Here is a 144179-nt window from a genome sequence, read left to right on the forward strand (position 1 = left end):
GGTTGAAGGGACCGAATGCAGACATGGCCATCCCAGCTAGAGAAAAAACTGTCTCCATCCCCGGTGTCTGCTGGAATAGTGAGGGCATGGAGGTATGGGGCTTTTAGAGGTTCTGGAGAACTCAGGAAATTCTGTAGAAGATAGTTTTGAACCCATTGTTCAAGCCACAGACATGGACACCCTGGAGCACATGTGCTGATCCCAGTGCCCATCAGAAGTGGCTGTCACTGCTCATGCATATGGGAGTTTTTGTGTGATCATATCCATAAGCACATACACATCCTTACTCTCTTGTGTTCCTTACGTGACCATGAGCACATCATATGTCATATGCTTTCCAGCCTTGACATCATCCCTCCACAGGGACAAAGTCCCCATTCACACTGCATGCCTATGTATCTGCCCATGCTAGTCATGATCTTGTTCTCTGACCTCCTGAAGTACTACCATGTGGGACTGAACACCCATGTCACAGATATGTGTATCCCGTTCCTCTCTGCACTGAGAACTCCCTTGGGCCTTATTGGCCTTGGGGATCACTAGACTTCAGAGCTCAGCCTGGCATGTACTTAAGTTCTCAATAAATTATTGAATGAATGCAGACCTCTAAGGAGTAGAGGGTCCAAGGATGGGAAGTAGAGGTAGAGCTAAGGTAAGACAGCTAGAGTAAGCCGGGTCCCTTTCTCTGAAGGGTGGCAAGGACAGAGCCCCAGGGAGTAATCTGGAGACCCAGGGGCCACCTTCATCCTCCTCAGGCATAGGGGTTCTTTATGGGGCTTCGAGAAGCTAAAGGGAAGGGGATAGAGGGAAGGAACAGATCAGTCTAGGGATTAATTGAGGAACTTCATGGCCAAACAGCACATGCTTGGGGCACTATCTTAATAAGGTTTCAGGTCTTCAATAGCAACTCAGTTCAAGTGTTCTCTGGAGCCTGCACACTGGAGTTGAGACCCACTCTGATGCCTAGCCCCTGAGACTGCACTGTGGACAGCCGCTGCCTCTCCAGGCTAGTGGCTCCAGTGCAGGAAATGGGATGTCTAGGTAGGAGGGTATAGGGTATGTAGTGGCCATCCAAATGAGGTTCATACTAAAACACCTTGTCTTCCTTAGCTGTGGGACCACAGGCAAGTCAACTAATCTCTCAAAGCCTTAGCTTTTCCATTCACAAAAGGGACAAGAGTAACACCTTTGAAGTGCCGATATGAAGCGATATGGACCAGATATATTGAGCTGGGCATATATCTCTGTGGTAGAGCATTTGTCTAGCTTGTACAAGACCGTGGGTGTACCCCCACACACACACCACAAAATATGTATTATGTGAAAAGACCTTCTTCCTGGGTGGATTTCTTTCTGCCAAGGCTGGAGGTAAAGAATTCGGAAGGAGAAAGTAGTAGTAAGAGCAATGGGCAGTCATTCCAGCGAACACCTTGTATGACACTTGGACATCAGGGAAGCATTTTCTCTTCCTTGAGCTTATTTTATACAGAGGGCAGTCCTAGGAGACAGGCATATGGGGAATGAATATCTTCCATGAAGGCAAACACTGAGGCCGACAGCAGAACTAAAGGCCTCGGCAAATGGTCATAGCTGTGTCCGCACAGGGAACACGCCCTACATACCTTATATACATAAGACAGAAGAGCCAGGCACCAAGTAAGTTGGGGCCTCTTTATTGAGTTACCAGACCAAAAAGATGCCCTGGGGCAACAACCAGCCTTGCCCCTGTCCTTCCTGCATGGAGCAATTCCAGGCAGACCAGGGCTGCTTTCTTGGACTTCAGGGAAGCTAAGGACCTCTTGGATCCAGACAAACCTGTGGTTCTGAGGCCACAGTGCCTCTTCCAGGGCTAGACTAATAAGGCCTGAAGATGTACTATCTGGGGGCCTCCCAGCAGGCAAACCTAGGCTTCCAGGAGCCTACTGGGCAGGCAGATAGCAAAGGGAGGCCCCGAGCACCAAAACCTGCAGGGAGGTGCTGCTCAGGGAGCAGACTGGCCTCTGGTCTCCCCCCTCTCTGACGCCCAGTAGTTTATTAAGAGTAATTTGTTAAGCTGTTCCAACCTGTCAGCAGCCGCTTCAATGCCTTTACCTCCTGCTTGGTTTTTTTCTTTTTTCTTTTTCCCAAGGGGTTTGAAAATGTCAAAAGTTGAGAGGTGAGCTAGAGAGGGCTAGAAATGGGTGTCTGGGGGAAGAGGGTGCAGGCCTTGCTTCACCTTGAAGCCTTGTCTCAGAAGGTTGCTATGTTTGAAGGAAGAGAGCTAGGACCAGGAGGTCCCTGCTCTTCCTTTCTGCTTGGCTCTAGCCTCAGACAAGAAGGAAGGATGGAGTGTGTGTGTGTCAGTGATGGCTGGTGGGTGGGCACAGGCAGGTAGGGTAGTGGCTACTAATGAAAGAGGATGAGGATTGAGCCCAGAATGGAGGTGGAGATGAGTGGGGGGGTGTGGTCATGGGATACTTTGATGTATAGTTGAGGGAATGTGGGTGGGTGCATCAGGCACTGAGGTCCAGACTGTGTTGCTATTAGCTCATTTCATCCTCTTAACCATGCCAGTTGACAAGTGGGAAGAAAGGCTCGCAGAAGGAAAGTGACTTGTTAGAAGTTGCATCCACTGAAAGTGGAAGGGAGTGAAGTGGAAGCCGGATCTGGCCACCCTCCAAGACCTTCAGGGCACCTAGGGCATTTTGAATGAAGCACTGAGGAGCTCACAGAGTAGATGTTAGAGTGAGGATAACCTGGGCCTCTGGCCTTTACCTGGACCTTGACTCCTTATTCCTACAAGAAGTTGGGGAAGGGCTGCAGGATTGTCAAGGGTCCTATCAGTCTAAATGGTATCTCAGATCTATTTTCTCCTTGACATGGACAGAAAGTATTCTAGCCATCCAGGGCCAGGGGCAGGAGGCAAGCCTGGGAGATCTGAAGCCACCCTGGGGTGAGGGAGGCGTTGGGGGGGATTGTTCTTGAGAGGGCCAGGCCCATGGTACCAGACCAGGTGTGGCTTTGAGCAAGACTTGGCAAGAGGAGACAGGTCTGAGGCGAGCCTTGGCTCTTAATCACGGCTCCCTCCCTCCTGCACGCCCTGCCACCCTCCCAGGAGTTGGGCGCCATAGGGGGCTGGGAATGGGAAGGCCCTGCCTGCCACATCCCCTCTTGGCCCTGGCCCTGCCCCATGGACTCTGGGGGAAGCTCATTAGCTCGAGGGGCGCCCTAGCCCTCCCCTCACAGCTTGTCACACAATTAGCCACCCTCTCTGTACAAGTTGCTGTGTAATTATTGGGTCTTGGCGGGCCATGTAATTAGCCTGCCCCAGCCTCCAACCAACTCTCAGGGTCATTAGTGGGCCCACTGGGGGTGGGGGGAGCGGGTAGAGCATCTGCATGACAATGTACACATTGTGATGCCTCTGCCTACATCCAGGACATGGGGCAGCTGGTTCCCTTGTGGAGCCAGTTCCTGGGCACATCTGCCCCTGGCCTGACCCTTGCTCAGAAGCACCTCCATCCTGACCAGCCACTCATAGGTTACAAACCCTATCTTCCCTCTCCCTTGAGCCAGACAAGCCTCACAAGAGTCTCACGAAGTGAGTCCTGTGCTCATCCCCATTTCACAGATGAGGCAACTGAGGCTTACAGAGAGGTCTGGACTCACCAAAGATCACTAAATGCAGAAGTAGTTCAGTAAGGATTTGAATGGCACATCTGACCCACTCAGTCCTTGCTACTAGCCCCTGCCCCCTTCCCACTGGGTCTCTTCCCTGTCCTGGGAGTGCTCTTCTAGTCTACTCCTCCAAGTACCTCTTCTCAGTCCATCTTTTCAGGAATCCTTAAATGTCTTCCCCTGGCTAGCAATTTGTCCCACTCCCCTAAGCTTCTGGACTTCAAGGGAAGACCTGTGGAGATCCCACAGTACTCATGGCTATCTGGAACTGTCCCTTCTATCTTGGCAGCTGCAACCTTGGAGAGCTTGGAGAACATCCCTGGCTTCCTGATGACCCATCCTTATGGAAACACTGTCTCCCTTACCCTATCCCTTCCATCTACCCCATTCAGGAGTCAGCTCTGTGCTCTGTTATTAGGATTCTCTGTTGGGGTGGGGGCTATGAGGAGGGATGAGATAAAGGTTCTTAGATGCTAATGCCAGGTGTCAAGGTATCACAGGACCTTGGTCTATGTGACAGAGCCTGCATGGCCATTTTGAGGCAAATGATCTTGGGCAGGGGTCTCTACATTGTCTGAAGTGCCCAGGAGTTGCTGTGAAGGGTAAATGACCTATCTCTGGTCTGGCCCAGCTCCTGGTTTGGCTAGTGCAGGGAAGAATGTAAGAAAGCTTTAGTTTCCATCAACTCATGGCGTCAGAACCCAATGCTATCTTCCATTTATCAAAGGGGTTCAAACCAAGTTCCTACATGGGATCCCAGTTCTGAAACTCATCCCTCTGGAGGTCTCGCCCACCTTCCAGCTCCCCCAGAACCTTCTCCCCATTTGAAGGCAGCATTATTGCAGGCTGCAGGGAAATTAGTTGTTCCCTTGAAACCCCTGCCCCGCCCTCCCCACCCCCCTTCCCAGGGCTGGTGACAAGTATGTGGGACTTAATTGGCTGGCATGAAAGGCAGCACTGACATTAATTGGCTACATTTGGCAGGCAGGCCCCCAGTCTCCCCCTCCTCTCTCCAAACCCCTACCGCTTCCCAGGAACCTTATCAATCCCACCATGGGGACCAAGGGCTTCCAGGCCCCTGCCAATTAGGCACTTTTTGCTCCTTTTCTTCCCCTGATGGGGTTTCGTTAGAATTTATGACACTCTATAGGGCTGGGGGCAAGGGGGTGGGAAGCAGGAGATGGGGAAGCTGGGAGAGGCCCACTCCTATGGAGAACAGGCTGGGGGGAGGGGAGGGTGGGGATGTGAAAAGGACACTTGGGATTAGGCACCAAGCAAGAGGGAGGGAGGTCAGCCACAGGATGGAGGGTGGTGGGGGAAGGGGAGGAGGACTTTGGCCAGGCCAAGAAGACTAATTTAATAGGCACTGTGTGCATACTTGGAGGAAGGTTTGTAAAAGTTTGTGGCGATCTGGAAAAGTGGCTCCAGGCTGGAGCTAGGAGGCCAAAGACATGGCTTTGCTCTCTGTCTTTCCTTGTATGCCCTTGGGTGAGTCTCTGGCCCTCTCTGGGACATGAAGTTTGGCAGGATGGGTGATCCCCACTGCTAGCAGAGCCCAGGAAGAAAACAGGCACGTGAGAGTTAGCCCCTAGCACTTTAGAAAGTCCATGTTCGCTTTTGGCCACCGTGCCAGTGGTGGTGCAGTGTGGTCTTGGCCAACTTCACACTGACCTGACTTTCTGTCTAAGCCTTGGTTTCTTTAACTGTACATGGAAGGGAACAGACAGCCTGGAGGAGGTATGCACTGAAACCGAGGGGACAAATGACTTGTTACTCCACTGGATTCTGTGTGTTTGGGAGAATAATTTTGTTTATTTGTTTGAAGCAATCTTTCTATATCGCCTAGCTGGTCTGGAACTCACCATCTTTTTGCCTTAGCCTCTTTGGAGGCTAAAGCTAGTTGAAAGTTAGGCTAACAGAATGCTACTAGCGTAGTTGGGCCAGGATATGTGTAGAGGAGGCAGGGACAAGGGGCCACTTCTTCTCACCCTGTGAAGCCAGCTTGCAGCATTGTAGCTGGTCAATGGACAATGTTCCACGGATGACTCCCAGTTGTATCTGGATATATACAGTGTCCTCTATATGTGGGAGGCCTTGAGCATCTCAGTGTTATAGGGAGTATCAGGTGTGGTCCTGGTCACTCCTACATCCCAGTCGCTGCTTTCACACATGTTCATGTATCTCTTCCTCCATGCCCTTTAATATATGACAAATTCCATTTCTGCTCATCCTTCCAGGCTACATGTGAGCCTTCCATGCTAAGAATCTTAAAGTCGCCGGCAGTAGTGGTGCACACCTTTAATCCCATCACTCAGGAGGCAGAGGCAGAGGCAGGTGGATCTCTGTGAGTTTGAGGCCAGCCTGGCCTACAGAGCAAGTACCAGAACAGGCTCCAGGACAGAGAAAAAGAAAGAAAAGAAAAGAAAAGAAAAGAAAAGAAAAGAAAAGAAAAGAAAAGAAAAAGAAGAATCTTAGAATCACCTTTTCTTAAGTGGCACTGTGTTCCAGTCTTCACCCTGGCTTCCCTTGACTCTATGCTCTGGGAATGTGCCAGGTTGTATGATCAGGGTCCTAGCCCTCTATCTTGCTTCTTTTTAAGGTGCCCACTGCTGCCTTCTCCCAACCACATACTTTCTGTGGCCACCTTTGCCATCTGTCCTCTAACAGGATCATAGTCACTGAAGGACACCAAGGATGCAACAGCTGTTCCCCATCTAACAGGGTCCTGGTGCCCATTGTAACCTAGAGAGGGGACATCCACCCCCAAGACCCACATTATTATTTGTTTTCATAAGGAAATATAAACAACCCCTATGTCACCAAGTCATGCCAGTTTATCACTGGGTGTGTTGGTCATTCAAAACTCATTCTAGTTTGTGTTTTGATGACTCATTTGCTCCCACATGACCTAAAAGGACTGGGTGGCAGCAGCAGGCACTAAGAATTCTTAGCTTTTCTCAAATGTGTCTTAGACACTTTTCACACAATTCACCTGTGCCTCTTTGCCTCCTTGAACAGATATTTCCTGAGCCCTGACTCATCTCTTTTTCTCTACTTACATGCTCCATCCTCAAAACTCTGAAGAGAGAGTTGTAACTATTATTTTGAGACTCTGCAATGGTCTGGGCATTGTTATAAACCAATTTATGTTAACCAGGTTACTTATTACAACCAATCTATAAGGTGTGGACAGTTATCTTATCTTCCTTTTATAGATCGGGAAACCAAGGCTTAGAGAGGAAAGTTGGTTGTTCTGAGCCATACAGCTAAGACAGAAGACACAGATATTGAATGCAGGCAGTGTATGTAACATAGAGCTCTGTGTGTCTTGCCTTTGGGAGCAGCTGGAAGTCTTCCTCATCCAGCTGCCATTTCCACAATATACTCACGTGGGGCACCATGACAAGTGGTCGCCCTTCCTTTCTTCTTGGATCCCATGACAGTCCTATCAATGCCTCTCCAGCTTACTGGGCCCTCCGTTTTTTGAGATAAGTTCTCACTCTTTACCCAAGGCTATCCCTGAACTTGTTGTCTTTTTGCTCTATCCTCCAGAGTGCTCAGATTATAGATGTGTGCCACCATGCCAGGACATTGGGACCTTCTGAAAGTCCTACATGGCATCTTACATCAAAATAACCTTGAACTCCACAGATAATGACTTACATTCCACCTGAGAACATGAAATCTCCTTAGAACAAACTCCAGCACAAAATCTCAGGGACAGAGGTTAAAGTGATTCCCAGGGCTGGGTTTTCATACTTTTAGAAGCCCTAACCTCTAGACCATATAGTACACCCATCTTTCACACCATTGGCCATGCATAACTAAAATTAAAAACAATACTAATTCATAAAATATATAGAGAGAACTCCAACAAAGCTTTGATTTTTTTCCCTCCAAGATACTGCTTTAATACTTGAAATTTTTTTTTCAAATTCTTTCTCTCCATCCCTCCTGCCTGTTCCCATGCACACACATACCACTGCATCCCAGGCCTCACTTCAGCCCTGCTTCCTCAGAATCCACTGCTCAACAACTTACCTAGGTGTTGGGTGTCTCTTTGTGGTACTGGGGAATCAAACTCTGGCCTTTGTGTATACTAGGCAAACATGCTACCTCTGAGCACATCTCTAGCCTACCAGAAGTTTGGGATATACATTAAAGTTATTTGCTGCTCTGAGGTAGTGCATCAAAAGATGTGGTCCCCTGACTAACTGCATCAGCAGCCTCATGGAAACTGTTAAAAATGTACACTTTCAGCCCCCATCTTCTACCCTCACTGAATCTCAAACTCCAGGAGTGTGGTCCAGGAAGCTGTATTTTAAGAAGCCATTCAGCAGATCTTAACAGACTAGAGAGTATGAAAAGTATGGCTTCTACAAGCTGTGCTGAGCAGGATGTTCCCCCAGAAAAGTTTCCAACTACAAACCACTTTCATGAAAATGGGCACCAAGCTCACTGAAGGGCCCAAGTGATGTTGGCCTGCCTGATGTTTTGATTGGGAATCTTCAGCCATTTCTAGAAAATAGAGCCACATACTTGGCAGGGTTGGTGACAGGCTGCTATTTATTGAGCAGCTAGCATGCAGTAGGATAGTCAGACACATCCATAGATATTCCATCATTTAACCCAAGCCACCTGTGTGCTGAGTTAATCACCAGCTACTATAAAAGTGAGGAATTGGAGGCTCGGTTCATTCAACCTAGTGCTTGATGCCTGCCGTCTAGGCTGGCACTCCAGAAGTAATGAGTGCTTACTACAAGCCACGTGTCATTCTAAAAGCTTTATCAATATCCATCAAGTCATTCAGTCCATCCATGACTCCATTTTATAAAGGACAACACTGAGGTGTGTGAATTTCCCAACTCAAGATCTCCCTGCTAGTAGGTGCATATCTGGCAATGCCAGTCAGGACAGAAGGGCCCCAGTAGCCTCACTCAAAGACTGCATTAATATGTTGACCTTTTGGAAGCTAAGCATGGTGACATGGTGGGGGTAGGATGGGAAGTCTGCTGGCTTCAGAGGTCCTAGTCAGGTGTAGATGAACTCACATCCCTTCATTCCCAGGTGGCTTCACTTGGCTATAGTTTCTCTCATTTGCTCTTCAATCCTGTGGACAATCACCTCCAGTTTAAGCTGGCCGTTTTATGTTCTCACCCAACATCTAGCTGGCCAGCAGTCAAGGAAACACAGGCTGGGAGTCACAGGTCCTAGAGGCCTAGAGGGATGGAACCCAGTAGTCATGTTTCCTGCCCCTGTCTCTACTGGGTTCTTGCCTGCCTGGGATCCTACACAGTCCCTAGCCTGGCATGGGTAGTTGGTGCAAGCATCCTAGTCTGACATGTGGAAAGAAGAGCTGCCAGACATTTGGACAAGCCCACATGTCTGCTGACCTTCATCAGAGTGCCAGAAGTCATGACATGTTCCCAGGTGGCAGGCCACACATCAGTGTCCCAAGGCTCAATGCCCCCAGTCAATGAGGAAGTGTTCTCCAACAATTTCTTCAGGTTCTCCAGAGGCAAAGCCCCCTACAGAACACATCCAGGCTTGCTTTCACTTCCCGGTGCCAGGAGGATATTCTTTTCTGCAGAAGCACACTCCTTGTGGACCCATATCAGAACAGAAACCGAGAGATTCCCTTAGCAACTGCCAATGGATGCTTAACTTTCTCCACTGGGCTCCAGTGCCCATGCACAATGCCTCCTCTTCCACGGAAAGCCTTACTTACCAGTCCTTATCATCCTCCCCAACATTCACTATCTTTACTCAGTGCCCAAGCATTTTGCACCTTCTGCTGGCCTCATCTTCTGCTGCCCTGGTCCCTATTCCTGACCAGCTAACTTCTAGCATTGATGTCAGCTTCAGTCCTCTGCCTTCCACTCATCTCAACGAAGCACCAATCTGTTTCTACTCTTCTTACATTTCACCCCCACATACATAGACTTCGTGCTTGGCTTCCAGCTCCACTAAAGATTCGGTCTGTGTACCTCACCTCAGTATCTCTGTGCACACCCTCCCTTCCTCTCTCCCCCTCTTTCTCCTCCCCATCTCCTGTTTGCCTCCTAAGAAGACTTGTCTATCCTCCCCTCCATACTTACCCTCTAATGCCATCAATTATGCCCTTCCTTTGTATTTTCATCTCTCCCCCTTCTCTGAGTGCCATTTCCTCCCCAGCCTATAAGGATTTTCAGCTCTCCTCTATCCTTCAAAGAAACCCTCCTTTGACCCTGCCTCCCCCTCAAGCGGGGCCCTCTCTTCCCTTCCTTTCTCACTTAGACTCTTTGGAAGGGCTGTCTTTCCCTGGTCTGCTCTCGGCCTCCCACTCATGCCGCAGTCTACTGCAGTATGTCCTCCAGCCACCTCTTGCTGGGAAGTGTCCTTTCACAAGTCATCAGTGACTCCCTTTGTCACCAGATGGAGTGGCCACCCTCACATCTGTCCCTGCCAACCATCCCTTTCTTGCCCTTCTCTGGACTGTTCTCGTGGCTTTCTTTCTGCCTCCCGTGGTTTCTTTACTCTTCTCTTTTGCCACACAAGTGCCAACTTTGCTCTAACCGGGGCCTGTGTGTCTATCCTTTTCTCTTTTCAGAGCATTGATGTCCACTCCATGGCTTCCAGTTTTCTTCCTTTCCACCGTGTCCACTTCTTTCCAGCCCTATTTTCTTCGATTCATTCAACAAACAGCAATTGAGTTCATTGTAATGGTCATTGTCCTATACTGTGGGGCAACCACAGTGAACTAGACAGTCAACATGTCTGTCCTAATTACACATCCATTCCATCGAGTACAATAGAGAAGAAACAAATAAATACACAAGGTGACAAGGAAGGACTGAGTGGCTCACTACTACAGGGAATAATAGGAGAAGCATATTTTATCTATGATGTTGGCGGAAGGCCTGTTTAAGGAGGTGATATTTAAACTATGATCTGTGAGCTAACAAAGTGTCACCAAAGAGACGAGGTGACAAAAAGCACCTTTCCAGCAAAGAGAATGCCACTGCAAAGAGCTTGTGCTAAGGACTGAAACAAGACATTGAAGGTAAGGTAGGGAGGAGAAGGGACTCATGGGACCCATATGGCCAAAAGGAAGTTGGTGCCACACATCTTGGAAAGAGGCTTGTCTTTAATTCAAAGCCCAGGCAGAAACCACAAGGTTTGAAGTTACAGAGGAGCCTGATATACATTTTTAAACCCACTCTGGTGATTGCTAGGAAACCAGGCTGTAGCAGGGCACAGGAAATAAGGACAGAAGCAAGAAGGCCCACACAGTTATCCCTTAGAGAGAAGATGGCGGCATCAACACAGGCTGAGGAGAGATGGATGGATGACATCTACTGGAGGAAGCGCAGTGGGACCTTTGTTCAATTGAAGGTGCGTATGAGAGAAAAGAAAGAGTCTACAATAGCTCCTGGAGCCTTGCTTCCAGCACTTAAGGGGTTGTGCTGTTTCCTAAGATAGGAAGCCCTGGGGAAAATCGGACTTTAGGGTGTAACAATGTATATTTCTTTGGACAGGTCCACTTTGGACTGCTCTTGAAGCACAGAAATCAAGATATCAAAGTCACTGTTGCTTAAATGAGCCTGGAGATCAAAGAGGCTTGGGAGGGCAATGGACATTTAGAACTGCAAGATTCGAGGTGACATTTGAGATCCGGAGACTGTCTGAGCTCACTGAAGGAAAGAACCCAGCACAGGTGTCTAAGGAGATGTAGAGAAATGAGTGGCTGGGGAGGTTGGGAGAAAAATAGAGTGTGTTGTGACAGGCATGTGAAGGCACTGAACAAATTTGGGAGGTGTTCTGGAAAGTCAGGTGAGAGCTGTGGATGGAGCTAGCTCACAGAAGGCAACTGCCTCTAGTGGGAGCTGGGGAGGGGGCGTTGAAGGGCTTAGCTTAGGTTAACCACTTTAATCCTTCCAGTGGTGCTGCCAAGGTGAGCACCATTATCAGGCCTGCTTTACAGATTAGGATGTGGGGACACAGAGACCTTAAGTAGCTTTCATGGTTACAGAATTGGTTAGGGTGAGAGGTCAGACCCAAACAGTCTTCCTTCAGAAACCCTGCCCAGGCCACTGTAATGGTGTGCTTCTCATAGTAGATGCTCTTAGAAGGGCTTGCTGCATCTGGCAGCCCGACTGTTGTTAGAGATCTAGAGGATGCCTTTAGTGGAAGGGTGAAGAGTGAAGGCACAATACAGTAGTTGATAGATTAACAGGGGGTGAAAAGTGGACAGACAGAGCAGACAGGTTTTTGAGAGGTTTCCTTGTGACGGAGAGTTAAGAAACTGTAGTTGGAGAGAAACACACAGCAAAGGGAACACTTGTGTGAGACACAGTCTTTGTATGTAGCCTTTGCTGGCCTAGAGTTTGAAATCCTCCTGCCTCATTCTCCTGAATATTGAGATTATAAACCTCTACCACCCATTCTCCTCTCTCCTCCCTTCCCTTTCCCTCTTCTCTTTCTTCTTATCCCCTCGCCTATCTTCTTCTCTTCACTCTCCTCACCTTTCATGTTCTTTCCTTTTTTTGTCCTTTCTTTCCTGTCTTCAGAGAAAAGATAGCAAATGTTTTTTTGTTTTTTTTTTTCTGCTAAAAGGGATAAAGTAAAAAAGGAGAAGAAGAAGCTATTGGAGAGAGCTCAGGGAAAGTGCCTGGCTTTTCTGTTCATACCAGAGAGGGTAACCATGGACCAAAGAATCATTCCACCCAAAGTTCACTTCGAGGAACCAGTTTTATTGAAATTGCTTCCAGGAGCATGAACAATATATAGGTAACCTGTACCCCCCAAAAGAGTAGCCCCCAGCAATTGTTAACAGCTTTATTTCCTCAGGGATGGATCAGACCTTAAGTGGCTTGGTGAACCCTAGATCCTTAGTGGGCTTGATCTTGTGAGGGTTGGCTCTGAGTAATCAGAGCTTCTCCCATCACAAGAGGCTCATCGTCTTATCATGCCTGCAGAATGCTTCATAAGACATGGGGATAACTCACTGTAGTTAGAAGGCCTCACCTGAAACAGAAGAAAAGCCTAATCTCTTCCATGTCACAGGAGGCAGGAAGGAAAGGTGGGACCACAGGCAGTAGGGATGCAGAATTTGTGGCGCTAATCAGAAGCATCCTAAGGCACTTGCTGCCTTTTGCTGAGGTAAGGTTAGCAGCAGTGAGAGGCAGGGACTGAGGAAGTTCTCTGCTGGGTGGCTGCTCGCTTACAGTGCCGCTGGCTGACTCCACATGAGAATCAGCCTTGGAGAGCTTGACTTGATTCCTGGGGGCTATGGCTTGGGATGGGGCCAGTGACATAGCCAGAGGGGAGCGTAAGAGAGAGGGGAAGAGGGGGCAAGAGAGATAAAGATTGCCAGGGACAGAACCCAGGGCTTTTTGTCGAAACCCCCTCCTAGATGTCATGAGGCAGGCAGAATTGAGGCCCACTGGCCTAGGGATCTAAATCTCAGTTCTGAAGCAAATACTGACCTGAGAAGACCACCTCATCCTCACAGGTTTGGGGAGAGGGTGTTAGAAAAGCTGAATCTGAGGGAGGCAGCATGGGGGAAGGCACAGTAGGAGTGGTTTTAAAAATTGTCCTTGATCTATTGGCCTTGAAGCCATAGGGCTGGCAGTGATCACTCTGCCCAGCCCATGTCTACTGACTTCCTTGCTATTCTCAGGCATGCATGAATCCAAATGGTTTGACTCATTTTCCAGTAGGGTATGTGACAGACACCCTACTGGATAACCAGTTCGCAGCCCCCAGCCAGAACCTTGTTGGATTTCTTCTTAGGTTGGGATGCAGTTCCCTGAATGTGCAGGTCATTGCTTAATTGTAGACAAACTTAGAGTAGCCACACACATATACCACTCTGCTGCCAAATGCTCATGCAAGCACTGGCCTCTTATAATTGAACCTGCCCCAACACCGAGCCCAACTACCATCAGGGGCTACACTTAGTTGGACCAGTTTTCTTGTCCTGGCATCAGGTTCTGGCCCCAGACTGGCTTCTTCTTTCCATACCAGCCCGGGTATCTGAAGCCACAGCCAGCTTTGTACCCAGACTCCTACATTATGACATGATAGAGGCAAGCAACTTTTTCCTAGAGGGCCAGAATTCTTCACTGAGGGCTCTATCAGATTAGGGCAGTCCTGTGGCCCTGAGCCCTGGCCTGTTCATGCTTGTGCACCAGGGTGGGTGCCTCTGAGGTGCTGAGGGCCAGGACAGGGAGGAAGGTTGTGTGCTAGTGGGTGGGCCAGGTGGGTGTGGAGGAATTCCCTGTCCAGCTGCATATCTTTATTCATAATGCTTGATTGTTCCTGGCTAGAGAGCTGTGCATGCTGTTTCTGTACGTGTGCGCGTGTACGCGCGTGCATGTAGGAGGGGGGGAGCACGGGGCCGGCAGTGGGCTCTGTCTTTTCCCTTTTTCTGTAACTGCAGTGAGAGTGGGGGCGGCCGTGAGCCCGGGGCTGTCAGGCTGTTCACAGCTGGTCCCGATTTGCGGACAATGGGAACTCGACTCAGCTCGCTTGCCGTGCATCCCAGCCCAGCCCCAGCTCCGTCTGGGACTGCTTGAAGGCTTGCACAGGAATGTGGGGTGGAAAGGCTCTGAGGAGGGCTCGCTCCTGTAGAAGATGCTGTGAGAAACAGTCCTGCTAGAGAGGAGAGTGGAGTGTGGGGGAGGCCTGCCAGTTGACCTCACAGAGCTGGGTGGGGGTGGGAGGTGGGCTCAGCACTGACCTTCAGTTTTGCATCTTGGAGCCTAGGCAGCCTTGCCACTGGGGGAGGGGTGTTGGCTGACATCCATATAGGGGCAAAGACTCAGTCAGCCAAGGTCCCACAAAGTCTCCAGAAAAATTGGGACTGCTTGTCAAGCCTCCCAATGCCAGGCCTTGCCTTTCCTGCTTCTATAGCTCACTGCTCCCTGATCTCAATTCCTGACTCAGCCTGAACTCCTGTGAGCAGACCTCAGGACCCTACCTAGGGAAATCTTTCCTCCAGTTTCTCTTCCCTGCCAGGCACAGGGACATCTGCACTGCTCAGGGGGCATTTGTGTATGGGCTGAGCCCACTGGAATGACACGAGGAAATGGAAGAAGTGCAAATACTATGAGCTGAGTGAGTATCTACTATTGCCAGGCTCAGCTTTGCACACTAGCCGGCTCTCTATGGGGCAGCCACAGTCACCCACTCCACTTTCTAAGGTGTGGAACAAAAGATTCAAAAGGAGAGCTGGTCATGTAGCCAGTGATTTTCAGTGCTGAAATTTGAATTGAGGACCATCTAGGTCAGTGGCTCTCAACCTGTGGGTTGCAACTTCTGGGGGAGGAGGGGTCACATGGACCCCTTTCACATGGGTCGTCTAAGATCATCGAAAAGCACAAATACTTACATTACGATTCATAACAGCAGCAAAATTCAGTTATGAAGTAGCAACGACATAATTGTATGGTTGGGGGGTCAGCACAACATGAGGAACTGTGTTAAATAAAGGGTCACAGCTTTAGGGAAGTTGAGAGCCACCAGTCTAGATGATCTTTTCTGTAACAAAGCTTCCTTGAGGGTGCCTCGAGCTGCAGAGCTTGGGAAAGGGCTCTGAACTGAAGTCCCTGGATCCACCTTCAGAGTCTGAGCAGGAGTGTAAATGATAATTACAAGGCCCAGGCCTGAATTTCCATCCTTGAAAGGGAGGAACTGGAGGTCTTACTCCTTGCAGGGAAGAGCATGAAGCACTGCCAGGCCTGGAGGCGGTGTGCCTGACCTGGGGTAGGTAGGGAGAGCAGAGCTGGATTCTCCTTACAAAGAGGTTTGGTGCAGGCTTTCCATGCCCAGGTCTTCTCATCTAGCCAGGGTCTGGCTGAGTGCTGGGAAAAGCAAGCTTGGCATTGAGCTGGGCTCCACTGGAAGACGGGAGTAACTAAGAAACAAGAATTCTGAGAGAAAGAGAGCCCGGTTAGTTCATTAGGGCCACTGCGGACCTTTGTGATGATGCAGAGGCTCCCTACCACTGGGCAGCTTTGTCTGTTGCCCAAGCAATGGTCCATGAAAGCAGCCTGGGCTGGTGATGGCCAGGGCACGGGCCAACAGTGACAGGAGGGGAGGGAGCCCAGTAAGTAGGGCCTAAGCCTTGAGTCTGTGCCCGCCCCAGCTTTGAGAACTGCTTTGAGGTGGCTGCCTAGCCAGGCATGACCCCTGAAGGCACTCTGCTAGGAGGCTGGCTTCTGAGGCTAGACACCTCTAAGTGTACTCCGGTCTTCTCCAGCTAGTTTTGCTAAGAGGAGCTGGAGATTCATTCCCCTGTGACAAATGTTAGAAAACTGAGGTCCTGAGAGGGGATTAGCCCAAGGCCTCGAACTACTGAAAAGCCCAGGCGGAATTTGAATCCTGGCTGAATTGGGCACCCGGTTCTGCAAGTTCTGAGCGGAACTTTGGGGCCAAACTGGCGGGCCAAGGCTGACCAGGCAGAGCGGGCACAGGCTGCCTGGAGGGAGAGCTGTGTGTGTTTGCCTGTCTTTTTTGTGGGCGTGTGTGTGCCTGCGCGCTTCTGTGTGCGTCTCTCCCTGTGGCTGGGTGGCTGTTCTGCTTCCTCAGCAAGCCCTTCCCTCCCCCCTCCACTTCGGTTTTTCTTTCTTCTTCGCCTTATTCCTCATTGTCGTCTTCTTTTTAATGAGACTTAATTAGCATCGAGTTCCTCCTCCCGCTCCCTCTCCGCCCAGTCTCCGCCCCTGCCCTCCCCTCATTCTCCTGCCCTCCCCTCCCTCCTCTTCCCTCCTCCCGAGGTACAGGCCAAGCGATCTGACGAATGCACTTGAGAACAAAGCACCAGGCTAATTCGGGGCCTGCTCAGGAAGCCGGGGCTGAGCTGAGATAATGGGTCTGAAATAGCCCGGCACAATTATGTTTCCTCAGCCTGTGGCCAGGCGGGTGCAGGCTCAGGCACTAGGGCGGATGACAGGGCGCCTGGCACAGGGCACCAGATGTGGCTTGCCCATGGTGGTGAGGGCCACGCTTCAGCACCCAAAGCCATCCTCTGCTGGCTTTCTTTGGAGGTGCTCTCCTTCTAGAAGGCCTCCAGTCTCCAGCAGAGAGAATTCAAGGGTCACTGAGGATCACATACTCAACCACAGTCGCCAGAGAAGTTAATGGAAAAGCTGAGTCCCAAATCCCAGAAACCAGGCTCACTGATATCACTTCCCGTTGCTTGGCTGTGTTGTTCCATGGAGGCTTGGGGCCACCAATAAGACCTCTCTAGGAAAACAGAGCCTTCCAGAATGGCCAGAGAAGGGGCAACTGGGGCAGTTCTGGCATGCCAATCGAAACAGGACATTGACAAGGTGCCCATCACAAGGATGGCTTAGATGTCACTTAGGTATCCTCTGTATGTGTTTTCTGAATCCCATCCAGAGCTCCATGCAAGACTGGGGTAAGATGGGTGAGGAGAAATGGCCTAGGAGGAGCAGGGATCCCGCCTGCTCTCTCTCTGCCCTGCCATCATGCTTTCACCATAATGCCAGACATAGACTGGGTGCTGATAATGAGAATGAGAAGAGCCATGTACTTTAATGCTCTGAGTTGACTGTGAAGGTCTCTGACCCAGAACTGGTGGCCTCTTTATGAACATGTCCCTGGGCTTCCTGCTTGAGTTTCCATTGTGAACTTCACTTCTCCTGTTGTTTAATCCTGCTCTCATCTCTGACCACGTTGATGGTGGTGATCTCAGAAGTGAACGGCTGACCCTTGCTGTGTGCATATGTACTCAGATGCAGCCTGTCACAGAGGCTCACCTTCCTTTGGTGCTATCCTACCTCTGAGGCTGTTTGGCTCTTCATTAACAATTCCTAACCTTTCTTACATCAGGACCTTAGTCTGAGCATTCTGATCATAACCTTCTGATTATTTTAATCTGAGTCTCCCAGAGCCACCATGGGAAGTGGTCCATGCCATGAACTATGCTAGGCTATCTGGCCAAGAGTGTGACTAGGGGCTGCTAATGGTCAACCTTGTGCAGGTATAGACTACCTCTGCCTACTGAGGGATCCCTCTACTAATGGCACTAAGGTACTGAGAGGGTAGGTGGGCCCTGCCCATCCTCTTTCAGGGTTTGGAGGAAGAGAGCTGGAAATGACAACTTCTACAAGGCCTTCCCCTCTGAGAAGCCTGGGTCCATGAGCTGCAACACATATCTGGTGAGTGGAGCCAGCTCTGGGACAGCGCTGTTCTGGGCTATGCAAAGGGACTGCATGTGAGGATTAGTGAGAGGAAATGAAAATTGGGGATGGCCCTCAGGGGAATTGACTACAGATGATGTCAGAGAGGAGGCTGCCTCCTGGAGAGTAAGGGACCCGAATATCTGCTGGGGGAGGGAGGCTATCTGCATTGTCCTCTGCAGACTAGTCAACCCACCTGGCTCTTTGACCCCTAGCCGCCTGCTTTTTTTGCATCCAGGGAGCTGGGGACGCACATTCTGGGGGTGGCTGGGGGCATTTCCATGGGAAGGCACAAAAAGGAAACTCCAGGATGGGCTCTGACTTGCAGCACCCTTCTAAGCTTGCCAAAAAAAAAAAATCAGCTCAGGGTATAAAGGAAACTGCAATCCTGGAAGATAGAAGGTGGCAGAGTCCACATTTGAGCCCCATTCAGCTCATCTTTAAAGTCCAGTCTTCTCCAGGTCCAGTGAATGTATAGTCAGGTACAGGAGCTAAGGGCCTGGGGTTACTGGAAATGACTCAACAACTCAAAGCCTCCTGTTTAGAATGATCAGTTCTATTTCCCAGACTAGGAAAAGCAAAGCCACACACAGCTCATAAGTGTCAGAATGGCCAATAATAGCCTTGGGAGTGTGGAAGAGATGGGAGAGAAGAGAAAAATGTGAGCCTGTACACGGATGTGCATGTATGTTCAGGAAATGCATGAAGTGCCCATGCCAACTGGGTAGGAGAAGGAGATGTGGGGGCCCAGCCAGAAGTAGCTATGGGGTGGGTGGGAAAAAGGGATGGCAATAATGTGGGCCTAGTGTGGCTAGAAGATGCTACAAAGAAGAGAGGGTTCATTTTGAGAGATTTCCCCACCCCACCCCCCTGAGTTAGAAAATAGACCTTTTTTGCTTTCACAGGGAGGCTGGGCTTTCTCTCCAAGGCTCTGCCCTTGCCTGCTCCACTATGTAGGCTTTGCCTTCTCAGAGGTCTCCAGCTGGAGTCCCCAGCCCCACTCCCTAATTCCGGCGGAGCAGGCAGCGTGCCCGCATGCCCAATTGATTCTCCCAGCACACACAGGTAATTCATCTCAGCTTCCTTTCCAGGCCCCCACCCCAGATGTGCAGCCGTCCCAGCAGCTAGAGGCCAGCTCACCCCACCCAGATAGCTGGCCAGCTGCAGCCCCCTGTCTCCCAGGGAAGAGAACTAATAAAGGACACTCTTGGAGCCATAGCCTTCCCAGTCCGTTTTTTTGCCACAGCCGCCCCATAAAACCGAGGGGAGAGATATAAAGGGAACAAGTGTGAGTGAAGACAGAGTTTCCATCTGAGGAGGGGACTGGACATGTGGGGCCAGGAAGACAGCAGGCAAGAGTCATTGGCCTCTGTGGCTCAGACAAAGGCAGAATGTCCCCATTTGTGGCCTCAAAGGCCCTTGTGGCAGCTTCTCGGGAAGAGAAAGGATACAATGGGTGGAAAAGAAAGTGGCAAATAGGATGGTTAGCAATGTCCTTGGAACTGCATGGGCAGGAAGATTGTAAGTTCAGAGCTAACCTAGGGTACATTGTCAGAACCCATGTCAATAAAACAAGAGGAGGAAAAGGGAAGGAAGGGAGGGAGGGAGGGAGGGAGGGAGGGAGAGAGGGAGGGAGAGAGGGGGGAGGAAGGAAGGAAGGAAGGAAGGAAGGAAGGAAGGAAGGAAGGAAGGGGGGACTAGGTGTGGTGGTGCACACCTTCCTTCAAATCTCGGCACTCAGGAAGTAGAGACAGGAAGATCACAGTGAGCTTGAGGCTAGCCTGTTCCACATAGTGAGTTCCAGGTCAGCTAGGCCTACATGGTGAGACCCTGTCTAAAGAAGAAAGACAGAGAGAAAGGAAGGAGGGAAGGAAAGAAGGAAGGAAGGAAGAGAACAAGCTGGGTATGATGGTTCATGCCCATAACCACCAAACTTAAGAGGCTAAATTATTAAGGCCAGCCTGTGGTACATGGTACTCTACCTAACATTATCTTCCTTTTGCCCCTCTTTTATTCTTCCTCCCTCCTTCTCCCTCCCCTTCCTCCTTCTCATCTTTTTATTTTTGAGACAAAGTCTCACTATGTAGCTGTGGCTGTTCTACAACTTGCTATATTACCCAAGATGATGGACTTGGCATGGACACTTGAGTTTGGGTAGGCCTGAGGGCATCCTTTCTGGCTTACCTGTTCCTCTCCTGGTTCCTCATAGGCCGGCAGGGGAGCAAGAGCCTGGCTTTGAGTCCAGCTTATCTATTACCTTGCTGAGTGGCCTTGCCTAGGCTCCCTACTCTCCTCTTGTGCCTTTGCTCTGCAATAGTCTCCAAGCACTCTGGCCACCAGCCTGCTGCTGTATGACCGAGGACCAGTGTGTGCCGTTGTTAGGATTCTATGGGCATTCACAGGAAGTTCTCTTGTTCCTTACCCATTTGGCCTGGCAGAACCATCAGGAGAAGCCTGGCTCCTCCAAGATAATGTGCCGGGGAGAGCATGAAGTCTGAGTTCTTCTGTTGCATGTCCTTCTTTATCCTTCCCAGGAAAAGGAAATAGGCAACTATTATATGACATTCCTCCTCTCCCTGGTGGATGGAGCAGAGAGAAAAAGGCAAGCATGTCTGCCCTCTTGGCACTGACATGTACCAGGAAAGAAGAGGAGCTCTCCTGCCAGACGTCATCAGGACCTGAGGGCAGGAATTGAGGCCTGGGGTAGCCACCACACTAGCTCTCCCAGGCACTGATCTCAGAGAGAAGTCCAAAACCCTTTTCCTACAAAGTCCTGGGGCCAGCACTAGGGCACTTGTAGTTGGGCACAGAATTGAAGAGGGTGCAGTAGCCACTCCCCGCATCCCTCTCCTCCTGGGAGGGAAGGCTGTCTACTTCCTGGTCCGTGATTGCTTGAAATGGAGATTCTGCCCTCTATACATAGCCTGTGCTTGCATTGCCTGTGCTAGCCTTAATACAGGCAACATAGCCAATCCAAACCTTGCCTGACACAGACTCCCTGATCTGTGGGGGCCTCTTTTGCCATAGGCATGTGGCAAGAAGAGCTGTGAATAAGGGACTAGTTGGCCCAGCTGAAATCTCCTGTCTTCCATGAGCTTCCTACTGACATCAGTGGGCATGGGATTGGTCACCATATCCCTGGCTGACTGGGAGAAAGTACTCTGGAGAAAGTCAAGCTGTCTTTGCATTTCTCACCCTCACATTCACAGTGACTCCTCAGTAGGTGTCAGATACTGAGCTCCAACATTAGGGTGCATCCTTCTAGCTCCCTCACTCACTGCAAACCTGATTGTGGAGGGAGCGCTCCAGAGCAGTCAGCTTCTGCCCCTTCTTTGAGTCATCACCAAACCTCACAAGACACTCAGAGGGAAAGAGAACTAACTCAGTGGAGGTACATGATCCAAAAGACCAAAAGCCAGGAAGGCACAGCCATGGAGGAAGACAGAAAATTAGAGTGAAAGAGGAGTGGGAGAATTAATAGGAGGGAAGAAACAGACCAGGCTATGCAGGCAGAACCTTAGTTCTTGACTCCCTTAGCCAAGAACAGTCCCTGGAACTTGTCCCAGCCCTGAGCTACTTCAAAGATAGTGAGGCTGAGAGGGTGAGCCCTCAGGAGCTGGTCCCGAGCAAGGGAGACTGTTGTCTGACCAGACAGTCCTTGCCCAAGAGCTCCACACATCAGCCTTGTGGTGGTTTGAAAGAAAAGGGACCCCAAAGGGAGTGCCACCATTAGGAGGTGTGGCTTTGTTGGAGGAAGTGTGTCCCTGTGAGGGCAGGCTTTGAGGTCTCTTTTGCTCAAGTTTCCCTCCATCTTCTAAGTCGAGAAACTAAGGCCACAAGAAGATGGCAGCCACATGCTTTTCTTTCTCTTAACTGGACAGGTGAATGTAGTTCCAGTAGAGCTGAGGTTGGCAGGGCACTGCATATCCTGGCTCTTTTTCCCCTTCGATCTGCCACTCCTTTGAGGAGCAAAAAGAACATCTCAGTTGGCTCCATCCCAACGACAAAGACACTTGAACACTCCACTCATCTCTCAGGTGAGGGATGGATGTGCCACTCACAGGGTCTGGGCGGCTTGTCCACAGCCACAGAGTAGAGAGGAGGCACAGGCAGGTGGAATTTCTGTTTATCTCCAAATCTGCCGCTTCTGAGTTGATTTCTTTTTCTTCTCTGTCTCCTCCTCCTCTTCCTCCTCCTCCTCAGACTTTTAGGGGGAGAAGGGAAATGATGAACATGACACTCTCTGTAGAAGATTAGAAAAGTATTACCAAGAAAATCAACCCTGTCATCTCACAAGCAGGGAAAACACTGATAATGTTTTGCTACATTTCTTGTCAGCATTCCCTCATCTCTGTCTTTCTCTCTGTGGGTTCCTCTGTCTCTCTGTCTCTGTCTCTCTTTCTCCGTTTCTCTGCCATACATATCTCTCCCTTCTTACACAAGAGATCATAGTGGTCATTCTGTTGTTTCAAATTGTGATAACAAAGAAAACACCGGGATATGTTTCCATAAGAGCATTTAAGGTCTCTAGAATAATACTGTTAATTGGAGGAGCAGTGTGGTTCAACAGGGCTCTAGATTTTCCATCTTGTCTGGCTGAAACTCTATAGCCATTGCACAGTAGGTCTCCACCATTCAGTCCATAGAAAACACCATTCTGTTCACTGCTTCTATGAACTTGACTTTCTGCCACTTCACACAAGTGGGCCTGCGGGTTTTGTCCTATTCCTGAGTCCATTCATATAACTTAGTATCCTCATGGTCATCCATGTTGTACCCCATGACAGCCTCTCCCTCTCTTTCAGAATGATTATGCTGCACATTTTCTCCTATTCATTGGCCCATACATGGTACACAGACCCAGCTCTCAGCTGCTGCGGCGGTGTGTAGTGCAATTGATTTCAAGTCCAGGTCTTTGAGATCCTCATTGGAATTCCTTTGGTTGCTTACCTAGAAATGGGATAGTAGGTTTATCTGGTGCTGTTACTTTCAGTTTCCTGAGGCTCCTCCCTACTGTTTGGTGGTGTTGTTGACTTTGCCCCAACAATAGAGAGGGACTCGCTCCCTTTTCTACACATCTCCCATTGCTTGCTGTCCTCAGAAGCATGAGCTGACATCTCATAGTGGTTCTGACTTGTCATTACCTGCCGAACAGCAGTACTGGGCACCTTCTCAGTCATATGTAGGCCATCGGTGTGTCTTGTGCCTCATCTGTTTTGTCTCCTGAACTTCCCATGTGTCTGTATGCTGTAAACATCTACCTATGCCATTCAGTATTCTTTTTTCCTCCTTCACGCTGAGGACGGGGAGCTGAACTTTGAGAGCCTCAAAGTTGGGGCTTAGCACAGTAGCAGCTTACAAGCAACAAGGCAGAGGTGAAAAGAAACCCAGGACAGACCCTGAAGCAGAGGAGCTGAGAGGCGAGACTTTGGTGGGGGACAGCCTTAGTTTCAAGTTGAGAGTTTTGCTATATCCAGGCTGCCAGGCTTTGCAAAGTCCATTTATCTCTGAGCACTGCTTCCTGTCTTAGTCAGGGTTATAACTGCTGTGATGAAACACCATGACCAAAGCAACTTGGGGAGGAAAGGGTTTATTTGGCTTACACTTCCATATCACTGTTCTTCACCAAAGGGAGTCAGGACAGAAAACTGGAGTCAGGAGCTGATGCAGAGACCAGGCCATGGACAGGTGCTGTTTACTGGCTTGCTCCCCTTGCTTGTTTAGCCTGTTTGCTTGTAGAACTCAGGACCACCAGCTCAGGGATGGCAACCACCCATAATGGGCTGGGCCCTCTCTCATCAATTGCTAATTAATAAAATGCCCTACAGGCTTGACTATAGCTTGATCTTATGGGGGCATTTTCTTAATTGAGATCCCCTCCTCTCAGATGACTCTAGCTCATTTCAAGTTGACATAAAACTAGCCAGCACAATAATAAAAAAAAAAGATGCACTATCCCTGCATTTTAGTGATAAAGCAGACTTGGCCATGTTGTATAATCTTTTTGATGTATGTCTGTATTCTGTTTGCAATTTTTAAAAGTATTTTTGAGTCAAAAAAAAAAAAGAAAAAAGAAAAACTAGCCAACACACTTCCCAACTTCCCATCTAGAAAGTGGAGATAATGGGAAAATATATTTCACCGTTTCATCACCCATTTGTGTGGTCTCACTCAGCTAATGCATGCCAGGACTTGACCACAGGAGTCTCCCATGAATGCCAACACTTCTTGCAGTACAGGAGTGGAGGGGGGTGCTCCCAAGTCCTCTCTCCCCGGTCTCAGTTTCTTCTTTCAAACTATGGAGTATTGCAGTGCATGGCACTTCTCAGCGTGGATTTTCCTGGGTCTCAAGGAACAGATGTAGAAAGAAGGTGTGTGCAGTGTACTGGACATTTTTATACACCTCCCCAGATCCCTATGTAGAAACCTGAATTCCCAGTGTGATGCCATTTAGAGGTGGAGCCTTTGGAAGGTGTGAACTTGATTGACTTGCAGAAACACTTAGGAAGTTAGTAAAGCCCAATAGTCACTAAGGGGAAAGGACCACCCTGAAAGTTAGGGGCGCCACCCTTTGGCTGCAGGTCCAGGTGAAATACAAGGGAAAGAAGGAGAGGACTGTCACCACAGGCATCCTCTGTCTCTGCGATGACATCAACTGTCCTGTTTTGTAATGTCCTCCTTACCACAGTGAACTGAAACTTCTAGAGCCATGAGCCAAAATAAATCCTGCCCCCTCTGAAATTGTTTCTTTTGGTGTTTTGTTGTAGCAATAAAAAGTCTGAGTAACACAGAACATGGTTTGCGTGAGAGATTTGGGAAAATCAGGAGTGGTAGGCTAGAGAAGAGCTAGAATGCTATAAGCAGAATTCACGGGGTGATTCTGAAATGAATTCAGAAGAGTAGACTATTGAAAAAATCTGGACTGTAAAGACTGAGTGCCTTAGTCTTCAAATGGGATCAAGGACTCTATCAGGAATTGGATTAGCAGCCATGCGTTTTACATTTTGGCGATGAACTTGTATACATCTTGCCCCTGTCCTGTTCTTGTTTTTCCTTGCATAGTTTTATTTTCAAGTCCACATTTTTACTATTTCTAGGCTGTCAGCTTTGAGCAGTCCACTTATCTCTGAGACCTGGCTTCCCGTCTAGGGAGTGGAGATAATGGGGAAATATAGTGGAGGAAACACTGGGGCAGCGCAGTGCCCAGACAGTGAAGTAGCCATTGCTAGCTGCTTTGATCTGGATTTACAGTTAGATTCGAAGCAAAAAATACAAAGAAGAACGGTAGGAAGATGTACAGTTTGTTCAGAAAAGCCCCTGGAGTGGTAGAACTAAGTAAAGTTTTGAGTTAGGAGGGAATTTCAGGAACTGGCCTGACCCCACCCATTATAGGCTCAAGAGTATGAAGGGGGTAAATAAATGCATTGGAAAGACTTCTTGGGGAAGATGGTTTTTGTCTCTCTCTTATCACAGGGCTTCCCAGCTGCCTTTCACACTGGCTACAGACCCTGACGTCATCCATATGATGCTGAGTTTACAGCCATCTAAAATGTAAGTGTCATGGGGGTCATGGAGGCTTTCACCTAGATTTTAGAGAAAAGCCATTGTAGGCTAAGCAATGCTTAGCAGGGTCAGGTTGTCGGTGGGCAGCCCCTGAGGAGGTGCTATGTGGTGCTATTAAAATGAAGCTGAAAGCACAGGGAGGGCTTTCTGCCGTGCCATGCAGCCTCAATTCCTATGGAGATGCTGGGAGTGTGGGGCATTTGCTAAAGATAGAGCTGCAGGGAACAGCCTAACCAGCCCAAGAGATGGCAAAGCCAGAGGACTGGGCTGCTCAGACCTCTGAAGCCCATGTCTGGGCCTCAGTTGCTGGACATGGAGCTACAGAATGTACTGTTTGTCTTGTCAGTTTCAGGCTTGCTTTTCTCCCATTCTTCTGTTTTGGATGGGAATGTTTACTCTATGCCACTGTCATATAAATGCTCACAGCTAAATGTTTGCCTTGGGAGACTTTGAACTTTTCAGCAATGATAGAACAGTTAAGACCATGTGGACTCCTGGGGGATGGACTGAATACATTTTGCATTGTAAGATGGCCGTGAGTCTTTTGGGGACTAGAGCTAGAAAGCTACAGTTTAAGGAGTTGTGTTTGGATGTCACATTGTTTAGGGCCAGACTTATGACAGTTAATCTTGTCGACTTGATTGAATTATGGAGAGCCCAACAATTTTACTGTAGATTTTTGTTTACAAGTAAAACAAAAACCCATGTCTTCACCCTATTCCTGAAGACACAAGCACACCCTGGTTGCAGGACATGGAGAAATCAAGCTGGAACTGATCTGAAAGTTTCCTCTCTGCTGGCTAACTTTCATAATACTGAAAGGCCATAGAGGGAGAAAAGCTATGGATGGTATTAGCCAGAGGCAAACACTGCATGCTGCAATGCCAACCTTCCAGGCAAGATATATCCAATTTAGCAATTTGAGGCCTGTTCTATAGGAGGGAATTCATGATTGATAGTGTAAATCTGGTCAAATCCCATGGCTCAGAAGTCATAGGCCCTTAGATGAGCTGGGGACCTACTGCTCTTCTGTTGGACCTGTTGTCAAATTACCTTTGCATTGTTTATGTCTGTACCCATAGATTAGTGCTGCTCTCAGCTTTAGCCGCAATTAATGAGGAGACTTATAACAGAATAAATGACTATTGAGTACTCAGCTGTAGCACACTGATATCAAAACCCTCAAAGCTCAGGGAACACTATGGAAGAGGGGTCAGAAAGAATGTGAGAATCTGAAGATAGAAGGAGCACTATGAAATGCTGTCTTCTTGACTTGATGTTGTACTCATGAGCTCACTGCCGCTACACAAGACCTGCATAAGATCAAGCCAGCCAAATCATCCAACATCCCATCAGGCAGCCTTCACTGAATTCAGTGGGTTACAAAAACCAGAGAGGACATGAAGGGGAGACACATGTTGTGGGTGCCTGAAGAGTGGGGAGGATTTTGAGGTACATATGATCAAGATAACACTGTTTACCTGTATGAATTGTCCAAGAACAAATAAAAGATATTTTTCTAAGAACAGAAAAGGGCCAAGAGAGCTTGCTGTTCACCACGCAAAGAGAGAAAGGAGCCACCAGCAAACCAATAAGCAGATTCTCATCAGACACCCATCTGCCAGCACTGTGATCCTGGACTTCCCATTTGCCAGAGCTGGGAGGAGCTAGTGTGCTATTGAAGTCGCTGGGTCATGGAGTTCTTTGTCTGCAGCCCCGGTGCATCAAGGTAGCAGGTGTCTGGCACTACCATCTCCTCTTTTGACCTCCCTTCTTTGTGATAGTGAGAATTTCCCTTTAGGGCACCTGTCTCCCTGGCTGGAGACTCACATATGATCTCCTTCTGCTCTAGGATGACCTACACTGCTGCAGAGAAGCCTGTAGTGGGCCTAGGACATACCCATCAATACTCAGGGTAGTGTGAGAATTTCCTCTTGGCACCTCTTGTGAGAATCACAGGGAGAAGGAGGTGAGGTCCTTGAAAGTTGGGGCTGAGCAAAACTGGCCTCAACCTGCTCAGAACCAGTTACCCAATTTATAAAGACAGAGAGAAAAGAACATCTCATGTAGGATTCCCACTAACTCTATGCCCATGTTATAGATGGCAAGACTAAGCTAAGAGAAAGAAGACAACTTACTCAACACCATACAGTTGATCAGTAAGCCACAGCCTCCATAAATAAGGGTCATGATCCTTGGCCCCACTTTCCAGGACATATTTTCTATTGTAATACTACTCACTAATATCAGTCTTGGAGACTGACTTTACTCTACCCAGCACAATGACCTTAACCTTGGGAGGGCCTTTGGAAAATGGAGAATCCAACCCTTTCCACTGTTTAAGTGGACACTGAGGCCAGAAATGGAGGAAGGAACAAAGCATTCAAGCCCTCCCTTCCCCAACCCCAGGAAGGATGTGAGGATGCTACTGTTCTAGCCTCAATGGAGAATATGTGAGCACGGAGCCAGAAGACTGATGGGATACAGAATAGACAGGAACATGGGCTTAGTGGTAAGATCCTAAGTGTGCACAATTTCTGTGCACCAGAGCAGAAAGGCACCATTAGAACAGGCTCAACTGCAGGTTGGAAGATGATTTGTAAGTGTATAGAAGCATAGCAGAGGGGGAGCACAGTGCCTGAATTTCTTCAGCTATACTACCACCCTGCTATTGTGGTCCTGCCTCAAGGTCCTACCAGGAACTGTAAGTGTGCCTGGGACATCTCTGAGGATGTCCTTTCTACATTATACATTGCCTCCCTCTGCTCACATGCCAGCTTTCTGGGGAACATTCTTTCCAGTTATTTTCTTTTTAAACAGTGTGTGTGTGTGTGTGTGTGTGTGTGTGTGTGTGTGTGTGTGTGCACGTGCACGCCCAGGTGCACATGGAGGTCAGAGGACAACTTGCAGGAGTCAGTTATCTCTTTTCACCATGTGGGTCCCAGGGATTAAATTCAGGTTATGGTGCTTCATGGCAAGCTCCATTCTTGCTGAGCCATCTCATTTTACCAGTCCAAACTCCAGTGTCTTTAATTTCTTCCCACTCCTTCCATGCTGCAGCACTGCACAGAAGTTTTCCAAGTCTGTGTGTGGCTGGGAAGTTGTGAACAGGGAGGGACAAGGGCAAGGCAGCTGGCAGAGCCATGACCAAGGGGTCTGACGGCTAGGACCATCTGCATGTAGACACTAAGTTGGCTCTGCCTCCAGGAACCATGGCATGGAGTCCTTTCCTGCACATCCCTGAGTTGCTGTGGAGAATAGCCCAGTTTCCTTAGGCCACCCGATGCTGTCGAAGACTACATGTCTGTCTATGTGGTGCCTGGCTCTGTCTCTTCTACCTCACAGGCATGGAGTAGTAGGACCTGCTGACAGTAACAGTTTTCTCTGGCAACGAGGGACCTGCAACCTCCAGGTTCACAGGTCCATCTTAATTTGTTTGTGGTGCTGAGACTGGAATCTAGGGCCTCCAGTAGCCTGGGCAAGTCCTCTAGCCTTGAGATGGACCCCAGCCCTTCTTTGTTGCTCTGGCCATTTTTATCAGCTCTTCATAAAGTGCTGAGCCCTTCTCTCCATAACACGGGAGGCAGAGAAGACTGTGGCTGATTGTCTGGTACATACTACATGCCAGGCAGTGGGCTAGGTTCTTTTCCTTTGTGCTTTTATTCTTCTCAACTCCACAAGGCATGTGGGATTGGGCCTTTTTAGAGATGAGTAAACATCTTAGCTCAGAGAGGGTGGCCACCTGGGGCCAGGTCCCTGGAGCCCACAGCTGTCCAAAGCCCCACATCTCACTGTCTTTCCTAAGTTCTCAGACCTATCAGGGCTACATACAGTAAAGAGGACTAGGAGGGGCAGGCTGGAGGATCCCACAAGCTGCCCCTGCGCCAGGCCCCAGAAACTCCATGCTTGGCCACCTGCCAGGAGGTGTGGCTCTGGAGAGACTCCTTGGATAGTGAAATTCATTAGCCTATGTGAAGTCCCAAACCGATTAGTGATTTATACTCGGCTCACGCGGCAGGTGGTTTAGGGTTATTATCTGACTTAACCCAAAGGCCACTCTGGCCTGGCCCTCCCTCCCCTCCCTTGCCTCTTTCTGTCTTCTGTCCCCAGCCCTGCTCAGCCAGCCTGCTCCTAGGCCTTTCTCGGGAGGGAATTGGCAAGACTGGCAGTGGTGGGGAACAGAGGTGGCAGGGCACTGTGATTGCCTCCTGAACCACAGGCTCATTTGAAAATGCAAGCTTTGTTCCATTTCAGGCACCAAAGAGGACTTCCACAGTGGGGCAGGGTAAAAGGAAGAAAGAATGAGGTACCACAGCAGGAAGGACGGAGGTCTGAAATAAAGAGGAACTTTCAACATGAGCAAGCTTGGGTTCGTGAGCTGGATAAGCACACAGCTCAGATGTGGGAAAAGGGTTGGGTTGAAATGACACAGGTTGGGCCTGCAGCCAGTGGGAACTTCCACACAGAAGATGTCACTTAGAAGTGTTAGTGAACCCTCAGGACTCTTAAAGAAGAGGGGGAGGTAACTCAGAATTTCCTTTAAAGTGATCTGGAGCTTTCCCAAGAGAAGTTCATTTCTCTGTCTGTGGAGGGAGGGCCTGGCTCTGCCTGCCTCAGCTAGGTCCCACCTCTGGGTGGCTTCTGGACAGAGGCCATGGCAGCCATGAGCTTTTTCTATCTTAAGTCAGCTGCTTCCCCCACTCTCCCATTAACATCCTTGACTTCCATTAGCAGTAAACTAGTAGACAGGAAATTGGCTGGGTTGCTACTGCCCTTAATCCTGGGAGCCCTGTGTCCCACAGGCTAAGTTCTGGAACCAGGGATATTGGTGGAAATGTCACCCAGCCTGCCCCTGCCCAACTTGTATGTTATTATACTTCCCAATTCCCTGTGGGGCTTTTAGTTCTTCAGACTTCAGGAGACTCCAGAGTCCACATGGGTCCCTGACTCTGTAGCAAGTTCCAGCTCCAGGAAGTCCTTCTTGGTATCTGGCTTTGAATCTTCTGGCTGTAACCAGGTTATTTTCCCCCTGCTCTACCCAAATAGTACAGGGGTGGGAGGTTTCTCGTGTATGATCTCAACAAATGTGGAGTTCAGATGCTTGTGTAGCACGGCTAGACAAGGCAGTGTGAAGAGGCTCAGAAAATTCAGGAGTAGGAATTTGGGCAGCTGACCTGAATGCTCTTGGGGTCACTGACCCAGGGCCATGGAAAGAGGCCCCCAAGGTGAGGTGAAAAGTGTAGTGTAGAATGTCATAGCTAGTGACCATGAGTAGGGCTCATCCTGGAGCCCAGGCCACTTGATTGTCTAAGTTCCTGACAGTATCTCCAGCAGCCCTGTCTGTAATTCAGCCAAGAGCTGAATTCATTACAAAGTTAGGCCCTGCTGGGACGGCGGGAGGGGTTGCTGATAGGAATGTGACCAGCATGATCAGGGCCTATGCTTCAGAGAGGTTCCAGGCCTAGCAGCCCTTCCCAGGCCTTGGCTCCTCCCCGACTTGGGCTATTGCTAAAGGGTTGAGGTACTTCCAAGCCAGCTGAATTGGGTAATTAAAAATATCTCTTCTCCTCCTGGTAGATGACCTCTGAGGTCCGTTCCAGCCTTATGATTCTATGATTCCAGCTGGGGGTATCCAATTAACCCTTGTCATGCTTGGCTGCTCTTCGTGGGCTGTGGAGTAGGAAGGAGTAGGGACAGGGAGGTCTCAGGGAAAGCCCATTCTCAGCGCACACCAAGATAATCTGTCCCCTTCCCCCACCTCCACCTCCCAACCAGGCCAGGGTGCCAGGCCAGGAATTGTAGTACCAGAATAAGCAGACAGTTGTAGGGCAATATGCCTTTGGGTCTCTGCCTGTTTTAGTCCATGTGATAGGGAAAGGCCATCACTGGACATGATGGTGTAGGATCTACGGATACCATGACCATGGTCCCAGTAAGGCATTAAGAGTCTTTCTCCTCTTTCTCTCTCTCCTTTATCCCCTCCCCCTCTCTATGTGTGTATGACCTGTCTCTTCCTCACTCTGTCTCTGTTTATGTATGTCTTTCTCTGTCTCTCTCTTTCTGTGCCTGTGCATTTGTATGTGCTTGAGTGCACACACGTACACAGGGTACTTCAGAAACAAGATGGGGTTGACAGTGCATCACTGGCTGGGAAAGGCTATTGTAAGTCTGGTGGCATCTTGATCTATGTGTTCTCAGAGACCCAATGCCAGGGCAAGGTAGCCTCCTCCTGGTGGCTTTGGGAGGGCGTGGCATTTGGTGAGGTTTGGACTCCAGTTAGAATGGTGGTAGAGCTACACATGTGGCCACTGTCAGAGCCCACGTGGGCCTTAGAGACCTCCATAAACAGTCACCTTATGGGCCACTTAAAACCTTCAAAGTGTTTTCTTTGGCTCACACGATGCCTGCATGATGAAAAAATTAGCTCTCATCATTTAAAATTCAAGAGATTTTTACATAAACATCCAGATTTATAACTCCTAAAAAAACTCTGAAGATCTAGTAATCGGTGCTCTCATTCAAAGGCAACAGACAGCTGGAGATGAGTGGCAGCTGTCCCCTGGGTGAGGGGGACATACTCTTGACTTCTAGTAGTCCCACCTTCCTGAGTTTGCTCTTCCTGGGACAACTGGAGAAATGCAGACTAGGGAGAAAGGAGGCCCCTTCCTTACCCTGGTCAGCCACTCACCAGGGTGGGGGCATTGTGAGGCCTGGAGTTAGGTGTTCTGTGAGGTTTACCCTTTATTCCCGGTTCCCAAGCTCTGCCTGGGGCGCAAGCCCTTCTGCCTCCACTATCCCCTGGGCTCTGAGGGCTTTGTCTGGCGCCTAGGGTCGCCACCCCTGGCCCCTGCAGAGCAGCGCTGTGGGCTCTGCAGCCTCAGGCACCCGCACTCTCCACAAGCACCGCTTCAGGGCCCAGCCGCTGCCAGTACCATCCAAGTCCTTGTGCAAGGGCCAGCACTTCCCGCTGCCTCCCCGCCATGGCCAGGCTTCCAGGGTTGCTTGTCGGTGTCGCCAAGGCGGGCCCCGCCTGGGGCTGCCCAGCATGGAGAAACTGGCTGGCGACAGGGTAAACAAGGCCCACAGCGGGGCACGGAATTCTGCTGACAGAGCTCTCCTCAGGTCTGGGAGGGGCTGCGTGAGCCCAAGGCGGAAGCCATAAGGCCAGGGCAGTGTCTAGACCCTCAGTAGTGCCTGCTACCCCCCAGATGGCCATGGCGCCTCCCTACCGCGAAAGACTTAGGGCAGCGCTGCCGGCAAGGCAATCTGGCTCTCTGCACCTTCTTTGCAATCCTCGGACCCCATGCATAGCTCCTCTTCAGCCTGCAGCCAGTCAGCTGCAAGGCTTCCAGGCCTGTGTACCTCCCGTCTTTCTGACTAAAACTGGAGGGCAGAAACTGAGAGGGAGGGAAACAGTCCAGGAACTGGAAGCCAAGTGCCTACATGGCCAGGACCCCTCTGCTCCCAGACACCACCATCGCTTGTAAAGTCTACCACAGTCCTCTGTCACATAGTCTGAGCCTTTGTCCAGTTGAAAAGCCGAAGGTTTCTAGGTGAACCCCGAATCCTGAGGTTTGGATTCCTAGGGTATGTTGGGCCAGGGAGGTACACTGTTGCATGGGATAGTGTCCCTAGACAGAAGAAGAAGGCATACACTTCTAAGTGTATGATGTGGGCCACAAGCTCAGAAAAGACATGACTGATCCATTGGTGAAAGGGCTGGACTGGAGAAGACCTGAAGTATCAGGAAAAGCTGTGGGCTCAAATGTCGAGGAAGGGGACACACAAGGTGCTAAGTGACTTGAGGCCAGGAAGCTTCCTATAGGAGTGTCTGGGGGCAGATCTGTGGGAACAGTCTTTAGAGATGATCCCCAGAAACAAATGTTCAGTGAATACCTCTCAGAGTTATCATCTCATACCATGTAAACCAGGAATTTAGGTTACTCAATCTACCCTCATTCCATTGCTCCCAGGTAGCATATTCTCAATAGTTTATTCAACCTCACAACTGTTTGTTAGAGTGTTTTAGCCCCCTATTGCAGGGGAGCAAATGTAAGTTAATTGAACATGTTAAAGATGTTGCTTTGAAGTCAAACAAGGAGTGACCAGTTTGAACCCAAGGTATGCTGTTTTATTACATTGGGTTTTTATCCTAGTCTCAGAGAATCTAGGTGTTATTTGAACATACTGCTTGAGTTTCACTGGCCTGCAGCTGGTAGTAGGGTGGCCTAAGGGAAGGGGGATCTTGGTCCCCTTTAGCTTAAGGCTATTGGGGTTTCATTCTGGACTGCCACCTGTTGAATTTTTTGTACTGCCCCCCCCCACAGCTGAAGACAGGACCAGCTGCTGGGGGGGGCGAGGGTGGGAGGCGGAAGCTGAGGGAGGGTCTGAAAAGGGGTGTCTCCAGGGTTTCACTGGGTTCCTGGGCTCCAGATGGTAGGTCCAGGGAGGGCTGGCCCAACATCTGAGAAGTAGCTGGGGGCTGGGCCCCAGGAGCTCCACGCTGCTGGGCAGTGCCTCTGGTGTCCCTGGGTGTGAGGAAGCTGCTGCAGAGTAAACAAACAGAGCCTGCGAGGACAGGAAGCAATTAAGGACCACCCCGGCCCAGGCTGCTGAGGAGCTGGGGAGGCAGGCAGAGGCCAGGCCAGGCCAGTCACAGCGGCCAGCTAGGTGTGGCCTGGGGCAAGGCCAGGGAAAGCTATGGGAGGCTGACAAAGAGACTATAAGCTCTGGAGATTCTGGGAGGAATCTCTTCCACTTAGAAGCGATTCCAAAGCAGGAGCAACTTTGTTAGGTTAGGGATGGGGTGGGGTGGAGGGCAGTGGCTTGTCAGAAGGCCTCAGTCATAGGCCTAATCACTGCTGTGCTCATAAGATTCACTTAGAAGTATCCCTTCTGTTAAATGTGCCTCAATTTGTTCATCTGCATAGTGAGGTGGTTGGAAGAAACATTCTTCAAGAGTCCGTCCAGGTTTGACCATCTAAGATTTCAGAGTTGCTGGGCATTAAAGATGTTTTCACTAAGTTATACTGGGTGTTACCTGTTCATGCTAATGTTAGGGAGTGGAATTTGGAAGCTTAAGACCTGAGTTCTTTCTTTAAGAACTGCTATTCTCTTGTAACAATATTGTGCCTTGATTATTTACATAGGCTGCAAAGTTCACTGAAGTGGAATTTCTTTGAATGCCCCAGTGGTCAGCACCACTGCTGTCCCCATTTTGTGGATGAGAAAACTATGACAGGAGTGTGAAGTGCCTTGCTCCACTCAAGTTGCTTAGCAAGTGGAGAAGCAGTGAGGTGCCTGGATCAGATCCACCCTCAAGGCTGTGCTTGGAACCACAACTCTTCTTTGCTTCACTATTGCAGATGAGGTACCGGGATGTTCCCACATTCTATAAAGTGGACCTTGGAGACTGTTTCCATTACCCAGAGAAGGAACATTTCCAGAATGTGCTTAGGGTGTAGCCATTCTCCCCTCTTTCCCTACTCTGCATGCTTGGCTCCAACAGAGAAATGGCAACACTCCACTAGTTCCTGGAGATGCCCCAGGAGGCAGGCAGGCACTCTTGGCCCTTGTCATTTCTTCAGTCCCCAAAGGTAAATCGAATGCCTATCCTACTATACAGTGCTATGCTTTCCAAGCTTCATCCCATTACTTCATAGTTATTCGGAGGTCACCTTCATTCCTCAGTGGGACAACCCCCTAGTATTCCCTCCCCTGTTTTCCAAGACCCCAGCACAGAGCAGTAGGGACCTTGGAAGCCTTCATGCGGTTCTATCCAGGAATAGCCTGGCTCCAGCTAGCCCTTCCTTTGGATTCTGGAAGCACCAGAGCCTGGATCAAGCTTCTCCTAGCACCCTCCTCTTTTCCTTCTAGTTCTGACATCTACCTGACTTGCCTGGAGCTGGACCCAGTCCTGAATAGATCCCTGGTCTCACATGCTCTTGTTCCAATGGTGCCAAGCCCCTAGGTACTGTTGCAAGCCCCGATTGCCTTGTATGCTGTGCAGCTCCTTGTAGCCAAGTGGATCCTGTCATTATGGTCTTAATTCCCATCCTCCAGATAAGGAAACAGAGAAGTAGCAGCATGGCCTGTGGTGGCTGGTTGCCTCAGTCCATACAGCTGGTGTGTGCAGAGACAGGAGCAAAGCCCATGTGCCTTGCCATGTTGCTTGTTGTGTCTGCTGACAGATGAAGGTAGTGATGTGTCATCCTTAAGGAATGTGGCCTTGACACTGGTACAGGAGAAAGTCACAGGGGCACTTAGCCTAGGAGGTCTGAAATCAATTTGTCCAGGACCAAAAATCCATCTGGTAGGAGGTTGGTAGAAGGAAGGACCTCAGAGGGACAGAGAAGCAGGTTCTCTGGTGGGAAGGCAGGAAGAGATGGGGCATTCTGATGTGCCTAGAGGGCTGCATGTTCCTCCTGGTTCTGCTTGTCATGGGGGGGGCAAGTACTTTGGAAAGGATGCCTTCTGATAACCCGCCGGCACCAAGCTAACTGGCTTGGATTGGAGGGCTGCCACCCCCACCATCCCTTGCTTTGGAGCTTCTAACCAGGGACCAGGAAATGTGCAGGCCTATATGAGCCTGGGTAGGGAGAAAGCCTGACAGCACAGATTCCCTATGGGTATGCTGGGTATGAAGAGGGCTCAAGGAGCAGTAGAGTCTGGCTATATACATGCAGGGATTATGTGGGGATCCCTACAAGGAACATATTTAGTTTAAAGCAAGAGAAGTAATTTGAAAAGGACCAAAGCCCTCACTTTGGTTGGGGGGGGGGGCGGGAATCTAGGTTGAGACCCTGAGGCCCCTTTGCCCCTGTGCCCTTGTGAACAAGGCTGAGGAGTCCTGCTTTCTGGCTGACTGTTCCCAGGCTCATAGCCTTCGCTGGCCAATCCCTGGGCAGGAGGTGGCCAAACTCAGCTGCCCCGGGCTCCTCAATGCTGCCCTTATCCCATCAGCCCCCTGGGGCCAGGCTGAGTCCATACAAAAGAGAGTGTTCCTTGTGGGCCTTTGCGGGGGCCCTGGGAATCGGTGACAAGCTGAATGGGATAATAAGTTAATTAAAGCTGTCTCATATGTGAGGGATCCCAGGGCAGAAGAAAAAGGCCTGGCCAGGCAGCCACATGGACACCTCGACTTCTGAGCCACAGACTCCCTGAAGAAACTTAGACAAGTGCCCCTCTTTCATGGGCCTCAGTTTCCCCATCTATATAAGAAGGAAATTAGCAGAAATAGTCTCTCGGGGCCATGCCAACACTAACGTTCCAGGAGTCTCTAATTAAAACTGTCCCTTGTGTATTAATCTTCTTGTCAAGTTTTAATTAATGGCTGATGGAGCCAGAGCAGACACCAGCTGCCACTCCCCTGCTGGGAGGCAGGGGACACCCACAGGATGCTTGACCTGATAATCACCGCTAAGTGGCCTCTAGCCCCACATGGCCTCTCTGCACTCAGGCCTCCTCAGTGGCTCTCCCACTAGACTCTACTAACTAAAGTTTAGGGAGCACTTGGGATTATATCATGGTGATAGAAGGGTGTGCAGCTCTCTGCTCAGCTCTGTTACCCACTAGTGCTGTGATCTTGGGTCACAGCGTTACTGTCTGAACTCTGCTTCCCTCCCCTCAATCAAATGGGAATAGCTTTGGTCACAAGGAAGAGAAAAATCTATTGAAAATGACATGGTAAGTGTAGGTTATCTCAGAGAAGAAGGCCTTTAAATGTGCATTTCAATAGTTGGTTTGTTCAAGGTCAAGCACTCAATGAATACCTCCACGTTTTTGTTCCACTGTCCTCTGGCCTCTTGACATTTGCCTTCAGGACTGTACCTTCAGGGTGATAAAGTGGCTACAGCAGCTCCAAGCATGATACTTTAATTAAAATCCTAAGACTGGAGAAAGTAACATCCTTGAATTGTGTTACTCTTTGAAAACAAACCACCCCACTGAAGAATTCCACCGCACTCTGTGCAAATCTGTTATGGTACAGAATGATATTCCATGCCAAGATGAACCCAACCACATGGAGAAGTTGCAATTACATCTGACTTACATCAGAACTCTCAACCTTGCTCAAGCAAATGAGCAAACAAACAAGACACCTGTGCACAGACTGCATTCCCAGACCAACTGAATATCTGGAGACCCAGTAACAAGTGGTTTGAAAAAGGTCTCCAATGAAGGGAAAAGTGCAGTCTGGGATGTTAACCACTAGCTGAGACTAAGCAAGGGACACCCCCCTATGGCCCAGCCATTCCTCCCAACCCCCCACCCAGATCACTGCTCAGAAGTGGGTGAACAAAATCGGAGCTTGATAAAAAGAGAGAGAGAGAGAGAGAAAGCAGTGATGAATGGTTGTTAGCTGCCCAGTGTGCATGCTCACTCCAAGCAACAACAGGAAGACTGAAGCCACACACGAACAGTATCAGATGCTGCCCATGAAACTGACCCTATCTTTAGCCTGCAGAACCCTGGCTTCTTGCATTTGAAACCCAGTCTCGTGGGCTGAAGCATCCCCTCCAGAGATGCTTCTCAAGAAAGATGACTCCCAGGGCTGAGGGTGCATCTTAGTGGTAGAGCAGTTGCCTAATGTTCAAGGTCTGGGGTTGCATTTCCAACATCACACCCATGAAAAGAGCAGTAGATAATAATTTCTGGGGGTCTGTCTAATGCTTAAGGAGTCATGTCGTTTAGAACAGTGTCAAAACTCCTAAAAATTCAGAGAAAGACGTGTTTGTGTTAATTTCTGGGACTTCTGAAGTTTATTCATAGTAACACTTTGGACTACCTGTTCACAGGAATCCATGTTAAGCCTCTTTCCTGAGCTAATTGCCAGCTTCCCAATGAACACACATTACATTCTTGTCAGTACACTGAGGGGAGGTAGCTGGGAAGTCATTGAGAGTCTTGGTGTTGGCTCTGCAAACAAAGGCAATGATGTTTACCTCATCTGTAATTACACATGGCCTAGGCGAGAGCAAGAGAAGTGAAAAGAGTGAATGTGTACTGTTGACATGAGCAGGGCCATGTCAAGCACCCACCCAATGCCTCAGACCCATGGGAGTGGCAAAGCCTTCTTCCATTGAGGTTCAGAGAGATAGCAAAATCTTCCTCAGGTTTGAGTGTGAATGATGAGAGTGTGTGAAGAAAATACTTACCTTAGCTCTCCCCATCCCATTGCAATGTTTATCTCCTGAAGACTGCTTCCCTACGGGGATCACTCCTCCTAATATTGGCTAAACTGACCTCCTTGCTCAGCTGTATGCAATAACCTGTTCAACTGTATATAATTATGCTGCGCTTCTAGGACACTGCAGCTTCTCTATCACAGAGCCAGACCACCCCATCACAGCTTTTGTGTATGAATGCCTGTATGTCTGTCCTCTTCATTACCTCACTACCCTAGTTAAGTTAGTCCCTGGAGCCACACAGGACGCAACAAGAAGGTTAATGTGGAGGTGTCTGTGCTTGGGAGATTTGAGATCATCATTGTGGTCCTGACATAGGATTACACTGTGACAGCCCTTTTTTCTCTCCACACCCTTATGTGTGGCATATCAAACGCGTCGATAGTATCTGCCATTTTTTTTTGCAGTATCCTTAATGCAAACAAAACAGCAAGATGAAGGTTGACTCATTCACCGCGTTACCATATCCCCTTGCCTTTCCTATGTGTTTGGCAAGAGATGGGAAGACTAGACTAGGGGTTAGAAAGTAAGTGAAGGGGAATGTTTTCAAGGACTTTTGTCCAGGGCTTAGGTACACTCAGTTCCACATGCTGGGGTTCTAGTTCCCATGGCCATATCCTGAACAATCCACCAGATACCCCCTATGTACCGAGCTATGAGGCTTATGAGGTCTACAGATCAGCCCCAGCCAGCCAGGGATCTCCCATTCTCATTTTCCTCTGCTCCACATCTGGCTCCAGGTCAAGTGCAGGTCTCCTTTCAGTCAGCAGGCTTGAAAGCATCCATCTGTGGAGGTGGAGTGAGAAGAGGGAACCAGACCCAGAGCCAGAGGCCGACACAACCCAAGAAGAAGCTCATTCATCAGCTGAGCCTGGGTTGGGGCTGAGAAAGAGCACGGATGTCAGACCACCCAGGATACACTGGACAGGCTGCTTCTTGACCTGCTGCCGCCTAATATTTGGTCTGGCTGAGGCTGTCTAAGAAGTAGAACATCCAAGACTGGTAGTATGGAGTCCTGGACCCTGTCCTCAGGGTATCACCAGCGCTTTGGGGGACCTTGAGCTTGTTCCTGCCTCTCTCCGGACCTTGGTCTCCTTGTGTGGAATATGAAGAGGTTGGAATTGAATGCCAGAATACATTCTAAGGGATGAGATGCCTTTAGAGACCATATGATTCTATCTTCTACCTAGGGCTTGAGTCTCCTCCACCGCTTCCTGTTTCTCCCGTGTCAGATCACTACCTAAAACTACCTAAACTCTGCTTGCATGCCTCCAGTGATGGGAAGCTCCCTGCCTTTGTCTTATTCTGATTTCTCTGTTTAGCTGTCTACTAGAAGTTTCTTCTCAGAAAGTTTCCCCATGGCCTCCATTAATGGGATGTACTTAGCTCTGTCTTCTGAGGCTACAAATTGCCATCTGCTCTGTCACAGCACTTTGGAGGTCTGGATCCAGAATTCAACCAGGTCTGAGTTCTGTCTTTCCTCTTCTCCAGACCAAACAGCCCCTGAGCATTCACAGAATCTACTCTGTGATCCCTTAGGTGTGGGGCCTGTGTTCAGTCTCCCAGGAGGAAGCTTGGCAAAGCCACAGATGACCAGAACACCCTCTTGGTCTTTTCAGACACAGTAGATCTGCACTTGAAGTCTCAACACCAATAGGGTCTCCTCTAACCTGTGAGCTGGGTGGGGATGCTGTTTCATTCTTGTTTGTGACCCCCAGTAGCCAGCCCAAGGCCTTGCTCAGAGTTGGCATCAGAATGTACTTGTGAACTAAGGCAGCTAGGAGGCAAGGACTGAGGTGGGGGTGAGCATGTGTGCACATGTGCATGTGCTTGCACTCTGAAAATGGTATGAAGTAGAAGAATTTTCTGGGCCATAGAAGGCCTCAAATCATCATGATGTATTCAGGCAACCCCTCCCTGCCCTGTGATTTAGCCCATACCCGGGACATTTGGCACACACTGAGGGTCTGGTGGTACTGGTATTCATCAGCCCAGAGAAGTTGGTACTTATAAATGCAACCTCCCAGGGCCCCTGGGAGCCCTGTGCATCCTCTCCAGCTCTGTATGAACTTGCCAGTCTTGTTTACATCCCCTGCTGTTGCCAGAGGCAGGAGGGGGTGGCTGTGTCCCATCTGTTGGCAAGGGTGACCTGGGGATCCATCTGAAGCTCTAGGAAGTGACTGTGTCCCGTTAGTCGGCAGGGGTGTTTCTGGCTGGCTGAACGGATGGAGGGCGGCTGCTGAACCCTGTCACTTGATGAGGGTATTCCCAGCTGTCTGCCTGAGAAGGAGAGGCAGCTGCCCTGGCAGGCAGCTGGGGTGTGCTGGCCATGCCTGATCTGACGTGCTTCGTCCTCTTGCCACTCAGCTGTCACCAGCCCCGATCACCAAAGGGAAGTCAGCTTTGCCAGAGCTCAAGGTCATGAGAAGGACACTTCAATTATTCCAATGTCATCTGTCTGGATCCCAGTGGAGAGGACAACCATCGGCTTCAGGACTGGCTAGAGGGAATGTGTGCCAGGGCAAGAGTGGGAGATGAAGGGAAGGAGAGGGAGGACCCTGCAGGGAATCTGCCGGCCATATTGAGCAGAGAGAGCTAGCAGAGGCACCCAGATACATATGCACAGATGGGTGCTTTCAGAGCCAATAGGGTGTTGGAACTGTCATGTGGTGTGGGAGGCAGGCAGACCTGGGTTACCTGGGTTATGGTCTGACCCTGCAGCTTCCTGGCTGCCAAGCTCTTCTGAACTGTGGAATGGGGACACTGGGAAGAGCCCCAGGTCAGGCAAAGCCTCTTCTCACCTTCCCTTCCTGCTGGGCTCCTCAGACAAAGCCAAGGGATGCTAGCAAGGGCCCAGAGGACATTGCCATTCAGAGGTCAACACTAGACTTGCTCTGGGCTCTGTCTTCCTCTTCACTTGGTAGCCTGGTTGTCAAAGAAGAAAGAAAGGGGTGAGCAGTTTTTTTAGGAGTGGATCTCTGGCCAATTCTGGAAGCTACTGTGGATCTAGGCATTCTCTACCTGTGGGATCCATCTAGAAACCCAGCTAGGAACTAATGACATAATCACTGCGGTACCTAAGAAGGTCTTTTTTCTTTCCAAAGAAGTGAGGTGGAATGTTGGTACAAATAAGGAAAGTGAGGCTGTGTCAGTGATTTCTCCCAGGTGGCAGAGCTGTAGAATCTACACAGGATTCAAACCTACCTGAACACATTTCGTATCTCCTTAATCTTTCATATCATCACCCCATTTTCCAATCCTACCCCCAGCACCCTCAGCAAGAGTCCAGACAAACTGACTCCTCAGGATTTCCACAACAATCTCTGTTTTTCCTGCCTCTATGTTTTCCTCCCCCAGCTCCCTTAGGCTGGAATGGTACACCCCACCCTGCCCTCCCTTGCTCTGGGCTTATGGAAATCCTCCTTAGTCTCTGGAGGCCTTGCAGTGACACTTTTCTGATTCCTGGAAGTGGGGGCACTTCGTGACCATCCAGAGAGCTTTGCTACACTCTTGCCCTGTGTTATCAGGTGCTGTGCCCACAAGATAGTTTGGAGATAGAACACAGAACCAGAAAGGATGGGCCAAAGCCCTTGCTGGCTTCCTCCCATGCTCTGCCCACTCCCTCAGTCTCTTTCCCAAGGAGATCTCAAGGGCTGTAGGTGTCCGTTCTTCCCTTTCCCTTTCTTTCTTTCTTCTTTCCCTCTCCTTCTTTGTTACCATAGAGCCATTTATCTATGACTGTGGCCTTGGGGACAGGCTTTTTTTTTTTTTTTTTTTTTTTTTTTTGTCTTTTGAGTCGAACATTTATTTCCAGTTGCCAGCTTTATCGTCATCTAGTTATAGCCATCTATCTTTAACACAGTAAATATATGCACTAAGGGAACACGAAAGAAGAAAGGTACACTAGTTCTTAGTTATTGAAAAAGAGAATTTGATTTCACACTTCAAATCTTTTCTATGTGTGATGTCATTTCATCAGGGTGGGCCCACTTAACTCCAGTTCAGTGGCTCAGCCACACCCTTAGGGTCCCTGCACTTCTTTTTCGGTCTCAATAGATGACATTTTCACAACCCCACAGAATTCTGGAGTCACCTTTCTTTCTCATTTCCCCTTTCTGCCTCAACCACATTCACAGCCTTTCTTCCTAGGAGAGCTCCATTGCTATCGCATGGCCCACCCTCATCAGCCATTACTGGGAGGGCCTCCTTCTCCTTCTTCCTGTTCCAACCATTCCCCTGACACTAGTACATTTTCTCTAAGGTAGGGAGAAGGATTGTCTCCAGAGCCAAAGTAGACCATGTATGACTGTCATGCTTACTGTCTCCATAGTGTTTCCTCAGGGATTGTGAATAAAACCCACAATCCCACAGGAGTTGGCCTTATTTGTCTCCACCGCTGGGCAGAATGTGCCAGGCTACCTTCTGCTCATGAGGCTAACCTAGGTTTTTGCTTCTGCCCATGGTTGTAACCTTTGTGTAATAAGGAAACATAGCTTTAGAGACATCTAGTGCTCAGAGCCCCAGGGAAGCCGGGTCACTCGATCCTGAGGGCTGATACTGATTCCCCTGAGCTGAAGAGGCATGCTCTAAAGCAAGGTCCCTGGGCTAGGACACAAGAAACATCCTAGGTGGTTGTGAACCTCCCAACATGTTCTAATTAATGTCAATTAGAACAGAGCCTGTGGATCTGGGGCCTGCGAATTAGCACATGTATAATCTCACCAAGCTTGTGAAGCCAGGATTACAAACCTTCTATTTGGGAAGTCTGTCAGGACAGACCCTGTAGATAATCAGACTATCCAGGATTGTTGGTGTCAGGTATCTGACCTTCATCAGGCCCCAGGGACCACCAGTCCTCTTGACTAGCATGGAAGCTGTACATGTGGAGCATCTCCAATCCCTAAAAGTCTAGCAGAGCCCTCTGCTCCCCTTCCCCCTGCTCATCTCTGAAAGGGATAAGGACTGATGCAGGGGAGGTGAGAGGGCTGGGAAACAGCTGGGATTCCAATCACCTCAACCACAAAAATCCATATCAAACTGTATCTCTGTTGCTCCTCTCCACTCTAGGCTGAGCTGCAGAGAAGCACTCTGCTTCCTGAAAGTAACCCAGGCCCCAGGGTAATTCAAGCAGAGGGCTCAACATGTGGACGAGTGGAAGAGGAGAGGTAGCTTGAGCTAGCCCTGGCTTGGGTCAGGAAACTCATTCACCTATTAAATCTCATCTAATTCTGAGCCTTAACAGGCTTTCTGTTTGAGTAAAATGTGTTGGGTAAGTGAAGGGATGTGGATTCTTCACCAAGGGACAAACTTTACCTCTCTTTCTGGAATGGTGACTCCTCAGGATCAGAGCCAGCCTGGCTCTACCTTCATCTTGCCAAGTGTCTATCCAGAGTGCAAGCCAGGAGAGCCCCTGACAGCTTCAAGCCTGAACAGTCAGTCAACATATGCTTGTAGATTGGGACATTCCATTCAAAGCTCTGTGGCATACCTGTGCTCCCAGCTACTCTCTATATGTGACACATGCAAAAGGATCCTGAGTTTGAGACCAGCTTGTGCTATATGGTGAGATTCATCTGGAAACATAGACAAGGTATGGAGGCTATACTCATAGATAGATCATTTGCTTAGCGTGTGCATGCATACACACACACACACACACACACACACACACACACATACACCCTCCAAAACCCTACCCAACCCTGCAAAATTTGAACTTCTGAAGGCTAGGAGGCTTGAGAAAGCAGGGCTAGGTTTTGATAGACTCTTTGACCAGGAAGAGTTTGTAAGTTCAGGAGCTGCTGGGATTGAATGTTGAAGAGACCACAGTTCAGCTAGGAGCCCAGATGCCTGCAAGGAAGTGTATAGGCTAAGGCAGATGTGGACTTCCAGGAAGATTCCAGGTCTCTAAGCTGGCTTTTGCCTGAAGGATTGAGCAGCAGAGGCAGATGCAGAAAGAGGTTTCAGAGTTTATTTTCAGGATGTTTCTTTATGCCCAGTGGAGGCTACCTATGACAACAGACAGGTGCCAAAAGCACTTAGAATGGGAAAGCTGTCTTGCCTTGACAAGTGGAAAGCAATAGTGTTGGGGATAGTGTATAGAATCAGACCTTGAAGCACTAAAGAAACTGCAGAAGACTCAGTAGAGTAACCCATAGGCTGGACCAGAGGCAAGGCCACACCCAGAAGTATGCTCTGTCTAACAAGCTGCTTCCTGGGAAGAACAGCCAGGAGAGCAGGCCAGGGATGGTGCCAAGGTTAGAGAGGGCCAGGACTAAAGAGATAACTGACTTTATTCTAAAGATCATGGGAGTTATAGACATATGTTGGTGCTCTTCAATTTATGATGGAGTGACCCCCCCCCACACACACCCATTGTAAATTGTAACCTACAAACCTCACCATTTAGCAACCCAGCTCACTGTACATACCAGTTGTCTGCTCTTGTGACAATGTGGCTGACTGGGGGGGGGGCTTCTGATTGCTGTTACTGCCTGTTTCATGAGTGAGTGTTGTAATGCGTATAACTATCCCAAGGAAAAGAACACAGTTCAAACTTCCAGGTAGCATTTCCACTGAATATGAGTCAAATATAAACAGAGCCACCCTAAGTTGAGGAATATCTGTACTTGAAGCAGGGTAGATGAGATGAATAGATTGAGCCAATCCCTGTTCCTACACAGCATTTTTACACATGTATATATTTTTGTAAGTGTTATATCTCTCCTCATGCTTGTTTGAAGCATGTCTGGCTCTAACATCTAAAGGCTGGTCCAGTGGCTTCATTCATGATTCATGGTGGAGCTAGACAGTTTATACATGAGAATGAGGGAAATCTTTCAGAAACTCACATAATACTTTTCCTTGCTTGCTTGTGCTGCTGTAATGGCTCTCTGTGGCTAAGCTCCTTGACTCTTTGTAAAAACTTACCTCCATCAAGTTGATCCATTACTGCGTATGTGTATATGTATATGCTTGTATGTACTGCTTTAGTTTTTCCTTTGCTATTTAAATTTGAAATAAGGTCGTTTTACAAGTCAATCCCAGTCCCCTCACCCTCCCTTCATCCCCTGCTCCCCCAACCAACCCCCATCTCATTCCCTTTCTGATCCACAGGGAGGGTGAGGCCTTCCATGGGGAGTCCTCAAAGTCTGTAATATCATTTGGAGCAGGGGCTAGGCCCTCCCCCATGTGTGTAGGCTGAGAAAGTATCCCTCTATGTGGAATGGGCTCCCAAAGTCCATTCGTGTACTAGGGATAAATACTGATCCACTACCTGAGGCCCCATAGACTGCCCAGTCCTCCTAACTGACACCCACATTCAGAGAATCTGGGTCACTCCTATGCTGGTTTCCCAGCTAATCAAACTGGGGTGCATGAGCTCCTCCTTGTTCAGGTCAGCCTGCTTTAATTTTTTTTTAAAATATGCTTTTATTGTGTAGTTCAGGCTGGCCTTGAACTCATAGATCTTCTTGCCTTAGCATTCTAACCCTATACTTCCCTCTTCCTAGACAATAGTAGTGCTCCCTCCCATGAACCCAGCCCTCGGATGGTCCTGATCCCTGTTACAACTTCAGCTTTACAATCTCCCACCAAGGCATCATCAGTAGTTTCTCTTTTAGACTCCCTCAGCTCCCAGTACTCCCCCATCTCAACCCTTAGTAACATGCACAGAAATTTTCTGATTACTGGTTTGGGTTTTGATGGAAGGATGCATTCGTGGTTCATCCCTCCTTGATCAGTGGCTGGTCAGTGCTTATAAAGGCTGAAGGCAAGGAAGAAGGCTGCATCAAGAATGATGCCCAATCAGGAGATGGCTTCACTCCCATAGACTTTCAGGAATGGGCTTATGGAGGCAGGAAAACTTCTGGTTTCGGCTCTATTGAGCTGGAGGCAGAGGCATCTGGGGGCCATCATGGAGAAAATATGGAATAAGCTGTCAGCTGTGGGCCTGGAACTCAGAGGAACAGTTTGGACTGGAATGGTCTGTCAAGAGGTGAGAGCTAAAGCTGTGGGAATGAACTTGAAACTGGAGGGTTTTGATTCTTAAGTAAATAGCCAGCCAAGAACCAGTATATTTTGAAACACTGGTGGCCAAGGACATGACAGGAAGAGGTATAGGGAGACAGTGGGAGGTGGCGCCCTTCCCCAGTAGGGTAGGAGGGAATCCCTCTTCTGGAACTGCCCTAGCTGCCCCTCACACCTCCACAGGGGAGAGAGGGCCCTGGTTAGGGGCCCGGCCTTAGGAAGGAGAAACGATTAGAATGAAGGCCTTGCCGGCCTGAATCCTCCTCCTGTCAAATGCTGCCTTGTTCGCTGGGTCTTCTTGTCTGGCCAGAGCCTGTGGAATCAGGTTTGCTATGTGCTTCCCATCTCTGTGGACTCACAGTACCCATTTCCCCTCACTTCTTGTCTGACTTAGGCCAGCTTCTATAACTCAGTGTTGTGCCCCTTTCTGCATTAGGCCCAGAAACCCTGATAAATCTTGTACTTCCTGGCCTGGGGATGACTCAGGCTCCCCTCACCCTCAGCACCCCTAGCCCAGGCTCTGAGCCATGTCATAGGCTGGCTAATAAGAGAAGCTTGGGAAGTCTGACTCATGAGCAGGTTACTGGGGAGGTGGGACCAGAGTCCTGTTCCTAGTACTAATCATGGGATATTCCAGTAGGAGGTACTGGGGCTGAAAACATAGTTTGGGGGACAAGAGACAGAACTGTCAGAGCTGGGATTGCTGAGAGGGTGGGAAGGCTAGCATTAGTAGGATGACAAGATCTCACCCTAAGGGCTAACAAATCAATTGGGACCTTTTTTTTTTTTTTTTTTTTTTTTTTTTTTTTTTTTTTTTTTTGAGACAGGGTCTCTCTGTGGCTTTGGAGCCTGTCCTGGAACTCACTCTTGTAGGCCAGGCTGGTCTCGAATTCACAAAGATCTGCCTGCCTCTGCCTCCCAAGTGCTGGGATTAAAGGTGTTCGCCACCACTCCCCATCCATTTGAGATCTTCTAATTTGTGACTATGTATATATGCACATATGCATATATGTGTATGTATTACAGCAGTGGGGAAGATCCCAAGGCCTTGCATACCTAGTCCTCAGTTTTGTTTTGTTTTAAGACACGATTTTACCATGGGGCCCAGGCTGGACTTGAACTCATGATCCTCCTACCTCTGCTTCCCTAGTGCTGGGATATTAGGTCTGCATTGCCACTCTCAGCTGAGCTTTTACTGTTATTGATTTGTTTTAATATGGTTGAGACTTTTCTTGTTTGGTTGATTTCTTATTGTTTTGAGAAAAAGACTCATTTGGAAATCATGATCCTTGTACTCTACTTTCTTGATGCAGTCTCAACAGGTACCTATTAAGTTGCCAGTTGAAATCCCATTAGGAGGCCAGGTGTTCTTCTGCCTAGCCTCAGAACTCCCCACAGAAAATGCTGGGCTTCCAGGGATCTCTGGCCTGACATCAAATCCTAGTACCACCTCTTTCTTTCTGTGTGACCCAGGATAAATAGATCACTTTCCCAGTGAAAGCCTTTGTTTGCCAGTGTATAGGATGGGAATGAAGATACCATTTTCTTGCCTAGGTTGTTGGCTGGCGGGGGGAGGAGGGGTTAGATGTGGGGACACATGGGGTATGCCCTGTGAGAGTCAAAGGCTATAAGTACATGCATATTGCTATATTTATCAACATGGCTAAGATGGAGAAGGAGGTTCTGTGCCTTTCTATCATCTGGGGGCACATTCCCTGTTCCTGTCCACTCGATCTTGCGGTATTCCTTGAAGACTTAGCCTACTGCAGGTCAGGCTGAGGACACTGGTTTCTTGTTCTGCTGGAGGCCCCTCAGCATGCTGCTTGACTCCTCGGAGCCTTGGAAAAGTGTGCTCAGTGGACAGCAGTGCAAAGGAAAGGGGATTTTCTCCCAGTTTCTCTCCCTCCCTCTGGATGATGCGATCAAAGACGAGGTTCACACAGAGGTGAGGCCCAAAGGCACAGCAGCACCCTTCCCAGATGTGGTATGGGGGCAGGGGGCGGAGAGACTGAAGAAATGTGGCCATGTGGAGGGCAGGGCCAGGGCTGGCCTGCCTGTGATCAAAGGCACGGGTGGGGCGGGGCAGGGGCTGGGGGCAAGTTCCTCACATTGCTGAAGGGTTAGTCCTTTCTCTTGGTTGCCTGGATGCCTTGGTAGCTCCCAGCCCCAGCGTTCACTGGTTCATCATTCACTGCAATGCTGTGCCTGCTGCCCCCGTTCAAGCAGATTATGAATGGGGAGCAAGCTACTTCCATATCCCTCTATGGAGTGGGTTGGGGGAAACATGCCAAGCTGAGTGCTACCTTACTCTGCTGTTGTACGTGCACCTATGGAGAGACTGGCAACCTGCTACTGCCCAACTGTCCAAGACAGTTCACTTGCCTGACTTTCACTTGCTTCCTTGTGTGATACTGGGCAGTCACTCCTGTGCAGTAGCAATAGGGTCTGGGAGCCTGTGAGCTGTCCTGGTTTGGAGCAGGTAGAACTCAGCTGTGCAGCCCAGGGGCATAGGAAGAACTGCCTTGCTTTGGAGGAGAAGAAAGATCTTGGTGCTCCTGGGCTCACTCCAGTATCCTAGGGGTTCCAGCTGCCTGTGTCACCAGGAAATGTGCATTCTAAACAATGGCCAGCCCAGCACATCCTGATCCCAACCTACTACCCTTGGTGGGAGCCCTATGGAGATGCCTCTGACCATTGTTCCCAGAGACTGCTCACTTGGGTCAGACCTGGGCCATACCAGGGTCCTCAACCTCCACACCCTGGGAGGAGGCTCATGATGTCCCAGAGAAAGTCCTTCCAGCCTTTGTTTTTGATTGGGCAGGAAGCCACTCAGGACATGATGGTTTGGGCGGGGGTTAGGGGTGGAGGAGCACCAGGGTAGTCAGTAGTCCTTGTGATTTCCTTGGGGGGGTGCTTTGATGCAGTAAGCTAAGGAAGAGATACTTGGCTCTGGGTCGTGATTAATTAGGATAGCGCCACAAGGTGGAAGGAACCCCAGAACGCTCTCAGCTACTTAAATGTCGTAGCTCCATAGAAGCTAAACTGTCTTGATCAGGGCTGAGTCATAATAAGTGGTCTATAATCATTTATTAGCCACATGACCCCCTCTGCTTTCCCGCCCTCCCATTGGATTCTTCACTCTCACGTCAAAGGCTGCCAAGGCTCACAATGCTTTGTACCCAGTGACCAACTGTCCTTCTAATTTGTCTAAGTCACTTTCCACTTAGGTGACGTTGGGGCACAGTTTCTTTATCTGTACAATGAATATATCTATACCTACCTCCTAGTTATTGGGAGAACATTTTTTCCAAGATATTTTGACAGCTTTTCTGGCACATAGTTGGGGTATTTTGGTTTTTATTTTTTGAGATAGGTCTCACTATTTAGCCCAGGCTGGCCTCAAACTCCCAATACTTCTACCTTAGACCCCTTAGGGCTGGAATTACCAAGATGTGCCATCAAAATCATCATCATTATTATTATTAACCTGGTCATACTCTATAGAACACATCTTATAGCCTAGTCAAGCCTGGCATATAGTTTAAATATCACTTCTATAATTCTTCTCGGTACCAGGCTAGCTAGCACTATCTCAGAAGCCTTAGAGACTTCTTCTGTCTTTTTAACCTGGCAACAGGCACCATTCAGCATCCCCATCTTACAGACTGGGAAATAAGAGCAAGGTAAGACTGATACACAGTAAAGGTGAGGATGTGAACAGCATTCCCACTGGCTCCTGGCCTTTTTCTCGGCTGCAATTCTTGCCCTGTCCAGTTAATAGTAATTTAAGTTCTACTCTAGTCTGGGACCTTAGGTATTTTTCTCCTTTTATTGAGTCTTACTTTTATTCAGTTGCCTAATGGGAATATTTAACTCACCCCCTTCAGGCTAAACAGTAATCCAGGGTACTGGATATACCGGCCATGACCTGCTGTCCCTGCTTCTCTATGTGAGGCCAGTGGACAATGGACCGTGGATTCTGTGAGACATCCATCCTTGCCAGCATTCCTTGCCAGCAGCTGAAAGCTTAGCCTGGCTCCTTCCAGGAAACAAAGCTGAATGCACGTGAGAAGGACTTTGTTAAAGAGATAACACCGGGTCAATTCACATTTTTAAAAACAATGCTAAGTCATTCCTTTAAACTATGATTACCAGTAAATGACTTTTGACACAATGTAAAACTGATTGTGACACACCAGTGGCATACCCCTCCTTAGGGAGAATTTCTGTGTTTCTGATCACTTTTCTGATAATGTATGAATCCATGGAAATACAAGCAATGATTGGTATTGTTCTATTATCATTGTTTTCATTCTAAGAGGCATGTAGTATAAAGGTTATGACTGTAGGCTCAGGAGACAAACTTCTCGGGTAGGGGGTAGGAAGATTGTCTAGGCCATTTCCTAGCTATATAATATTGGATACGATACTTGACTGTTTAATGCCTCAGTTTACTCACCTATCAAATGGAAATAATACTAACAGTAGTATATATATATTGTAAATAGCATAAACACACACATATCAGTTGCTTGAGATTCAAAAGAGATCAGTGACTTAAAGTGTTTAGCATAGTGTCTAGTTCAAATGTCAATATCTACATCCTTCAGGCCAAGATGAAGATGACTTGTCACCTGTTGGTAAAGACAGAATTAACGAACATAGCCATGCTAGTTTTTTTTTTTTTTCTTTTTTAACCTATCATCCATGATTGTTTGTGTTACCACAGCCCAGTCAAATACTTACAACAACAGAGTCCCCAGAAGCACAAAATCAAAACTACTCACTGTCTGGACCTTTGCAGGGAAAAAAACAAAAACAAACAAACAAACAAAACCCCTTTGTGATCAACTCTTATGTTTAGGAAATATTACTTTATTTTATTTTTCTAAAGGTTTTTTTTTTCATTGTAGTCATGGGGATCTAAGTTCAAGGAGAGGAATTGTCTTGCCCAAGACCACACAGCTAGGATGGTAGAATTAGCTTAGAGAACTTTTTAGAATACAACATCGATTATGAACTCTTCCATGCTTGGAATCCTTGGCCTCCAAGTCCCTCCTTTAGGACTTAGAACTAGCTTAGCTCCCAAGACAAAGGATGCCAGCTGCCAAGCCAAGGAAAGGCCTCTTTCTCCCAGTGTTAGAGACTGTGTCAGACCTGCAGGCATGGAACCGTTGGCTCACCACACACAGCATTGCAGCAGCCTTCGTTTGGGTCTACTGGCCTGTTAGGCTGGGCAGGGGAGGCTGCCTTGCTAGGCGACTAGTTGTTTCTGCCTCACCCTTGGGACTCTGGGATCAGCTTGCTGGACTTGCCCTTGCTATTGTAATGGACTGCTCTGTGGCCATTTACATTTCCTGTGGTGTATTCTCCTGTGTGAGAGTGACTATGACATAATTATGTTGGTTCCCTTTAGCCTTAATCCTCTTAGAGTGCCTAGTTATCTTTAATTTTCCATCTGTTCTTCATACTAATGAGTAAGTGGAGCTAAGTCAGATCTTAGTGATGGGGTACAGTCCCTGGAGCCCAGAGATGTCAGGCCTCAAAGCCTATGGAAACAAGCAAGAAATACATATATGTCATTGGTAGGGATAGAGGGAGTCTCTGGGGTCCTTCTTTCAAGTCTAGGAATCTTGAGAGCTAGTTTTAGTTCTCATTAAAAGTCCACTGTTCCAACTCTGTTGCCTATGTCAAATAACATGTTATCAAATACCTGTCCTACAGTCCATAGTATCGGTAATTCAGGGGTGTCAGAGCCAGGGCCAGGGCAATTCTACCTTAAGTGTGCCTGTTATGTATGCATGCATGCATGTGTGGCTTTGCATGGATTACTGTGAGCATAGACTCCGCTTGACACAAGATTTGGTGTATGGTAGACACTTGGTATGTGGCATTTCTTGCCTCTCTTGGGTTACCAAAGTACCGAGTGCTAGACCTAACTAGCCAGGCTGTACACAGTAGACATCAAATCAGTGCTCACCCAGTGACCAGACTGAGTAAGTGTGTTCTTCCCAGGGATGTAGTCTATGTGGGTGATGTGTGCAAAATAGGTAGACTTGGGCATGGGGCATGTCGGTGCTCTGTGAGAATGTGTTGTATGTGCCACATTGAGCACACCAGGAGTACAGGGCTACTGTATCTATCCTTGTGGAAGCGAGTAAAGGCTAGGAGTGCAGCACTTTGAATTTTAGGGCACAAGCTTGGAAATCAGACCTGCACATTCTCAGGATATCACCCCTAAATCCATCTAAGTGTGATGATAAGCCTACAGGGAGGGATGGAGCAACACACAGTGAGTGCCCAGCAGGTAGTGACTGTTGATGGTGGTGAAAGAGTGTGTAGAACCTGATTGCCAGGGGTATGTGTGCCACATGTATAGGGCAAGCATGAGCATGTGTGTGTGTCTGTTGTTTGGGTGCCATAGAAAGAAAGATCTGTTGGATTGGCTGGAAGGGTTGAAAAACAGTAAGGATGACCACCTGGAAGGGAAGCTGTAAAGGAGGGGCCTGAGGCCACATGCCTGAATGGAGAGTTGACAGAGCTACAAGGATAGGGACACCGACTGGCACTACGGGTCTCTTCCTTTGGCAGCAAAATGAATGAGATGAGGTGAGCAAAGGACAATTTATCTGGAGACTACCAGTCCCCAACAGTGCAACATACGTATTAGAAAGGCTCTTTCAATTGAAGGGGAGATAGCTCAGAGGTTAAGAACACTGGCTGCTCTTCCAGAGGTCCTGCGTTCAAGTCCCAGCACCCACATGGTGGCTCACAACCATTTGTAATAAGATCTGGTACCCTCTTCTCGCATGCAGGCATACATGCAGACAGAATCATTTTTTTTAAAGGTCATCCTCCCTGTCATCTGGAAGGCAAGCTGGAGAGGAGCCTGACAAGGATAGAAGGCTTGCAGGGTTTCCGAGAGTACAGGCTGCAAGAGGGAGAGGTCTGAGAAGATGAGAGAACGGGGACTTCAGAAGCGGATCAAGAGGAAGGCAGTACCCTGAAGAAAGCTACCCTCCCCTGACACAGTGGCATCCTTTCAGCCTGGCATACCACTTCTTGATGAGTCACAGAGCCAGTACTAGGGTTGAGTACATGGAGTGGGAGCAGAACCCCTGGGTGAATTGGGGCACCTAGGAATGTGTGTGGATTGAATTGAGGATTCTGTCCCCCTCTATGTTCCCCATCACACTTCTAGCTCCTCTTTGGCTTCAGCTTCTCAGAACCCATCTAGGCTTAATATGGCCCAAGTTACTTCTGTGGATGAACTGAAAGGGGTCTGCAAAGCACATGTACCCTGTGGCTTAGAAGCTGGCTGTCCTGCTGCTGTAGGCCTGGAGTCCTATCCCACATCCCCACACTCTGCAGATAGATCTGTGCTCCTCACTGGGATTCCTCCTTTGACCACAGTTAAAAGAGACACCAGAGGAGCTCTACATTCTTACCCTTTGGGTCTTTGCCCTCAGCCTTCTTATTTTCTGCCTAAAAACCTACCATTGTCTGTGGTCCCATGGTAATACCTTTCACTAATGATAACATAATCAACAAGGTGCCAATAACAATAGTATTGATAATGATGATAGCAACGAAGGTAACTATGAGTGTAGTGATGGAGGTGATGGAGGTTATGATGGCTAAGGTGGTTGATTTGACTTGATTGGATTGAGACGAGACTAGGAGACTGCATGGGCACATGTGAAGGTGTGTCTGTCAGAGCATTTTAACAGGACATGCTGTGATAAATGGTACCATCTCCTAAGCTGGGAGCCCCGAAGAAATAAAATGGGGAAGGAAGGATCTTTAGTTCAGGCATTCTCTATAATGTGAGGAGCTCTGCTCTATCACACCTTCTCATCTTGATAGACTGACTCTCGCGGAAGCTCTGACACCTCACAAAGAATCCCTTCCTCCTTTAAGTAGATTCCTCAGGCATTTTGTCTCAGGGACTAAAGGTCTAGCACAATGGTGTGCTGAAGGCAGTGATATCAGTGAATTTGGTAATGATAGTAGAGGTGGTGATGATGAGGATGAGGGTTATCTTACAGGTAGAAATGCATTGAGGAAGAGGTGGAGGATAAAATGATAATTGAATTGACAACAATAGAAAGGACAAAAAGGTGGGAATAACACAGCAGGCACAGTGGTGGTAGTGCTGGGAGGTGTGGTACTTGTGAGAGAAGTCACAATGGTGGTGATTGATGAAGGTGCTAATAATACTAAGGGTAATGATAGAGGCATTATGTGGTAATGGGAGGGAGTTGATGGTGATGATTGTGATGTTGGTTGAGATGGCAGTAAAAAATGGTGATGGGTTGACACTAAAATGAAAGCTGGGAAACTTCAAATTTACATTTTATGTAAGTTCATTAAGTTGTATAGACTTTGGGTCTGGTTAATTTTGGTGTTTGGGGGCTTATTTATTTATTTATTTATTTGCAAGTTACAATAGTCAAGAATCTCATGAGTATACTCACTGAGACTGTTTAATATCTGCTACCTTACTTCTACTGAAACACATCCCTTATAATACTCTTGATTTTAGTGTCACTCTGCTTTCTACTGTCGTTATTCTGGGGCAATTCAAAAATAGATCAACCCCCCCCCAAAAAAGGCAGTACAACTGTTAATTTTTGTAAGAAAAGCTGGGTCTCCAAGTCTTGTTTGTTGTTGGGACAGTCTTACTTCTATTATCACTAAAGCTCAAATGGAAAAGGATTAGGTAGTCTGTGACCATACCACCCTGGACACACCCATTCACACCTAAGCTAAGCAGTGTCAGACCTTGTTAGTGCTTGGATGGAGGAAAAGAATTAGGGACTCTGGATGAAGAAGGACACCTCTGAACATCTAGGTGGGCAGGCTACACAAGGTCTGCCCATTGAGCAGGCTCAAATCTAGAGATGATGAAGAGCACTTTCTAGAGCTTGCTTCTTCAGTGCACTACACACAGGAAGGACGTGAACATGTCCTAAAGCTGGGGTTCTTTGCTCAGAGGCAAGAATATGGGAAGAAATACCAGCACATGAAAGAGACAAGCAATGTGGTGCTTCAGAGAAATGCCGGACTCCTTGTCTAGATTCCTTGTGGTTCTGAGTGGGAGGTGACCCAGGATGTGGGCCTCTGTGGTGCTGCCTCTAGTCCTGCATCTGCCAAAAGGCCGCCCTTCAGGGACATTTCTTCCATCCCCCAGGCAGGCTGTGGTAAGAAGGAGGGGAGAGGAAGGAAAGAGGGAGGGGACATTGCTTTCAGTTCCCCAGAGGAATCTGGTTTCTTCCACAAATTATCAGAGCTCTTACCTCCCCCACAGTTCCCTTTCCCTACCCTCATCTCAGTTCCATGATTTCCAAAGGCCACGCATTACAGCTATGTCAGGGACATGTTTCCTTTAGCAGTTGAATGGATACCAAGGCTGGTCACGTGGCAAGGGAAGGGGCTAGAGAATCTTCCTCAAATAACATGGGTATTGGAATTAGAAACAGGGCCAATTCTTAAGTCTTTTACTCAGTGTGTGAATGCAGGGTTAATGATACCATTTTCTGAACCTCTGTTTCTTCTTCTGTACAATGAGGGACTACCACACTGAGTTTTGTAAGGATTAAGGGAAACAACACATATCAGGTATCAATTCCAGTGCCTGGTACCTAGTATATATTAAATAAGTGTCCATCTCTTCCCCTAATCCCTACTACAGCACTGCCTCTTTCCTGTCTATCTCTTTCTCCAAGCCCTACTACAGCACTGCCCCTTTCAGAAGATAGTTGACACGGCCTAATCCCTTTATTGGACTTCTACCTAGCTACAAACCTTCCATCTTTGTTATGTCATCTGAGACCCTGGGAATCCACACATTAGCATCAAATGGTCATGGCAACCCTTCCAATCAATGTACTGGATCTGAAGTCAGTGTTGAAATTGCTGCTGTGACTGTGGTAATTGTTTTACCTCTCTGGGCCTCAGTTTCCTCATTAGGGAAGTGGGGATAACAATCCCAGCTCTGCTAGCCTTGCAGGATTGTTGTGGGACTCAAATGAGCTCATGCTTCAGGAAGTACAAAGTGCTAGCTATGTGTAGGTGGTATTAACTCAGTCCAGGAGGGAGGGGTAAAGGAAGGAGACTCTTGGTCCTTGGAGACTGGGTTAGATCCCAGTTCATAGGGTCTGCCTCCTGGGGTGTATCAAGACTAAAACATTCCAAAGCTCAGGGTTCGATTGGTCATAAAATCAAAGTCCGTCTGTTTCCCCATGTTCAGCTTGGGTGGAGTGGGACAGGGGGAGTTCATTTAGGTCCCTTCACATAAGCCACATGTAAATACATCAATTATGAGGTCCGAATCAACTGCCTGGGGGCTTCTTGAACAAGATGGCAAAATCTATAGGTCAGAGGCCTCCCTTTCATCTTCCCACATTTTGGTCCTACTGAGGTCAGAAGTTGAGCTGACCAGTACCTGAACTTGGCAATCCTGCCTCGCCTTCCACAAGAAGGTATAGGCCATGCCTGTCTTGGCATCCTGAAGGCAGAGGTGGGTTTTTGTTGACTTGGGAGTTTTGACAGCCCCAAGTCTGTATGGTCCCCTTTGTTTGCAGAATGTGAACCCTGCACCTAAGGCCCGGCAGCCCCGTCACTACGCTTTTCTCACTCATGTCCCCCTTCCTTGCTCTCCTAACTGTTCTAATTATAGCTCTCATTGCTGGGGCCGAGTACCTGAAAGAAGCAACTTAAGAAAGATTTTATTTTGGCTCATGGTGGGGAAAGCATGGTGGGAGAAGTCTACGGTGTCAGGAGCATGAGGCGGCAGCTCTTCAGAGCAAACAAACCAGAAAGCAGAAGACACAAACTTGTCCCCAGTGACCTGTTTCCACCAGCCAAACCCCACCTCCTAAGGGTGCCACAGCCCTCAAAGTATCGCTGCGACCTTGTGCCAAGCATTCAAAATATCAGTCTGTTGGTCATATTTGGAGTTTGAACCATAGCACTTGTCAATCAATGGTTTAGTTCATGATGATGGCAAACCAGTTCTTACCAGTGGGTCTTTGTCCTGACCAAATTCTAATTGTCCACCCTCACATCTGGGCAGCAAGGAGGCTCCAGGCTCAATACTCAGCCTCCAGCCCCTAGCCTTGTACTCATCTTTCAATGCTTCCTTTCCGGTCCTTGTCCTATGTCTGTCTCCAGGCTCGGCTCCCTCTGCCTGCCTCCCTTTCCAATTCCTGCCTGTTGTTTCCTGAGGGAAGAGCCTGGAGGAGCATCAAGATGCCCCTCCCAGCCTTTCTTTCCCCTCCACCCTACTTCCTGTCTTTCTACCACAGCCTCTCTTCTTACCTCATGACTCAGCTTCTATCTCAGGCCCCTGCTGGTGAGGCATTCCTGTGTTCCCCCTCCCAGCCACCAGCCTCCTGAACTCTGGATGCCCCTTCACCCCAACTAAGTCAGTTTGGGCCCTGCCTGGCCCCTACCCACTAAGCTCAGTCATTTCAGCCCCTCCCTGTGGGGTGTCCTAAAGCAGCCAGCTGCTGCTTGCAGTTCATTGGTGGGGACCACATACCAGCCACCCCTGGAGCCGGAGTTCAAACGTGGACCTCCTAGCATGTGTTTGATCAGCTGAGGCCAAATCTACAACCTTCTAGGAAATGGTGCCTACCAGCTCAGCTGTTCTCTGGAGCAGCCAGGGACATATGGCCAAACAGCCAAGGCATGAGTGAGGCAATCTCTCTCTGTGTATATGCTCATGAGTGAACGTTCTCGTGTGCACACATATGACCAGAGAAGGACAAAGCAGGGAACAATGTGTGTGCTGTGTATCTCTTGGAAGCTGCTTGTTTCCATGGTTTTTGTTGGACTGCTGCAGTGCTCCCAAAGTGTAGTGCACTTACACTAGGCTTTGTGCAGCAGAGGGTTGACATCACATGATGTAACTATGCTTTGGAAGTAGTATGTGCTGTGGCATTTGTGGGGAGGTGGTGTTGGTCCTTTGAAGTCAGACGCTGTCTCCACCAGGTGGGAATGCTGTGGCAGAGCCACGCTGCAAATGTTAAGTAGCTGTGTTTATGGATTCTGGCGTCACAGCTCTGGTGTGTGATGGGGGCATTCTGTGAGCCACTCTGTGACCATGCGGCTCAAGACCCAGCCCAGTTCCCAGGGCTGCATGCTCCAACTTCAGATGAATTGGGACTAAATTCTTATACGAGTTGTTAAGCTTCCCACTCCAGCCCTAGCCTGCAGGTCCTCTGTTCTTGTGGTTTGATCCAAGCCATCCGCTGACCACAGTGGGAAGCAAAGCAAAGGCTGCCTGGAAGAGGAGAAATACACAAGCGAGGAAGGGTGGAAAGAGGCTGGCTGGCTCGGAGGAGGAAGAGTGTGTTGAGCGGGACATGGAAGAGAGTAACTGAGGTAATTGGTGGCTGGCTCAGGCCTGGAGATGTACTTTTCTAGGATCTGGAGATGCAGTATATACAAGGGAGAACAGAAAGGTCAAGTTCAGTGGGGCACGAAAGGCCACTCAGACAAATCTAGTTTAACTGAGGAAGCAAGAAGCCTGTGCATAGGGAGTGATGTTAGAGCTAATGTCCACTCTGAGGTGTCTCTTGAGTTCTAGTACCTGGGACCCTTTCCATTTAATTTCTTTGTGATCTAGGCTCAAGCCTCGGGTGTTAACTTTGAATGAGTACTTTGCCCTATATTCAATTAACTTGGCAGACACACCCTTGGCAAACAGTCCTCATGCCTGGACTTGGCCTGGCATGGGCCAATACCTGGGACTCAGTCCATTCACAGGCCATCAGTCACATTCCTGTTCTCCTGTGTGTGCCTGTGTCTCAGCTCCACCTTCCATCTGTCACTGCGCTGGGACTGGCCTTTAGACATCCTCTACAGACCCTTCCAATAGACAACCCCTCACTCCCAACCTCTACACTTGCCTATCACCCAATGGAGCTCTTGATATTGCACTCATCCATCAAAAAACCATTGCTGACATGGGGACATAGGGAGCTTTAGCATGAGGGGAGCTAGCAGCGGGGTAGGAGGATGCCAAAACAAATAACAACAAAAATAAACAAACAAAAAACCCATCTTAGAGTAAGTTGTAAGTACTATATTTAATACTGAAAGGTGGGGCATGGTTTAGGAAGTACAAAGAGGATGCTAAGAGGGATGCTGGAGGAGAGGTGGGATGCAGAAGTTCCCAAGTGTGGAATTGACCTCTCAGAGGAAGCAATATTTGAACAAAGACTTTACGGATGTAAGAAAGTACTTACAAGTGTTTGCAGAAGTGTGTTCAGAACAGAGAAAACAGCCAATACAAAGGCTAGGAGGCAGGAGGAAGCCTGGTGGTACTCGAGAACAAGCCACTGACCAATTGCAGGGCAGGAAAAGCCTTAAGATGTTGCACAGAGCCCTTTTTTTTGCTCAAACTGTAGCTCTAGGCTCTCAGCCCCAGAATCCAACCAGCAGCACCTTTCTTCCCCAACTCCCTTCGTTCCCCCCCTCTCTCCCTCTGTGCTTGCGTGCACGCATGTGTGCATGCATGCATGCACGCGTGCGTGCGTGCGTGCGTGTGTGTGTGTGTGTGTGTGTGAGAGAGAGAGATAGAGATAGAGAGAGAGAGAGAGAGAGAGAGAGAGATTTTGAGGCAGTCACACTATGTATCATATGGAAATTGCTGTGTGGCCCAGCCTGTCTTCAAACTCGGAATTCTCCTGCCTTGTCCCTTTGAGTGCCTTATTCTTTTTGTATATTTATCACAGTAGTCCACAAAGCCCTGTCTCACATACTCTTCCCACAATCCTGCGCAATAGATATTTGTGTCCTTACTGCACAAGAGCAACAACAGCAGCTGTAACTTACATGTTGTCATGACAATGCAAACATGTATTATTTATCCCTCTACCCTAAGAGCTTTATGAACGTTAAGTCACTTGGTCCCCCTGCCCATGCTATGAGCTAGACAATGTTGTAAACCCCCATCTTATTATATTGAAATTAAGGTTTATAGAGGTTAACTCACTTGCCCAAAGTTATACAACTATGGTAAAGCAAAGCCAGAATTCATACTAGCAGATCTGACTCCAGATACGTGTTCTTCACCCTGATGCTATGAGCAAAAACTACAGCTCAGAGTCTAGCTGATTGGCCTAAGGAAACACAACAAGTATTTAGAGAGGCTTGTTCTTTCTTTCATAACAACCCTGGTTTACAACCTAATGACTCGGCTAGTGTGCACCACATTCCTGCTTTTCCTGCTTGCCTCTCTAACACTCCTAACTGACGCACACCGAAGGCCTACTGTTGGTTCTCTTTGGGACTTGATTCTTAATTTAGAACATTGTCTTTTTCCTCCTCCCCTCCCCCAGCTGTACGTCTGTACTCCAAGTAGAAACTTGGAGATCCCACAGGGCACGCCCAGAATGGCTGAGGCAGGAAAGGAAGTTGAGCTGCTGCCAAGAGGGTGGCATTCTTTCCCCAGGGACAGGAGGAATGATCTGAGGGTGGAGAGCTGTGGGCCAGCCTGTAACTATCCCTGTGCAGCCTTCCTGGCAAGGGCTTATATGTCTGTGAGAGTTCTTCGTGAGAGTACGCACACGCCGTGTGTGTGTGTGTGTGTGTGTGTGTGTGTGTGTGTGTGTGTGTGTGCCTGTGTTCACAAATGTTTCTTCACTAGCAGGGGTGTTGGGGCCAGGTGTGAGTGTTTGCTTGGGTGTGTGTAGATTGATTGCTGTCTTTATGAGTAACTAGGTAAGATCCAGTGAGTGTGTGTCTGCCAGCAATGTGTGTGCTCATGCATGGGAATGTAGGTATTTAGGGCTCTCAGCACAGGGATAAGCACTGGCCCTGCACTGAGCTCCTTGTCATCAGTGTGCCTCAGTAACACCTGTTGGCCCCATTCTACACCTCCATCAGTACTCATCTGTCCATTCTGCTTCCAACACAGTCTTTTTGGTCCTGCCTGTGTGGCTCTCAGCCTTTCTCCTAATGCCTCAGTCCATGTTGAGGGGGAGCAGAGTGTATGGTGATGAAAGCAAGTTCATATTAGCCAGGATCTTGGGACCCAGCATGATGGAGCTCCAATCCTAGGCTGGCACTTTCAGAGTGGGAAGGTTGGTAATGTGGAAGGGACTCCCATGTTTCCCCCATGCCACAGATGGGAACTGTCTGTCACAGAGCAGTCAGGAAAAGAACACCCCAAATCTTTCAACAGATGGAACAGTACCCCAGGGATTTAATCCCTATAGTGCTAGCTCTGCAGCCTGACTCTTCTATGTGTGCTGTGTGGCTCAAGCAAGCCACTTAACCTCTCTATACCGTGGGGGCCTCATCTGAAAGGTAGAGCTGATGGAAATGGAATTCAGAGCCCAGGCTTGTATAGATAATTAAATGAGCCAATGTATGTGAGTGTTGGTGGCAGGTTGGTTTGTAGGAAGTACTGTTCCCAGTAAGATTATGGCTGTGGTGTACAGGTAGAATTTCTAAGTGTATAGATTCATCTTTGCCTTTCCACTCTCTGGATCATCACCTACCTGCTCCCAGCATCTCACAGGGAAGCTGCTCTAGTCACACTGGCAAGAAACCAGCAGGAACAATCGTGGACAGTGCTTGCCAGCTCTGCAGCAGAATCCCCCACCATCTATTGTTCAGGACATCTGAATCACTCAGCTTCCAGAAGTGTCTGCACAGCCGGAAGTACACCAAAGCCTCAGCCCATTGCAGGCATGGCCCCAGGCCTGTCATCTCAGCTACCTGGGTCATCCTGACACACCTGCACAGGTGATGATTCACAGAGGGCTCACCAGTCATTAGCTCATTTGGAAGACATGACAATCCTGGGAAATGAGACTTTTTTTTTTTTACCTTTTTTTCCACCTATGCATACAAAAGCTGGGTCTCAGAGAGGTTAAGCATCATGCCCATAAACACACATCTAGTACACAATTGAGCCAGGGCACAAATTCACATCTTTCTAACTTCAGGTCCACATTCATAGCTATGGAAAAACTTGACACTCATGGATCAGAGAAGATGTCTGACTCCCTTGGAGGAACTCAAGTCCTTGGACACCTATGTGTTCACTATTGAGGGGTCCCAGCAGTACCTAGCACCAGGCTAAATAGTCAGTGGCCCAAACTAACAGAGTGATTTTAGCTCAGTGATTTTAGAAAGCTCTAGATGAGTCTCCAGGACTGCATCTTAAGTCACTTTTACAGAAAATCCGGAGTCCCTCTTCCTCTCAAAAGATCCAGGAGCCCTGGCAGCCTTAGGCCTGTGTTCAAACATTGTGACAGTGTTGCAGATGGGCACGGGCTGTCCACTTCACCACAGGCCCCACTCTTACCTGTGGTCACCCCAGCTGTCATTCCTTAACCCATTTGAACCGTTCCTGCCACTCGCCCTGTTCATTCATTTATGCCACTTGCTTGCCTTGGAAGAGTCATTGGGCTAGCCCTGTGAGGGAGATTGTGAGTCCAAGAGACGCTCTAGGGGCAAAGACAGCTGTCTAGATTGCCACAGCCTCTCCAACACTCCCTTCCTCTGTCCATCCATACAGTCTTGTCCACCTAGGTGAACAGGACAAAATCCAGGAATGCAGTCACTTTCATTGTTCATAAACAAAGAGCTGTATGCTAGGGGAGGGCATTTCTTCCAGCCATATAAACATCAGGAGAAGCTCGCAGGGAAAAGGCATCTGTGCCTGAAAAAGGAAAGGACTTTGGTGGGTGGAGATAAGAGAAGAAAGGAGGAGAGAATGTGCAGTAAGAGCAGCAGAGGAAGGGAGGTGGCGACAGTATGGGTAGTGTATGGGACCTCTGAATGTTTTAGCATGCCTGGATGTAGGGGTGAGGGAAGAGAGGTGGGGAAAAAGTAGGAGCTAACATTGCTGGCCCCAGGTTTCTGGTGATTCCGATGCTCTGACTGACACTCTAAAGAACAGTTCATTGTCACCATGGATTTTTGTGAAGCAAGGATCAGTGAGTCAGTTATTAGAGGATTTCATGGGGCTCAGAGGTTGGAATACTTACTTGCTCAGTGCACAAGTATTTGTGAGTAAGTATAATTTCCTGCCGCCCCATCCCCCACGTCTGCCTTCATACTGGAAGACATGGGTAGTCATTGAAGGCTTCAAGCAAGAGAGTGTTTACTTCTGCTATGCCTTGGGGACAGGGGACTTGGGTGATGGTGTCCTAGCCTTTTCTGCCCCCAATTCTACTTGTCCACTTCATGAATAGATTTCTGCCTTCGTTACTTTTGCACCACTGTGACAAAAATCCCCATCAGAAACAAGAGACATGATGACAGGTTGCTTTTGGCTCCATGCTATTGAGCAGAAAATTATGGTGTCTGGAATAGGTAAAGCAATTGGTCATGTGGAGTACTGGCAGCAGGTAATGGGAGCAGAACCAAAAGAAGCTACAGCCTTCAATGGCTGCTCTTAGTAACCTACTACCTACTTCCAGCTAGTCTCCCACTCCTAAAGGTCTAATAGCCTCTCAAAAGAGCACAGCCAGGTAGTGAGCAAGTAGTCCAGCCTGAGCTTGCAGAGGATACTCCCAGACACAAGCCGGAATCCTCTCCATCCCCACAGCTTTGCCCCTACTCGACTCACCTCACCTCCCACCTGGACCTCTAGATCTGTTTTTGCATTTTACCCCCTTCCAGTCTACACAGTTGATGGTGCATTCCCTGACCCTAACTTATACCCACTTGGTAGCCGAGAGCTACCAAAATGGTGCCTGTCACCTGGAAGTTCTGTTCTACCAGATTGTCCTGCTGAATTGTCTTTTTTTCCCTTCTCAGGTCCTTCTGTCCTCATTTCATGCCCGAGACAAGTGTCCTCCCCTAGGCTCTGCTCCATTGTAAACCCTATACAAAAGGGCTGTCCTTGACATGCCTGGGACTTTTCCCTCCAGACAGGGCTGAGGTGCATCTGGATCCCAATGGTCTGGACAAGGAGGCTGGGCTCACATCCTGGCTTTGGATCCTGTACTGCTGTGAAGTATGTACCAAGTCTCATTTTCCTTCTGTGAAATGTGGATTCTGAGAGCTTCAGCTTCCCTGAGGGCTTTTGTGAGAAAGAAAGGAGTCCATGGAATGCACTTAGAGCAGTCCCTGGCTTGTAGTAAGTGCTCAATAAATGTAGTTAGGCTTATTCACTTCTACATTGCCAGAACTGGCACAGAGAAGGTGCTTCGTGGCTGCATGGTTGGGGGAGAGCTGGAGCATCTTGGTCCAAGGGATACTGAGCTGGTCCAAGGGGGGCCTAGCTGGAAGATGAGTCCGTTGCTAACTGGCTGTGAAGGCCAGGGCTGGGCTGCCGGTTGCCCCCAGAGAGCCATCATTGGAAGCACTGCAACTTCAGAGCTAATGGCTGCTGCATGTGTCAGCTCCTATCTGGTCTGGTCCTCCCCCATAAATGTGGTTCTAATAGTCAGCTGACACCTCATTAGCCTAAGTCCAGGTCCAGTTGTGCTGTTGCAGTGAACAAGCAAGCCTCAGAGGGACCAGAGTCTTAGCAGGGCTGGGCCTTCCCCAGGGCCAGAGGGCCCACAACATGATACAGGCTCAGGGCCCAGTCAATGTGTTTCCAATCAGCAATTAGTCTTTAATTAATGGGGCTGTGAAATGATTGCTTTCCCGTCTGAATGGCAGCATGGGCAGGGAGCCGGCAGGAATGGCCATCTGGGGAGTGTTAAGCTGGAGTTACAAGAGGAGACATAAAGAAAGGAACCAAACACCCCAATTTGGGACTAAACCATGGCCCTGGGCAAGCTGCATGGCGTCCAGCCCAGTGCCAAATGAAAGCCAGGCCCAGGCTCCTGGTGGCACCTGCTCTTGAATGGGCTCTGGTGTACCCACTGGTTGTGGAGGTGGCTGAGAAGCTACCTTCTTGGGACCTTAGTTTCTCCAGGTACCCATAAATGGACTCTTCCAAGGTTACTCCTGCAAAAGGCTTGTGCCAGTGCACATGGCCTAGTGGGAAAGAAAGCTGGCCTGGTGGGCAGATGCTCCCTAACATCCCAGCTGGGCCTCATTTGTAAAAATGCCGATAATCATTTCTACCTCCTAGACTTGTTGGTGTGGAAAAGAGTTGTGTAAACTGTCAAGTGGGGCTTTGAGCTAGGAAGTCATGCCACAAGCTATGATGATTCTAGGACCTGAATACCTCTAAACCAGGTTCCCACGCTATATCTCTGCTACTGACAACCAAAAAGAGGATATCAGTGGTGGCAGCCACCATGTGGGCAGGACAGCAGGGAGTGTGTTCATGTACATCACGTTAGGAGTCTTCCTCAGATCCCTCTGGAGTTGCTATTGTATTCATGGCTTCCAGCTAGGAACCTGAGTACTCTACTGAGTGCTGATTGGGCCGGTTGAGTGCTCTTAACCAGCCTCCAAGGGCCAACTTCTCTTCATGTCAAAAGCCCCATCTTGGACAACAGTCTGAAAGCCTCTCCAGACATTTAGGGTCACAAGCAAAAGAAACTCAGTCATGGCTGAGCCACTACTAATGGACATATTCAGTCTTCTTATGGGGGTGATGAGAAGACCAAGGCATAGAGAGGTCAGCCCACTCTCAAGCCCATATACCATAATTCTTTTGGTCCTGTGCCTGGGACCAAGGTTACCTACTCTTAAATTCATTGCACTGCTACTAAATCCAACTATCATGAACGCTTCCATTTTCCTATTGCTTCCACTCGAAATTATTATATTTCGCATCCACAGGCACATTCCCTCCAATCCATCAAATCTGCCCAGGCTGAGTCCTCTGCTGCTCCCCTGAGATGCTGCCTCAACTTTCTTCCTTTGCAGCATCCAGGTGAAGCTTCCAAATGGACACTTTGCTGTTCTTTCACAGCTCCATATTTCTGCTGAATTAAATATGAATTCCCCAGTCTGACATCCAGGGCCATCTATATGAAGCTCCCAGATAGGTTTCCAGCTTCAATTCCATCTTCCTGCTTATAAATCTCTTGCTAAGTTTCAGCCCAAGTGGACTCAGCCAAGATGGGTTTTCCAGCTCCATAGTGTTGTGCTGAGTCTTCAGTGAGTTGCTGTATGTAAGGCCCTTGGAACGGTGCTGCACACAGAGCATGTACCATGTTAGTATTGGTTTAATAGAATAGAAAACAAATACTGCAAACTCACTTTATCTACACTCATCTCCAGAGTGCTTTCTGCTCATAGGCTCCTCTTAGCCTGCAACACTTTCTTTGCAACACATTCATACTTCAGCTGCTCCATCTCACCCTGTCCATGGTCATAATCAGGGTTTCTATTGCTATGACAAAACACCACAACCAAGAATCAAGTTGGGGAGAAAAGGGTTTATTTGGCTTATACTTCTACATTGCTGTTTATCACTGAAGGAAGTCAGGACAGGAACTCAAACAGGGCAAGGTCATAGAGGCAGGAGCTGATGTAAAGACCATTGGGGGGGAGGGCTGCATTCTGGCTTGTTTCCCATGGTCTGCTTAGCCCAACTTGTTACAGAACTCAGGACCACCAGCTCTGGGATGGTACCACCCGCCATGGACTGGGCCCTCCCTCCCCCATGGAGAAAATGCCTTAAAGATGGATCTCATGGAGACATTTCTTCAGCCGAGGCTCCTTCCTTTCTGATGATTCTAGCTTTTATCAAGTTGACACACAAAACCAGCCAGTACATCTCTACTAACATTCTCTGACTTGGAACCTCATCAGCACTTATCCGCCCTTTCTCATAATTACCTACAGGCATTCATTACTAAGAATGGAACCCAGAGAGCGGTGCGTGTTAGGCAGCCCTTTACCACTGAGCCACATCTCCAGTTCACAGATGGTCTTGAGCAGCCTAGACATTCCTTGAAGGCAGGCAGCATGGGCAGAGAAAATAGCATAGGAATAGGCATCAGGCTGAATTGAGCTTAAGTCTCAGACCTGCAACTTTCCAGCTGTGCACCCTTGGAAAAGTGACAAAGCCTCCTAAGTCTCAATTTTCTCACCAGTAAAGTAATCCTTACTTGGCAGGGGATTAGAAGGTTGGCCCAAGAGGACAGCGACCGGCACAGTAGGCACTCTCACCCCCTACTTTTCTGTGTTACAGACTAGGGAAAGAGCCCAACTGGCTGAGGACTGGTCTACTTCTGGTCCAAGAAATATTTCATAGGTGACATCACTAGGTCCTGTGTCCTGACACTCTGATGGCTGTGTCCTTCCCAAGCTCTCACCTGGGCCAGACTCTAGCACTTATTACATAACCAAAGCTGATTATAACAACACAGCATCCTTGTGTTTCTTTTCTCTCTTTTTAAATTTAAATTAAAAACAATCTTATTTTACATACCAATCCCAGTTCCCTCTCCCCTCCCGCATCCTCTCACCCCTACCACAAACTCCCCATCCCACCCCCATCCACTCTTCAGGGAGGGTGAGGCCTCCCATGGGGATCATCAAAGTCTGTCACATCATTTGAGGCAGGACCTAGGCCCTCCCCCATGTATCTAGGCTGAGAGAGTATCCCTCCATAGGGAATAGAATTCCAAAGTCCATTCATGCACTAGGGGTAAATACTGGTTCCACTGTCAGAGGTCCCATAGACTGCCCAGGCCCCCCAACTAACATCCATGTTCAGGGGGCTTAGTTCAGTCTTATGCTGGTTTCCCAGTTGTCAGACTGGGGTATGTGTAGAGTGGAAATTCTTAAGATCTACAACATGTCAGCTTGGCATATAAAAGACATTTAATAAAGCCAAGTTACATAGATAGGCAGACACATAGATGTAATGGAAAAGAAGCTTGATTCTTAGGCCCATATAGATTGGAATTATCATATTATTTGATGTATTAGTTTTCAGAAAAATGTGAATGTGCAAAGAAACATCAAAGTGTAGCATATACACAAGAAAAAGTCTATAAAAAGTGTCTTCAAGGAAGCTCAGATAATAGACTTATCAGACAAATAGTTTTGTAATATGATCAAAGAAAAATTTTAAAAATGGCCAAATAACTATGGGAAAAATTCCAATATTCTATTTAATAGGGACTATAAAAATGACAGATTACATAAAAGAACCAAACAGAAATTCTGGAAGTATGAAGTATAAAAGTGAAATGAAAAATGTACTACAGTAGGCTGAGAGTGAGGATTAGTTGGTAACATGCTTGCCTAGAATGCTCGAAGCAGTGAGCTGATACCCAGTACTACATAAACTGGGCATGGTGGTACATGGCTGCAGTCCTTACACTTCAAAAATGGAAGATTAGGAGTTCTGGCTAGTCAGTTCAAGATTAGCCTGAGCTACACGACAATCTGTCTCAAGAAACCAGGAAACTATTACAGGAAGATAATGGTGTATTTGACTAGATCGGCAAAATAAATAAATAAATAAAATAAAATAAAGAAATCTGAAGATAGGTCAAGTAATATTATCTAGCCAGCAGAATAGAAAGATAAAAGGATGTCTTAGTTGGGTTTTTTTATTGCTGTGCAAAGACACCATGACCATAGCAATTCTTATAAAGGAAGCATTTAATTGGAGTGGTTCACTTAAAGTTGCAGAGGTTCAGTCCATTATCATCATGACATGGAGCATGGCAGCACGCAGGTAGACATGGGGCTGGAGCTGCAGGCAACAGGAAGTCAGCTGACACACTGGGTGGTATCCTGAGCATAGGAGACCTCAAAGCCTGCCCCCCAGTGACACACTTCCTCCAATGAGGCCATATACACTCCAACAAAACCATGCCTCATAATAGTGTCACTCCCTATGAGCTTAAGGGGGCCAAATACATCCAAACTACCACAGATGAAGAAAAGTAAGTAGCCTCAGAGGCTGATGGGAAACCAGCAACACGCAAATTTACTCATGGTATATTAGAAAAAATAATAGTAGAAGACTATTAGAAGAAATAATGGCATAAAACACTGCAGATTTAATTAAAAACAATAATCTACACATCTAAAAAACTCAGTGAATTCAAAGTCAGATAAACTTAAAGATCTGCATATTCACACACATTATACTAAAGCAGTTAGAAAGTAAACCCAAAGACAGAATCATGAAGGCAGCAGGAGAGAAGTGATTTATTACATTAAAAGAATACTGAATCAAGGATGACCCCAGCTAAGATCCGAGTAATAGTGGAGAGGATGCCTGAATTGGCCCTCTCCTGAAATCAGACTGGTGATGACCCTAATTGTCATCATAGAACCTTCATCCGGTAACTTATAGAAGCAGATGCAGAGATCCACAGCTAAGCACTGGGCCAAGCTCCAGGAGTGCTGTTGAAGGGAGGGAAGAGGGATTATTTGAGCAAGGGGGAGGGTCAAGATTATGATGGGGAAACCCACAGAGACAATTGGCCTGAGCTTGTGGAAGCTTTAACCTAAGGCCTCTGCGTGTGGGTGACAGTTGTGTAGCTTGGTCTGTTTGTGGGGCTCCTAGCAGTGGGATCAGGACCTGTCCCTAAACCTTGAGCTAATTTTTGGGAACCTATTCTCCATGCTAGGTTGGCTTGCCCAGCCTTGATGCAGGGGAAGAAGCTTGGTCCTGCCTCACCTTGATGTGCCATGTTTGTTGATGCCCATGGAAGGCCCACCCCTTTCTGAATAGAGATGGAGGAGGAATGGATGGGATGGGGGGATAAGATGGGAGGTGGGGAGAGAACAGGAGGAGAGGAGGGAGGGAAAACTGTGGTCTGTGTGTATGTAAAATAAATGAAAAATTTTAATTAATTAAAAAAGAATCCTGAATAAGATTGATAGTTGATGTCTAAGTAGAAATAATAGAGGCCATAATAGAACACTATCACATATTTAAAGCACTGTATGAACTAAGGCTTTCAACTAAGATTCTATAGCCAGCGAAATGATCCCTTAAAATTAAGGGAAAACCAAAATATCCCAATATAAACAAAAAAAAATGGAAAGAATACATGATCATCTGTCTTTCCTTAGAGAAAAGGCAATACTTCAGGAGTAAATAAAAAGAGACTAGGTAGTAACTTGGATCCATATGGATAAAGAATCCCAGTATTTTCCCAGTGTTTTTCTTTCATCACGTTTAAAAGACAACTTAATATGGAAATTAAAAACCTGTATATGCGCCTTCAGTACATAAAGATATTTTATGGTAAGGCAAGTACAGAGGTAGCTGGAGGTGTAGGTCAGGGATACAACATGGCCTAATATGCATGAGGCCCTGAGCTTCACTCTCACCACAACTAGAACATGAGTAAACAGAAAACAAAAGTAGGTATATATGTAGTCCATACTATTGAAACTGGGTTAATCCCCAGGCAACCAATAAGGAAATGACTTTTTAAAAGATAATAAAAGAGATGACAAGGGGCTAAAATGGTATTTTAGAAAATACCCATTTAACACAAAATAGGCAGTGATGGAGAAAAAGAAATAAAATAGTATGGATAGCAAAGTGGCACATGAAAGTCCTATAATAGTAGGAATTACATGAAAGGTTACACACTCTGTCATCCAGCTGTATTCTGTATGCCAAAGAACACTTTTATTTGTGCAGTTGAGGGAGATTGGATGTGGGGTATTGTTCATGCTTGGTAAGTGCTTTGCCAGTGCATAGATATTCCTGCCCCCATTTAAAATTTTCATTTTAAGACAGGGTCTTTGAACCAGGCCCCTTGAACGTGGGTGTCAGTTAGGAGGCATGGGCAGTCATTGGGGCCTCTGGAATCAGTATTTATCCCTAGTGTATGAATTGACTTTGGGAGCCCATTCCCTATGGAGGGATACTCTCTCAGGGAGGGATACTCCCTTAGCCTGAATACACTGGGGGGGGGGAGCCTAGACCCTCCCCTGAATGATGTGACAGACTTTGATGATGCCCCATGGAAGGCCCCACTCACTCTCCCTGTTGAGTGGATGAGAGGTCAGTGGGGAGCATGGGAGGATAGGAGGGGGGAGGGAACTGGGATTGATATGTAAAATAAGATTGTTTCTAATTTAAATTTTAAAAAAAGCAAAGACAAGGTCTTACTAAGTCACCAAAGTTGGCCTCAAATTTGTACTTTCCTGCCCCAGACATCTGTGTAGCTGGGATTATATTCATGTGCAGCCTATGCACAGTCTATGCCCAGCAAGACAAGTTTTAGATTCCAATGCCACTAAGTTGAAAGTGAAAGCATGGAGAAACATATCATGCAAATAGAACTTAAGAGAGATCCGAAGTGGTTTGGCAAGTATAACACAAATAGACAGAAAAACTTCCTCTAATAATAAACAGAAATACTGTATAATTCTGAAAGGGTCAATATATCAAGAAGACATAGCAATTATAAACATAGATGCATCTAACAACACAGCTCCCTAATACATGAATCATTTTTGACAGATAAAAGGGAAAACATAATAATAATTGAATACTTTAATACTTTACTTTCTGTAAGACTCAGATGAAAATCAACATGGAAATAAAAGATTAAACAACATTGTACTTGCACTTGAACTAGATGGGTAGAAGGAGGGACACTTCTCATCTAAGCACGCAGGAAGCCAACGTAGAAAGATCACAAATTTGAGACTAGGTTGAGTTGCATACTGAGATTCTGTTCCTAGAAATGTACCAGACCTAACAGACTTCTATAGAGCACTGCCCAACAAAAGCTAATACACATCTTTCTCATGTGCAGATAAAATATTATCTTCTAGACAATAAAACACATTTTAACAAATAATTTTAAATGACTACAATAACAGAAAGTCAAACACAATGGAATGCAATTAGAGATCAATAGCAGAAATTTGACAATGTCACAAGTATATGTAAATTTAACAGCACAGTCTCAAGAACCAAAGAGTCAATGAAATCACAAGGGCAACCAGAAAATTATTTGTGATAAGTGAAAACAAAAGTGCAGGATCCTCAAACAAATGCAGTGCTTCAACATTTACAGGTGTAAATGCCAATGCTCAAAATTGAAAGAACTCAAATCAATAATCTAACTTTCCAACATAAAGAAACCAGATAAAAGAGATGAGCAAAACACACAAGAACAGAAGGGATGGAATTGGAAACATTAGGCAGAGATAAAGGAAATAAGGAAATAAAAATATAAAGAAGCTAAGAATTTGGTACTTTGAAAAGATCAAGAAAATGGCCTAACCTTTATTTAGACTAAACAAGCAAGAAAAAGAAGCCTCAAATGTCTGGAATCAAGAGTGACAAAGAATACATTACTACTAGCCTGACAAAACTGAAAACAAGCTCATGGTGATAGTATGAACATAAATACTACCAAAGGCAAATTGGGAAGGTTTCTATAAAGACACTAACTACTGAAACTGACTCTGGAAAATCAAGACAGCCACTCACACAAAAACGAGCTATCAGAATTATTAACTTAGCTTAGTAAGATTGAAGAACAGAAAATGATTATCTTTTATCTTCATGCACTTTGCATTGAGAGACTAAAAGTGAACTAAGAAAGTAATTCCAATAACTGGATGTGGCAGCAAGTTCTCGTACTTGCCTACAAGGGAGGCTGAGGCAGAAAGGTCACTTGAGCCTGGAAACTTGAGTCCAACCTGAGAAACACAGAGGCTTTCCTAAAACAACAAGACAGCAACAGTTAGTGGGGTTGTGAGTACACATGAGGGAAGAAAACAATTCTATTTACAATAGTGTCAAAAGAATCTAGTGCCTAGGATATATGTGCTGTGTGCAGCATAGAGAATAATGGAGAATAGAATCAAATTAAACAAGACCTAACTAGAAAGCCAGAAACACAATGCTGTTAAGACAGCAACACTCACAAAATTGTTTCACAGATTAAACCTAATCCTTATCAAAACCCTAGCTAACTTTTCTCCCTAGAAAGAGGCAAGATGGTCTTAAACATTCATATGGAAATGCAATAGAGGAGTATTCAAAACAATAGAAAATTATAAAACATTTTGTTTCTTTGAAATTTTCTGATTTCAAACCTTGTACAAAGCTGAGTAACTGGACTTTGTGGTACAGGTGTAGCGGTAGGGAGAAGAATCAAAGAGGAGCGAACCTAGGAATAAATTCATACATGTATACAATTTAAGATGAGAGTAACAAGATTACCCAATGGTGAGCAAATAGTCTTTAAACACATGCTACTGACTAATGGATATGCCAACAGGAGAGTGAGGGGAGGGGAATTTAGGTCTTTACCTCACAGTATGAAGCAAAACACAATAATTAACTCAAAATTATCAAATACCCAATATTTAAAAGACAAAATTAAGAAATTCTTATTCTTAGGAGAATATATAAACACACACACACACACACACACACACACACACACACACACACACATATATATATATATATATATATATATATATATATATATACCTTAGGTTAGACAATAGTTTCCTAAGTATGACACCAAACAACAAAAGAAAATAGAGAAATTAATCCTTCAAATAAAGATGCCTGTGCCTCCCAGGTGCTAGAATTACATGTGGGAGTCTCCATATACCACTCATTGGCTTGATTTTCAAATGGAAAAAGGATTCAATAGATATTTGTCTGAAGAAAATACATGGGTGACCAGTAAGAACATAAAAAGTGTTCGGCATCATTAATTATGAAGTACAAGTCACAATGATGAGATAGCACTTCACACCCACGTCTTCTTTCAGAAGGTAAGATAATCACATACGTTGAAAAGAATACTGAGCCATCAAACTTTCCTGATGGGAGTGTAAATGGTGCAGCCTCTTTGGAAAATGGCCCAGCTATTTCTCAAAATGCTAAACATAAATTACCATATAATCAAACAATTCTACTCCTTGTGAGTATGCCCAAGAGAACTGAAAATGTCTTCATGCAAAAACTTGTACACGCATGTTGGCAAGAGGATTATTCATAATGCTCCCAAATGGAAACAGCCTTTGTGCCCATCAGCCGATGAACAGATAAAAGTTCCATGTATATGCACGATAAAATACTGTTTAATAAAAAGTAATGAAGCACCGATACATGTTACAATTTGGCTAGTCCGTGAAAAAGTTATACTGAGTGAAAGAAGTCAGTCAGGGGACCACGGATTGCATCACACCATTTATGTGAAATGTTCTAAGTAGGAAAACTTAGAGAGATGAAAAGTAGATTAGTGATTTTCAAGGATTTGGGGGAGAAATAGGGTGTCACTGCTAAATGATACCAAATCGCCTTCTGAAGTAGTGAAAATATTCTTAGAACGAGATGTTGACAATGTTTGAGCCACATTGGGAATACACCAAAACTTGTACATTTAAAGGCATCTTGGGCAAGTACCATTTCTCAGCAAACATCAAATAAGAAATGAAAAGCAAACAGGAAAGTGTTAGCTATCCTTTATCCAGTGTCCTCTTATCTTACAAACCATAGTAACATATCAGGCCAGGAAGTGGACATCGTTACAGCATGCAACCCATAATTTGGTATCATTTTATCACACATAGAGTTAGTTAAACATCACCAAAATCGAGACATGAGACTTTTCACTACCAGAATAGTCTTCCTCATGGCACTTCATTCGAGTCACAGGCACCTTCACCCCACTATCCACAATCTTTGGCAACCACTAATCTACTTCCAACTCTGCAATTTTGTCATTTCAAGAATGTATATAAATGGGATAATACAGTATGCGACCTTTGAAATTGGTTTTTATTTCTGAGCACAGTTCCCTGGAGATGCATTCTTGCATGCATCAAGAGTTTGGTCTTTTTTATTGATGAGCTGTATTCCATAGTATGACTGTACCAGTTTATTCCACTACTTACCTGTTTAGGGTCATTTTGCTAGTTTTCAGTCTTGGGTTATTGCAAATAATTCTTTATGAATGAGAAATCATGCACAGGTTTTCTGTATGGCTGATTTTTCATTTCTCTGGGATAAATGCCCAGGAGTGTAATTGATGGGTTGCATGGTAAGTACATGTTTAGTTTCTAAAGAAACCACCATATTATTTTCCAGAGTAGCTGTAACATTATATATTTTCATACCAGTCATGTATAAGATTTAGTTTATCTTCATTCTTGCCAGCATTGTGTCTTTCAGGGAATTGGTTCATTTTGGCTATCAAATGTATGGCCATATGGTTGATCATATTTTTCCTTTATTATCATGCTCATGTCCTTCTGATACTGGCTTTATGTCTTCACTTATTTATGAGTTTGCATAGAGCCTTATCAATTTTGCTGATCTTGTAAAAAGAAGAACTTTTGGTTTTGTTGATTTGCTCTATTGATTTCATAATCATTTCATTCATTCCATGAATCAATTTAATCGATTTCTGCTTTAATTTTATTTCTGTTATTTTGTTCTCCTTTGAGTAAGGTGTGGATGCTTTTCTTTTTTCTGTCTAATACATGCATTCAGTGTTAAGAAATACCCTATGAGCATCACTTTGGCTATATCTTACATATTTTGGTAAGTTTTCTTTCATTTTTATTTGTTGTAAAATAAAACTTTGTTTTGTAATGCTCTTCAGCATTTTCTCTTTGCCATATGTGTTATTTAAGTACACTACTTAATCTCCAAGTATTCTGGTGTTAAACTCATGATCCTCTTTCTTCTGCCTCTCAAAAGCTAGGTTTCCGGGCATGTGCTATGATGCCTGGCCCTCTGTTATTGGTTTCTAGTTTAATTCCATTCTGGTCTGAGAATAGACACTATGTAATTTCCATCATTTTAAGTCTATTGCAGTGTAGCCCAGAGAGTGATCTGATTTGTGATTTTCCCATGTGAGCTGGAGAAGAGTAGATATTTCACTGCTGCTAAAGCAGCCTATCAAAGTCTATTATATCAGTTGGCTAATGTTGTTAAGTTCAACTGTTCTTAATGATTTTCTGCTTGATGAATGCATCCATTTATGATAAGGGAGTATTGAAATCACAAGCATAATAGTGAGCACATGCATTTATTCCTGATTTCTATCAGATTTCACTTTCCATATTTTGACACTTGTTTGATATAGAGATATTAAGAATTGTTATGCCTCTGGGTGGCAGTGGCACATGTCTTTAATCCTGGCACTTGGAAGGCAGAGGCAGGTGGATCTCTGTGGGTTTGAGGTCAGCCTGAACTAGAGAGCAAGTTCCAGGACAGTCAGAACTACATAAAGAAATCCTGTCTCAAAATAAATACATAAATAAATAAACAATTGTTATGTCTTCTTGGACAATTATCCCTTCACTGTGATGTGCATCTGGTTTGTCCCAACCAAAGCCCCTGTGAAAGGCCAGAAGGTGCTTGTGTGATGCAGTCCTCTAACCTCCTCATACACAGCACAGTGTACAGATGCCTGCGCTCACATACACACACAAAATAAATGACTATAAGTAAAAGTCTAAGATTAAATCATAATCAAAAGTCATACAATCAAGAGACCTAAACAGATGTGATGAGACTCTAAGGGGAAGGGATGCAGAAGGGGCATGATGTTCACTTAAACAATGACTGGAGACTTCCCAGATCTGGAGAGAGATATAGACATCCAAATCCATGAAGCTCAAAATCTCTAAATAGGTTCAATTCAAAGATTTCACCCAAATACTCTATAATAGAGCTGTCATAAACCTAAGACACTTGGAAACAGCAACCAAGCTTGTCACACACAAGGGAACCACCATTAAGTTATCAGTGGATTCCTCAGCAGAAACCTAGAAAGCCAAAAAGAGAACAGATGATGTACTCAAAGTACTATTAAAAAAACAAACAAAAAATTGAAACAAAGACATCCTCCCAGCCAGGAGTATCTTGCCTGTCAGAATGTTCCTGCAGGAATGGAAGAGAATTAAAGACTTCCCAGACAAACAAAAAGCTGAGTTCACTGGTCATTACCCCAGCCTCACAAGAAAAGCTTAAGGTAGTTTTCCAAGCTGAAACAAAGGATCCTAATTAGTATTATGAAGATATGAGTCACCAGAGAAATGTAAGTATACAGTCAAGTCCAGAAGACTCTAATACAGCTATGGCAGCGTGTAAATCACTTTTAACTGTAATGTTGAACTTAAAAGGGAGTATTCAAAATAACTTTTAGACTGGAAAGGGAGCCCAGTTGGTAAAGTGCCACACAAGCATGAGGACCTGACCCAGCAACCACATAGAAAGCTGAGCATAGTGGAGAGGAAGGGACAAGAGGATCCCCATGGTTTGCTGGCCAAACTTGCAGTTAGCTAAATCAGTAGTGAGAAACTGTCTCAAAAATTAAGGCAGGAAGTGACTGAGGAAGACACCTAACATCAGCTTCTGATGTCCACACATACAAAAACCCAGGCATGTGTATTCACATATATGTGCACATGTATATAAACATGTAAATATATTCTACACATACACACATGTACATGTATACAACCACATACAAACTCATACTATGATAATTCGTTAGTATATCCCAAGTATAGGAAAGAATATGTTTGACAAAAAATTGTAAATGTGCCAAGAAGAGTGGCACACAGCTGTAACTGTAGCACTTAAGAGGTAGAGCCAGGCTGGAGAGATGACTCAGAGGTTAAGAGCATTGACTGTTTGTTCTTCCAGAGGTCCTTAGTCCAATTCCCAGCAACCACACAGTGGCTCACAAGCATCTATAATGAGATCTGGTAGCCTCTTCTGCAGGGATACATGCATACAGAACATTGTATACATAATGAATGAATGAATGAATGAATAAACAAATAAATAAATAAATTTAAAGAAGAGGTAAAGACAATAGAACTACGAGTCCAAGGTCAGTCAAGTCTGGGCTACCTAGGGAGTTATAAGTAAGCAGAGGATAAATGACAAGAAACTGTCTCAAATACGGCCTACAATCCACACTGCCAGAAAAGCTAGGAAACACAGAGGACCCTAAGAGAGACATACATGGTCCCCTGGAGAAGGAGAAAGGGACAAGGTGTCCCAAGCAATTGGGAGTGTGGGGGGAGAGGGAGTTAGGAAGAAGAGCAGGGGAGAGGTGGGCATGCCAGAGTAGGAAGATTGAGTCAGGGAAAGAATAGAGGAGAGCAAGAAAAGAATATCATAATAGAGGGAGCCATTATAGGTTTTAAGAGATATCTGGCACTAGGGAAATATCCAGAGATCTGCAAGGATGACCCCAACTAACAATCTAAGCAATAGTGGAGAGGCTACCTTAAATGCCCTTCCCCAATAATGAATCATCTTAGAACCTTCTTCATCTAGTGGCCGATGGGAGCAGAAAGAGACATCCACAACTAAACACTGAGCCGAAACTCTTGGAATCCAGTGGCAGAAAGGGAGGCGTGATGAGCAAAGGGGTCAAGACCAGGCTGGGGAAACCCATAGAAACTGCTGACCTGAACAAGGGGGGAACTCATGGACTCCAGTCTGATAGCTGGGAAGCCAGCATAGGACTGACTCATATACCTTGAATATGGTGTTAGTTGGGAGGTCTAGGCAGTCTTTGGGGCCTCTGGTACTGGATCAGTATTTATCCCAACATATGAATGGACTTTGGGAGCCCATTCCACATAGAGGGATACTCTCCCAGCCTAGACACATGGGGGAGGGCCTAGGCCCTTCTCCAAATGATATCACAGACTTTGAAGACTCTCCATGAAAGGCCTCTCCTTCCCTGGGGAGCAAAAAGAATGAGATGGGGGTTGGTGAGGAGAACAGGCAAGGACGAGAGGGTGTGGGAACTGGGATTGATATATAAAACAAGCTCGTTTCAAATTTAAATTAAAAATTCTATAATAAAAAAGAAATTAAAGAAATACACACACAAAGTAACTAATTAGCAAAGTAACTTAAAATGTGTATGGAAGGAAAAACAGAGTATTTTGTATAATCAAAGCTTGTGTTGCTATCAGTTTAAAAATAGACTCTTAGATCTTATGAACGTCTTATGGATGTGCTATAATAATCACAGAGCAAATATCTATAGTGTGCATGTAAAAGACAAAGGAAAAGGAATGAAAACAAGCTACTTCACAAAATATAAAACCCAGAAACAGTGAACAAAGTGGCAATAGTAAATCTTTATAATGACTTTTAAAGTCTCCAATGACAAGACAAATGGTGCCAGACAGTGGTGGCGCACACCGTTATTTCAGCACTCGGAAGGCAGAGGCAGGCGGATCAAGGCCAGCATGCTCTACAGAGTGAGTTGCAGGACAGCTAGGGCTGTTACACAGAGAAATCCTGTCTCATAAAAACCAAACTGAAAAAGAAAAAAGGACAGATAGTGGCTGAATGAATACAAGTCAGTATGCAACTCAGTCCTATTTACAAGAATGCCATTTGGGTTTGAAGGGCACAGACAGACTGAAGATGAAAGGACAGAAAAATGCTAAGAAAACAGAGCAGGCATAGCTATACCTGTATCAGACAAAGTAGGCTACACATTTCTAAAAGCATAATAAGATATGAAGGAAGGTATTTTATGATGATAAAGAGGTCAGTTCAACAGAAGTATATAATAATTATAAATTTTATTGCAAAAATGTCAGGACATCTAAATATATAAATCAAATATTAAGAAATTAGAAGGGAGAAATAGCAATACAATAACGGAAGGACATTGAAATACCCTGCTTTCAATAGTGGATAAATCATCCACAAATAAAATGAGTATGAAAGCACTGGACTTGAACTATACTTTGGAGCAAATGGATGTAACAGACATATACAGAACATTCTACCCAACAGCAGCAGAATGCATATTCTTCTGACGCTCACACAAGACATTCTCCAGGGTAGATCATATGTTAGGCCACAAAACAAGCTTTAACAAATTTAAGAAGATTGAAATAATATCAAGTATCTTTTCCAACCACAGTGGTATGAAACTAGAAATCAATAACAGGAGGAAAAAATGGAAAATGCACAAATATGTGGAAATTAAAAACACTTCTGAACAACCAATGGGTCAAAGTAGAAATCAAAGGGGAAATAAGAAATATCTTGGGACAAACAAATATGGGAATAGAAAATACCACACCATACAGGTTGTATCAGGAAAGCCCTAAGAGAGATGTTTACATTGATACACTTCAAGGAAAAATAATCTCAAGTAAACTATCTAAATTTACACCTCAAAAAATGGAAAAAGTAAAGCTAAGCCAAAACTCAGTAGATAGAATAAAACAATAAAGACCAGAGCAGAAGTAAATGAAACAGTTTAGGAAAACAATAGAGCATGACTAAGGTTTAATTTGCTACAGAACCTAACCAAAAGATGAAAATTCAAACTCAGAAGTGAAAGAGGGCACATTCCATCTGAGAACATAGGAACACAGGAAATCATAAGCCACCACCATGGACAAGTATACACGATCAAGCTGGAGAGTGTTGAATCCATAGGTAAATTCCTAGAAATGTGCAGCCTGACAAGACTGAGGCAGAAAGAAATAAAACTCTGAACAAAGCAGTAATGAGTAAGGAGGCTGAATCAGGAATCAAAACTCCCAACTGAGAGCCCCAGATAAGATGGCTTCACTGCTGAATTAAAACCGACATTTAAAGAAGAATTAATTCCAAGACTCAAAGTCTTACCAAAAATTGAATGCAAGAGCATTTCTGAATTCATTATATTACACAAGCATTACCCTGATATGAAAGGCAGACGAGGACACTGCACGAAAACAAAATTCCAGGACTGTATACCTGATGAACACAGAAGCCAAGTTTCCCAGCAAGGCACTGCCAAACCACAGGCGTCAGCACATTGTAAGTCCACACCGTGATCCATCTGAGTTTCTCCCTGAGAGGTAGGGATGACCAATATGTACAAATCAATAACCCTCCTGTATTAATAAAATGAAGGAGAAACACAATTGGGTCATCTTAGATGTAGAGAAAGCATTTGAAAAAAATCCAACAACTTGTCATCACAAAACTCTCAACAACTTAGGTATAGATGGAATGTAGCACAAGCTATTAAAGGGCATATACAAAAGCCCATGGCGAACATCAAAGTTAGTGGGAAAACCTTGAAATATTTTCATCTATTAGGAATAAGATAAGAAATGCCCACTCTTGTCACTTCTATTTAATATAGTACTGGAAGTCCTGTCCCGGCAAATTGGGGGCAAGGGAGAAAAAGAAACAAATGGCATCCAAACTGGACAAGATGTTAACCTGCCTCTATTTTCAGGTTATATCTTTTTATATAGAGAAAACCATAAAGTCTCTACAAAATCAATTATGTTTTTGTGAACAACCAGAAAATGGTCCAAAATCAAGAAGACAATCTCATTTATAGTAGTGTCAAGAAGAATAAAGTCTTAGAAATACATTTAAACAAGGAAGTGAAAGCTATACAATGAAATTAATCAGACACTGATGAAAGAAGTGAAAGAAGACAGGTATCTGTAAACACATTTCTCACTAATTTGTATTTGCAATGTTTAAAGTATCCATACTTAGGATTAGAGAGACAGCTGAGCACTTAAGAGCACTGGTTGCTCTTGCAGAGGACGCAAGTTCAGTTTCCAGCACCCACATGGTGGCTCACAACTGTCTGTAACTCCAGTTCCAGGGTATGCAACTCTCTCTTCTGGCCTCTACAGTACTGCATTCAGGCACACACACACACACACACACACACACACACACACACACACACACACACACACACAACCACATAAAATAAAAGTAAATCCTTTAAAGATATCTATAGTACCCATAGTAGTCTGTAGGTTCAACATGATCTCTAATAGAATTTCAATAGTATTACTCACAGAAGAAAGTATCTTAACATGTCTGTGGAGTCACACCAGGCCCAGAGGAGCTAAAGCAATCAAGGAAGGACAAAGTCATAGGCATCTCACTTCCTGATTTCAAATTATATTGTAAATCTATATAAATCACCATGCTACTGGCATAAAAACAGAAGCACAGAGCAGTGGGACAGAAGAGAAAACAGTGGGACAGAAGTAACCCTTACTTACACAGTTCAGGAATCTTCAACGATACCCCAAGTCCACAAATGGAGATGGGTAGTCTACAATGTTGGGAACACTGAGTAATCACATGCAAAACGAAAAGCAAGGAAGGAAGGATGAAGTAAAGCAAACCCTTATTTTAAACCTTACACAAAAATCAAGTTGTAAAAGACTGAAATATAAGACCAGAAAGTATGAAAAATAGAATAAATCAGCAAAATGAAAAGGCAAACTGAAAGATGATTTGCAAATCACATATCTGATAATGGGTTAATAACTACAGTATATAAGGCATCCAGATGAGTCAACAAAGAAAATGGGTATTTTTTTCCTTTTTTTAAATTTTTTGATTTCACGTTCCAACCACAGTTCTCCCTCCCACCTCTCTTCCCACCCTCACCCCCCTTCACACCCCTCACCTCCTTCCACCCCACCTCTCATCCTCTCTAGCCCACCCCCAGTCCATTCCTCCTCAAAGGTAAGGGTTCCCATGAGGAGTCAGCATAGTCTGACACATTAGGTTGGGGCAGGGCCCAGCCCCTCTCCTATGCATTAAGACTGAGCATGACATCCCACCATGGGGAATGGGCTCCAACAAGCTAGTTCGTGTACCAGGATTATCTCTCGTCCTACTGCCACTGAGCATGACATTTCAGTATAAGGAATGGGCTCCAACAAGGTACCTCATGTGACATGTTTGTATTTTGGTCCTATTGCCAGGAGCTGCACTGATATACCAAGCTTCACAAATGTCTCCCATATATGGAGGGCCTAGTTTGGTACCCTAGAGTCTCTGTAGTTGTAGGTCTAGAGTTCATGGTTTTCCACAAGCTTGTTTCAGCTGTCTCTGTAGATTTCCCCATCATGACTTTAACCTTCCTTATGTATATATATTTTTAAAAATGGGCTTCTTAAGTTGAAATGGATTTAACAATGCCTTAGACATACGATGCAGGGCTGAGGGAGCTTGGTCTTGCCTCAACTTGATAAGCCATGCTTTGTTGATTTCAAGAGGAGGCCTTACCCCCTCTGAATGGAGACAGAGGAGGAGTGGATGGGGGGGAGGGTGGAATAAAAAGGAGGTGGGAGTGGGAATGAGAGGAGAGGAGGGAGGGGAATCTGAGGTTGGTATGTAAAATAAATTTTAAAATGATAACTAAAAAATTAGGAAAACATCCAATACTTCAGACTGGGTAGTCTATAAATAGCAGAAATTCATTGCTTAGTATTCTGGTCACTGGCAGGTCCAAGATCACTAGTGATTCAGGGTCTGCTGATAGGGCTCCTCCTTCTTAGTAGTGCCTTAGTAGAGTCCTTACATGGTGGAAGGAACAAACAAGTGCCTTATAGCATCTTCTATAAAACACTAGTCCCTTTATGCCACAGCTGATCCAGCTTTTAATGTGACTGCATGGGGAGATTAGATGCAAACATATACATTTGGGAATGGGGGTGGGGCATGTATTCATACCACAACAATGAGCAAAAGGCCTAAACAGACATTTTTTTCCAAATAGACAGGTATATGACAAGGTGCTCAATAGCACTAATTATGAGGGAGCTACAAATTAAAACCACACTGAGATGCTGCCTCTGACTTGTTAGGATAGCTGTTATCAAAATACCAAAGGATAACTAATGTTATTAAGGAAACAAGGACCCCTGTATACTGATGAATATGAGAACTGGGATGGCTATTGTCGAAAATGTTTGGGGGCTCTTCAGAAAATGAAGAATTGATCTGGTAGTTTCACTTCCAGTTCTGTATCATATATTACCTTAAATGGTATCTGCAGTCTTGATTCTTTGCAGCATTGTTTACAGTAGTCATAATATGGAACTAACCTAAATGCTTCTGACAGATTTGTGAATAACAAAGGTGGTGTGTATATGAATATACAATATACAAAGGAATACTACTTAGCCTTTAAAAAAGAAGCCCTTCTATTGTAGCTTTAATGAATCTAGAGGGCATTGTCTTAAGTGAAATGAGCCAAGCACAGAAAGAACTGCCTGATATTCCATACATAGAGAAGCCAAGCTGGTATAAACAAACAGGAGACTGACGGTTACCTGGGGCTGGAGGGGTGGGTAGTAGGGGCATGCTGATCCTAAGTTATAAGAAAATGGAAGGACAAAGAGTTATGGTATTATATTTGGCAATTGATTCCTAGATATGACATCAAAACTACAAGCAACAAAAGAAACAATAGTCTTATGTGTCAACTTGACTAGACTACAGTAAGCACTTAATCAAATTCTCATTTTTGTGTTAGTTATGATGGTATTTTGTAATTGTGGCTAGGATTAGCAGTTGGTTTTAAGGGAGATGAGATTGCCCTAAAAAAAAAAAAAAAAACCCAAGCATGTTTTAAAAAGAACTCTCTGGCATATTTCAAAAATGTCCATTTTCTCCTCTTTCTACTGGATGTAGTAGAGACATCCCCCCACTTATTTCAGTGGAAGAATATAAAGAAGCTAGTAGATCTTCAGGAACTCACAAAGAATCTAGCAGGTCTCCAGGAACTCCTAAAGTCTGCTCAGACCCTCTGACTAGCTTCTTTATGTGGTGGTTCCTAGGTTCCCACAGGCTTTTCACCTCTAAATATCAACATTTTCTTTTCTTTCTTTTTTCTTTTTCCCTGTTATTAAAAATAGGTTCTTTCTTCATACAGTATATCCTGATTATAGTTTCCCCTCCCTCTACTCCTCCCAGCTCCTCCCCACCAGATCCACCCCTTTCTGTCGCTCATTAGACAAGAACAGGCTTCTAGAAGATAACAACTAAACATGACAAAATAACATATAAGATGTGTCAGCAGTCTGTCAGCTACAGTTCTGCATTCTCTATTTGGGTTCTAGCCAGGTTTGTCCCTGTTCATTTCTGCTCCAATATGCTGTGCTGTCTATCTCTAATTTGGGGCAGTATTTTGTCCTGTGATAGTCTCCTATATATCTAAGAAGGCTTGTTTCTATTTGGCTCTCCTCTTCTTCTTCCTCCTCCTCCTGCTCCTCTTCCTCCTGCTCTTCCTCCTCCTCCTCAGTATGGGATGGTGACTTCCCTCTTTTTGTTTACCTTTGAATTCATCTTGATCGTTTTCTTCCTCCTTCATTATGATGTGAGTTTAGACTGTTTTGATGTGCTTCCTTTTTCCTAATGTAAGCATTCAATGCTATAAATTTCCCTCTCAACACAGCTTTGGCTGCATTATATAGATCATTATATGTTATAGTTCATTCTCATTCACTTCTTGTCACTGATTGCCAAAGTCAACATTCCACCACTTCAAGAGACATGTGAATACAGTATTTATTTCAAATTTTACTATGCACCCTCTTTCCAGGACATATTTCCTCTGCTTACGTTGAGAGCTATATTAGACATTTTTGTAATTTTGCACCAACTGCCTAATGTAATTTAAAACGTCAAGAAAAGGGAAGGCAAACATTTTACTCACTTTTAAAACGTTTTCCCCAACATACTTTCTTATTTCCCAATAACCCAATAATCTTTCATTAACATTTTTAAAATTTTAAAGACCTTCTTGACTCTCCTGACGCTCCCTTAGCTGTTTCTTTAGTGTAGAACTATTGGTATAAAATAGTCAAATACTCTTGTTGTCTCTTCATCTGAAAATGTCATCATTTCTTCATGATATCTTCTCAAATTATAGTTATTTTAGCCCCTAACATATAGCATCTGTTCCTTTTAGTTTCCCTGTTTTTAGATGAAACATATGCTGTAATCTGACTTGATTTCCCTTATAAGTAAGTTAGTATTTGCTTACTGTTATTTTCATTAGTTTTCTATGTTTTTAGTTTGTAGAAAGTTGACCAAATATCTCTTATTTGGTGTTTACGTAGCTGGTTGTGTCTGCAACTTTGTATCTCTTATTGGATTGGAGAATTTGGAGTGATTGTGTCTTTTAGTGTATTTTATCTTCCCTGATTTTGCTGATAATATTCAATCCTCTATCTTCAAATTCACTGATTCTTCCCATGGTTTCCACCATTCTTTTTAAGTTTGTTCATTACATAAGATTACATTTTATTTAGTGTGTTTTCTTACTCATTTTTTTCCAATTTTGCTTTCTTCTATATAACTTCTATTTCTTTACCAACTTTCTGGGCCTTCAGTTCTGTTTCAAACATTTATATTTCAGTTGTCATCTAATTTCCATATTGTGTCAACTCATTTCGGACATGCATATACTTGCTCTCCACATTCAAGTTAAAGTTATCTTGTGGTTCTTGGTATGGCAAATGATTTTTTTCATATTGAAACTTTTATTGAGGGGGAAGTAAGAAAAATAAGGGAAGGAAAGAGAAAAGAGGTAAAGACACACAGAGATGGAGAGAGAGGCAGTAGAGAAAGAAGTAGAGGGAAGAGACAGGAAAAGTCCTGCCTGCCCCTTCAGAGGAACAGGGAAAAGAGTGACAAGCAAACTCTGGACATTTAGTGCGTTATCTGATGGGATTCTTGATCCCATTGAAGTCTTCTATTTCAGGAGGACTCCTATCTCAGTGTGCTGCTAAGGAAGAAGAATAACACTTCTTACTGCCAGGTTGGAGTAAAGTCCAGATTTTTTAGTCTGTTTTTCATATTCCACAGAGGATGGTGCATCATTACTGTAGGTAGAGATGGTATTTCAGACTTCTTACAGAACTTTCACAGACATAGAAATGGGGAACACCTTGTTTCCATCAACAGGTCTTTAACCTTCTTGTACCACTCAGTAGTAGGAGTGTGAAAAAATGAGATGGACTGGGGAACCTTATAATCCGATGAGGGTGAAGGACTAGGCTCCCAACTCAGCCTTTATGCTCATGGGGAAGGTGGTACCACAGGGTTTTCTACATTAAAGTGGAATGAAGTGATAGTGTCTATTAACTTCTGTCTTGGCATGCACCTCTTTTCTAGTCCTTTGGCAACAGGAAGCAGACTTTTGTAGAGACTGGGGTTTTTGTTTGCTTGGTTGTTTGGTTGGGTTTGGTTTGTACGGTGATTGGTCTGTTCCCACTGGTGTTTCTATCTGTAGTATTTTTCAACCCCAAGAAACTCTCCACCATATTGTTCCTTGATTCTCTCTTCCTTGCCTTTCTTTCCACTCTTCAGAGACATGTACATATAGGCCAAGGCACAGATATATAGATGCAGATGTAGAGACATATACATATAGGTCAAGGCATAGATATGTAGATGCAGATGGAGATACAGATACAGATTGTGCAAAATCTTTCACAGTACTTAGCAGGATGAAATGAGACAATTGCATTTTCTTCTTTCCATCTGGGACTATAAATTCTGTTATCCCTTTTTCCATTTAAGAAAAAAAACTCTCTTCAAAATAGGGAAAGACTGGAAATAATTCACAGTCCTCAAGTCTTTCCTTGTAATTAGTGGGTGACAAGTAGCTTCTAACACTCAATGTTTCTGATGTGAAAAAGAGCCTTAAGGGCTGGATCCTGGCGCTCACCAAGGTGAAGGCTGTGGTGGAGCAGAGATCAGTTCCTCTATACTTTCTAATGTTGATTCCAGCCATTCCTATCCTGTATCTGATTGGTGCATCTTAGAACTGTGCCTAAAGAGCCTTGGTACTTGTTTTCCAGTGTGCTATAAGTACAGGCTCATGGGATCTAGTTCCAGTGGTTCCTTATAAGCCTTCTCTCCAGGGTTACTGTCGGATGGCTTCTACCTCTGTTAGGCTGAGCTCTTGGAATCATAGACTTCTTCACTTTATTCTCAGCCCCTTCCTTGCAGATGCTCCCCCACCTCTAGTTTCAGTAATGGTTCAGGGAAACACATTCCACACTCCTTGGGGCTGAGTCCAATGTGGTGGCAGCTATTCAAGAATGCAGGTTGTGTTTGTGTGTATGAGGAGGGAGGATTGCCTGTTTGACTGGCCTGGAGCCAGTGGGGGGATCCCCAAAGGGCCACAGTCTTAAGGGCTGTCAGGAGAGCTGGAAGCTGAGGCCAAAGACAGGGCAGCAGCATGCAAAGCCTTAGCCCAAGAGACATGAGTCTGGACTGGGAGCAATGAAATCCTGGGATTGCTGAGACAGAAGTGGACACTTTGGGAGATGCTTATGAAAGCTTTTTGAAGCCAATGCTACCCTTGGTCCTTGCTTAACTGGGCCTCTTAGGGTATTTGCTCACCTACACTGTAGCTCTGGTTTTCTACTTGAAATAGGGACTATATTCTAGAAGCTCTCATGTCTTAGTTTTGGGAAATTCTTTCAAGATTGACTATTATGTCCTGGCATATTCCCAAATCCAAAATTGTCTGATGACCCCTTCACTGGATAAATAACCATTGTCTTGACTGTGTTGAAACACTGGCTGTAGCTGAGCTCTTAAATGCTCATTTGAATCTGCTGTGGAAATTATGCTTCCTAAAACCCTAACACTCTACCAAACATGTATGTGTATATGTCATAAATTTTGGACCTGCCCCCACAAGAATCTTGAAAGCCCCACAAGTCATCACTATTCCTTGAACCACCCCTGGAGAGATACTGTCCCAAAGGAAGCCTATGAGTGGGACTTAGAGACTAAGGTGGGTCTTGGGAGGTGGTTTTAGGGAGTCTTCCTGAGACAAGGAAGTTCTTCAGGGTGGCATGAATCAGAATTCCAAGGGGTGGCAAATGCTTGTCTAAGCCTACAACTGGGCACAGAGGGCAGTGTCCTCAATTGGCAATGACCAGATTACAGAACCCCTATGAGAGGGAGATGACCAGGTTTTGTCGCCACTTTCTGCATCCTTTCACAGAACAATAGCCTGTGGAGTCAAGAAGTTTGAGGTAGTAGCTGGGCATGCTATAATTCTAAAGAAATGAGAAAGGATACTTATGATGCCTCCAGAAGCTGCAGGGGAGCATATCTAAGCCATTCAAAGTACACCTACGTGAAAGTGGCCCAGTGAGCAGCACGTGCTTATCCACAACCAGGAAGCACAGACCAAGTGGGAAAGTAGCCAGTGCTCTGGAACATCACTTTCAGAGGGAATGTGCTACAGAGGAAGGTGGTGCTGGACCTTAGGTTGTAGCAAAAATAATAAAAATCCAGAGATAGATATTGGCTTTAAAGCTGAAGATCAGAAGAGCAAAGCACCCAAGCCACTAGAGAGTTCTCACCTCTACCAGTGCTCAGACCAAAGGGGTGATCTTGTCCTCAGATTGCATTTCCAGACTGTACTTGCTCCTCACTAAATCGCAGACTGCTCCTGAGACTGTATTGAGCTCTTAAAGTCTTTGTAGTGCTGGGATTAAAGGTGCGAGCTCTGTTTCTCTTTTAGACTGATTCACTTTCATGTAGGCCAGGAGCCCAGGGTGGCCTTGAACTTAAAGAGATCCATCTGCCTCTGTCTTCCAATTGCTGGGAATAAAGGTGTGGACACCACTGCCTGTCCTCTATGTCTAACTAGTGGCTTAGGTGTGTGACTAACTAGTGGCTTAGTGTGTGTTTGTGGCTAACTAGTCGCTTAGTTCTTAACTAGGTGTGTTGTTAACTGGTGGCTTAGCTATGAATTCTGATCTTCAGGCAAGCTTTATTTGTTAGATTACAAACAATATATCACTACACTGGGTAGGTAGGAGCAGAGCTCTTCACTTCAGTTCCTGACATTGCCTTCCTTTTGCTGGGTTACCTTGACCATCCATTTCCTATTTTGATAAATAAGAGTAACAAACACAGCTCTTATCCTAAGGTGTGGAAATCCAAATAAGTCAAGGGATGTAAACTAGGAAAGGAAAAAGTGAGAAGTGGTGGCATGGTGGGTATGAGAGCTACCAAACCAACTTCTTGAAAGTCAAGATCTTTGCCTTCTGACAACCCTTGCAACCATAGCTTCCTTCCAGGCTTTGTTGTTAGATTTCTCCAGGCCCATACCTACCCTCATTTATGGAGTGCCCTCAACTCCACAGTGGGATTCCATTCCTCCTATGTGGTCTTTCTCCCTACTTAGGGACACGGGGGCCTGTCTGATTAGTGCTGGGTGAGTTGTGAGTTGTGAACCTTGTTAGCTTTGATGATCAATGTAACACAGCCTAGAATCACCTGGGAAGACAGTCTCAGTAAGGAATTATCTAGATCAGGTTGGCCTATGGGCACAGCTGCAAGGAATTGTCCTGGTTGTGAACTGATAGAGAAAGACAGCCCATATGGATGCAGCATTCCATAGGTAGGGAGTCCTGAACCATATAAGACAGGGGAAACTAGCTGAGAGCAAGCAAATAGGGATGAGTTATGCTTGTCACTATGGATATCGTGTGACTAGTTCAGCTGCTTGAGTTCCTGCCTTGACTTCCCAGAAATGATAAACTTACTGTATTCTGGATTTGTAAGCCAAATAAACCCTTTCATCCCTTACATACATTTTGTCAATGTATTTGTCACAACAACAGAAGTTATATAAGAGCAGTGCCCCGAGGCATATAATGTCTCTCTTCTCATCTTCATCAGCCTCCCCAAGCCTTCATCATTTCTGGTTACTTGGGCTAGGAGTGTGGGCCCTACAGAATCTTGCTTTTGCCGGAGTCTTTCACTTGAATTTTTGAGGCTAATATTTACCGCCTACATTCGAGTTTCTGCTCCACAAACATGGTCCATTCCTTTCTGGGTCCTCTTTGGTTTTCTGGAGGCTGCTATGATCCCACCAAAAAGAGACAAGTTACAGGTCACTTTGTGGAGGGACCAAGCATCAGGCTGAGTTTTGCACCTTGATGACTGGGTTTGCTCCAAACAGGGTTAGTAGGAAGAGGCTCTAGAGAGGGACTCCAGGATACAGGACCACAGCATTTAATTTCAGCCTCAGTCACTTCCAGCAACATGACTTCCCATCTCTGAGCCTCAGCAAAACAGACAAGGATAGCCTAACAACTGAAACAATCACAACAGGTGACTTTCTTTGTTTGAATATCACAGAGTATACTTACACAAACAAACGATGTCATCCAGGAGAATCACTAGGCTTGACTTCAGGACAGTCCAGAGGTGATAAACAAACACACCATGCAGCTTTCCCAGTGGAGTACAGCACACTGTTTTAGGGACAACTTGTTTCATAAGTAGAATTACATAAAAGCACAGTACAAACACACAGAATAGCAACACACAAACCAGTAGTATTGTTTATTATAGGGATCAGGGGTCATGTACATTGCTGCATGCATATATTGGCATGCAACTGGCCAAGCAATGGTTTGTTTACATCAGCATACCAGGAACATGGTGAGCAATTTGTTGTTCTATGTCTAACATCATGATGGCTATGGTGTCACCAGGTGACCCTTCTGATCTTTGCGGAGCATCATTGTGTATGTGGGCTGCCATGGACAAGAAAGTCACACAACACAAGGCTGCAGTGAAGGCCTCTGGGGATTATGGAAAACCAAACCCTACATGCAGCTTAGTAAGTACTCATAGTCAGGGAAGCTCAGAATGGAGCTGGCGGGAATGGAATGGGGACCAGGTGTTGTTCCAGGACATGCTGCGACACTGTACTCAAGTGTGGTGAGATTTGTGTCATTGTACTCTCCTACAGGGACACACATAGAAAGTCAGTTTCCTGAACTATTGCTCGTGGTGGCACCTTGAGCTCCTCCTTTTGTCCTCTCCTTCCTGCATCCCATCATGGTTTTATTCTCTCCAGAGCAGCCCACGGGATGGGTGCCAGCACTCTGACATGAAATACCACTTTGGCTTCAAGACCTCCACTCATCATATTAGCCTCTGCCCACATTCCTCTCACTGCCTTGGATACTGAAATGTATTTTACACCTTAACCCTCTCTGGAGGTGTCCTTAAGCCACCTGCTGTTTTAGTCATCTCTCTTTTCCCACCAGCCATAGCCACTTAGTGTCAGCATGCTTTGGGGCCAGGCCTGCTAGAGTGGTATTCTCTCTAGCTGTAGAACACCTTGCTTCCATAGAATTCCTTCCAACCCTGTACTTTTCTGCCGAATGAAGTCCCTTCCATGAAGCCTGTTAGCATTGCAACAACAGAAGCTATGTTGATTTCAAAGGCAACCCCAATATTTCAGTAAAACTAAAAACACCCCACCAGTAACCATATTGGCATTTGGCCCTTGCCCCTGTTCCAAGGGTGGTTATTTCAGAATGTTAGTTCCCTGAAGACTGGGAATCAGCTGGCTCCTGGGAGATTCCCACAGGGACAACACTGCCTTTGTAGCTGCAAACTGGCAACTGGTCCCAGGTGCAGATAATGGCTGCTCTGTGGCCTAATCTGACACAGGTGAGTGCCAGCTGGAAGTTGGGCACATGCACTACTCAACATTTCACAACTATCGGCCAAAGTCATCCTAACACCTTATTAGTAGAAAGATCACTCACTGTAGCTATACACTATTCCGCAGCTTACTTGGTTGTACCATTTGATATCTAGGAGATTTGACATGAGACCCTGTGTGAAAACTGCTTAGTGCTGAACCCTGGAACACAGTAGATGCTTAGTAGTACTGTTCCTGCCTCTGTTTCCTCAGCACAGCAAGCAAAGGAGCTGGAGGAAAACACTGCTCATGGAGGAGATAGGCCAGGATTGCAGGAGTCCATGCCAGCCCCATGTTCTCCTGGTGAGTCACAGGGCTAAGATATGGGGGCTCGCAGATTGGGTACTGAGGTCAGGACTTTAGCACAAGGAGTAATAGATTGTGGGAACAGGAAGGTTGTACTCTGGGCTAGGGAGGTCTGGCTGCCAGCCAGCTTTAGGTTTCTGTGACTCTATCTGCCCTTGGCTAAGTCCTTGGTCTATTTATGCTACGAAGACAACACTGGAGGTGGCCAACAGTTTCAAGGTACCTCCCAGCCTGGCCTCTGCATGAATGTGTAAGGATCAGGAACAGTCTTTTTTGATCCTCTGTCAGGGCCTGGCCCTCTGATGAATGAGTTACTATGGGGCATTGCAGGCAAAAGGAGTATTGAGCAGTGTGGTGGTTAGGTTTTTGTCAACTTGACACCAACTAGGCTTCATCTTGGTAGAGGGAGCATCAATTGAGACTCGCCCATAGGCAAGCCTCCACAGCCTTTTCTGAATTAATGATGTGGGAGGTGCCAGGCCTGGGCAGGTGGTCCTGAGTGGTAGAAGAAAGTAAGCTTAGCAAGCCATGGGTAACAAACCAGCAAGCAGCCCTCCTCCATGGCCTCTGCTTCAGTCCCTGCCTCCAGATTCCTGCCTTGAGTTCCTACCCTGGCTTGCCTCAGTGAAGGACTATAAACTGTAAGCTAAAATAAACCCTGTCCTCCTCAAGTTACTTGTGGTTTGTCACATCAACATAAAACAACTAGGTAAGAAATTGTTTCACGGAGTATTGCTGTGACAGACCTTACCATGCTGCCTTAGGGAGGATTGTGTAAGCATTTGGAACTTTGGGCTGAAAATGCTGTTAAATTCTTAGAGCTTAATGGACTGTTCTGTAGGAGCTTAGAAGGTAAAAATGCTGAGAAAAATGCATGAGATGGAGGCCTGGCTTGTGAAGTTTCAGAGGGAAGCAAAGAGTTTATCAGGGCTGTTCACCGGGTATTTTGTATTAAGAATATGTGGTTTCTGGTCATCTAGGGATGAAAACTCAGCTGTAATAACAAAATACCTGTATCACTGAGTTGAAATCTTCTGGGAAGTATTTCCTCAGGGTCAACACACAGAGCTGCAGTACAGAAGGTACCAAGACTGTCTCTCAAGCTGGTGTCTGAACCTGATAATGTATAAGAGTCTTCCACATTTTACTTGTTTGAGCAGCATGATAGCCACAAGATTGAAGGAGTCATGGACAGCATCTGAGGCTTGACACTATAAGAGGCCAGAATAATCCGTTGATAAAGGCACAGCCTTGGTTGCAATGGAATTCCATTATTGAAGGGGTCATTCCAAGAAGCTTGAGGCTTGGCACCATGAGGCAGTGTCAGAATCCTTCAAGAGCCTAAGAGAAGCTATTGGTGAATGTGCTGCCTCAGTTTCAGTGGAGCCCCTAGCATATTTAAGATGACAGGGTTGTGTGTGGGATGACCACAAATAAAAACAGCATCTATGGAGTGGAGCCAACCTAAGGGACAAATTGTGTGTGCTGCATATGACAGAGCTAAAGAGGTGAAGCTATTCAAGTCCTTTGGAGCCCAGAAAATCATGCATGAGCCCCAGCTATTGGACATTGAGCTATTTATATTGTTGGATTTTGGTTTTGCTTTGATCTAATTGTGACTATACCTTGGTTCTTCACTCTTGGAATAAGAAGTATATATCTTTTTTTTTTTCAGGAGCTCAGTCAAAAGACTTTGAACTTTCAAAGAGATGTTGGATATTTTAAAGAGACTGAACTTTAAATGTGTTTGAATGTTTTAAAGACAGTGTTACGAAAGTCATACTATATTTTATATTGTGATGGCAGCATGAAATCTTGTGAATAAACAGGAAAAGAAAGATTATGATTTAGTAGTGGTGTGTTAGTGTGTCAAGTTGACAAGGGGTTGATTGTACTAGTTAGTTTCTTGTCAACTTGTCAGAAGCTAGGGTCATCTGGGAAGAGGAAAATTCAATTGAAAAAAATACCTCATCAGATTGGCCTGTAGGCAAGTTTGTATGGCATTACCTAGATTGATTGGTGTGGGAGGGTCTATATCACTGTGGGTGATGCCACCCTTGGAAAGGTAGCCTAGAGTTGTATAAAAATTCAAGATGAGCAAGCCAGGAAAAGAAACCAGTAAGCAGCATTTCTCCAAGGCCCCTGCTTCAGTTCCTTTTTTAGATTCTTGTGAGTTCCTTTCATGATTTCCACTTGTGGTACATGGTAAACTGTAAGATGAAATAAATGCTTTCCTCCCCAAGTTGCCTTTGGTCATGGTGTAGATCACAGTGACAGAGAACAAAAATAGGACACACAAAAAATCCTGTTGCCTGGAATATTGGAACAGGGGCCAACTGTGACCATTGTCAAGTCCCTCTCTTGTGTCTCTGATCCCAAGCACTTTTCTTTAGTGGAAGTGTGACTCAGCAAACATAGACCAGAACACATTCAGCCTTGTATAGAATTCCTGGTCCAGGCAGCACTTATAGGGATCCTAGCAAGTCTAAGTGTGTTCTGGATGGAAGTGAGGCTCCTTGTCTCTGCCTTTTCCCTTTTCTCTTATCGGAACTGGCCTTCATGGTCATAGAAAACCATCAGGGTCCACTTTCCAGTCTCTGATCATGCCTGGGAGGGAGCTTATTTTCTCCCAGAGTGGACAGGGCCTAGTTCTTACCTTCTCTTCTTTGCATAGCCCTTCCAGAGTGGACAGGGCCTAGTTCTTGCCTTCTCTTCTTTGCATAGCCCTTCTAGTCGGGAAGTACTTAAATATGGTTTTATGACATTTCTGAGCCTGACTTACTCCAACTTCGGGCTAATGTAGTATCCATTTCTCTAGCGTCATATAAGAACCCTTTGTCTTGTCTGGGCCTATTGGAGGTTGAGATTCTTGGAGAATCCAATGACCCAGTCTATTATGGAATGCTCTGAGGTGGAGATATGTGGGGTCCTGGATTTCTTTCCCCAGGTTCTGAGAAAATATCAGACCCAGTTTCCTGGCTGAATTCTCCAGCCATCTTAGCCCTATGCCAGCAGGCTGGTGTCCCTTCTCAATCTAGACTTACCCTTGTCTTCCTCCCTTGTAGGGGGACAAATGGACATGTGTGCTCAAGCTTGCGTGCAATCACATCTGTATGGAGAGGATAAGTGCTTTATTAAAAATATATTTGTTTTTGAAACAAGGTCTCCTTATATAGCCCCTGACTTCCCTTGGCCTCAGTATTTAGCCCAGGTTAGCCTTGAGTCTGAAGCAACCCACCTAGCTAAGCTAGGATTACAGGTATATGTCACCATGCCCAACAGTGCTAATACTTCATGACTTCTCACCATATGTTTGACTTACTGAAATGGTTGAAAATACATGCTGAAGACCCAAATACACAGGCATTGAACATATTCTAGCTGGGACTTTCTTGCTTCCTATCTATAATCTTCCTTGCTTCACAGAGGTCTCTGAGACTTCCAATAAATAGGAACAAGGAATTTACTGGGGCTGTGCACCATTTTAAGGGCTACAATTAATTGTGGTAATATATTTAAAGGGCTAAGTCCTATGCTGGCTATGTGGTAAGAGCCTAGACAACAAGAATTTCATCTCCTTCATTCATATAGGAATACTACCTGACCATCTACTGTGCACCATGTACTCTTAGAAACATTTTTACTCTTATATTCTTCCCCATCCTTTTGAAGTGAGTATTATGTTTATCCCCTCACTTTACAGAGGAGAAAAGTGAGGCACAGAAAGAAAGGTGCCATAAATGGTTGCAGGCCCCACAACTAGCAAATAGCTGTCTGGCCCAAAGTCAATACTTTAACATCCCATCAGTCTTGACTAGGACATATACCTTTTTTTCTGAAATTAAGGCGAACTACACAACCCCAAAACTAGAAGATCAATGTATCTGCTCAAATATACATAAATCGTGCACAGGCCCATTCATGCTGCAAGCGCATTGCTCGTACTCAGTGTGGTATGCTCGGTGTCCTTATGTTGGCCCTAGAATTGTGAAACCAGGCACTGTCCATATATTTTCAGTGCTTCAATCAACCAGATCCCAGCTGCCCAGCCCCTACCCTGCATGGGCCTGCCCCATGGCTGCTGGATGCACAGCAGGTGTGTGCACTCTGTCTCTTGCAGTCACATTCCTGCTTCAGCTCCCATGGTCATAAGAGTGACTGAAAGAGAAGGAATGCTATCTGCAATTGGAGGTTGTGCTATGTGGTGGGCAAGGTCAGCAGGGAGGGGGGAGTGAAGGGATAGTTGTGGCCAGAGACAAAGGGCCGGGGGAGGGTGAGAAGAGAGGCTGCAACAGCAGGAGGAGGAGGATATCTTGATAAACCATGCAAGGTTGGAGAGGGGGACGTGGGGATTGGACTTGCAAGAACTTTCTCAAGCCATAAATTTTCACTAGCTGCCTAAAGCCTGGAGCTTGGAGGCCAGAGGCCGGAAACTTGATCAAGTTCCGAGACAGCCAGTCTCAGGAGCAGCAGAGTCAGGGCTCAGGCCCAGACGGAAGGAGTAGGCACTGGGTTGCCCATCCTTCTGGGTTCAAGTACTGTGCCCTGAGCCTTTCACCAGAGGTCACCCTGGAATATTAACTCCCTTAGCTGCTAATGTGCCCATTTATGTGGTTCTGTGCCTAAGTAGACACAGGACTTAAAAACAGTGTCCAAGTCTGACTCCACAAGATTAGCAGCTGTGTGACCTCGAATGTGTTATACACTCTTCTTCTGCTAATGGAGACCATTGCCACCTCATAGGATTCTAAGGGTGGGCTGGTAGAATGCATGTCGCAGACTGTACACGGTACCTGACACAATAGATCCCCAATAACTGGAACTGTACTCTGATGGACCCAGGAGCCCAAGTTCACCCCAAACCCAGGGGCAGGGGGGCATGCTGGGTGGCTTCTCATGCCTGTGCCTCCTCTGTGGTCTTGTCTTCACCTGTGAGCTCAAGTGGAATCACACTCTTCCTACACACTCAGCCACCCACCAAGGTCCCAATTTGCAGTCCAAACACTCCCCTAAGTTTGGAGCGGTCACACAAGCATACATTTGTACAAAGCGCTCATACATATATCCCCACATGTCTGCACATATCTGCATGCATGTGTGCATTCCCACACCTGTACCTGTACACTACATGCTCCCATGCATGACTGCATGGGTGCAGGCACCTCTGCAAGCTCTCAGGAACACATGCCCATTTGTAAGTGTGATCTTGAACAACCCTTCTCTGCCCCTGTCTGGGATTCTGTTTTTGTCCTTGTAAGAACTAATAGTTTCCCATTAGTCCTGTCCACTATGCCTCTAAACACTTCAAATCTATCTCCTATCCCTCATTCCACCACCACTAATCTAGCTCATGCCACTAAGCATGCTTCATGTGGACACGTGGAGTAGCTTCCTCACTGTATATCCTGTTCCTTTCTTTGCCACCTGTCCACCCTGGCAGGATGTGCTTTTATAAGCATGCCACCCATGGCCTGAGACATCCTCCCTCACTGCTTAACCTCCTGGCCCTTTCATTCCTTCTCATTCCCTTGTGTTATTAGGGTTTAGGAGGCACTTAGCACAGAGTGCAGGCTCTGTAGCTACATTGCCTGGATTCCATTCTGCTTTTGCTCTGGAACATGCTCAGCACTGGTGGCTGTGGGTGAATCCCTTTGCCTTTCTGAGCCTCAGGGATCTCGTCTGACCAATGGAGCTAATATTTTCCTTGCCCTTAGCATGACTAAGAACACCAAATTGTTGTTACCGGTAAGACGATGAAAATGGAATTTGGCACATCAGGAAGATTATTAGGACGCAGGCCTAACGCCCAAGCTCTGCCTAGTCTCTGCAAACTAGACGCTTCAGCTTGAACAATGCTTCCTTTAGCACCCCTTCCTTTTCTTTAGTGAGGATGCTGGGCCTGCTTTAGCAGTGCTCACCAACACTTCCACCAGTGCCTGGCAGACACCCCTAAATTCTGTTGAAAGGATGATACTTCTAACATACTCTGCCCCCTCAACAGAGTCCTGGGACTTGTGAGGAAGCCCTGTGTGGAACTGGTGGCTACATGTGAAAGGAAGTCATGGGTTTGGCAGAAAGACACCAAGGGCACCATGGTGCAACACCTATTTAAATAGTTCTCTTTTTGTGACAGGGACTCACTGTGTAACCCAAGCTGGCCTTGCACTTGCTATGGAGCCCAGCCTGGCATTGAGTTCACAATCTTTCTGCCTCAGCTTCTAGACCTTAGATTGTTTTTATTTGGGGGGGGGGCGGTTGGATAGGGTTTCTCTGTATTGACTTGGAGCCTGTCCTAGAACTAGCTCTGTAGACCAGGCTGGACTCGAACTCACAGAGATCTGCCTCCCAAGTGCTGGGATTAAAGGTATATACCACCAACGCCCAGTGACCTTAGATTTTTTTTTTAACTTAAAGGGGAATCCTTGCTTTACCAAACTCAATCCTTGGTTCAGGTGCCAAGATCCCAGAAAAGACAGGTTTGGAACATTTCTTGAGTGCCTATCCTGGCCTAGATGCTGTTGGATTCCCCCCTCCCCCGCCTTGTTGTTCTTTGGAGTATGTAGGTGAGCCACACAAATTCATGCTATCCCTGGAGCAATACTAGCTACCACTTCCCGTGCCATCCCGCCAAGGAAAACCCAGGTGCCAACCCAGGAACCAAAAGAAAAACCCAGCCGGAAGTGGAGGCAGAGACTCTGTGAACTGATCCTGCAGAATAAAAAGGAACAAAGACAAAGATGAGGTAAGAGAGAGAGAGCAGAGCAAGTTGGAAGACCAAGTCAAGACGTGGCATAAAAGTGCTTCCTTTGGGTACCTTCCCTGGCTGAGCTGAAATGGAGAGATTGAACAAGTACATGACACCAGCCGCAGGAGGCAGGGAGCTTGAGGCCTGGAGCCAGCCACATCTTTGATCTCAGGCGGGGTGTGGCCAGGCTAGAGGGTCACTTTGGTCAGGGGAGGCACTGTTGTTCTGGTCAGCAGCAGGAGGTGGGCACTCTGCTGCCACCAGCACCCACAGGAAGAAGCCCTTTTTAGCCCTGGCCTAGTGCTGCCCTCTCTGCTCAGGACAGGGAAGCCTGCCTGCTACTCTCCCCTGAACTCAGGCCTCTAGGCTGAGTTCACCCTTGAGTGCCTTCTCTCATGTTCCCACATGCAGCTCTGGATTTCACACACTTATTTCCATAGCCTCCACAGGACCCTTGTGCTCTTCTCAGAACTGATAAGAAAGGAGGATTCAGTTGCTTCATCTTGCCTAATTTTTACATTAAATTTAAGAACTTTTAATTTTGTACAAGTATATATTGGACTTAGTGCAATGCATCCCTCCTGTACCCTCCAGCTTGCCCCCTTTATTTCCCTAGACAATTTTGCTTCTACTTTCATTTTATATATGCATGTGGGATTTTACTTTTTAAAGTCTGCCACAATATTATCATTACTTACGTTGTATGTTTTCTTTCCTGTAGTTTATTTCTGTATGTATTGTAGAGCTGTGGCGGTAAGCACGGCTTGGTACATGCCAGGCAAGTACTCTACTGCTTAACCATTGTCCCAGCTGAATAACTTCCTGTCAGGACAGAGAAGTGATACTGTGAAAGGAAAAGTGACTTTTCCACAGGCCTTCAGTCAAGATCAGATGGCCTGCAGAACTGATGGCCCAATCCACTGTAGCTTCTAAAACAGCATTTCTCAAGCCATGGGTTCCAACCCTTTTGGGGGCCAAACAACCCTTTCATAGGGGTGGCATATCAGATATCCTCCATATCCGATATTTACATTATGATTCATAACAGTATCAAAATTACAGTTATGAGGTAGCAACAAAAATAAATTTGTATTTGGGGATGATCACATGAGGGATTGTATTAAAGGGTCACAGCATTAAGAAGGTCAAGAGCACTGTTCTAGAAGAAGGGCTGAGGTTATCAGAGGACTTCGTGTGACTGAAGCACACACCCCACGCCCAGAAAATTCCATGTGATATCTAACAAGGGTTGTCACTCCCAGAGGTGACCTCAAGGGTTAGAATTAGGTACTAATGTGGCTCTTCATTTGTTTCCTTGCTGTGCTGGGGATACATGTATGCCAGGCAAGCGCTCGGCTCTACTACTGTGCCATGAGGAAAATGAAACCCAAGGGAAAGGGCTTGACTTGACTGAAATCACATTTAGTGGGTGACAAGAGACCTGAACATAGAAATAACCCAGATGCTGATGTCTTGTGGGAGTGCCTTTGACATTCACATGTCAGTATATGAATCTCAGTTTGGCGCCTCTGTGGGGTGGGCACACTAAGGGATTTGGCATGTATTAGTAAATTCATGCTGGTAACTCAGACCCAAGCCATGCTTGCTCTAAGGTCTGGAGATAAAGGAGAAGCGGCACCATGGCCCTGACATCATGGCTCAAGGTGGCTTGCTCGGCTTCTTCAGAGTGTTGGCTCAGAGGGGAGCAGGCACGTGAAGATACTGAGCCACTCGCAGAAGGAAAGGGCTACCTGTGTGACATTTAGTTCCTCTATCTCAGCTGGAACTGTGACACAATGTCTTCATCCCAAAGGGCTCTACCTAAAGTGGCAATCCTGGTTGGGATGACCCTTGCCTGTGTCTCTGGGCTAGTGAGAGCTGGGCCTACTGGGAGCTTTCCTTTGAACTCTATTAATCAGGCAAAGCTGAACTGAAGCCCCTGCAAATCTTTGCCAGATGTCCCCAGCCCAATTCCCACACCTAGAGAGACATCTGCCTAGCTGGCTCACAGGGAAAGAGGTGGACTAAGAGGGCCAGCCAAAGACCTCAGGACTTGTTGCCCCAGTAGGCATTGCCCATCTCTCGGAGCCCACCAGGAGGGAAAACTGGCACTCAACAGCCACTCTGTCCCACAGCAGAGCCCAACCAGGAGATTGTCCCGGTTAGGCCAGTCCAGGCCAGCTCCATACAGGCCTGAGGAGGTGACAACCCTATCGACCAGCTCCTCCCGGCCCCCCATTTACATCTTGATTACATTCCTTGGGAAACCATCCAGGCCGCATTCCGCCTGGCAGGCTGCTGGGAAGACCCACAGAGCACTATGGCAACGCTGGAGGGGCCAGCCAGGCCTGCTGGCCAGCAAGCAACAACCACCAGGCTGAGGAACCTCCCTTGTAGGGCCAGCCAGGATTCTTCAACTCCACCAAATGCATCCTGCCCTACTCCATTCAGTATTTCCCGCCTCAGACTGACTCACCTCTGTATCTCCAGCCAGTCCTCTGCACAGTGCATCACAGAGATGAATCCAATGTGCACCCCCCACACACACACACACAATCCTAAAGCCTACAAGGCCTCATCTTGGCTTCATCTTTCTCCGAAACTACTTCCTCTGCCACAAACAGCAGGCCTCAGGTGTGAAGAGGGCAATGGGGGCTGTGGAACGTTCACTATGGCCTTGGCACTGCCCTCACTAGTTGTCCACCAAGAGTGTATTGGACAGCTGCAATCTTCATCTTTTATTAGGACCCTGCCGAGCCACAGACAATTCAAAAAACAAGCAGCAAGTTCCTTACACTCTTTCCATTCTCAAAAGTTGGTAGGAAATTCTTGGTTGTTTGTGGAACACTAGAAGCCCATACACAGATCCTTCAGTTTCTCTGGACATCAGAAGCCCTCTCTAAAGTCCCTCTTCAGGCAATGCAATGAACCTTGCTTTCTTTCTGTGTTTCTACATGCCCACAGACCCTCAAGAAAGGTTGCCATGCAGAAAGAAGCAGCGGACTGAGCCCTCCTTCCTCCAGCTCCCGCACTGGTCTCCCTTTACCAGGGCGGTGGTGAACAGTAGTGCAGAACCCATGTCCCAGTACACTCCTCTGGTCTGCTTACCCCATCTTCCCCTCTCCTCCTTTCCCTTCCCATCCTCCCTCCCTCCCTTCTCTCCTCTTTCCTCTGTACTTGCCTTGCCTTCCCATTTTAGGAACAGAAACCTTTGCAGCAAGACCTCATGTGAAAGCCCAGCATTGAAGCAGATAACAAATCTGGTCTTCTGGAAGCATCTTGGAGCACTTCAAAGACTCACATTTGAGAAACACTCAGCTCCAGCTACCTATGAAGAGCTGCCAGAGCGTCCATTTAGTGTGCGCTCCTTCCGTCCTCTCCCCTCTCTACTGCTCTCTACTCTGTTTGGCCTTCCTTCTTTTCCTTCCTTTCTCCCTCCTTGCTTTGCACAGTGCCTATGGGCCTTCCTACAGAGCCCTCAATTCAAGGCAGTTCTGCTCAGCCTGCCCTAAGGAGTGGACAAGGGCCTCATGCCAGTACTGGGCTGTAATTTTAGGTCCCTGGCTTGGCCAGACAGTGCTTGCCAGTCACATGAGCAAAGGCCCTGGAGCCAGGCATTCCTGCCCAGCCCTTAAAACTATAATCAAGGCAGGGGTGGTGGCACCAACTCTAAAGGGGTACCAGAGACATTTTGTTGTCTGCAGGGACTAGAGAAGGTCAACAGCTTCAGGTGCAGATACATCCTTGTGCTCAAACCCCTCCTCTCCTGCTGTAAGGTGGGGACAAGTCTGTGGAGGAAGCTGTGGTTTGGACTCCTGCTTAGAGGCCCAAGCCTCTGAATATGCCATGCTGCCGTGGAACTTTCTAGAAAGGACCCACAATAAGGCCCTGTTCAGCTACAGACAAGGAAAACAAGGGCAGTGAGGGGCTGAATGCCAAGCTAGGAGTCTGCCTTGACCGCCCCGCTCTGAGCACGGCTCCAGAGTCACCAGGACTGTTTCCTTTTGGTGGCACTGGCCACTGAAGAGATAGTTAGAAGCAAACACAATATGTGTCCTCGTGGAGCTGACAGCCCAGTCTAGGGTGACGGATAAGAAACGAAGTGGTTACACACAATAGGAGATCTAAAGAACTAAAGTGAGGAAGGTGTGAGGACCGCAGTGGGGAAGGGGATAATAGGAGGGCTTCACTGAGAAGGTGACACTAAGCCCAAGCTCCAAGGAGGTGAGGGAGTTATTTGTGCAACTATCCAAAGGAAGGGCATTGCAGGTAGAAGCCTGGGGCGCTACAAAGGCCCCGAGGTGAGGACATATTGACATATTAGGAGAACAGGCAAGAAGTTAGTCTGGCTGGCTGGTGCAATGGATAATGGTTAGAGATGAGGCCTCCAGGGGTTCCCACACCCTCACACAGACATACATGCAGGCAAAGCACCAATGCACATAAAATAAAAATAAATCATTTTTAAAGGAGAGAGAGAGAGAACTAAAGCAGCACATCCTACAGGGTTATGCATGGCCATTGAAGAGCTCCAGTTCCTGCTGTGGATGAGATAGACGCCATGCTAGGGTCTGGCACAGAAGATGGATGTGATCTGACTGGGTGGTGTTAAGACAGGCTGCAGAGTTGAGAAGAAACTGTTGGGAGGCTGCTGCAGTGACCCAAGCGAAGGCTAACGTGGGCTTGGTGCAGTGGGTGGTGTCTGGATGTATTTTGAGCATAGAGCTGAGGGATAAAAAGTGTGTGGGAGGAGAACAAGAAGCTTTGGGCTACACAGCATGCCCAGAATCTGGGTAAAAGGCGGTGCTACAGAGCTGGGAAGTCAGGCTCAGGCTTCTAGGAGCTCCCAGTGCAATGTCACCTGTGGATCCAGGCATGGTGTGCAGCTGTGTGGGTGAATCCTGCGGTCATGTACACTGGGGTGGCTCTCAATTCAAATGTTAAAGAAACAGAGTGAAACCAATTGACAGGATTGAGAAAGTGACCAATATGTGATCAAGAGTTCTGAAGAACACCAGCTAAAAGCAGAAGTAGCAGGCTTAGGCTGGGGATAGCAGCCAGATTTCTGTGGCAAAGTCATAGACTACTCTTCTCTGGAGGCTGCATGGAAACTGCAGGATGTCCCATCAGGGCTAGTCTCTAGCAGGAATATGTCATGCAGCTGTTTCTCAGGCACTGCCTAATTTGTGAGTCAATTGGTGACCATGGGAGGAACACCTTCCGAGTGTCTGAAGCCAGGCCAGCTGGGAGACAAGGCTTCCTGGGTAGAAACTAAAGAAAGAGAAGTAACTAAAGCCATGGCTATTACCCGGGGAGCCAGAGCCAGGGGCTGGGACCTGGGATGCCATGAAAGGAGTGGCTAGTTTTCCATCCTGTCTCTCTCCCAGACAGGGCCCCCGCATCCCCCCTGTCCTGGCCATCTCTAGGGGCTCAGGTTGCATTCACTCCCTGAGGCCGTGGAAAACAGGCCTGTGAAGTGCAGGACTCTGCAGAGCCTGGCCAAGGTTCATAAACTTACGTATAGATGGGTGGAGTAAGACCCAAGGCTGCCCCTGGCAGGGGAGTATTGGCCCCTAAGCGTGGAGGAGGAAGAAGCTCAAGGTTCTGGACCAGTGCCTGGTTCAAGACAACTAGCTCTATGCTTGTCAGGCCAAAGGGGCACAGTGATCCTGTAGCCATCTGTTGTTTAATATATTAGTATAGTACTGTGACCCCACGAAGGAAAGCACTGTTGGCCTTTATAGCCACTCCACCTACTTATATCAGAAGGCAAATTGGTGCTTTGCGACCCTAAAGGCCCAGTACCTACACAATAATAACCTTTCTGAAGGCAGGCACTGTAGTAGACTCTGTACAAACAAATCCTTTAAAGTCAATGTAAAGCCAATGAAACACGCACTATGTGTGCAAAAACTGTTGTAGAGATGTGGAAACATCCTCAGAAGAGTAAGTTCCTTACCCAGGGCATGCTGCAAGGAAAATGCAGAGCTAGGATTTGAACCCATCAAGGAACATAAGTCTAGTTTGGTTAAGGGAGGTATTTAACTGTGACCTCAGAGTCACCCAGCCAAGGCTGCAGGGAAGAGGAGGGCAGGAGCAAGCCCCCTTTTCTCCGGGACTTTCTCATCTTCTGTTCTGGTCCCACTACAGTCCTCCCTGCATTCTCTTCCTGTTTGCCTCTGCCCTCTTTGCTGGTTCCATTGAGGGTACAGGACTGGTGCAAAGGGTCCTCCATCTGCAACATCCAGAGAGGCAAGGCCCAAGGCTGGGGTTCTAAAAGGGGAAATTATTTGGCTTAAAATGGAGGGCACTGGGGACCACAGAGGGGTGTCCTGGGAAGAAGGATCATGCTACAGAGTTGGGTAGAGCCCCCTAATGCTGCGATGAGGGTCTGACCTGGCTCCAAACCACTGTGGTCTGGCTCCTTCTTGTTAGCAAGGAATGATGGATTTGAGAAATTACTGGAAGGATTGGGGGAGACAATGAATTTCCTCATCCACATTCAGGGAAGGCTTGGAGAGTATGGAAGCTTCCCCCAGAGGCCCCAAGTCCCCTTCCTTGATTTCTTTAACTCCGGCTCCACCCCCTTTTTAATGCTAGCTCCATGTCTTATCTTCCCTGGCCCTCCCATCTATGAGATGACCTCATGACAGCTCCCCAGTAACATAGAGCTCAACTGAGCTTTTCCTCAGGAAACAAGGAAAAGTTAGTTTCTTTGCTTTTGTTCAGACAGGATCTCACTATGTAGTCCAGGCTGGCCTCAAACTTGTGATCCTCCTTCAGCCTGCCAAACACTGAGACTGCAGCCATGTGGCACCATATCTGTTAAAGGGCACTTTCTTACAAAGCCCTGCTGGCCCATTTTATGTATGAGGAGACAGGCTCAGGGAGAAATGGTTTGCCTATGAGCCTACATATAGTGTATGAGTGACAGAGCCTAGCTTCCCAAATTTCTGTCCAGTCTGCCTGTCCACCAGAGAGTGAACTCTGGGTAATATGCTCAACTTGGTCCTTGGAGTTGAGCACCTACTGTGCCCTGGAAAGAGAGTTTTTAGAAATTCATTTTTAAAGTTAGCAGACACAGTAATAGGCTCCATTGTGCCATTTTTCTTAAGTATGTGCCATTATACTTCATTTTCTGAGCAGAGGTTTAACAAATACTGAATAACCAAGCCTGTTGTGCTCAAGTCTGGACTCTTCTGTTTACCATATGGCTCTGTACAACCTCATCATTCTACACCTTAATTTTCTCATTTTGAACACAGCGAGAGTGATAGCACCTCCTGTGGGGTGTAGCAGTCCTGGGAGGGACCAAATGCATCCATATAAAAGCACTGAGGACAGACAATGCCTGGCCCTTAAGTGTTCACTTAGGTGGGGGTTATTTCCATGGCTCCTCCTTTGAGCCTAGCCCTAGACCTGCCATTCATTCTGATGTGGCCAACGTCAGGCGCACCCTGCTATCCTCTACTTCTGAGACCTCTCTGTCCCCATCCCCACAATTCCATCCTGCTTGCTGTACTCTGATCTCTATTTTCTGTCCTGATTCTAGACACTGGATGATGACAGTAACCGGTACCCACTTTATCAATCCCTGCTCTGGCCACCTTTCTAGTGACTGGGTGACCTGTTTTGCCTTGGTTGGTCCCCTTCAGGATTGGAGCCCACACCACTATCCTAGCTTACACTGGGGGCCTGACACTTCTTGTTATTGCCTGGCATCATCTGTCCATGAACTCTTTGCCTGTTGCTATGGCTTCGTGTGGCGCTATAGTCTCCCAGAGCTCCTTGGATGTGGCCCCTCCCCACCCCACATTGCTAACTGTCCACCATACCTCTCCAGACAGCCTGCTCTGCCAAGGAACAACTTGGTGTCCATTCTGTCCTGTCTGTGGAGAGCAGATGAGGCAACCTAGAAGGAGCAGAAGGAAGCCAAGGGGTTTCTTTGGCCAAGAGAATGGCTCAGTGAGCATACCTGTGCTCTGCGTGCCCCTAACCCACCAGTCCTTGGAGAGGAGGACTAGGCTCTAGTTTGTGCCTGGCTCCAGCAGGCAGGGGTCAGGTCACAGCCACAAAAGTGTAAGAGGGAGGAGGAAGAAACACAAATGGAAGAGCTCAGCAGTGAAGCTCTGGCAGGGCGCGCCGGAGGGAGGGAGGGGAAGCTGGACCCAGGGCTATTTCTGTACAATAATACAGGGGAAGAGGGCCAAGCTGACAGGACAGTGATTAGTCTTCAGGGAGCAAAGGCGAAGACTCTGCCGGCGAGCCCAGGGCTGGAGGAGCTGGCCCAGGGCCCAGTCCGGTGGGCTGGAGCAATGATTTCAGAGGCCCGGAATCTGAGGAGAGCTGGGCCCAGGGACTAGGGAGCAGAGAAGGTGGGAGCAGGGTGAGGGGAGCCAACCATCCTCTCTCCACTTCCAGCACAGGATGCTGGGAGGGGGTGGGTCTGGCTTGCCCCAACTGTCAGTCTTGCCACTGTTGGGTTATCGGGCTGTGTGTAGGGGCAGAGTTTCAGCAATGCACACTTCCTGGGCTCTGGCCTGTGAGGGAGATGGCGTGAGAAAGGGCCAGAAACACAAGGCTCGGGGAAACCTCGGGGGAAGAGTCAAGACTTGGTTTTCTTTCCCACGGGATTTACAATCATGGGGTGGGAGAGGGAGTATGAGAGGGCCAGGTCATAGAGAGTGACAGGGAGATCACATTTACCAAGGGTTCTTGCTTGTGCCTCTTGCTACATTAGCACACTGAATACCCCTGAAAAGCAGGTAAGGTAGGAGTGAGCAGGCTTGATTTACATCTAGGAAACAGATGCAAAGAGATCGGCCTAACATCGTGCAATTACAGAGAGGCAGTGCACCCGGGTGCATCATGCTCCAAAGACCTGGCCCTGGAAGCAATATTGCAGTGAAAGGGGTTCTGCTAAGCTCTGGTTTGCAAGTCCTTGGTCTTGAATCTACTGCCTATTCTCTGCCAGGTGCACGACTCTGAGCACATTATTTAATCACTTGGCCTCGGTTCTTCTCATCTGTGTAATGGAACTAACAAAAGCATTTTAAGACTGAACACTGCTGAGTGTGGTGGTAATCAGGATGCTAAGGTAGAAGGATCACAAGTTCCAGGCTAGCCTGGGCTTTGTAGTGAGACTGCCTCACACTTTAAAAGGGGGACAAAATGAGGGAGTAGCTCATTGACAAAGTCCTGACTGAGCTTCATCCCAAACACACAGACAAAACATTGCTATGTACAGTAAATCAGTTAATCTGCACAAGGAATCTAAAATAGCCTTGGTACACAATAACTGACTGCTAAGAAAGTTGACTTGAGTACTTTGTCACTCTCCTCTGTAGGGCATTCTAGAGGGAGGAGTGTGAGAGAGGTAAGAAAGCCGTGGGTCGAAAGCACAGTTCATAAGGTCACTCCAACTCCTTAGAATTGGCATCCTCCCACATTTGAACAATAGTATCTGGAGTCTTCAAAAGAGGAGCTGTGTGACCCTACAATTGCACTTCTGGGAATTCATCCTGCGGAAAGAGTAGGTCAAGAGAACAGAGATGTACATATCAGGATGTTCCCTGCTAGATTATTGTAGCAAAAAAAAAAAAAAAAAAAAAAAAAGTAGGGGCCTGGCTAAATGGATTACAGTGTGTGCACACAGGGCAGCCACAAAAATAAAAACAAACAAACAAAAAACCATGTCACTCTATAGCACTGACAAACAAGGAGATTCCTAGATGAGTAAAAAGATAGTCAGAGCTGGGTTGAGAAAAGGGTGGAGGCTCAAAATTGGGGAAGAGAATTTATTCCTAATCACAGAACACCTATGATTTCTTCCCTGGAAATAATTTTGTGAACGTATACTGCTTGTATACTTAGAAGGAAACAAGCAACAAAATGATTTTTTGTTTGAAAGCAAGATGTTGACTGTTTAGAAGCTCTATCTGAAAAGGGGTCATAGGTGTTAGGCCTCTAAGCAGGAGTAAGCTTCCTACTCGATCAGGAGCTGGCCCAGCATTTCAGACTCCTCACTCCTGCAGGGGTGGGGTGGAGGAAGTGAAGGCTTTAGTGAAGTCACTCAAATGTATAAGGGTTCAAAACCACCAGTCAAGGTGACCTTACACATTCATTCAGTCATTCATTCAAAGAGATGTACTGAGCAATTGCTATGTACCCAGATTAAGAGAGCAAAATGGACACATTTTTCTTGTTCTCCCAGAGGTAATAAACAGCATAGAGGACAGTGCCACTGGGTAAAGATGGACTGTGGGGCTTGGAGAGCAGGAGGTAGTACATGTATTCGTTAGATATTTGCACCACTGTGCCTTAAGACCTAACATACACAGCTTAAATTAGGAAGGATTTCTTTAAATGCCAACAGTTTCATTCTGATCATAAGAGCGAAGATCATTGAGGAAAACAGTTCACATCAGGGAAGGGGGGGGGGAGAAGGTAATGACTGTGCTGTGGGTAAGCCCTTTTCTTTTCTTCTGTTTGGGGCTCTCAGCCAATGGGATAATGCCATCTACATCCAGGGTGGCTTGTCTCCCTTTAGTGAACCCTCTGGAGACATACCCTCACAGACACACTCAGATGTGTGCTTTATTAATGTCCTAGGAGCTTCTCCATCCCATCAAGTTGGCAAGATTAACCATCATAGTATGTCCCTGCAAACAGAGGAGACTGAAGTCAACAGCTGAAGTGGCTGAGGAAGCCAGGCAGCTCAGTGTCTCTAAGGTGACAAGGCTGCTCAATGGGCTGAAGTATAGAAAAGAGGCCATGCAGGCTACAGCAGGGACACAGCAGCTGAATTTGGAGAGGGCTGGGTGGGCAAGCCGCAGCGAGACTTTTGGCTCTTATCCTGAGTGAAAGGAGGAGGCAGAACAGGGCTTTCAGAAGAAATGTGACAGTCACTTGCCTAGATTTTAGCAGAATCACTTTGGCTGCTGTCATATGAATAAGCTGATGTAGAAGTAATTAAAAGAGGGAGGCAGGGAGCCCGTTTGGAAGCTATGGCAGTATCAGGTGATGTGTCTCAGACCTAAGTGGCAGTGGAAGTTAAGAGAACTATTCTTTCTGCTCTGACATTCTGGGTTCAGATTTTGCACCAAATGCAGACTATCTGTGACAACCATTCTACTTTAGAGAGAATACGGCCTACAATGTGTCCCGCTATGGAGCTACCCTTCTTAGCTTGTGAGACCTTTGTGTGTGGTATTCACTACTGTATTGCTCCAGGGCTCAGACAGTGGCTGCTTGAGTGGGGCTCAGCAAAGGAATGAATGTGGTGAAAGCAGGGACAGGGGAGTGAGGAATTCAACCCAACTGGAGGAGGAGAAGGGCGGGGATGGGTGGACACAAGTGATTTGTTCATTCAGCCAAGCCCAGAGGAATAATTCCTGCCTCAGAACATGTGCGCAGGCGCAGACCAGTCCTTTTCTCAGCCTGGCTGATGGAATTTGGGTGTAACTGTTCTTCCCATTGGTCATAAGAAAGAGATTCCACTTGGACAGAATTCTTTCCCTCTTAGAAAGGAAGTAAATCCAAGGAAATGGATAGAACTAGGGTTCGTCAGTGGGAGAGAGATAGGATCCAAAGCATGGGTCCATCTTAATTTTTTCTACACCCTCTCTTCCTGGTACAATCCTGTTGCCTTCTACAAGCTTTGATCTCACTTAATAATTCAGCAACCCATCTTCCCAATGTCTTTGTCCCCATTCTTCTGCTTTCCACTAGTCCTTGGGTTCTTGAAAACCCTTGCTTCATTCAGTGCAAATGCCCTCTTAATTTTGAACTGTCTCTAGCATCTTTCTTAACAAGATTCCAGTTTCCCGAAAAAATACCCACCTCATGACTGTAGTAAGCATGGAAACCTCCCTTCCCCTTTAACTGGAGAGATTGGAGTTTGGCTGATTCTGGCCACTGATGCCCTATTTTCTCTGCATACATCCTGGACCATTATTGCTGAGGCCTAGGAAAGAGCTCATAAAGACTTATCAAGCATATTGCCCACAAGGGTAATGTTTCAGCTAACATCTCATAGATTGAAGTTCAAATGCGGCAGTTAAGCAAGGACCTTCTGGTACCTCCTTCCAGCCCCAGGTCCCACTAACACTCCAGCAAAGGGATCTGAAAATGTGCTGTTAAAGGACTACATGTAAGGTAAGAGTCGACTACAACAAAATGGTAGGCAATGAAGAGTAGACAGATGAGAACTGGAGCTGGCGTGGCAGGGAGCACAGAAGCAGACCTCACAGAAGAGGCATAGGGACATTTCTGAAGATGCTGGTGGATTGATGCTTAAAATACAAGGCATGATTTAAAATCTCCATTACACAGAATTGACCTCCCAAATGTCTTCTTGTACCTTGTCAGAGCACTGGAAATTTGCTTCTGAGGAGACTGGACACAGAGACAGCAGGCCTGCTTACAGAGTCTCAGAAGTAGAATCAGCTACACACTGAACAGAAAGGCCTAGGCTCTGCTCCTCAACTCAGCCACAGGAGCCAAGCACCCGTGCTTCTCCCCAACCGTACCAGAGTGATATTTGACTCTCCCCCTAAAAGCCAGGACACTCACTGACAGTTGAAAGCTGCTAGAATCTGCATGCAGATTTCTAATTCTCTTGTCAGTTGCCCACCCTTAAAAATGAGTGGACAACCAAGGACCAACATAGAATACAAAGGCCAAAGAAACAGAAAGGCCAATTCAGAAGAAACAGACACAGAAGAGTAGGGAGTGGAATAGGGAGTAGAAGGAAGCTAAGTCAACAATCGTACTTTGGTGGCTTCAGCAACAAAAATGACCCTGAAGTCAAGCCACATGCTTTGTGTGTGGCCACTATAGTGCTGCATCAGAACTCTGGCTGAAGGAACAGCTTTCTATCTGAACGCATCAAGGAAGGAAGCAAGGCAGCAGAATAGCAAATGGCATTCAGTGCTTCTGCTCAGAAATGGAATGTGTTGCTTCAACTCCCATTTTCTTGGGCAAAACAAGAGACACATCCAAATATAGTGTCCAAAGCATAGTAAATATTCTGTTGCACAGGCAAGTCAGGGGACAGAATAGCAAATGTTTCTACAAGTCCAAAATCTGCCAGATCCCATAAAATAAAAGCAGAAAGCAATCAAGGGGAGAAATGGAGTTAATGAATAGGTGATGAGGTAGCATAAATGCAAAATTAACGAATCTGTCAAGAAGCTGCAGTTTGAAAAGGAGAATAAAGTTGGCAGCAAAGTAGATAAACAGACAAAAAATAAAATAAAAAATACAGAAAACTTAAACAATGCAACAAGAGCCCTGGTATATAACTCGAAGGGGTACTAGAAAGGAGGAGACCGCTAGGAGAGAGCCGGAAACATTAATGAACTAGCTCATCCAGGACACTAATCTCTCAAACTACAGTATACAGCTCAGAAGTGGAAGGTAAGTCCCTATTGCTGAAGACATCATGCACTTCATATACAGGACCCAGAGGCCTTGAGTGGGAACTAACTGAAGGCCTTCTCCCTGAATATTAGCTTTCATGATACCAGAAGGCACCACACAAGCATCTAAAGGAGGGAAGCAGCCAACATTCTTACCCACCTATTATGCTTATGAAGCACAAAAATGACCCACACAGCATGATAACCCTGAGGGTATAATAGTGGCAGAAATATCTTGGAGGTAACCAACAGCTCTCTAATTGAACTGAAGACCTGTTTAACAATAGAGAAATCATGTCTGTACTGGAATCCTAGCCAACTACCCATGGCTTGTGAAATCATGGACATTGAAGGATAACCTATATTTATCTTTATGCCCAGATATAAGTGTAGTCCTCACCCCTTATGAAGGAAACTTCTCTTTGCAACCAACAGAGGCCATTACAGGAATTTACAGCCAATCAATATGCAGACTTGTGAGTCCAGTGGATACATTTACAACAAAACAACTCCTGCACCTAAGGCTCAGGGAACATTGTAGAAAGGGGAGGAGAGGAAGGATTGTAAAAGCCAGAAGATCCAGGCGTTTGTTGTGAGATTGTTTCCTGACTGCTTAAACATAAGCTGAACAAGGAAAACAAAAATAGACATGCTAATATGGACAAGGAAAGTCCACAAGGCCTCAACCCTACACAGAAGTACAGGCAGCTAAGCAATGCTGAGAGCAGAAGAAGTGGTCTTCTTTCTCCATGGAAGAATAGACTGATTGATGATCTAATACAAGTTCTGAAAGCACGCATACAAGTAACATTATACAGACTGAGCAGGCTGTATTTAGAAATATATATTTATATACAAAAACATCTATGCATATAAGAGAAATTAATTTTAAAAGAGGCCATAGACTTGAAAAAAAGCAAAGAGGAGAGAGAAAGGGGAAGGGGAAAATGAAGTGATTATATTATAATCTCAAAAATAACATAAAATAGTAAAAAAAAAATCTTTTAAAAATTGAGAGAGCACAACAAAGGCCACTGCATGAGGAGAAGATGTCAAATAACAAGGCAGATTTGGGTGTACTTTCAGTAGACTTCTCAAAGACATCCTAACAGGTTCCAAAACAGGTGCATCCAAAGTCTCAGGAAACGGAGCAGTGCTGGTCATGTTGCTACATGCCTGTTATACAACACTCGGGAGATAGAAACAAGAGGATCCTAAATTCAAGGCCAGCCTTGGCTACAGAGTGAAATTCAGTCTTAAAACAAAGAAAGAAAGAAAGGAAGGAAGGAAGGGGGAAGGAAGGGAGGGAGGAAGAAAGAAAGGAAGGAGGAAGGAAGAAAGAACAAAGAAAAGAAAAGAAAGGAAAGGAAAGAAAAAGAAACGAAACCAGACTGGCATCAATTACTAAGTATAGAAACATTTGTTAATTAACCTGCCAATGGTGACTGAGAACTTACTCTATGCCATGCACTATGCCACAGGCTAGAGATGTGGTAGGAACCAGACACCAAGCCCTTACTCTCTGAGTGTGCGTTCTAGTGGAACCGGAGACAACCAGCAGAGAAGAAAGACAAACTCACTTTCCCAGAGCCAGCACTCAAAAGAGGAAGCAGTGACAGGTGGGCAGTGGTCAGTTTGGAAAGAGGCCTCTCTGAGGATGTGAAATTAAAGTCAGTCACACCTCGTAAAGATCTGGAGAGAGATGCAGTGTTTGAGACACTGGAATAGGGACTGTGCAAGTGTAACAGAAAAAAGGGTGGGGGGTGTCAGAAAAACAGAAAGAAGACCACTGCATAGAAAAGCTGCCAATCATTTCTCCCAATCTGTCACTTGGGTTTTTAACTTTGTTTACGGTGCCTATTGTCATACAGACATTTCAGAATTGTGATGCCATCAAATGTACCAGTCTTTTCATTGAGAGATTTTGCTTTCTGTGGTGTCTTTAAAAGATTTGTCCTACATCGGTAGTATAACTATACTTTTCAATATTTTGTTATTATAGTGCTATGTTTTGTATTTTACATCTTTGCTTTCAATTTGTATGTTATTTCATTTTTAAATAGTGGGAAGAAAGGACCTAATTTTTTTCCCAAATGGGTAGCCCATTGCCTCAATACCATTTACTGAATAGCCCATTCTTCCCTCCACTGATCTGAAAAGCCGCCTTCATTAAATAACAGATTACCACATACACATGGATGTGTTTCTGGGCTCTATTCATTTCCATTGTTCTCTACCTCTATCCCTGTGCTAGGTCTGATGATTAGGCCAGTAATCCTGCCTCCGGCCAAATTGGCTCTTTAGGGCCCTTGTCCATCCTGATTGGCCTGAATTTATGCCCTGTCCATTGTTACCTCTTCTGAATAGCGCTCTAGCACACGGCTTTCCTTCCTGGAAATGTGTAAAATATTTTGATGTGTGGTAAAGCAAGTCTCCCTTCCCATTGTTCTTTCCTTTCAAAGTTGTCTAAGCTATTCTGCTGCATTTTCTCTCACATGTGAATTTTCTAATCAATTTGTCAACTTCTGCGAAAACTCCTACTGGGAATTTGACGGTGATTGAATTAAGTTTATGGATTAGCCCTGAAATAACTGATACCCATCCAGGAACATGCACATATCTCCATTTATTTAGTTCTCTTTAAGTATTTCTCAGTAAAATTTTATAGCTTCCCTTCATATGCCTGGCACACATCTTGCTTGATTTTTTTTCTTTAGGTATCTTCCATTTCAGCTTTGTTTGTGAAAGGAAATCGTTCATCTGTTTTATTTTCTCATTGTTCATTGTTGCTTTCTACCGATGTCTTTCAAAAGAAACTTTATTTTGTAATAGTTTTGGATTTATCGAAATATTCTGAAAATATTACAGAGTTCTATTCTTCAAACTTCATTTTCTTATAATGGACAATGCACATTACTGTGTTGCCTTTGGTACAATGAGAGGACTGTAAGGTGTACTGTTTTTCCGCCCGCCCCACGTTGGGCGCCATTTGTAACGAGTACGGTTTTTCCGCCTGCTGCCCGGTCTTGTCCCGCCGCCATGCCGCCAGCCCCAAATAATACACAGAGACTTTGTATTTGGTATTATACTGTTGGCCCGGTTACTTGTTTCTTATCGGCTAGCTCTGCCTTTAATTATGAACCCATTTCTGCTGATCTATGTATTTCTCTTACCGGGGAGGCGGCTGGCGTCCAGCACTCTCCAGACTCTCCATCTTGACTCCTCCTTCCTCCTTCCTATTTCCTCCTTGTCTCCCAGTCCCTCCCATCTTCCCTTCCTATTGGCCAACAGTGCTCTATCATTAACCAGTATGAGAAACATATATACATAATGGCATCTCCCATCAGAGGACCAATATTATTATTAATTAAAGGCCATTGCTTAGTAGTATGTCTTAGTTTCGCCCCTTATATCCTTTTATGTGTTCTGGGCTTCCTTCCAGGATATCATGTTACATTTAGTTGTCATGTCTCCATATGCTTCTGTTGACTGTGGCAGGTTCTCAGATTCGCACTGTTTTTTGATGACCTTGACAGTTTGGAGGAGCACCACTCAGGTATTTTGTAGAATGTGCCTCACCTGGGATTTGCCTGATGTTTTTCTAATGATTGGGCTGAGGTTCTGGGTAGGGAGAAAGCTCACAGGGATGAGTGGCCTCTTTGGCATGTCATAAGAAGGGAGTATAAGCAACGTGGTTTGCTACTATTGCTGATGTCACTCTGGTAGCCTAGTAGAAGTAACATTTGTCATATGTTTCCAATATAAAGTCATATTCTGCTCTTCCAAAGTATACTTTTTGGGGGAGGAATTACTATGAGCAGTCCACACTTAAAAGAGTGAGGAACAACACCCCACCACATTGCGGAGGAGAATCTCCATATAGACTTTGGAATCCTTGTGTATAGAGCTTCATCTCTTCTCCATTTGTAAACGGATTGAGTTATGTCTTTATAGCAGATGGACTCCTGCATATTTCCTACATCTTTATTGTTTCTCTGATCTCTAACGTTAGCCATTGGGAGCTCTTTAATTAGCTTCTGTGTTTCTTTGATTTTTCTCAACAGTGGGTTGGTTTAGTTTGTTCTGTTTTTGTGGTTTAATTTTTAAATGCTGAGTATGGGGTGTGCACCTTGTTGTTAGGGTGCCATTGCTCCCAGTTTTCTCAGCTGCCAAAGAAAACAATATCTTTGTGCATACCAACTATGTACATATGCACAACTATAAATATGACTATGTGTAACTGTCCACTCATATACAGTAAGCTGAATGTGAATTCATACTGATACCTTCAACTATAATCTGTCACCATTTGGATGATACTAATCAGTTCCCTATTTTAACTTGGATCTGAAATGTCCCCCACAGGTTTATGTTTCAATGCTTGGTCCCCAGTTTGTGGCCTTATTTTGAATGTTATAGAGCCTCTATGACATGGGATGTGACTGGTATTAGGCTACTAGGTGCAGATCTTTTTTTAAAGTTATATCTACCATGGGCTTCATTCCAGCTGTTTCTTGGTCTGCCACTATATGAAAAGCCTCCACAACACACGCCCTGCACCATGGATTAAGCTTCTCCCACTGCCAAGCCTTCCCTGCCATGATGAACTAAAATTTCTCAGATACCACGAATTAAATAGGTTGTTTGTGTCAACTAATTTGGTCACAGTAATTCAAAAGTGACTAATCCACTTCTCATGCTTTTCTATAAACTCTAACTCCAACAGTGGGATACCAGGTTCCCACTATCCAATATCTGTTCACTTAATTTCAATTCCTCTCTCTCTGTCTCTCTCTCTCTCTCTCTCCTCTCTCTCTCTGTGTGCATGTATGTTGGTATCAGAATTGTTAACCTAATCCTTATTTATGTGTCATTTCCTTTACTTTCAGTCTTAACGATACTGAGATCCAGGGTTATTTAAGTCAGTACATCTTTGTCCTTCCCCATCCTTTAGTAATTTGTTTCATACACTAGCAGTACATTAGACTGTGTGTGTCACATGGTACATCCCACTATGGGACACCTGCTCTCCTAAGTGTTTTATAAATGTTTATACATATTAAGTTCCCACCTTATATTACAAAGTTCTGTGTTTTAAATGCCATACAACGCATCCACAATTGTGGCATTATACAGGATAGTTTTCTCACCCTAAGACTCCTCCATGCTTTACCTACTCATCTTTTCCTACTCCTCTTGGGACCTTTCTACTGTGTGATCATCGCTATAGCTTTGCTTTCTCAAGAATGTCATAAAATTGGAATTATGCAGTATCAGTGAGTATTCTTTTCTGACTCACTACTTTCATCCAGCATGATGTGTTTAAGGTTCATTCATATCTCTCTGTGACTTGATAGCTCATTTCTTTTAACACTGAAAACCTTTCCATGGATAGGCACAAGATGTAGATTTTTTTTTTGTTGTATACATAACAGATACTTGGTTTATATTGTATGGATGTGCTATACGTTCTTTTTACTTACCTACTCTTTTAGTAAGCTAATCTATTGTTACTTTCTGGTTTGTGAAATTAGAAAGAAGTGAATTAACTGAGCCCTGCGGAACATACCTGTAATCCTAGTGCTCAGGAGGTGGAGGTAGGAGAATGAGAAGTATAGCATCAAGCTTTTCTGTCATGTATTGTACTCTGGTAAATTTAAAATTCACCTTTAGCCCAAAGTTAACATGATTTTCTCTCATGTTGTCTTCTAGACAGGTTTTTGTTTTTTATTTAGGTTTATGATCCATTTTGAATTGTATTTTGGAAAACTATAAGGTCTGTGTATAGGTTTTAGTGTTTTGTTTGACTTGGGAGTTTTTGTTTGTTTCTGTTGATTATGAGCATCCAATTGTTCTAGCACCATGATTTTTTTTTAGTCATTGAATTACTTTTACTCCTTGATCAATTGACTACATTTACATGGGTTTATGTCTGGTATCCTTTATATGTCTATTAACTTCTGTATTTATTCTCCTATGTACTAGGTTGCCTTGGTTTCTATTGGCTTTATATTCAGCCATGTGAGCCCCTTGAGTTTGTTCTTCAGTACCACATTGGCCACTATAGATTTTTGTCTTTCTGTATAACTTTTAAAATAAATTTTGCTAAGTAAAATAGTTTGTCTGGATTTTGATAAAGTCTTGGGGCTAGGGATTTAAGACCTAGGAATGTAGATCAATAATACAGTGCTTATCTGGCATGGAGAGGTTGTATCCCTAATAACAACAAAAATTATTGTCTTAAATCTGTAGGCCAAGTTGGGAAACATCTTAGCAAACTAGAGTCATCTGATTAACAAGTACAGAATGTCTGTGTCATTTAGGTCTTTGATGTATTCGGCTTCATGGGTTCTCATTTGGACGTTTGCATATTTTGTTAAAACATACCTATCTTATTGTGATACTACTGAAACCATATTTCTAATTCTAATTGCTTATTTCTGCTATATGAGAAAACAATTAACATTTGCACAATAGCAATGTGTCCTGTACCCTTGCTATCCTTGCCTTCAAGAGGGCTTTTTGCTCAATTCTTAAGTGATTTTTGCACAAAAATGTTGTTTTCTGTGAATGAAGGCAGTGTTATTTCTTTGTTCTCAATCCCTGAACTTCTTATTTCCTTTTTATAGTGTGACAACACTAGCAACCACTTGCAGTGCAATATTAAATAAGAGTGTTGAAAGAACATTTTTGGTTTTTCCCAGTCTTAGAGGGCAAAAAAAATCTCGTTTCTCATTCTTACCTATGATATGAGCTATATCAAATTTATCAAAATAACTACATGCCTGCTATTCAGATGAGAAAGTACCTCTCTATTCCTGGTTTATTAAAGATGTATGTGGAATGTATCCGTGTACATGTTCATGTGAGCACATGCACATGGAGGCCAGAGGTTGAGGTCAGGTGTCTTCAATCATTTTCCACCTCATTTTTGAGATGGTGCCTCTCTTGGAATCTGGAGCTCACCAATTCATCTAGACTGGATGGCCAATGAGCCCCAGGGACCCTCCTGTTTCCAGTTCCCTGGCACCTGGGTCACAGCACAAACCACTAGGGCCAGAGTTTACATGGATGCTAGGATGGAACTTGGGTATTCATGCTAGTGCAGCAAGCACTTTTCTGAGTCATCTCTTCAACCCCTTGGTAAGAGTTTATTATGAATGAGCGCTAGATTTTGTCAAGCACTTTCTTGCATCAGTCAGTATTATCAAACTGTTGTCTGATGCAATGGCTCATTATGTGACTCAGGCTGACTGGCCTCAAGCTCTTGCTCTTCTTGCCTCAGTGTTCTAAATGCTGGGATTACAAGTGTGTGTTGCTATATGCAGCTTTTTACTGTGGTAAGCTATATGATTTAAGAATTGGAATCAGTAATATATACTTGAAATAAATCCCAATTGCTCATTATGGACAATTCCTTTTGAATATTATTGATTTGATTAGCTGATATTTGCCAAGGATTTTCGCCCTGGTGTCCTAAGACATGGTACCTTTCCCCTTTCTCATTATATCTTCAGTGTTCTGTTTTGGTATTTGTGTAATGCCGGCCTCTCCAAATGAGTTGGAAAGTTTATCCTGTTTCTGTCTTAGAGAAAAGATTGTACAAAAATTCATATCATCAGTAAATATTTGAGAAGAATTCATGTTTTTTAATATAGATAATATGTCCACACTAATTATCTATTTCTCTCCGTGTGTGTGTGTGTGTGTGTGTGTGAGAGAGAGAGAGAGAGAGAGAGAGAGAGAGAGAGAGAGAGAGAGAGAGAGAGAGAGAGTTTCTCTGTGTAACAAGCCTGACTATCCTGGAATTCTCTCTGTAGACCAGGTTGGCCTCAAAGTCACAGATATCTGCCTGCCTCTGCCTTCCCAGTGCTGGGATCAAAGTTATGCACTACCACAACCAAGCTCGTATTTTATATTTTTCAAGAAATTTGTCCTTGTCATCTATTTTTATCAAACTTTGTGCACATAGTTGTTCCTAGTACCTCTTTTATTTTTGTTTTTGTTTTTAGGTAGAGTCTCACTATGTAACCCAGGCTGGCCTGAAACTCACCATCCTCCTGTGTTCACCTTCCAATGCTGGGATTACACCTTTATATTTCTTTATTATAATATCTAAGTTACCACTGGGTAGCTCCTCTTTCATTTTTTATGTATTTTCTTTGTCTTCTTTCTTTTATTAGCTTGGCTGGAGATTTATTAATTTTATTGATCTTTTCAAAGATCCAGCCTTTGGATTTGTTAATTTTCTCTATTACTTTTGTTTTCTACTCTCATTGATTTTTACCAATTTAATTATTTCTTTTATTCCTCTTTGTCTATTTCCTACTGTTCTAAGGTAGAAATTTTGATGAGAGATTCCAGATATTTTTTTCCTTTTTAACAATAAATGGTTAATCCTATAAATCTCCTAACTACAAATTTCACTTTATCTCACAATTTTTAAGTTGTTTTTCTTTTCATTCAGCAGAAAACACTTTTACATTTCCCTTAAGACTTCTTCTTTGATTCATAATTGTTATTTAGAAATATGTTACTTAAGGTCCCCATATTTAAGGATCATCTATCGATTGTTATCTTGATAAATGCAATAAAGCTGAATTACCACTAGTCCTAATGAATTCTGTTTCTCTTGGATCTCCTGAGTAAAAAAATGACGTCACTTGCAAATGATGACTTAGATCTTACTTTTCAACATTTATACCTGACAATTTCTATTTCTTGCTAAATTCCATTGGCTAGAATCTTCAGTACAGTGTCAAAAGAGACTGGTGCTGGTGAGCTCTTCAATCTTACTCCTGAGTGTTGGTAAAGAAGGCATCTAATAATTAACTACCAAGTGTGGTGTTTGCTATAAGCTTCCGGTTTCTTCTGAAGGATTCTAAGAGTTACATTTTAATGAGAAATAAGAATTTAATTGATGTTTTTAAAGTAATCATCTACCAAAATGTTGGTGTAGTTATGTTTTAGCAACAATACAGCGAATTACTTGATAGCTTTTTCTAATTTTGAACACACCGTTTATGCTAAAGAACAAGAAGTACAGAACCTCTGTTCTCAATTTTCTCCATATTATAAGGTATCACATGGGGTTGCTATGCAGGCTAAATAAGTTAATACATACTGTATATTTGCATGTATAATATAGGATGAATCCAGAACCAAAAGTGTAAAAAGAGCATAGCACAGAAGTATAAAATACTTTTAGAAATGGTTACATTTTTACAGGTTAGCTCTGTATGGTTGTGATACCATTAGCATGCTATCACATTTCATTGCTATCTATTTATGGTGTTCTTGTTGACATGATTAGTTTATAATGTTCCTTATGTAACCTATTGTTGTGTGCCATGGAGGCTTCTAACCGTCTAAAGTGAGTTGAAAAACTGTCCCTCGTTTTCTCTACTTAGGAATAGTTTGTGCAATAAAGAAAACTTTCTGAATCCATTGCTTATATTTGCATTGCTTTGATTTTGTTGTGTAACAAATTATCGCAAAGTTTGGTAGTTTAAGACAACAGAGAGTTAGGGGTGCTACAATGAAAACACTTGACTAGTGTATGTAAAACCCTGAGTTCAATCCCTAGTACTGCAAGAAAACATAAAAATAACCAAGATCTCCTAGGTTTGTTTGGTTGTTTTGCTTTGATTCCTGGATCTTAGAGACAGTTTTACTATGTACAGGAGGCTAGCCTTGAACTTACTATATGGCCCAGACATGATGTCAGTTTCTATAGTGAAGAAAGCAGGTATAGTTTAGAGGGCAGTTCTGACTCAGGGACTTTCATAGGTGTAGTCTAGGTCTGGACAGGGCTGCAGACATTAAGGAGTTCAAGTTGGGACAAACCTATTCCTATGTGCTCACTTATGGTTCAGTTTCTCGTGTGCTTTTGCACTGAGGATGCCATTAGCCATAGGACTCTCGGCTCCTCAGCGTCATTTGGGCCATTCCACGGGTCAACTCGGGACACATAGGAGCTTGCTTTTTCAAAGCCAGCACAAGAAAACAGTACTGGCATGAAACTGGAAGTCACTTTTTTTTTGAAGCATAATCTGGATAGGGACACAACACCACTTTTGCTTTTCTAGAGGCAAGGCACACAGTAAAGTCCATACTCAATAGAACAAGATGAACAGAAATAAGAGCTAGAAATTACTGTGGGACATTTTAGAAGCTGTGTACCATAATTCTTAATGGCAGATATTATTATTACTAATAGCTTTATTATTATTTATGTAGTTATTGTTGTTGTGTCTATGAATAATGTATGGGGGAGCATCCATATACCACAGCACCCATGTGGAGGCCAGAGGTTCTGGATAGCATTCAGGTGACCAGATTTGCGAGGCAGGCACTGTCCCTGCTGAGATGTCTTTTAACTCCCTACTTATTTTTGTAATGAATGTATTGAATGTCATGCATTCCTCAGAGAACATTCACTACATCTCATTGGTATCGATGTGTGGAAAGTTGATTGGTTTTGAACTTTCATTGGTTTGTGATTTTCTTTTTCTCCTACTTTACCCAGATTTGTGCTCTCTCTCTCTCTCTCTCTCTCTCTCTCTGTGTGTGTGTGTGTGTGTGTGTGTAAGGCAATAAATAATTAAGAGGTCATGAATTTAAGGGGGGGTTGGATGAGTGAAACAGAGGAAGGGAAATGATGCACATATAATATTCATGTGTGAAATTCTAAAGAAAATTAATATTAAAAGTGTGCTTTTTGCTTTCTTATTTTTGGAGGTGTTGATTTCAAACCATATTTTATTGCTATATTGTCATTTTGTGGAGCTTATGGTTATCTTATGGTGCTATGATATTTGCTATCTCTGATTCTTTTCTTGTTCAGAGCTGATGACTGAACCAAGACCTCCCTCCTACATGTTATGGAAGTGCTCTGTCACTGACATATCCCTAGCCCTCTTTTTAAATTATTATTTTTAGTTTTTTAAGTAGAGGCTTACTATGCAGCCCTGATTGGCTGGAAACCCACTACATATACCAGGCTGTCTTCATAAGAAATCTCCCTGTTTCAGCCTCCTGAGTGCTGAAATTATTATGGGGCTGGAGAGATGGTTCAGCTGTAGAGTACTGGTTGCTCTTGCAGAGGACCTAGGTTTGATTCCCCAAATTCATGTAATGGCTCACTACTACTATCTGTAACACCAGTTCCGAGAGTTCTTACCCTTTCTTATGACCTCTGTGAGCACTAGACATATACATGGTGCACATAAAAACACATAGACAAAACACTCATACACATAAAATAAAATGAGTAAATCTACAAAGTATATACATTACCATGTTAACACCACACCTGGCTTTTAGGCTTCTTTTTGCTTTCCATTTTCAAACAAGGACTCTTTTACTAAGTTTCTCAGGTAGTCTTTGGATTTCCAAAGCTCCTGCTTCAGTCTCCTAAATAGTTGGGATTATAGACATGTGCCACCAGGACCAGCCAGAAACTTTTAGAAATTTCTATCGTGGCTTAATGCATTATCAATTTTTGTAAGTATTCGGTGTGTATTTGAAAACTCTGAGCCTTTTCTGTTCACACAAACACACATATGTTCAATCTTGCTAATAGTATCATTTCAATCCTGGTGTCCTTATTTAGTTAAGAAGTTATTATAGGAAATTGGCACACAATGTGCTAATTTCTGAGGCAGGCATGTTTTTATTCTGCAGTTATAAATTTGCTGATCTCTATGTTTAACCTATGTTGTAAAGGTTTGTTGCAAGTAGATCTTTGTTGTGGTGTGTACATACTATCAATTAAACGTTCCTATCTTCAATGTTTTGCTTTGAGTTTTGTTTTGTCTGGCATTAATATTGCTACATCTGCTTTCTCTTTGTTGGCACTTGAGTATATTTTTTCAATTCTTTTATTTTCAATCTTTCTGTGTTATTTTGATTTACATATGTGTCTTGTAAATGGCATCCAGCCATCTTGGCTTTTGACCTAATCTAAGAGTCTTTGTCTTTTAATAGAGCAATTTAACATTCACATTTATTGTGATTGCTTATGTGCTTGGGCTAATTCCTGCCATCTCATTTTGCGTGTTTAAATTTAGACTGCTTTCTTGTTGTTTTCTTTCCATTCCCTGTGATTTCCTTTGTTAGAGGGACAAAATTTTCTTTGTTTCATTTAATTTTCAGTAATCTGTGAAAAGTATACTTGTTTTGGAGCCTTGGGGAGTTAGTTATCCATACATTCTTTATACATACGTATTCTCTACCAACATTTACCATTAATCTGTATGTATTTTCTCTCTTCAAATGAGGCAAGAAACATAATACACAATGTTCTTACCTCTGCTGCCTCTTTGCCGTCAACCTGCACTCTACTCTCTGCCCAATGTTGCCATCCTAGTCATGTTTAGAGAGTAATTTATTTCTTTACTTGTTCCTTCTTATATCCTATTTCCTATGTTTTAAGTCACCTTGGCTCTTAGTGTAATATAACTATTATCTGTTATATCAGAGAAAATTTCTAACTAATCACATTTCTGAGGGTTTGACTGTCTGGAAAAAAAATGTCTTTTGAAATTCACTCCTTCCACTGTTTTTGCATTAGTAGCCAAGCATATTTCACAATGGTTATGAAAAATTAAAGATACAGTGTCTGTAATTCTGAAAGGCTTGAGGTATAGGAATGACACGTTTTATGTGGTGCCAGCCCACCATTTTAATTTTCATACCATTTGACTCTCCCTATGGGTAACTACAGACTAGGGTGGGAAAATCTCAGTGTTTTAATCCCTTTCTTTGCTTCCCATTCCTCATCGGAACCACCTATAATTAGTGGAGCATCTCAGTAGTCATCAGTTATCAGGGTAAAGTTGGGGATTGCTTCTCTAATTCTCTTTCACCCATGAGACTGTATGATGACTTTGTGGTTGATAGCTCTTCTCCCTCCTTCTTCTGTAAAACCGATAGGAGTGAGCTCATGTCCAAGATGCAGATTTGCTGTTATGGTAGGAAAACAGCCATCAGACTCATAGCTGGGTTGCATGTTCCCAGGTCTCTTAACTACACTACAATACTAATTCTACCATATTTCCAGTAAGAGCTTCATGGTAATATTGTCCTTGAAGTTCTGGTGATTTAAGATAGAAAGTGTAAAATTCATTGTGTCTGCAGTGACAATAGAGGTCAGTTTCAGCATACCACAGCCTAAGGGCTGCCAGGTAAGTCTGTACAAACGTCATGGTCTTACAGATCCAAGGAACTTCCTTCTCATCATAAGCTGTAAATACACTTCAAGAGTCAGAAACATGAATACAACCCAAAGTACAGTACTGTGTACTTCAGACAAGGCTGCAGGCAGTGTTGGAGACATGCCTTCCCACTAAAGGTATGGTTATTGTAGGCACTCATTCAGTCATCACATTCTTCCTAGGCTTCCAGTGGACAATCATCCCACCATTTCTACCAAGTGTAACACTCAATGACATACGAAAGCTCCAAATCTCCTTCCCCGAGGAGACCCTTTTCAGTTGCAAAGGGAAGAAATGCAGTTCAAACCATTCTAAGCAGAAAAAAAGGGGGGGTATTATTTCACCACAGTGAGAGTAGTCAAGAGCTGCACAATGGCATTTCAGTTAACAGCATATACACCATGGTTGGCCACATGTCTTATTGACATCGTAACCATCTTAGTTTATGTGAGTACACGCTGATCTTTGCACAACAACGAAATTGCCTAATAGAGCACTTCTTAAAATGTAGGCCTGCCCTTCACCAACACATGATTGTGTAACTGTAGTCAGTGAATGCTAAGTCCCTGGTTCAAAAAAGGGTATTTCATCCTTAGGCAGGTTTTCTCACAGAGCCTGGAACTCTAGGCTTATGTCTTCTACCTATTTCCTTTAATGACTCTTTCTTTATACTTTTCCCCTTTTGGGGGGGAGGGGTACTTACTAGAGAGTGAACCAAGAGCTTCACACATTTCTTTAGACAAGGTTTCAAGTAGCTCAGGCTGTCCTGGAACTCACCATGTAGCTAAGGGTGACATTGAATTCCTGATCCTCCTGCCTTTCCCTCCCAGATGTTGTGATTACAGGCATGCACAAGTATACCTGGTTTGTGTGGCACTGAGAATCAATTCTGTTTTGTTCGTGTTAGGCAAGCACTCAAACAGGTAAGTCACATCCCCAGCCCAATTAAATTTTTGCCTTTTTAGTTGACATAGGGTCTCACTAAGCTACATAGGCTGGTTTTGAACTCACTCTGTACCCAGACTGAACTGGAACCTGCAATCCTTTTGCCCAGGTCTCCTTCACAAATGAAATTACAGGCCTGCATCAACCTGCCCTGGCTAGTATGCTTTCATTAGATTTTCTAATGAGGGCTTCTACTGGCTCAGCTAGGGTCACAGGACTAGAAGAATCAATCACTCCCAGAACTAAAACAGAACACCCTTTTGGCAAGGGCTGAGTCATCTATTAGCCTGTGGAGCTGACTGAGATGGACTCACAGCCAGGGAGAAGTTATTTTCTGAGAAAATTTCAATGTCTTCTATGAAAAACAAGTTGCACAGCATGCACAAATCTCCAAGTTAAATCTCCTATATTGTAAATGAACAAACAAAAACGATGGATGTTGAGCAAATTACAAAACACTACTCTGTTGGTTCTCATCTCTCTGGTGAAAGAATTTAGACCAGAGAAGATCAGGACAAGGTTTTAGTTTTATGGCTTTTTTAAAAAATAGGTTCTCACTAAGTCACCCAGGCTGCATCAAACTTGTGGTGAGTCTCCTGCCTCAGCCTCCCAAGTACTCAGATTATAGACATCTTCTACCATGCCCACCGTTTTATATGATGTTCATGGCAAGCAATGGCACATGACTTCTATAGGCTAGTGGTCTTCAGTTTTTGTCTCAGGGTCAGAGATGCTAGGGTATCTGTTATGGCAATGTTGTCATTTTTAAGATCAAGAGCAGCTCCAGGTCTGACAAGGCTACAGGAGAGTGGTGTGAAAAATGTAAAAACAAAGACACACAGAACAATGTGGAATGCAGACCAGGACACCAGGGTCCTAGGCCCGGCTCTGCCAGTAACTTTACTAAGTGAAGCTTGGTGAGGTCAGTTTGCCTGAGGCCTCAGTTTTCCCATATGTAATCTTAAAGGGTTGCACTCACTGAATGGTCTAACAACATACTTAAAGTGGGAGCTTTTGTTCTGTTCTTGGGGAAGGAGGGAGGAAGGGAGGGAGAGTCGGGAGGCTGAGCTGGAGTCCCTCCTCTCCATCTGGAACCATGTGGAATTTCTGCAGTAGAGACATTTAACCTGACTTTAATTTGAGTTGAAACGTCTGATATTTCTGATAGTAATAACATGCCCTAGATGGGGCTGGGGTGCAAGGCCTCCTGAAAAGCACACCAGAAAGCCCTCTCTGTTCATGTGCTGAAGCACAGCCCCCAGCAGGCAGGGATCCCAGCACCAAAGCCCAGAGAACGGGTGTTCCTGAGAAGCTAGGTTGGAGGAATCCACCTCCGGCTGGCAGGCGGCCATACTGGCGGCATGGCTGCTTTCTGCTCTTCCTCCTGTCAGCCTGCCCCATCCTGCTCTGCTAGGCCTGTTGGCTGGCTTTGGGCTGGGCCAGAAGCCCAGAATGACATGAAGTGGGTGGTACATGAGGTGCCACCTGAGATGTCAGGCACGGGTTCTGGCAGGGCAGAGAGGCTTGGGGCAGACATATTAGGGGTGGGGCTGATGGCCCCTGCCAAAGTGGCCACTGCTAGATGTGATGGCCCCTCCCTACATATCAGGCACCCTCATCCCATCCTCTTTCCCGGCTGGGTCCACCCTTCTACACAGGCTCCTCCTCAGTGGGAGGTCCCACCAGCTGCCACCAGCCTCTCCTGTTCTGACACAGATGTTTTGTCTTAACCCTCCTTGTATCACAAAGGAAGGCCCAGCAGGTGTAAGTGTGGGGGAGTAGGATCACTCATTCATTTGAGGATACAGCAAAGACTTCTCTCCCTACTGGTCCTAACACTATGTTAGACAATGAATGTGGAAGTCCTGCCTGGTGTCTAATTTTGCCCCTTCATACTGTATTTATTCTGTGCCCGAGACAGCGAATTACCAGCCCCAATTTACTATATAAATAGTACCTGGAGTCACTGGTAAGTGATGGCCTTGCCGACCTCCTCCCGTTTCCCATCCCACCCCAGCCTCCTTTCCTGCCTTTATGATCCCTTGGTGACAGGGCGATGAGTGGGCACCTGAGAGTCCATGCTGACCCCTGAGCCCGGAACAGGCAGCCCTCCAATTACCCACAATACTCATGGAAGCGAGAGGAGGGGTGCTTGCTTTCCCCTTTAAATATCTATGTATTTAAGCAAGGAAACAGATTTCACTTTCAATCTTCTTTCCAAGAGATTGTTATAAACAAAAGCAGGTCTGGGGCAGGGGGAGGAGGGGGGAGAGAGGAAAATGATTTGGGAGATTAAGGAGGCGGCCACGACAGCGTCCCCTTTTAAACCTCAATAAGGTTGTTTTTCTTGGTCGTTTTTTCCTCCTTCCCTCTCCAGCCAGCATTACTTAAAAGGAACATTATGTTATCACAAATCAGATTTCCAAACATCATCTCCAGGTCACTGTGAACAGTTCAGCAATTTGACTGCAGATTCCTGGAGAAGGGGGTCCCCTTTAACCTCAAATTCACCAGGGAGCTGCCCCCTTCACAGCATTGTGCTGTGGCCCAGCATCATGCCACTGGCCACCCTGTGTCCCAAGGGACAGCCAGGGGCTCCCACTGTCTGCTGTGGGGCATCCCTGGCTCTGCGGGGTGAGGGGCTGGACCCTGGTGGGGTAATAATGTGGGTTTCATTTTTCCTGTGCCATAAACTTGGGGCTTATCGGTGCCATGGAGCTGCCAGGGGAGATTAAAGTCACGGCTGGCGCCCTAGTTCCAATGCACAGTGAGAGACCACAAGTATTCCAGCTGGCGCAGTGGGGCCTGGTGAATGAGGGTGAGACTGAGGGTGTGGCAGCTAAGGGCTTCTGGAACTGAGACATTACCCATGGTGTGTTGCATCTAGTCAAGCCTAGAGCCACCCTGTGCCCTCTCACCTCTCTTCTGAGGACTGTTTAGGAGGGATGGATAGAGGAAAAGAGAAGGCAGGCTATGAGGTGTTGGGGTTGTAGAGCCTGAGTAGGAACTGAAGCAGGAAGGATTTGGGGTGGACACAAAGGATTTCCAAAGTGAAGATTCAGAACCCGTGGAGTACTTCTCTTTACCAAGAATTGAGGCGAAGCATCGAACTGTAAGGAACTGGTGATCTTGGCAGCAAACCAAAGGGAAACAGCTGAGTGACAGCAATTGGGATTGGGGTTTCTGCATGTTCCATGTGTCCTCGGCTGCCATGGAATGGAACCAAGCAGAAAGGTTAAATTCCAAGTCCTCAAGCCAAAACATTCTTTCTAGGATCCTATTGCCATTAACATTGTGAACTTCCTAATAGCCCTGGGGTGCAAGAATTGGGACTTCTATGTTATCTCACAGATGGGAAAACAGAGACTCAGGGGAGTAGTAGCTGGTCAGAAAATTTACAAAATAAGTTGAGAAGTTGGAACAACACCTCAGTTCTCCTGATTTTCACCTGTCCCACCCCTGGCTCCTTCCTTTGACCCTTGCCACTGTGATATGCTATGGTGATTTATTAAAAGAAGCACGTGACAAAACAGACATAGAGTGGACCCTTGGCTTTAAATGGAATGGACCTCTAGAATAGTACAGAAGGCAAAAGAATTATCCTAGCAATAGGAATTTCAAGGGAGGGCTAACAGGCAAGGCTGCAAAACACAGCTATCAGAGCTGCTGACCTGGACAGGCATTGTGGCAGATAAAAAGATGGCACATGGGTTGGGGGACAGGAGAGCTACTTCCACTGAGCCCAGGTAGCAAGCCCTTGAGATCCCCATAGTCATGACAAGAGGTCTCAGTCAGTAGGTGTTTTGGAGTGCATCAGCTAATATCAGTGGCCAAGGGCTCATCCCTGGGGTGCTGTGCAACATGTAACCCTCTGCCAACATAGCTGCCAGGAACTCTTATGCAGGAAAACACAGGGCAAGAAAGAAGGCCACCTTGATGCATGTAAGCCCTCTGCATGCTGTTTTAGTGAGCTATAGTCAGCTCTCTCCCTTAGGATGAGGACTAAGTGAGTGAAACTAGGGGTTTTTACAGGGTAAGAAAACAGGATAGTCCCAAGGCTGAACTGGAACTCACATGTGTGTCCTTCAAAACTTGGCCTTTCTCTGCTAAGCTATGACCTTTCAGGCAGAGTCTGACCACCATCCAGGGCTAGAGTTTAAGATACTCAGCCCAAGTTAACAGAGGACCCTCTCTCTGAGCCTTAGAACCTGAAGGCTCTATGCCCAGAGCACCCTCTGACTCTCCAGCCCCAGAATGTGGACCCAGGGTCCTGGGTAGGTCATCAATGGAAAGTTAGTGATCTAGCTCTGCAGTGGTGAGTCACCTGCCCTCCCCATCTCCAGCCTCCCCTTTCCTTCTAGATTCCCCATCTCCTCTCCAGATTGCTCCCAAGAAGAATGAAGGCTTTGCGCCTCATGCTATATCATTCCACATTCCTCCAGAAGGGTTACAGAGTGACCAAGGTGGCCTTGGGTAAACTTGTGCAGAGTGACCAAGGTGGCCTTGGGTAAACTTGTACTCAGCCCACCCCCATGAGAGAACTGCCTACCCACCAGCACCTCTTAGCCATTTGCACTGAGTGTGCGAGGCCGCTCCCTTGCTTGCTTTATTTATCTTGGCCCAAGGACGACGAAGCCGGATCTGAGGGGAGGATGGAGAGGCCATTTTCAATATTTCCTCCCAGCCTCTTCATGCCCCTGAGTTGCCCCTAGTACCCAGGAGGAGAGGGCAGAGGTCTATGGTCTGAAAACAATGGTTTGAAGCTGGGAGTGGGGGAGGAAGGAAGGAGAAGATGTAGGGAAAGGGGGGGGGTTTCTGAACCTACAAACCTTGTCAAAGACTTGTAGGCGATGCACTCTTTCCTTCCAGGATGGGCTGCACAAGCCCCTAGACCTGAGCTGCTCCTACTCTTGCTCAGCTTCAGGGCATTCAGGGTAACCAGCACCTCGACCCCCACAGGGCCACACAGAACTGACTGCCTTAAAAAGCCACATGGAGTCTTTTCTTCAAACCAGTACAAAGGGTAGCCTTGAAGAGTGGCCAGGGTATCCAGGGATCTCCAGGTCCCTCTTGCCTGAGTAGTGCTGTCCCACCACAGGACTCCCTGGCCACCCCCTCTGCAGCTTGCTTGCTCTGCTGGAATCCTTGTCTCCAGTTATGTCCCTCACCACACCCTGCGCTGTCCTTCAGCCAAGCCACACGGGCGCGGAACTGCTTTCATCTGCCTCTTCAGCTGGGCTTGCCTTTTCCCAAGGGCTCAGGGACTTCACTCTGCCGCCTTCCCTAGAATCTCTCTCTAGCACGCCTGCGCTCAGGGGCACCCAGCTACACAGGGACCTGGAGGTGGCAGCAAGCAGGCCAGGCCAGCTTTCACGGCTTTGTGTACCCAAAGTAGGGGAAAACATTTTTCTACTTCTCTACTCCCCTCCTTCCTTCAGAAATCTGCAGGGACCCGAGTAATCTCTGAGGAGGATAAGCAGCCTGGGTCTAAGCATGCGTGGGTGACAAAAGGGGTGTGGCTTGTTCGAATGGACTCGTCAAATCCATTACAGTGGCCTGAGTGGGTCCCCCAAGAATCTGTGTGTTGGTCCCAATGTGGCAGTAGGGGGAGACTGGGCCTAGTGGGTGGGTTTCAGCCACAAGGACAGAGTTATCATGAATAGCTTAATGGTGTCTCAGCAGAGTGAGAGTGAGTTCTCAAGTAAATTACAAGAGTGGGCAGTTACAAAGCAAGGTGGCTCCCTTCGTTCACTGTTTGGCATGTGCCCACTTGTTCTACTTTTGAAACAGCACAAGGTCCTCACCAGTGCTATGCTCTTAGACTTCCCAGACACTAGAACAACGAATCAAAATAAGCCTCTTTTCTTTATAAAACATCTAGTCTTTGGTGATTTACTGTAGCAGTAAAGAAACAGACTAAAAAAGAGGTCATAGCACTAATGTCAGCATGGATAAGACCATTAAAACACCTTCTCATGACGAGTACTACCCTAAATACCATACAGAGACTTACTTGTTATTTTATTGTCACAGAGTCCAGGAGAGGCAGTTACTGTAAGCATCTTCATTTTACAGGTAAGGAAGCTGAGGCTCCAAAAAATGTTATGGGAACTACTATAGGAACCAAGTGTTAGGTCAGGGATTCTGGGACTGAGAATGTACTCAGGCACAGAGCATGTACCTAGCATATGTAAGACCCTGGACTCCATCTCCAGCACTGTAGAAAAAGTAGCAAAATCTGGGGTTCTGTACCCAGGCATCCTGACTCCAAAGCCTGTGCTTCCAACCACAACTGCCAAACCTGGCCGGAAAGTTGCCAGCCATTTCTCAAGAGGAAGCAGTTCTTGTGGGGGACTTGTAGGAGCTTGAAGAGGGAGAAGGGAGGCAAGGCCTTGCAGGTGATAGCAGGAAGAGACGACCAGGGAAGAGTACCTGGCAAGCGGCAACCTTGGAAATGGGCTAGGAGGGTACTGGGTCCTCTGCTGATCAGCTGCAGGGAGGAGCAGAGCTGATCAGAGCCTAGGTTCAGATTTCACTGCGGTACGGGAGAAATGGCTCACAGTCCGGAGAGTAGTCTAGTCTGTTTTAGGCTGGTGACAATGGAGATGGTAGGGAGATAACAGGATATAGAGATGACAGACTAACAGCCCGTGGTCTCCAAATGGACAGCAGATATGAGGGAAATGCGGAGTCTGCTAAGAGAACATTGGCACTATTTCTGGTGCAAGGAGGGTGGAGAGGGACACCTGGCTGGAGTCTAAAGTGCCCGGAGGGCGTTTAGCAAATCTCTTGCTTTGGAGACCAAGGAGAGCTCGCATACCTCAAGGCAGTGTGTCCCTACAGGAGAGGTTTCATTGGTAGCACTCGACTCCATGGCACAGGGAGCCCCACTCAGGGCTGTTGAACAGAGCAGAGTGGTAAACCTGATTTGTGTTTGAAGAATGCTGCTATGCTTGCACTGTAGGGGACAGGATCTTCAGAGAGGAGACCAGGGAAGAGAGGATGGGGTGGGCAAGAGGTGACATTCCAGAGATAACTGATGGCCACAGGGCAGCTGCTGATAAGGAGGAGCAAGGTACCCTGGTCTGGTAGCCCAGGACTGCAATCCCAGATGCTCCAGAGGCTGAGGCAGGAGGACCGCCCTGGGTTAATGGCCAGCTGAACTACTTAGTGAATTCCAGTATAGCCTGCACTATAAATGGGATCCTGCCCCCAAAAAGAGGCATAAATGAGGCCTGTGAATATAGTGTTTGTCTAGCAAATGCATACCTTTGGGTTCAAACCCCAACATTACAACAGAAATAAATAAATATATGTGAGTGCAAGTATGTAAGCTGGTGTTGCAGCTACAGGAGTAAGCCAGCCACAAGGAGGGGTACAAGGGCCAGTGGCTTCCTCCCCACTTGTTTGCTCCCCTGGGGGTCCTGGTCATAGGCCTTTTGTTCAAGGATAGAAAAAAATATTTCTATAAGCAGCACCTCCCTCTTGCCACAGGTTATAAATCTCCAAAGCCAGACACCAACACACACCTGCCACAGACCTGGAATCCACAGCTGGGCCGCTGGGGTAGGGACTGGAGCTTCCCAATGACGGAGGATTTCCAGGCTGTTTCCAAAGGAATTCCCAGCTGGTGAAACACCAGAAAGGAGGAGGAGGAGCACATTCATTCCCAAGCAAGGCCCAGAATTTCAGGGATGAAGATCCAAAGAGATGGGGCCAGATGAAGGGAGAGGTTCACAGAAGAAGTGAGGGCTGCCTGGGGAGTAAGGCAGGTAAAGAATGTACAGAAGTCTGAGCCAGGAAGCAGGAACAGAACAAGCCCTAGGCCTGTGGTGAGCATCCCCCCAGGGACAAAGTTCACCAGAGTCACGGAGATGTACTGGTGTCATTGGATGTTGGATAGCAATATATATATATGTATGTATGTATGTATGTATGTATGTATGTATAGCACAGCCATATACACATAGAGGTGGCATTAGAGTTGAAAGGAATCTAGCAAATGCATGTGTCCAAACCCAGCAGGGGACTATTGAAAACTCGGAAAGCCCAGAGAGGGATAGCAGCTGCTCAGAGCTGCACAGCAGTAGCAAAACCTTTAACAGCTGGGATGGGGCTTTGTGGTGCAAATCTCTTCCTCCAGAAGAGAAGACATGCCAGGAGAGACAATGATCTTGAGATTCATCTCTCACCACTTTGAGAGATGTCTTTCTTTCTCCAGTTTGTAGGGAACAGAGAGTACCAGGGCTGAATGCACTGTCTGACATTGCCAGGCCAGTTAGTTTTTGTGATCATTGGTGATACCAAACTTGACAAATTTGGAGGGAGATAGAAGACCAAGAGATAATTCTTGGTAGGAAAAAAGAAAGTGCTTGGGGCCCATGTAGAAGAACTGGAAGATAGCAAGGTGCCTGGCTGAAGGCCGAATGGCAGCTGGAAATGGCTGTGAGCTGGAGAATAAGCAAGAAGAGGACAGGGCGGGATGGCAAGAGGGAGGGCAAGATGCCTATTAGCCCTAGGAAGCAAGGCGATATGTTCCAGGGGCAGCCATGAGGAATCTTGGGAGACCAAGTCTCCGGGAAGCACAGTCTGCTTTAAGTACAGATTTGTGCCTGAAGATCCAGTCACAGACTGGCCTGCCACACTTGGGAAATCACCATGGGAGAACAATGTCTGAGAAAGGGTTTAGACTCAGGTTAGATAGACACCTGGGAAGGATTCTGCTCTCTTTGTCAATGACTGTGGAAACACAGGCAAGACTCAGTGGCTCCAGCCTCACTCCTGCTGTCAGCATCTAGGTAAGACCCTCGCACACACAGGGGATGTGTTCTCCCTCTTGTGTAAGTGGGTGTCCCATAGTCTGGAAATTGAACAATGGATCAGGCTGCTGGTATATAAAGTCAGGGTGCTTCTAGAACACTCTATGTCATGCCCCTCATTGACCTGACCTGGGATGCCATTTCTGCCATCCATGCCATACTGGCAGAGAGCTAAGAGAACTTTTGAATGGTCTCAAGAGCAGCTCAAGCTAAAGAGTATTCCAGCCCCTTCTGATGTTTCCCTTACTGCCAATGGTCCCTGCCTACAGGCTGAGTTCTTGACTCCTGTACCAAGTTCTATGATTTAGCCCATAATCACTCTGTCATTCCTACCTTGACCTTCATGAGATCCTTTCTGTCTGGCCAGGGATTTGACTCCAAGCCCATGTCTTGAACCTTGTCACTGCCCTTGCATTTTCTCCTCCTGCCTCTGCCTAAGTCCCCCTCTGTAATGTCCCCAGGCATCTAACAGGCATTCAGCAGCACGCTGAGAGGGAAGTTGGTAAAGCTGAGTATGCCCCTTGTCTTGAGCCCTGGTATACTCACAGAAAGTTGTCTAGAGGTTAAGAGGTTAAGGTTAAGGCTGGCCGTTTCCTGGCATTGGATCATGGGTAAACTAGCAGTGCTTAGGCAAGATTTGGAGGAAGGGGGGCTTGGTCAGTAAGGGAATAGAGGGAGGGAAGAAACCACAGAACCTCTTGCCAAGCAAAGAAAGGGCCTCTTTTAACCCTGACACTGTATTTCCAAGCTGTCAACCCTAGCCCAAGGTTATACTCCTAGTTAGAGGCAACCACAAGGCTGGCCAGGCATCCTGCTTTGAAGACGTGGCTGAAGTTTTTTGGAAGAGATAACAATGTGGCCTTTGTCGTTCCCCTCCTCCTCTCATTCTCTTTTCTTTGCTCACTCATTCTTTATGTGGTCATTCTCTGGCCCTCCTCCAAAACAGAGCGGGGGGTTGGAGGCCACCAAGCTAGACCAAAGAGATTATTGGGACAGACCTGTCCCCTCTTATGAGCTGGCTACCCAACTAGGGCTCAGAAGTGAGGCACCAGCTGCAGACAGGTTGCCCTGCCTGCTCCTCCCTAGGGGAAGGGGACATGCTGAGCCCCTCGAACATGCTGGGTAGCTTTGCTTCAAAAGAAATGAATCCAGATGCCACCCTGTGCCCTTAATCGAGTATATGCGCATAGCCAGGTGAGCAGCATGCTGAATTCCAGAGGCCTGATTTGGTGGCACTCCAGGTCACTAGTCAGGCACAAGCTGAGCCAAGGGGCTTTCAGCATCAGCATCAACAACGTAGGTTCTTCCCAGGGACTCTGAGCCTAGGGAAGTTCTCCAGAAACTGGGAACCCCATTCCATACATTACCTAAGCTTCTAGCCAAATATTTCTGGGCTTACAAAGTCCTCTGAAGGTCATGGTTTCCACCCCCAGCCTCCAGGCCTGAGGACTTTCCCCACCTGGCTAGCAAAGCCCACATGAGTGCCTGGGCTCCAGCCTCCTTGCTCTATGGCCGCGTTGCCCACCACTGCAGACAGAGATAGGATGCTCAGTGGCAGGTGAGAACAGAACCTCGTGTCACAATGAGTGAGACAGCATGGCCTCTGGGGTCCAGGGCCCCTCTCCTGGCAAGGATCACTTGAGGCGCAGGCCTTTCAGGCTCTTTGGACTGGCCCTGCCTTCCTGGCAGCAAGCCTGCATCTCCATTTCTAAGCAAAGCCTCGCTGGCTGGCCTCAGGAGCAATCTGAGTCCTCGCCCAGGGCCTCTGAGAGCAGTAGAGTAAAGCAGCTCCAATCAGCCTTTGGCCGCCTCGCTTCCTGCAGGTGGGAAAATCATCCTATTTATCCCCAAATGGATTTGTCTACTCAAACAACAAACAGACGCAGAGACCCACATGGAGTCATGGATATATGTACAAAAGACAAGCTGTAGATACACATTAGGTCTCTCTTCCTCCCTCCCCCCACCCCGCTCCCACACCACCCCCCCAGCCGCCTCTCTCTATCCCTATGGCTGTCTCTCTGTCTGTCTCTCTCTCCACCACCCCTCCCCTTTTCTACTCATTCTCTTACCCTTTCCCAAGGCCCCCTCTTGCTTCCATTACAGCATTTATCAAAGTGGCCTGACCTCATGTTGTAAAAATATACAGCATGGAACAAAATCCACCTTAAACTCTCTTCTAAATATATTAAAATAATAGGAATTCTCATCTGCCTGATTGAATTTGCTGCTCAATATTAGAAGCATGCCAGGCCCTTCTGGACCCAGTCTAGAGCTGGGAGGGGCTGGGATTCCCTGCTTGACTCCTCTCTCAGAGCCAACACTGCAGCTTCCTTGATGGGCGGGGTCCTGTGAGGGAGTAGGAGTTGTGTTCTGGCCAAAAGACCTTGGGCGGCCACCTCCGCCAGGAGCCAGCACAGCCCACTGAGCAAGTGCAGACAAGCTCGAGGCTCCTCTGGCCTGCAGCTGTGAGCCTCTGCCCTGGTCCTAGGGCCACCAGGGCTCATAAGCCCCAATGCCTGCTCCTGGGCTGTCTCCACACTCACTGGCCTGTCTCCTGCAATGGCAAACTCCTTACCAGGGACCACACTCTGCTCTTGGTATCATTGAGATTCACTTAAACCTTAGAAAAATTTGCTCCTTCGTCTGTCCACTCATTTAAGCTGTATTTTTATTAAACAACTCTTTACTAAGGGCCAACATCAATCTAAGGACTGTGAGGGCATACAGCAAAACCGAAACAAACCTCAAAACCTGCCTTCATGCAGTTGGTTACTCCAGGGAATAAGCAAAGCCCACTTCTGGCCAGTGACAGAAGATGAGCACTGCCCTGAATCACAATTCCCCTCCAAACTTGCCACTCCTTAATACAGCAATGGGCAGGACTCGAGGCCATAAACTCTGCTTTCCAGAACTACCCCCCTGTACTTCTATATGGCTTGATCAGGGCACACATGCAAAGCTGCTGGCTCATTGGGGCATCAATGTGTGCGCAGAGAAAGGGAAGACTCAATAGGGGTTGGCAGAAGACTTCATACTCATTTAGGACGGCAACTGGGGGACTAGTGTAGTGGACAGCAAGGAGTTGCTTTCTAGTAGACACTATGTGGTGTCTTCTATAGTAGCCCCCAAAGTGACAAGAGGAAATCATCACTGGCTATAAGTGGGACAAGCTGGGGATGGTGGTACACTCTTATAATACCAGCATTTAGGAGGCAGTGGAGCAACATAACTAGCAAGCTCCTTTCTTGAAACAAACAACAAAAATTTCCTGAGGTAAATTACAATCATCACCCATTTCACAGATCAGGAACATAAGGCACAGTCAGATTAGGTGACTGTTCCATGCTGCACAGAGGTCTGGCTATAGTCTACTCTGAACCACAGAGCTATACTGCCTCCAGAAGGACTTTCTTAATAGACTTTCTCTCTCTTCCTTCATTCCTTCCTTCCTTTCTTTCTTTGTTTTTTGAGACAGGGTTTCTCTGTGTAGCTTTGGAGCCTGTTCTGGAACTAGCTCTGTACACTAGACTGACTCAAACTCACAGAGATCAGCTTGCCTCTGCCTCCCGAGGGCTGGGATTAAAGGCATGCACCACTACCGCCTCGCTTAGACTTTTCTTAATGTAAACTTCTTGTCTGGGCCCATGGTATCCAGTTGAGAGCATCCCCTTGGCTTACTGCTCATAAAACTCCCTTTCATCATTGTTCTAGAACCTATCTACCAAGTAGAGTAGTTTACATTTGGCATCTCTGGGTCTCTGACTGCACCTATTATATCCAACTCAGTTTTTGGCTTTATTTCTTGTGGACCTAGAGTGGTGTGTGGAGGAGAGGAGAGTAGAAAAGGTGGCTGAGAAGGGTGGTCGTTCAGAAAAGGAAGACAATTGTGTCTGGGAGGAAGAAGAGAAGAGGGAGAAAGAAAGGAATAAAGGAAGCGACATCAGTCCTGCCCTTGTCATGCTGTCAGCATCACTGTGACCTTTGCACACATTCAGGATCTTAAGAGGATATGAGTTGAGTGCCTATGAGTGGTGGATGAATTAGCTGAACGCTTACAGAGTATGTTTGCCTGTGTGCATGCACAGACGTGTCTCCAAAGAGGGGCTGAAGTTGAGTATGATCAAGCAACACACGTGTGGGATGCTGGAGTGATGTGAGAGAGTAATGCTGTATCCTCACCCCTTGGAATTTCCCCCCAGACCTCTGGAAACCCCCAACAGAAGAGGCTTGGCAAGGGCTCTAGAAGAGCCCTGTGAGCGGACCCAGAGGACAGCCTGTCTCTAGGAGAGGCTTTTCTTGAAGCAGAGGTCACTGCTCTATTTCCTCAGGAGATGAAAGTGCTCAGCCTCCCTGACTTGTCTGGAAAGTGTGGAGGCGTTTCCGCTGAACCTTACTCAGTGGAAGGAAGAGAGAGGCAAGCAGAAAGCTCAGGAGCTAACTGTGAGGAAGCACCTGGTAGGCACCTGGTCCAGCCTGACCTTGGTTGTCCCTGTGTGCTGTCTGTAGCCTTACAAGCAATTCTGACATCCTACCTCAGGCCCCTGCTGTAGTGTAGAGGAAGGAACAAAGGCCTTCACAGAATCTGAGAGCTGGATTTCAAGCTCCCCTGCTCCATGGAGTACCTGCTTTGAGACCCTGAGCTAGTTCCTTCAGATTCATGAGCCTCTGTGGCCTCATCTGTACAATAGTAATGGATTCTATGCCTGCCCCCTTCAGTGGATACAAGGAATGAATTAGATATGGAAATATCTCTGCATGGTCCTTATCACCCTTGCTTCCTCTCCTTCTTTACTGCTTCACGGCGGTCACACACTGAAAACACTTTCACCTAGGCCAAGAAGAGGGAGTACAAATACAATTCCTTCCCCAGGGCTAGGAGGATGGGAAAGTGCCCCCTATCCACCATATGGACCTTTACTGGACTCTGCATGCCTTCCTGATCAACAGATGCCTGGAAACCCCAAGCCCAGTACTTACTTGAACAACAGTCTTCTTCATATCTGTAAGCTCATGATAACTCAGTGTCTCTTATCCAAATGCCTAGAACACTCTCTGTAGACACATATAACTCCTCTTCTGACACTTTGACCGTCCAAGGACTTAGAGGAATGTAGCCAGAATGCTGTGCAATATTCATCCCATGTGTCAAAAGCTGCATGCATTAAATTAGGACACAGGAATGGTTTGTTTGAGGGCACTGGTTCCTGCTTCAAGCATTAGATGTTGCAACTCTTGTTAGATGAGATGATTTCTTAAAAATAGAGCAAGGCATGGGTTAGATGGGCTGGAAGTCCCAGGGACTCCTTGACACAACTATGGCTGAAATGGCTAATGCTGTATCTGAAAAGAAAATAGTCAGACTGTCAGGGGACAAGGGGTGTTAGAGGACATAGGTAGAAAGAGACCTCATGAGCTCTGAGCCCCAGGGCCTGTTTTCATTTGCTACTCACTATCTGTCTCTCTGTGGGGGGATGCCATTTCCCCAGCTACAATATGACTAACCTAGACTATTGTGTCACATTTTCTGTGCTGTTGTGAGTACGGTACTTGAAGAGTGGTCCACTGACTGTGAACACTGCACAAGTGCAAGGCAAAGCCGAAGGTCATATACTGCTGAGATTATACTGAAGGTCCTGGCTTGTGCAAGGTATGTAGTTCCATAGGAACAGCCCTACTTGGACCACTGGACCAGAAAGCCTTTGAGGCCAGAGCCTAGGTCTTCTGTTCATCTGTGTCCCCCAGGTGTCTAGCACCAGACTTGGCCTCATTATTGACCCAACAATCTGCCCAATGTGTCAGTTAGAATTCTAGCGTTCCATTTTACAGCCATAAAGCAAGGCATAGGGGTTGACTACATCTGGGCAGTATCACAAGAGGCCCAGTAACTCCGTGGGATGTTGTCTGTATGACTCAAATCCATTTTCTTTCTGCTGCACCTTGTGTCCCAGCTTCAAACTTTTGTGGTTTTTCTATAATCCACTCTGGCCTGGTGAGGAAGGCCATCGGGTCTAGCAGTCAGCCCATCAGGCAGAAATTGAAGAGAGGTGTAGAAGATAAGCACTCACACCATTCCCGGCTTGACCTAGATCCCAATGATTCTGCTCAAGGATAACCCAGGATTTCAGAACTGGTGGTGGACAGCCCTGCCTCTATTGAACATGCACAATGAAAGACTTTGGGAGTGACAGGGTATGGAGACAGAAAAAGGGACGGGTAGAACAACTGCTATGGATATGAAGGAAAAACATGCTGGTCTTCCTTGGCTCCTCATCAAAGTTGCCCCAAAGTTGAAGAGGTCTCTCCTGAGTCCTTCTTGTTGTCATCCAAACCTTTCTCCCCCTTGTTGTTTTCTTGCCACTAGATTTTCTAATAAACAATCCCTCACTGCCCTTTAGGCTACATCCTTTCAGGGGCCTCAAGCCAAAAATTTCCCCATACTCCAATGAGGGGAATTTGCCATTAACTGTTCCAGAGGAAATGAATGAAAGGAACCCAGACACCGGAGCTCTGGCGTCAGCTTCGAGCAAGTTATGAGTAACACTGAACACATCATTTACCTAAACTGTGCTCCAATTTCCCCATATAAAATGTGAGCTATCAATGCCCACCTTGCAGCCTGGTAAATAGTTGGTACTCAGTAACAGAACTGTGGGAGGACACTAATCTGCTTTTGAAGGTACCATGCTCATGCTCCCTGATTCACAACCCTCTCAGACTACTTCCTTAGCCTTTGAGTTGCAAAAACTGGGCATCTTCACCCCAAGTGGAGCCCTCAACCCACCCCCACACAGTCCCCAGAGGTCTTCGTGGTTCCTGCTCTAGTGGGGAGCCATGACGCCTGAGCAGTGGCTCTTTCCAATTTTCCTGTGCCACATTCTTTCCCAGTGGCCTTCTGTGGCTTGGCTGGCCCAGCTGCTCTCCAGCAGTATGGATGCCACATCCTCTCTCTGCAAGCTCCTGGGATTCCTTTTCAGACAGGTTCCCCGGAGAGCCATCCACCCAGGCCTCCAGTGTTCAGAAGCCATGTCAATCCAGCCAGCCTGCTATTTACATTTGCATTTCCAAAGCCCGATTTACATCAGAATTATTCCTGTCTGGCCAGGCTGGGGGACTCCACACATATTTGGGGGGGAGGCTTTTTGGACAACTACAGGGATTGGCAATCACATTCCCCTGGGCCTCATTCCCGTAGCCAGGGCTTTTTTTTTTTTTTTTTTTTTTTTTTTTTTGTCTCTGTTTCTTACAGCAGCTACATGACCTCATCGTTGCCCTTTGTTCTTATTTCTTCAGCAGGTAGGTTTGTCTGCTCTGCCCTCTACTCTAACCTGGCGGACTCAACTCACTCAGCAGCTTACATGCTGGTATTCCAAAGTCCCATTCCTAGCTACAGCCAAGTGGAATATAACGAATGTAAATTTATGTGTCAATTTAGGAAACATTAAAAATAACAGCCCAGGTTGCAAGGCCATAAGCAACCTCACATGCTGCTGGCGGAAGTGTAACTTGGCAATCTGGAAATGCCAAAGCCTTTAAAAGCAGATGCACACTTTGACCCATTAATTACCTTTACAAGACTTTATGCTAAAAAAAAAAAATAAAATAAAATGTGTAACCAGGTCTGGGGTGAATGCCTGTAATCTCAGCTACTCAGAGACTGTGACTATGGCAGAAAGTTTGCAAGTTCAAGGCCTGCCTACACTACTGAGTGAGTTCCAGGTTACCCTGGGCAACGAAGTGAAAGCCTGTCTCAAAATGAAAGAAGAAAGTAAAAAGAAAACTGGGAACGCACTTCAATATGTAAAGTAAAGCACTTGACCCCTGGGTTAAATCTTTAGTATAGCAAAAGAGGCACAAGTTTGGATTAACATATCTGTAAAGATATTCATTTAAAAGTCATAAGCTACAATTTCAACATTAGTAAACTAAGAACAAC

This window comes from Phodopus roborovskii, unplaced genomic scaffold (assembly GCF_943737965.1).
Source record: "Phodopus roborovskii unplaced genomic scaffold, PHOROB, whole genome shotgun sequence".
NCBI classification, from domain to species: domain Eukaryota; kingdom Metazoa; phylum Chordata; class Mammalia; order Rodentia; family Cricetidae; genus Phodopus; species Phodopus roborovskii.